The sequence below is a fragment of the Phragmites australis genome, chromosome 6, assembly GCF_958298935.1.
Source record: "Phragmites australis chromosome 6, lpPhrAust1.1, whole genome shotgun sequence".
Taxonomy (NCBI): domain Eukaryota; kingdom Viridiplantae; phylum Streptophyta; class Magnoliopsida; order Poales; family Poaceae; genus Phragmites; species Phragmites australis.
The window spans coordinates 8,010,205-8,134,805 of record NC_084926.1 but is presented as its reverse complement, the minus strand read 5'-3'; the positions used below and the strand labels follow the sequence as shown (position 1 = coordinate 8,134,805).

The 124,601-nt window shown below is 45.8% G+C and overlaps 11 protein-coding genes, 1 long non-coding RNA gene, 1 other non-coding gene and 2 pseudogenes across 17 annotated transcripts; 5 read left to right on the top strand and 10 right to left on the bottom strand.

Annotated features, from left to right (window-relative positions):
* Nucleotides 1-2,557: 2,557 nt before the first annotated feature.
* LOC133921487 (uncharacterized membrane protein At4g09580-like) lies at nt 2,558-5,146 on the bottom strand. Its single transcript, XM_062366376.1, has 4 exons — nt 4,848-5,146; nt 3,442-3,712; nt 3,061-3,231; nt 2,558-2,975 (listed from the first exon to the last, which is right to left on the bottom strand). Exons 1-4 carry the CDS (start codon nt 5,006-5,008, stop codon nt 2,814-2,816), a joined length of 765 nt encoding a protein of 254 aa, XP_062222360.1. The 5' UTR covers nt 5,009-5,146; the 3' UTR covers nt 2,558-2,813.
* An 11,084-nt stretch (nt 5,147-16,230) lies between these two features.
* On the bottom strand, nt 16,231-26,050 carry LOC133921486 (ABC transporter B family member 2-like). Its single transcript, XM_062366375.1, has 10 exons — nt 25,546-26,050; nt 25,365-25,419; nt 25,084-25,259; nt 20,482-20,682; nt 20,110-20,369; nt 18,742-19,668; nt 17,980-18,640; nt 17,621-17,868; nt 17,124-17,536; nt 16,231-17,043 (listed from the first exon to the last, which is right to left on the bottom strand). Exons 1-10 carry the CDS (start codon nt 25,816-25,818, stop codon nt 16,484-16,486), a joined length of 3,774 nt encoding a protein of 1,257 aa, XP_062222359.1. The 5' UTR covers nt 25,819-26,050; the 3' UTR covers nt 16,231-16,483.
* Nucleotides 26,051-41,629: 15,579 nt separating this feature from the next.
* LOC133921485 (F-box/LRR-repeat protein At3g59190-like) lies at nt 41,630-44,155 on the bottom strand. The gene is made up of 3 exons (XM_062366374.1): nt 42,939-44,155; nt 42,699-42,851; nt 41,630-42,618 (listed from the first exon to the last, which is right to left on the bottom strand). The coding sequence occupies exons 1-3, from the start codon at nt 43,926-43,928 to the stop codon at nt 42,328-42,330; spliced, it is 1,434 nt and encodes a 477-aa protein (XP_062222358.1). The 5' UTR covers nt 43,929-44,155; the 3' UTR covers nt 41,630-42,327.
* A 10,978-nt stretch (nt 44,156-55,133) lies between these two features.
* Nucleotides 55,134-58,881, bottom strand: LOC133921484 (histone acetyltransferase MCC1). Of its 4 annotated transcripts, none has more exons than XM_062366370.1 (5): nt 58,222-58,881; nt 57,982-58,126; nt 57,803-57,902; nt 57,491-57,719; nt 55,134-55,904 (listed from the first exon to the last, which is right to left on the bottom strand). In XM_062366370.1, exons 1-5 carry the CDS (start codon nt 58,431-58,433, stop codon nt 55,721-55,723), a joined length of 870 nt encoding a protein of 289 aa, XP_062222354.1. In that variant the 5' UTR covers nt 58,434-58,881; the 3' UTR covers nt 55,134-55,720. The 4 variants fall into 4 exon arrangements, with proteins under 4 accessions (XP_062222354.1, XP_062222355.1, XP_062222356.1 ...); XM_062366371.1 differs by having other exon boundaries at nt 55,134-55,871; XM_062366372.1 differs by having other exon boundaries at nt 58,327-58,881.
* A 6,399-nt stretch (nt 58,882-65,280) lies between these two features.
* Nucleotides 65,281-65,419, top strand: LOC133923329 (small nucleolar RNA Z247). The gene has a single exon (XR_009910587.1). It is a non-coding gene; the product is annotated as a small nucleolar RNA Z247 (small nucleolar RNA).
* Nucleotides 65,420-70,797: 5,378 nt separating this feature from the next.
* On the bottom strand, nt 70,798-74,911 carry LOC133921483 (uncharacterized). Of its 2 annotated transcripts, XM_062366368.1 has the most exons (12): nt 74,670-74,910; nt 73,656-73,781; nt 73,484-73,541; nt 72,530-72,610; nt 72,352-72,423; nt 72,034-72,278; nt 71,859-71,930; nt 71,663-71,773; nt 71,512-71,593; nt 71,380-71,426; nt 71,135-71,216; nt 70,798-70,958 (listed from the first exon to the last, which is right to left on the bottom strand). In XM_062366368.1, the coding sequence occupies exons 1-12, from the start codon at nt 74,837-74,839 to the stop codon at nt 70,869-70,871; spliced, it is 1,236 nt and encodes a 411-aa protein (XP_062222352.1). In that variant the 5' UTR covers nt 74,840-74,910; the 3' UTR covers nt 70,798-70,868. The 2 variants fall into 2 exon arrangements, with proteins under 2 accessions (XP_062222352.1, XP_062222353.1); XM_062366369.1 differs by lacking the exon at nt 71,859-71,930 and having other exon boundaries at nt 74,670-74,911.
* A 1,114-nt stretch (nt 74,912-76,025) lies between these two features.
* LOC133920412 (uncharacterized) lies at nt 76,026-77,744 on the top strand. The gene is made up of 3 exons (XR_009910098.1): nt 76,026-76,134; nt 76,496-76,810; nt 76,901-77,744. It is a non-coding gene; the product is annotated as an uncharacterized LOC133920412 (long non-coding RNA).
* Nucleotides 77,745-79,030: 1,286 nt separating this feature from the next.
* LOC133922915 (mitogen-activated protein kinase kinase 10-like) lies at nt 79,031-85,994 on the top strand (annotated as a pseudogene).
* Nucleotides 85,995-86,089: 95 nt separating this feature from the next.
* Nucleotides 86,090-87,679, bottom strand: LOC133921482 (peroxidase 5-like). Its single transcript, XM_062366367.1, has 2 exons — nt 87,221-87,679; nt 86,090-87,124 (listed from the first exon to the last, which is right to left on the bottom strand). Exons 1-2 carry the CDS (start codon nt 87,428-87,430, stop codon nt 86,339-86,341), a joined length of 996 nt encoding a protein of 331 aa, XP_062222351.1. The 5' UTR covers nt 87,431-87,679; the 3' UTR covers nt 86,090-86,338.
* A 2,277-nt stretch (nt 87,680-89,956) lies between these two features.
* LOC133920411 (myb-related protein Zm1-like) lies at nt 89,957-91,291 on the bottom strand. The gene is made up of 3 exons (XM_062365031.1): nt 91,123-91,291; nt 90,884-91,013; nt 89,957-90,785 (listed from the first exon to the last, which is right to left on the bottom strand). The coding sequence occupies exons 1-3, from the start codon at nt 91,259-91,261 to the stop codon at nt 90,050-90,052; spliced, it is 1,005 nt and encodes a 334-aa protein (XP_062221015.1). The 5' UTR covers nt 91,262-91,291; the 3' UTR covers nt 89,957-90,049.
* Nucleotides 91,292-100,112: 8,821 nt separating this feature from the next.
* On the bottom strand, nt 100,113-103,052 carry LOC133921480 (binding partner of ACD11 1-like; annotated as a pseudogene).
* Nucleotides 103,053-103,134: 82 nt separating this feature from the next.
* Nucleotides 103,135-103,711, top strand: LOC133921481 (uncharacterized). Its single transcript, XM_062366365.1, has one exon. The coding sequence runs from the start codon at nt 103,228-103,230 to the stop codon at nt 103,495-103,497; it is 270 nt and encodes an 89-aa protein (XP_062222349.1). The 5' UTR covers nt 103,135-103,227; the 3' UTR covers nt 103,498-103,711.
* A 101-nt stretch (nt 103,712-103,812) lies between these two features.
* On the bottom strand, nt 103,813-109,703 carry LOC133921478 (oligopeptide transporter 4-like). Its single transcript, XM_062366364.1, has 6 exons — nt 109,083-109,703; nt 108,845-108,942; nt 105,427-106,005; nt 105,061-105,313; nt 104,759-104,941; nt 103,813-104,671 (listed from the first exon to the last, which is right to left on the bottom strand). The coding sequence occupies exons 1-6, from the start codon at nt 109,617-109,619 to the stop codon at nt 104,051-104,053; spliced, it is 2,271 nt and encodes a 756-aa protein (XP_062222348.1). The 5' UTR covers nt 109,620-109,703; the 3' UTR covers nt 103,813-104,050.
* A 5,781-nt stretch (nt 109,704-115,484) lies between these two features.
* LOC133921477 (polyubiquitin-like) lies at nt 115,485-118,171 on the bottom strand. The gene is made up of 2 exons (XM_062366363.1): nt 118,009-118,171; nt 115,485-117,047 (listed from the first exon to the last, which is right to left on the bottom strand). The coding sequence occupies exon 2, from the start codon at nt 117,045-117,047 to the stop codon at nt 115,668-115,670; it is 1,380 nt and encodes a 459-aa protein (XP_062222347.1). The 5' UTR covers nt 118,009-118,171; the 3' UTR covers nt 115,485-115,667.
* Nucleotides 118,172-122,156: 3,985 nt separating this feature from the next.
* LOC133921476 (probable xyloglucan endotransglucosylase/hydrolase protein 30) lies at nt 122,157-124,586 on the top strand. The gene is made up of 4 exons (XM_062366362.1): nt 122,157-122,650; nt 122,785-122,885; nt 123,528-123,736; nt 123,823-124,586. The coding sequence occupies exons 1-4, from the start codon at nt 122,464-122,466 to the stop codon at nt 124,355-124,357; spliced, it is 1,032 nt and encodes a 343-aa protein (XP_062222346.1). The 5' UTR covers nt 122,157-122,463; the 3' UTR covers nt 124,358-124,586.
* The last annotated feature ends 15 nt before the right edge of the window (nt 124,587-124,601 follow it).

The window sequence follows — 124,601 nt, the reverse complement described above, 5'->3', positions numbered from 1 at the left end:
GGGGGCGTCGATTCTTCCGTTATCCTCTTGGTAGGGTGAGAGCTATATCACCATGATCATCCGTATCATTTTTAAAAAATATTATACATTGTGACCTTCATATTTCTACAGGGCTTCGACGATGACCCCGACAACTGCCAGTACACGAGATGAGTTGATACTCCTATTCTATAGCATATCAAAGATTACGTCCACTATCAGCGAGACCAAATCTTCGACTTGCAGAGGGAGGTTGAGAATATGCCAAGTCCTCCTGTAATACACCTAGAGGACTCTTCTGTATGCATCGATCCATGGTGCACCTGCCCATGCCACAATAGGGATGCTCCTCCCCCTCCTTCCCCGTCAGCACAATACGATGCTGGAGATTATTGGGACTTAGGGGCCTTCTCACAATTCACTCTAAGTCAGTACGATTAGAACCACTGTAAGGATGATGTTGTAATTTGTGTATCATCCTGTCGATCTCCGCCCTTTTATATTCCCTAAGGCATATTAGGAGAAACTCCAGTACACCACTAGGGGTACCATAGATGCCATTGTATGTTATGTTGACATGTTTATTATGATTGTTATGGAATACTCGTGGTACGACTCTATGGTCCGAATAAAATACAAAACAAAAATATGGTACTTGAAAGATATTATGACACTAGTAATAACATGGTGGCATGAAAAAAAGTAACATTACACTGATATTAACATAGTACCATAATACCGACAATAACATAACACCATGAAACTAACTATAACATAGTAGCATATAGGTTACAACTTCTCTTGGGGATGACCCCTTGGTCACATCCGCCCTCAGGACCCTGTGTCTTTGGGCTCTCACCTGGTCAGCTAAGTACGTAAGCGGGTCTGATGGCACGATCATCTGTGTAGGCTATGCATCGAGCGGTGGAATGGTGTAGTTGTCATGGGAGGGCAATGTCCCTGTAAGTGGCACGCCAGATAACTATGACGCACCGATCTCGTCACTCTGTCTGAAGATGTACGAGTACCTAGGGATCCGACTACCACCCCTGGTGAGCAACTCTATATAGCTACCATGCACCTCTATGTCTCTGAGATCGTTGATCTCTGCACATGGACAACAAAGAAAATATGTTAGTATCGATAAAGTGTGACATACATAACAATTGGTTATTCATGAAGCGAGTGTCGTACCTGTCGAGGGCGCGAGAACTCAAAGGACCAGGGTCCGCGGAGTAAGGCTGTGTGGACCCGTTGTTAGCCTAGAAGTGGTCACCGGCACCGATGAAGTCTGGCCTGGACGCTGTGACACCGTAGCGGGGGTCACCGGCTCCGGAAAAAGACTGCCTGGCCCATGGCACCATTGTAGTGCGGGTTAGTGGTCCTAGAGAAAGACTGCCTCGCTGAGGCACCGACGTAGTAGAGGTTAGAAGTTGGGGTGGAAGATGGCCTAGATGGCTCGACGACGAAGGTCAGACGTAGTAGTGGGTGCGGTGGCTCGGTGAACATGGCGGATGGGCACATCAGGAGAGGAGCCGACGCTCGTGCTCAGTAGTTGCCAATAATTTTTGTCAGTAGTATTAGTAGTTTGTTCAGTAGTTGCCAATAATTTTTGTCAGTAGTTGTCAGTAGTTACCGGTAATATTAATAGTTTATTCTGTTATATTAGTAGTTTTTTTAGTAATTCTCAGAAGCTGATCACGCCTTCAATTGTCAATAATTGCATACAGAGTGGAGGCGGAGGGGGCGGGAACACGAGGCGGGCGCATGAGGGATCTGGGCGTGGGGGTGAGGGCACGTGGCAGGCGCGGTAGGCGTGAGCGCAGGGGCACGGGGCACCTGACGTGGCGTAGAATAGAATAGTACTAGCTTGTGTGTACATATAATATCTATCTATCTATCTCTCTATATATAATCCAGGTTCGTCGTGGCGGAATGGGCCGGTACGGCGGTGCATCTGATGCGTTCCATAGGCCAAAGTCCAGCGGGGATAAGTCCAAATCTGGCCACGGCTCCGCGTCCGTGTCCGCGAACTCCGTGCTAGCTGACATGTACAAACGTGTAAACCGTGGACCGTGATGCATGTTCCGATCGGCGACCTGTGTGGCTGTGTTTGTGCAACTGATAGCATAACTAGGCCGGCCGCACCACTCGAGCACAGACTAGTGGCTCTCGCCTCTCAGCCACCAAACCAAACCTTTTCTATATGTGCTACCTCCATTGTTAGGATAGGAACATGGATGCCTAGTCAGCTTTGCAGCGCCAACCACCATGGGTCCGTGGCACATGTGGTCCAGCATGAACATCATCAACTCCATTGCAAGGGTGAAGAGGGACCAACAAAGAGTAAGGGCACAAAGATGCACTACCTACCAAAAGCACTATTAACAACACAGAGAATGCCCATCTCCAGACAACTATGATCACAGAGAAATAAAGCATGAAACTGACAGGCGATTTGCATCAGGACTCGTCGAAACAGACATACCATGGCCACAAGTACGTATCAGATAGACTAAAACTGGAGAAAGATTTCACAGGTACACGACAACAAAGAAGATTTTTCATGCTTCATGAATCACTGAATTAGTCGTATTGAATCTGATAGTGTGCAAGATACAGTCAGATTTCCCTTTCATCTAAACCATGCTAAACAGAACAACTGAAAGCAGTTTGTTGTAACACCCATTAATATGGTGACCGTGAGATATACCTTTCATCTCAGCACAAGTTTTTCCACTGGCCACATGTTCCATTGATTCAAAGTCATGGAGCCACCAAATGCTGAATCTTGGTATGTACAAGAGAGGAGAGTTGGGGTGGCGTGTAAGTGATCAGTTAGCGCTAGCTGCCATGTCTGATGCTTTGCCTTGCGTCTCATTCTTACTCAACAATGTTGGTGTCACCGCAACAACCCCGATCAAGAATATCAGCGCTATCGACTTCGGATCATATAGGTCATTCATTGATCTCAAGTCGCTCAAAGCAATTCCAGCCTATAATTCAGAAGACATTAGCACATGAAGAATACACTTGGGGGCACTCGTACAGTAAGTGTGGTATATAAAGCAGGAAATGTACCCTGACAGTGACATAGGCAGCTGGGATGAGACCAATGGCTGTCGCCAAGAAGAAGATATGATAGGGCACATCCACAATCGGTGATGCCAGATTGATGAAAGTATTGGGCAATGCGGGAGTGATTCTCAGGAAAAGCATGTAATTCAGCAACTTCTCTCTTCTTTTTGCAACCTGAAAAGAAGTAAAGAACATTGGTTTGAGAATTTTGCATTCTAAGTTCCACGGTGACTAATATCAACATGAAACAACTGCAGACTTCTATAAGGACTCAAATCAAAGAATTAACAATGCCATCGTCAGCACATTGAGCATAAGGCACTGTAACATGTTTGAACATTACCGTAAGAGAATGTGAGCTAACAACGCAGGTTCTCACGTCACCTGCTTTTGGAAGAACCTGAGCTTGTCCGGCCACAATGAGAAGACCAGCGGTTTCCCAACCAGCTTGGATAGGAAGTAGCAGGAAGAAGCACCGGCAGTGGCAGCAAAGACCACCAGGGCCAGGCCACCGAGCTGCCCAAAGAGGGCCCCGGCAAGCAGGGACATGAATATGGTCCCAGGGATCATGAACGTCTGCATGAAAATGTAAACGGCGCAATAGCCTACCAGCACCTGCACGGTGTAGTCGCTAGTGTAGTCCTCCAGATGGTCACTGCAAGGTAGGGATCCAACAGTTAGAATCTATGAAATTGAAACATCCATCGTAACAAATGCTGAGTTGTAGATAATAACTTGATAAGAGAAAAGTTCGACTGTACATTTACTTGAACTTGCAAAAAAAAAAAAAACAACGTTTTACTGTACATTTACTGGTGACCTTATAAATATTTGCAACTCAGCATTAGTTAACTTATAAATATTTGCAACTCAGCATTAGTTAACTTACAAATGACAATAGGGAAGGAGATCTCACGTGTCTAGACCAGATTACAACGTGCCTTGTTAGCTAACAATGGACTAGTGATTACTGAACAAAACTGCACATATCACAAAACACGCTCTGAGCAGTAACCGGGTCAGTTCCAAAACGTACGACAGCTACAGCTGGTCAGAAAGGAAATACCGAAAAGAAAGGATTACATACTCCACCAACTCCGAAAACTACGGGATTAATTACATCTTTCAATGAATCATGGGGACCGCATGCAGCAAGGTGCGTAACCAGGATTTGGATAACCGTGTTACCAAGTTCATGTTCTACTTATATTGTATTGCCAAAATATTTTAAAATGAATATATCAGACATGACAAAGCACCTAAAAACAATGATTCTTTTGAAGTAATAAAAAAGGAAACCGTTCAAAAGAACCACCCAAATCCTATTCAGACTTCCTTTCAGAGAAAGGGACTTGGTAATATTCAATCACCTGAAATCCCCAAATAAGCAGGCATCAATAGAAACAGCCGTACAACACAGAAACGAGCAAATTTTGTTACCAGAGAATCAGAACAAAAAAAAAAAAAAAAAATAGCAGCAAAAACTAGAAAACCAAAATCTAAGAATACTCCTACACCCCCAATCCTAAAAATGCAACCCAACAAAAAGAACAGCTTGCAATAAGATTATCATCAAACATCAAAGACAAATCGGATCTTTATTCGACAGAACAGATCATCGAGAACTTTGACAAAGGAGGCTTGATTTATCAGAACAAGAGAAGTCGGATTTATGCCCTTGTTAAGCTCTATACAAAAACTACACAAAGAAAGATTTTTTTTACGTAAACATAAAATATTGACTTGGAACGCCATAGTAAACCAAGTAGAAACGGCGAAGATTGGATTACGTGAGGACTTGGAGCTCCTGGAGGTTGCGGGGAAGCTTGAGGAAGCTGTAGTCGGAGTTGGGCATGGAGACGTAGACGCCGACCATACCCGCGGCGAAAGCGGCGGCCACGCCGGCGAGCAGCACCGCCTCCCAGACAGGGAACCTGTCCTCCCTCGCCATCTGGTCCCCCTCCCTTCTTTCTCCTGCAAGCTCAGGGGTTGTGCAGTTGGGCGAGGCCGTGCACCGTGCGGTGGGCGAAGAGAAGAGAGGAGAGACGGGAGGACAACGGACTGACGGAGACCGTGGTGGCCTCTTATTTGACTTCGGCTTCTCTTTTCCTCTTTCCTGTCTGGTTGCTTTTAGGAAACGGAGAGATTTTTGGAAATTGGAATATTCCCGCCTCCTGTTTTTCTATTTCTAGATAAATGTTTCCCTGTTTTTGACAGAGTTTGGTATATTTCCAACGGTAGGGATTTTCAAAATGTGAATTTTGGTGTGTGTATGCTTTATCTCAGTTTTTTTTCTCTTTCTAGGAGTTAAGTTTTGTAGGAGTCTCACTCTCTCTTTCTGATTTTGAAGTCCACAGTTGGTGTTTTTTCCTCCTTTTCTTGTTGCGTTTAAGGTCCTGTTAGCACAGCTTCTGGTTCAGCTTCTTCACAGAAGAAAATAGAAGTCGTGACAAACGGTAAGGACAATTTATAAGTAGCAGCCACGATAATTTGAGAAGCATAAGCTACTTTCAACCACTCACGTACCCCAATAAGCTGTATTTTGTATAAGCAGAAATTGTACCAAACTGTGACTGCCCCTAGAGCCGGGTTTTTAGAAATGCTGTCTCTTGAGCCAAAATACTTTGTTGTGTGTCCATATTCTTATTTTTTTCCTATTAAATTACTCATCTTGAGACGTTTGGAGCCATTGGAGCTATCATTTTCTAGCTTCTCCTGGCTAACTAAAAATTACGCTTCCCTAAGGCAGGCTCCAGAGCTCTAATTGTTTGCCTAGGGGCTCCTTAGGTCACTCACAATGTACAGTGATTATTTCTTCAAGCTGAGAGAGTGTATTAAATTGGTGTGTAGAAATAAGCACCTCAATGCATAGTATCGATGTGTTATGCCTTCGTGATCTCTCATAACCAATAGTTAAATGTGATAATATAATTCAAAGACATTAGCTCCCCTAATGCTTGTTTCTTCCTTAAGACACTAGCTCATCCTTTCTTCTTTAATTATCTTACCACATCATTTATTATCCTACGTAGATATCTAATTAATATCTAAGATATTAGCATTGGAAGTGTCTTTAGTTTACTGGGTCAGGAGATTGGTAAAAGGACACCTAAGTTCAGGTTTAGCAGGCGCGTGTTGTCCAAGGAAGTTATAGATTTCTGTGTGTCGAGTGTGTCTGTGCTGGGGCCGAGCACTGGCCGAAATCGCTGCATATGCTCATGCTGGTTGTGACTTGCGACTTTGAGGTGTTTTGAGATCTTTTACGTGGATCTGTTTTGTGTTGGGTGAGTCACGGCGAGAATGCCGAGATCTCCCGCATATATAGTCACTAATCTACGCAAGAAGTTGCTTCTGTGCCCCGAGGCCAACCGTAGTTGCAAGCAACAACGAAACATGATTTCTTGATGGGTGATTTGCGGTGGTTGTACGACATGTAACAAGTCCCACGTTTTTGCAGACCTAAAACGACTTTTGTTATTCCAAACCAAGCATCTAAGCTGCTGTTTTTTGTGTGCAACTCGGGGCTTCACGTCTGAAAATACTTGCTTGGAAGGAGCTGCTTCTCTTTCACCATTGGAGCAGGTTTGGTTTATGCAGTAGCCTTGACTCGTGTGCAAAGTGGGCTTACACAGCCGTAATGGTGTATCGGCCTATTGTCCCAAGCTTGGAATGCAGATAAACGCAATGTGGTACAAATCTCCATTCCGATCTCGACCCTTCTCTGCATCTGCATGATTACAGTTGACCCAAGTTATTAACAACTGCAGATGTACAACTTAATAGGATATTAACAGCTGGAGAAACCTACGCTGAGTACATATCACAAGTAGAAACTCCATTTCGTCAGTCAAAGGCTTTCAACACCCTTTTTTAAAAAAAAAAACCCAAAGCTTTCACCACCGTTGGAAAGAGGGAACTGTACCGAACTTGATTTCACATTTCTCTTTTCAGCCATGGACCTGCTTTTTTGTAGTCCCTATATGAGATATCAAATTTTCAGTACAGCAGCAAGCAAAAAGAACAACCCCTTTTCAGCCAAGAAGTAGACGAAGACACAATCTCCCCCTAACGAGGAGTAGGCATGCACTCCACAGAGCGATACCCGAAGACAGGTGACAAGGGAGCAGGTCGTTCTCGTGCATCTGCTTTAGCTTCGACACATTACATTTGGATTTCGGGAAATCTAGCTTGTTGCCTATGCCAAGGGAGCAGGTCGTTCTCGTGCATCTGCTTTAGCTTCGACACATTACACTTGGATTTCAGGAAATCTAGCTTGTTGCCTATGCGTGGTGCCATTGGAATTCAGCAGAGGTTGCGGCGGGAGTACATACGGTGACGGAGGGCAAAGGCTTTGCAGCAGGAGTACAAACGGTGACACACAACAAAGGCTTGGAGGCTAAGGGAGATGATGAAAGGATTTAGGGAGAGCCATCAATGCTCCATTTATAGGACCATTGCGGTATCTCAATCGCCATAGAGACTGGTCCGTTTAAAATTCGAAAGGTCGCGTATGGGGAACTAAAATTCGTTTGGGTCTGACGGTAATCAATGTTTATCTCTCGCACATCCTCTCTTTTTTTTTCTCTCCCACCTCCTCCCCCTCTCTATCTCTCTCTCTCTCTCTTAACTTTAACCTCCATTGGGATGTGGTTTCTTGAGCCAAACACAAAAGTGGTCCGTGTCAACGACCACTCCCTATATGAACTTATGTCCTCCTAGGGCCCAAGTGGTGCGATCAGGCACGACCATGACCACATGGCAATCCACTCAGTCTCCCACATCCACAAAGGAGTTTGGAGGCTACTATCGGTGTAAAGAGTAAGGAGGCGTCCTGTCAGGGGATCCACACCGGTAAATATCAGCTGACAGTTGATATTATAAAGACCATGGTCCCACCACGCGATTAGGTGGGGCTCGCGAGACCAGTCCCTTGATCGTAGAAGGAAACCCCGTGACCAGCCACCCGCAAGTACTCACATAACCCATCTAATCTCATTTAATAACATCTACTCAAGTATTCTCCTTCCCCAAGTATGCCCTCTCAGCGAGCAAAGTCGTGGCCGACACAGAGGTGCAGTGTCCCTTCCCGTAGCATTAAATGCTATACGATAACCTTGCAAGCAGGCGTGACATCATTGGGCGGATGGGACAGGACTTGTAGGACGACCAGGCAAGTGGGATGGTCTCACAGGCGAGCGTGCGGCGTGTGGTGACGAGACAAGGAGTATCAATCGACCAGAGTAGGATGAACCTGCCTACCCTCCGTCATCGTAGGTTAGGAGTAGTTGACTCCGTCAGTATTAGTCCGGTCTCAGGATTTAACACGATCTGTTTATATGTACCTCTCTTCTCCTACTATATAGATGGAGGAGGACTGATCTTGTAAGACACAAAACTCATTCAATTACAAGTTTATCCAAGCAATAAAAAAATACATAAGATGTAAAGTTATTATCTCACGGAAGGTCTGAACCTAGATAATTCTTTATGTTTTTTATTTTTCTTTGATACACACATCTATTAAAAACATTGATCACGCGCTCATCGTTCGATACACTCTAAAAATATTATCAAGAAATTAACCTCGACACATATAAAAGAATAGCAAAGAAAAGGCACAGCACTATACAGAATTGCAGGGTCTATTGGGAGATCTCACGAGTTTTGCTGCCTCTGCAACTGTTGCCATGGACGAGGATAAAACAAAATCTTCATGTCAAGAAAGAAACGACTAGAACAAATTACCATGTTTCGTGGTGAAGTACATAATCTTCTAGAGTTTTTTTTTTAACAAGAGTGTGAAATGCGTCACATGTCAATATTCTAATAGCCATGTAGTCCAATAAATAGGGATGCTCCGTAACTCTGTCTAATAATATAGGGTGCTTTTTTTTTTCAGTACAAGTCAAATGCTATATGAACCCATCACAACACGCCCACACACACCCACATGGTGTGCACAATCACATGATATATCTTAACACACATCTCAATCAGATTAGAGATCTAGTCTTAGATAGTGTAGGCACATGTTAGCCTAGTGAATGCACCTAGATGCTCAGTTCTCATATAGAGAGTATTTTATTTTAACGCGGTCTTCAAAAATAGATGTTAACCATTGTTTTCTCACATAATATAGGGTTAAATCACCTTAAAATATGATCTAGTTGTATAATTTTTATACTAAATATACTTATAATTTAACTAAGAGTTGCTTAAATATACAATATTTGACTTCTCTAAAAATATGCACACCATATATAATTGGTACCATTTTCAAGTGTTGGTGTAAGGTAGGTTATACCAATTTCACAACAATTGGTCTTCAACGCCAGGAAGCCACGGCACTGATGGACACTAGCTTTATTTCTTGCTAGATTCAGTATTTTAATCATTTATGTAATTTGGCAGCTCACGAGTTGGCCAAAATTGGGTCGTTATGGAAGATTAGTAGTCCTAGTTACCGGGATAGTGAAATGCTAGAGTTCATTGCTGGAATTGTAGAAGGTGAAATACCTATAATGTTATTTAATAAAATTATAATATTCTCTAAAAAACAATTGGTATCTAAGCATAGGTTGCAGACATCTATTCCCACCTGATCAACGAAGAGTTGTTTGGACATTATCTTTGGGGCCATTGGAATATCAGAAGCAATGAGGTTTTGTATGTTTAAAGAATGGGTTTGCGACATCTCATTTGTGAATCTTTATAAGTCAGGTCACGATTCCTCCAGAGAAAGAGATCACATACTTGCATAAGTCTGATGAATACTTCTTTCACTTCAGAGGGTAAATAATTGAGATAGAAATGAATTGACTCGTTAGCTCTAGGTATGTCGTATACCTACTAAGCTACCGTTATACATAGCTTGAGGGAGGAGGAAATGCTTTAACACTTCAACATATCCAAAGTTGAGATGGGAAACCCTTCCTGTTCAAAATGAGGTAGTATTAATTAATTGTAGATGAACACGTCTATGCACTTATTAAGGCATAAAGAACTTTGCAACCGTACACGGTCTTAAGAGCATGGGGTCTACTATATGCAACAAAGGAAAGGGCAGAAAAACTCTAAATTGAACAGCCAAGTCTCAGAATGTGTTCCTAATTCACATTTGATATTTCCCAATTCGGTGGTCATGTCAATTCACATTTGACACGCTCACTCAAAAGAAAAATGAAATATGTTCACATTTGACACGGTAAATTTTACTTTGTTTTATGAATGCAGATCATAGATCATATTGATAGAGGATATGATTCACGTGTAATCGTTGATTGATTTGCTTAAGGTGTTGTGTTACAATATATATAGCCTGTGCCAGGATATTGTCTCATGATTTATAGAAACAAATGATCAGAGAGATATCCGGCCAGGCGTATATGCGAGAAGGACGCAGCTATGCAAGGCAAGTTGACTCAGCCATACAAGGAAGCTAGCACTGGCAAGTAGTGAATCAGGGGCTTGCATGCAGAGCCATGCAAGGCAAGTCCTGTACCGGCAAGGAGGAGAATCCGGAGATTGCTTGCTAACACCCCCCCGCAGTCAGAGCGTCGGCCCGACAGACGTTCAGGCTGGATCGAAACTCCATGAAGACCGACGTCGGCAATCCTTTTGTGAAGATATCGGCAAACTGGGATGTGGTCGGTACATGAAGGACCCGTGCGTTCCCAACAGCAACCCGCTCGCGGATGAAATGAAGATCGATCTCGACGTGCTTAGTGCGTTGGTGCTGAACGGGGTTCGTTGAGAGGAATACGGCGCTGACGTTGTCACAGTAGACAAGTGTCGCTCGAGGCAGGGGACTGTGGAGCTCCTTGAGAAGTTGCCGCAACCAGGTGGCCTCAGCCACGCCATTGGCCACGGCCCGATATTCGGCCTCCGCACTGGATCTGGAGACTGTTGGCTGGCGCTTGGAAGACCAGGAGATGAGATTGGCGCCCAAGAAAACAGCGTAGCCCGATGTGGACTTCCGCGTGTCCGGGCAGCCGGTCCAGTCGGCGTCGGAGTAGACTACAAGCTCTGACGGCGCAGAACGTTGTAGGAGTAGACCATGGTCAACAGTGCCACGGAGATAGCGCAGGATGCGCTTAACGGCAGAGAGGTGATGCTCTCGAGGGTCATGCATATAAAGGCACGCCTGCTGAACGGCATAGGAGATGTCAGGCCGGGTGAAAGTTAAGTACTGGAGTGCCCCAGCTAAACTGCGATAGTGAGTGGGATCACTAACTGGAGAGCCAACGGAACCAGACATCTTCGACTGAGTGTCCGCAGGGGTGCTGCAAGGTTTGCAGTCTGTCATGCCTGCGCGCTCCAGAATGTCCAGTGCATACTGCTTCTGAGAGAGGAAGAGTCCAGTAGGGCAGCGTTGAACCGAAATTTCCAGAAAATGATTGAGCTCGCCGAGGTCTTTCATTGAGAATTCCCGTTGAAGAGCAAAGATAGTCTGCCGCAGTAAGTCTGGAGAGGAGGCAGTCAAGACAATGTCATCCACATAAAGCAACAGGTAGACTGTCTCGGATCCGCGATGCCAGATAAAAAGAGAGGTGTCGGACTTGGCCTCCACAAAGCCAAGACTGAGCAAGTAGGTAGCGAACCTGCTGTACCATGCACGTGGTGCCTGTTTGAGACCATATAGTGACTTGCTGAGGCGGCAGACCCAATCAGGATGGGAGGTATCAACAAAACTACTCGGCTGGGAGCAGTAAACGGTCTCGGACAAAGTGCCGTGCAGGAAAGCATTCTTGACATCAAGCTGATGAACGGGCCATGCTCGGGAGAGGGCAAGTGAGAGCACGGTCCGGACTGTTGCAGGCTTCACCACAGGACTGAATGTCTCGTCATAATCAATGCCAGGCCGTTGAGTGAAACCACGGAGAACCCACCGGGCCTTGTAACGGTCAAGGGTGCCGTCAGCATGAAGTTTGTGACGATAAATCCATTTCCCCGTCACAAGGTTGACTCCAGGAGGACGAGGGACAAGATCCCAAGTGCGATTGGCATGAAGAGCCTCAAACTCGTCAGTCATAGCAGCGCGCCAATGCGCATTGGCGAGTGCACTGCGGTATGTCTTCGGAATTGGTGACAGAGCATCCGCGTGAAGGTTGAGTGGATCGGAGGGTACGCGAAAACCGTCCTTCCCATGGGTGACCATGCGATGTGCATTGGTAACCGGGGGAACAGTGGCCACCGTGCGTGGACCAGTACGGGTGGCAACAATCTGTGGCACAGAGGCAGCCGTACGAGTGTCCTCGGTGCCTGCCGAAGAAGTGACGGCCGGAGCCGTGCACGGTGCGTCGGTCGGCGGGCTTGGCGCTGCAGGGGACGCCGGGGGTGGAGCAGCTATCGTGGCCGCGTGTGGCGCAGTAGGCGGCGTGGCCGCACGTGGTGTGCAGGCTGTCATTGGCGCCGGGGGCGGAGTAGCTGCAGGGGTCGCATGTGGCATGCAGGCCGGGGTGTTCGTGGCCGCACATGGCGTGCAAGCCGGGGCGTCCAGCGCCGCCCGGTGCGTAGCGTAGGACGGTGTGGCTGCACGTGGCATTCGTGCCGTGGCATCCAGCGCCGCCCGGGGCGCAGCAGAGGCCGATGTTGCCGCACGTGGCGTGCAGGCCGGAGTATCCAGCGCCGCTTGGGGCGCAGCAGAGGCCGGCGTGGCCGCTCGGGACATGCAGGCTGCCGGGGCATCCAGTGCCGCCCGAGGCTTTGTAGAGGCCGGCATTGCCGCACGTGGCGTGCAAGCTGGAGCATCTGGCGCCGTTTGGGGCGCAGCAGAGGCCACCGGGGCCGCTCGTGGCGCAGGAGCTTGTCGGAGACCTGTAGGAGGTGAGTGAGGTGTGCCAAGAGGCGCCGGCCTGTACTCAAAGTGTGTTAGGAACTCAAAATTATTAGAATGCGTTGTCTGGGGCTCGGAGAAGGGAAACACCGACTCATCAAAAGTGACATGTCGAGATATAATGACCCGATTAGAAGAGAGGTCAAGACACCGGTAACCCTTGTGCTCGGAGGAATAGCCCAAGAAGACGGAGAGGGTGGAGCGAGGAGCGAGTTTGTGGGGTGCGGTGGCCGACATATTGGGGTAGCATGCACAACCAAAAATGCGTATGTGGGTGTACGAGGGATGTGTCCCGTGAAGCGCAAAGTAAGGAGTACCCAGATCGAGGGTTTTAGTGGGCAGCCGGTTGAGCAGATAGGTGGCGGTGTGAAGGCCCTCAACCCAGTATGAGGGAGGGAGGGAAGCTTGGAACAGGAGAGAACGTACAATGTTGTTGATTGAGCGAAGGATGTGCTCAGTCTTGCCATTTTGCTGAGAGGTGTAGGGGCAGGACATGCGCATGGTGACACCATGGGTGAGGAAGAAAGTGCGAGCGGAGGAGTTGTCGAACTCGCGTCCGTTATCACATTGGACACTTTTGATCATGCATTTGAACTGAGTTGCCACATAAGAGAAAAAGTTAGCTATAGTGGAAAAGGTGTTAGATTTGAGACGCAAAGGAAACGTCCAAACAAAATGCGAGCAATCATCAAGAATGACCAAATAGTATTTGTAACCGGACACACTCGGGATGGGAGAGGTCCACAGATCACAATGAATAAGATCAAAATTTTGATGGCCCGAGAAGAGGAAGTAGCAAATGGTAAACGAATGTGGCGACCGAGTTGACATGCATGACAAATAGTATTACAACTATTTTTATTATAGGAGATGGCGCATGCGCTGGCGAGTCGAGAGAGCACCTCCTGGCCGGGATGTCCGAGGCGGCGATGCCAAAGGGTGGGGGTGACATCGAAGAGGAAGGCACTCGGTGACTGGCACGATGCCGGGAGGTGCAAGGAGTAAAGGGGCCCGAGACTATTGCACCTGACGATCACGTTCCTGGAACGAAGATCCTTCACAGAGAGGCCAAAAGGGTCAAACTCGACGGAACAATTATTGTCAGTGGTAAACTGGCGAACAGAAATGAGTGATTTGATAATGGTAGGAGCGACCAAAACATCATTAAGATAAAAGGGACCGGGCAAGATTGTATGACCAGTAGAGGTGACAGGTAGAGTAGATCCATTACCAACAATGATGGACGAAGGATAAGTGGAACATGGAGGGCGGAACAAGGAGATGTTACCGGTGTCGGGCGTCATGTGTGAGGAAGCACCAGAGTCCATCACCCACTCAGTGGTGGCGGGAGGGGGATTGAGGGACACCGTGCTGAAGGCGTTGGCGAGCGACTGCTGGTCCCAGGAGCCCCCAGACCATGGTGTCCATGGCGACGGCGGTGTTAGTAGTACTGGGGGCTGGGCGCCTGGCACTGGTGATGGGAGCCCAGGCTGTGGAAGAGGCAGCGGGTAGCCAGGAAGGTCGGGGGCAGCGAGCAGAGCTTGCTGCTGTTGCTGCATGCCAGCTGGCGCGGGCGGTCGGGCGCGAGGCTGGGAGCCTCCAGAAGCTGATGGAGGACCGGGTCACATTTGTATGGTGCCGGTCCAGGGGTTGTAGAACGAAGGCCACGTAGTGGAAGACCCAGTGTTGGTGTTGGGGGTCTTGCCATTACCGTTTCCACGGCGACGACGGCGGCCGGAGCCCGACTGCCCGGCTGTGCGTGTGGGGGCGCGGGCCGAGGGCCCCCATTTAGGAGTAGAGGAGCCGCCTGCTCCTGGGGTAGCGTAGGGCGCCATGGCGACCAGGGCGATGGAGGCCGTGGAGGAGGTGGACGTCATCCTCAACTCCTCGAGGAGTAGGTCGGCGCGCACCTCACCAAATGTTGGGAACGGGCGCTGCCGCTTGAAGTGAGGAGACATGTACGTAAATTTGCCGTTGAGCCCGCGCAAGACATTTAGGACCAGGGTGCGGTCAGAAATGTACTCGCCGAGGTCGGCAAGGGAATCAGCCATGCTTTTCATCTTGCGGCAGTAATCGGAGACGGTGAGGTCACCCTGCATAAAATTACGAAACTCGGCGTCAAGGTGAAGGGCGCGAGTTTCACGATTGTCGAGGAACTGCTGCTCGATGCCGATCCAGGCAATGCGCGCAGTGTTGCCACGGATGCGCACGACCTCCATGAGCTCGGGGGAGACAGTGCCGTAAATCCATGACAACACGACGCAGTCCATCCGGTGCCAAGCGGGGACGTCGGGGAAGGCAGCGTCGGATGTCACGTGGTCGGCGAGCGAGTACCGGCCGAGGGTGAGGAGGACCAGATCGCGCCATTTATTGTAGTGAGGCGACAAGAGGTCAAGAACGATAGGGACCAGGGCCTTGATGTTCTGGACGCCAGTTGCCTGGGCATGGAGGTTGGCAACGGCGGCGGCCTCGTGGTAATGGGCGATGTCGTCGTCGTTGGTTGATGCAGTGGTGCGCTCCTGCCCGAAGGAGGCACGTTCGCGCGCCGCGGCGGCCGTGCGCTCCAGGGCAGCGGCGGCGTCGCGCTCATGTTCGAGAGCGGCAGCGGCAGCGCGTACCCGTGCCTGGGCATCGGACGCGGCCCTGGCAGCAGCTTCGGCGGCGTTGGCGAGGGTCGTGCGTTCGCGATCCTGTTCGACGGCAGCCTCCCGGTCGCGATCTCGAACGGCCGCGACGTCCCGTTCTATGGCAGCAACTGCTTCGGCCTCACGCTGCTGGATGGCCGCGTGCTCGCGCGCGAGGGCGGCCGCGCGTTCGGCATCAACAGCAGCAGCAGAGGCGGGTGGGGTGGCCATGAACGGCAGCGCACGGATCGTGCCGGCGGTGTAGAGATGAGGTACGGCGTCTAGAATGGAGTTAGCGGAAGCAGGAAGTCACAGGATGTGAGATCTCGTGATACCATGATAGAGGATATGATTCACGTGTAATCGTTGATTGATTTGCTTAAGGTGTTGTGTTACAATATATATAGCCTGTGCCAGGATATTGTCTCATGATTTATAGAAACAAATGATCAGAGAGATATCCGGCCAGGCGTATATGCGAGAAGGACGCAGCTATGCAAGGCAAGTTGACTCAGCCATGCAAGGAAGCTAGCACTGGCCAGTAGTGAATCAGGGGCTTGCATGCAGAGCCATGCAAGGCAGGTCCTGTACCGGCAAGGAGGAGAATCCGGAGATTGCTTGCTAACACATATTGCCCACATATACAGAGATTCAAGTAGTCCTTTCAAGAGAAAGAAATCAAGGGCTTAAAAATTAGCATCTAAGAACGCAAAATAAAGTTGCAATAGTATGTACAGCTCTTATCATGGGGCTCGAGATACACATGTATCCTTACTCCAGAAATTCAGTTATAATCTAGTATAAAGTATACCAAATCAATACTTTCATCCTGTGATTCTGAACAATCATTTTCAGAAGAAAAAAAAACAGCAGGGCAAATCTTTTATACTTCATCCCATGCATTACAAAAGCACAAAAAAGACACATCCACAGCAAGATACAGAAGCTCACGATTTATTCAGAGGTCTCATGAGTTCTGCTGCATCTGCTGCTGCTGCTGCTGCAAGTTGATGAGCTTGTGGTAGGCGCCGTTCTTGTTCTCGATGAGTTGCTGGTGCGCCCCCTGCTCGATGATCTTGCCGTCCTGCAGCACCGAGATGACGTCGGCGTTCTTGATCGTCGACAGCCGGTGCGCGACCATGACGGTGGTCCGGTTCTTCATCACCCTGTCCAGCGCCTGCTGCACGACGCGCTCCGACTCCACGTCCAGCGCGCTCGTGGCTTCGTCCAGGAGTAGGATGGCCGGGTCCTTCACGATGGCGCGCGCGATTGCGATGCGCTGCTTCTGCCCGCCGGACAGCTGCACGCCGCGCTCGCCGACCTTGGTCTGGTAACCCTCGGGCAGCGAGCTGATGAACGAGTGCGCGTTCGCCAGCTTTGCCGCCTCAATAACCTCGGCTTCCGTCGCGCCGTCCTTGCCGTACAGAATGTTGTCGTATATCGTCGTCGCGAACAGTGCCGGCTCTTGCTGGACGAGGCCGATGTGCTTCCTCAGTGACTTCAGCTTAAGCTTCTTAATGTCCTTCCCTGCCAAATTGCATCAATGTACATTATATCATTATGCATGTTTGGACAAAATCTAAATTTTATCTTTGAGCAAGAGCTACCGTCGATCAAGACTTTTCCGGCGATAGGGTCGTAGAACCGGAGGATGAGCGACAGCACGGTGCTCTTGCCGGAGCCGCTCATCCCGACGAGCGCCATGCTCTTGCCGGCCTTCATCAGGAGGTTAAGGCCCTTGAAGACGGTCACCTCGGACCTCGATGGGTACCGGAACTCGACGCCCCGCAGCTCGATGAAGCCCTCGACTCTCTTGATGTCGTCGCCAGTTTCGATCCGGACGTCGGTCTTCCTGTACAGGATCTCGAACACCGAGGACACCATCTGGTTCCCTTTGATGATGTCCGGCGCCATCGCCAGTGTCTCGCCCATGGCCAGCGCTGTCACTATGAGCACCATGAAGGACTTCATCACGGACTTGAAGCTGGCTAGCTCCTTGCTCATCAACTCCGAACCATACCTGGAATTTTTAACATTTTTACTTTTCTAGTACAAACTTGACTGGATTCAGTGTGCTCCCGTATATGAAGTAGCAGTTAATTACCATAACGCCAGTGCATAAGAAGAGAAGAGGAAGAACTGGGAGACTCCGTAGAAGAGGCCGGCGCCCTGGCCTCGCCGGAAGGACCTCTTCGAGGGCTCCTTCAGCTCGTCCGCGTAGAGCTTTATCACCTTTTCCTCCGAGCAGAAGGCGGCCACCGTCCGGATGTTGCTCACTGCCTCCGCGGCGAGCATGTTGGCCTTCAGATATGACTTGCCGAGGTTGCCGCCGTAGCCTTTCATGAACATTTTCTGTTTCATCACAACCACACAATATCGTGAATTCGACGAGTAAACAATGATCGAGTTGTCAAATTATTACTGATAAGACGGTGAGGAAGAGACGGTGTGTTCAGTGTTCACCTCACTGATGTGGCCGCTGACCATGAGGGGATAGGTGGCGAGCACGACCAGCGTGATCCGCCAGTTGAGTATGAAGGCAATGATGAGCGACGTCACGATCATGCCGACGTTCTGCAGCAGGATGGTGGAGCGGTCGACGACGATGGTGCGCACGAGCGTGGCGTCCGCCTCGAGCCGCGACGACAGCATGGCGCTCGTGTTGCTGGTGTCATCGAACCACCCGATCTCGTTCCGCAGGATCGCCGCGAACATCCTCTCCCGGACCCGCAGCGTGAGCCGCTCGCCCATGATGCCGAAACTGAGGTGCTCGATCACGTGGAACACCACGGTCAGCACGGCGCCGCAGCAGAAGAGCACGGCGATCTTGCGCACCTCGCGCTTGGTGGTCTCCCACCCCATGTAGTAGGACACCAGCGCCTGCGTGACGCCGAGCGCGAAGAGCGGCATCTGGGAGCCTGCCACGAAGGCGCTGATGGTGCCTGACACGCCGAAGAACCAGTCCGGCCGAACCATGGAGTAGAGCTTCTTCATGGAGACGGGCTTCCCCTTGTGCCCATCGTCGTGCGCCTCGCCGGCGCCGTACCAGCTGATCGAGTCCTTGTCAGAGCGGAAGCTGGCACCCATGCTCGTCCTCCCGGACAACTCCCTGGAATACTTGAAACTGCAAACAAACGAGTTAAGATCATCAGCACATGGTGATAGTGGCCAATTGGCATGGAACATTGATGCCATGGCCATGTTCACTTACTAGCCTAGAGATACCTTAGTGGCCTGGTGATGCTTGTGCTGTCCGAGAAAGACGGCTTGTGCTGATGCTGGGCGGCTTCCTGCAGCTGGATCAGCGAGGCGTACGCACTGCACGGGTTCGCCATGAGCTGCTCGTGCGTACCGGTCTCAACGATCCTGCCGCCGTCCACGACGGCGATAGTGTCTGCGTTCCTGACGGTCGATAGGCGGTGCGCTATCACCACGGTGGTTCGGCCGACCATGACGCGGTCCAGAGCCTCCTGCACGCTCTTCTCGGACTCGGCGTCCAGCGCGCTCGTTGCCTCATCGAGGAGCAGTATTGACGGGTTCTTCAGTATCGCCCTCGAGATTGCGATGCGCTGCTTCTGGCCGCCGGAGAGCTGTATCCCGCGCTCGCCAACCTGCGTCTCGTACCGGTCAGGGAGGTGGTTGATGAAGGTGATGGCCTCGGACAGCTTCGCCGCGTGGTTGATCTCCTCCATGGTCGCGTCGCCCTTGCCGTAGAGTATGTTCTCCCGGATGCTTGTCGCGAAGAGGGCCGGCTCCTGGTTGACCAGCCCAATCTGCCGGCGCAGCCACTTGACGTCGAGCTCCTTAATGTCGTGCCCGTCAAGCAGGATCGCGCCGTACAGCGGCTCGTAGAAGCGCTCGATGAGCGAGACCACGGTGCTCTTGCCGGACCCGCTCCCGCCGACAAGAGCGACCATCTTGCCGGCCGGGAAGTCCAGGCTGAACCTGTCGAGGATAACGACGTCGGGCCGGGACGGGTAGCTGAAGTGCACGTTGCGGAACTGGATGTGCCCGTCGACAATCGGCAGGGTGCGGCCGGTCTTGGAGCTCGCCTTGTTCACGGTGCTCCTCTCGATCATCTGGAAGATGGGGTACGCCGCCGTCCTCGCCCGGAGGAACGTCGATATGTTCGGCGCCGCCTGGCCCAGCGACCTGCCACACGCAGGACATCCTAGTTAGTTATTACTTGCCGACGTTACTGGGGTGGTCGGTGTTCCAAATACCGATCACCCCCTGGCTTACTATTTCTCTTTGATTCCAGATCAAATCTCGACCAAAAATTCTGAAACAAATTAAAGAGATGGGGAAATAGGTGGAGAAACAGAACGCAAAATTTGAAGCTCAATCGATACCTTCGGAGAGAGAACGAAAAAAAAGAGAAATGTGGATTCGGAACTGATATTTTACCTTCGATGGCAATCAAACCGTGACGAAAAATTCTGAAATAAATCATAGATATGGGGAATGAAATGGCAAAACAAAACAGAAAATTTGAAGTTCAACTGAAACATACGGAAAGAGAACTGAAAAAGAAAATTCAAGAATCGTTCGACATAGGCTGATGGGCATAAGGTTTTCGAAGGATGCACTCACAGGCCGGCGATGACGACGTTGAGCATGGTGGTGAAGGACTCGCCGCCGTTGGAGATCTGCCTGTGGACGACGATGCTGGTGAACCAGATGAGCAGCGCCCAGGAGAGGAAGAGCACCGAGTGCATGGAGCCGAGGCCGAGGCCCTTGGCGAGGCCGCCCCTCTTGCCGTACTTGTACGTCCTCAACAGCGCCTCCCGGTACGTCCTCACCGCCTTCTCCTCGCCGACGAACGCCTGCACCGTCCGCACGTTGCTGATCACCTGCTCGCGCGCGCAAAAACCTATGGCAGCGTCAGTACGCGTGTCCTCCATCAATCACAAGCGTGCTACATACACATACTTATGTATCAAGAACAGAGCTAATCCGATCGACCTCCTCGGCGATCTCCCCGGCCTTGACGTAGGACTTGCGGACGCGGGCCATGAGGCCGATGCTGACGTAGGCGTAGATGCCGCCGGCGATGGCGATGAGCGGGACGATGGCGAGGGTGACCAGGCTGATCTGCCACACGCGCGAGAAGCCGATGGCGAAGCCGGCCAGGAACCGGCTGATGTAGTGCATGAAGTTGCCCACCTGCAGAAAGCGACGGAAACAACATCCGCGAGGCCATCAGCACATGCACATGAACACGAACACAGGCACGCTATCCGTGAGCTCGCCGGCGCTTCGCCCCGCCGTGCATCTTCCGGCGGCGCGCTGCAATTGATTTTCCTTTGACAGTTTGACTAGCCAAGATTAATGGGCTATTGGAAGCTATATGGGCCAGATTTGAGTTCATTATGGGTCGAGCTGCAAACTGTACGAGTACTTCTGTTGGAAAAGGGCGGGCCCTTAAGCCCCTTGAGTTCATTATTAATTAATTTATTTTTCTTTAATTTAATTATGTGGGAGTAAAACTCTAGTTTATTTTTTTGGTTTTGATCGATCCAATAACAAAAAATACAAAACTTACATCCTTTGTGCGGCCCAATCGAGAGTGCGAGCTATGGATTTTCTGCAGTAAACGATGGTTCTAACTACAAAGCGTTGAACCACTTGCTCCAACGAAACTTCTATTGCGTACCTGTAAATTCTTTGCCGAAAATTAATTGAAACACACGTAAAATTTCTTGTCGAAACAACTCAAATAAATTGTCGATTTGAAAACTTATAAGTTTGCACTGCTTGATACGATAGACTTGTAGTACTAAATCTCTCTCACACAGCTGTTGCAACGTTCCATGTGAACCACTGCAGCGTTATGGCAGCAATAGTAGGATCTCATTGTCTCAGCAAGCAAAGGTTGGCACGAACAAAGAAGAGCCTTCAGGAATACGAGCAACCAACAAATCGAGATATCGAAACAACGGTCGCTGTCACCACTTATGCTCAGACTTCATCGTACGTACTCGAGCAAAAGGGAAGGAATCGGCACAGATCTGGATAGGTGACCCTTGCAGTGCCGCAAGCCCGCAAGTAAAGTGAAGCAGTCACTGATCACTTGGCAATAATTATAGACTGGGAATCAACAACCACCTTGAGCGGCACATAAGTTTTCGGATCTAATTCCTCTAACTTCAGAGGAGTAAAGCCAGAGAGAAAAAAAAAGATTGTGGGGAGAGATACAATGTCCTAACGCCGGTCATTGTAGCATAGCAAAGTACTGTTACATCTATTTTGTTGTGCTAATGGTACTGTAGTAGTAGATCTGATACATTCCTTCGCGATCCATCTCACGGTAAAGTGAAATCATTGCACTCCACCGTGAAGTTAGACATCTCCATCCAAGTTTTCAAGACTTTAGGTTTATCTTAAATCCACAAGCAGACTAATCCCCTAGCCTAAAGACGTGTATTTAAAGCTCAAGATTTTTCATCCCTAGAAAGAAGAAAAAGGCAGTCATGGGCAATGGGATATGCAAGAAAATATATTTTTTTTTGGAAAAATTATCTATATACCACTAATTTAGCTATATTTCGGAAATTTATCATCCGAATCCATATATTATTTATACAGATGAATCCACGTGCTAGTGAGGAAGGAGTGTCGTTTTGTTAAAACACAGTTAAATTAGTAGTAACTTGATAAATCCCCCTATTTTTTAAGGATAACAAAGTAGAGTAACTTATATCATGTACGAAGATACAAGTAGAACAAGAGAGAATCGCAAAATGCTGACACCAACATTGTCACCTAACTAGTGGTGTAATCAATTGTACAATTCACCTAATGGTTCACAGTCATATTAATTGAGGATCATAAATTGGAGGTCATGGGAACCGGTTGAGTAGCAGCACCGTCGGTCCATCACTGTGCTAGCTCAGTGAGATATCCAGGAAGCCGTACGATGAAGATCTGACGGTAGCAGTTCGGGCGCCCCAAGAGCGAAGACCTTCGCTCAAAACAGGCTCACTGGACGACCTGTGGGGCAGGTTCCACGTGGAAAAATTTATGGAGTGACTGATTTGCTAGGAGGCTACGGTACGACCACTCTAGCCTCACGTAAAGAGACATGCAGTTGACACGTTCTAGAAACCCGCCATAGCCAGTCAACCGATTAAGAAACGCCATAGAAATTTTTGTTAATTCTTTTTATGTTATCAAAAATTTCAAAATCCCTTCTGCATCATCGGTTTTATCTTTCTATCATTCCTTACCACTCGGTACTGTATACTGTTCACAGACCCTCGGTCCGTTACTGTCTTCTATTTCTTTAAAAATTCTAATTTTTTTTTCGTGTTCCATAATATATGTGTAACCCATTTTAATTAGATTTATCTAAAAATATTATATAGTATTTAAACTAAAATTATCTAAAAAGCATTTTTTATAAATTCTAACAATTATTGAGGCCTAAAATAAAATCAAAAAATCTGGAGGAAATCATAATATTCTTTTTATAGATGGACTAATTTTCAAAATTATTTCTAGCGCTAGATTATATGGTAAAAAATAATTTTCTTTGTAATGCTTATTTATATATAATGATAAAAATACATATAAATAGAACATTACAACGAAACTCACTTTTTCACCATATAATTTATGGCTGAAAATAAATTTAGAAATTATTCCATCACACAAGAAGAAGATTAATGATTTTTTTTTCATATTTTTCATATTTTATTTTAGGCACTAACAATTGTTAGAGTTATAAAAGTAAATTTCTTTTTTAGAATTTTAGTTTAAATTCTACGTATGTTTTTTTTGGATGGATCTAATTAAAATAGGTTTCATATGGATTCTGTAACATGTACAATTTTTTTTTGAATTTTTAGAAAAATAGAAGACCGTTAATTTTTGAAGAAAATGAGGACCATTGTGGTCATAAACAGTACCTATGAACAGTGATTTTAAGATGTTAGTTCCATCCGAAGGCTCACGGAGTGGCAGAAAGTAAAGAAAAATAAAATCGATGGCAGAGAAGGAACTTCAAAATTTTCAATGGCATAGAGGAAAAAGGCAAAAAATTTGATGGCAAATAAAGAATTTGCTCTTAAGAAAACTGAGGAAACATTTTGCTTACAGAGAAATAAAATTTTGAGAATGCATGTGAAGCCATTAACAGTAATGGATACTCCATTTTGCAAAAAAAAGTATTTGTCCTACTTCAAGACACTACAAGTCTAAAGTGTGAAATCATTTTTTAACCTATTGTTTGTTAAAATCACTCGGCGATTTCTCTTCGACTAGAAAATCAATAAGCGCTACGAGAGAGCATGCTCAATCTGGTGGACCAAGAATCTTGTGATGGCGATAGGTAACCCATGTTATGGAGGACTGTTGCAAAACGTACGTGGTCTTCATTGATCGTGGTGCACGAGCCGTACAACTATGTTCCTTAAAAAGCCATGCATGGTATGGGTGAATGGGTCTATGGGAATAGTGTACATCCATGCTGGGTACGCAGCGGTACTTGAGTTTGATTAGCAACATTAAGTATTTGATTGATAAAATTTAAAGAATAGAGGGGGCTATGGTCCTCCCTGACCACAATGAAGCTCCGCCAGTGTGGGTACGTACGATCTAGCTAAACAGACGGTGCATAAGACAGCATTGATTGTGTTTTATGTCGATCTTGAGATGTGGTCATGGTTTATATATGAATTCTTATTTGTTCCTCTTTGGATCGAGAAAGAAACACACTTCCTTTAGCCATGGAAGAGTGTCATTGGTTTGAGGTAAATACAGATATACTTTTCACATTTTGGTCGTCGAGTTCTTTATAAATATGAACACATTGATCATTGAGTAATTTATATATATGAACACCCAAAAATGATATGGATAAATTTGTGAAAAAAGTTCTTTTGCAGTAATATTTTAAGGCAACTAGATATTAAAAACACACTACTATGATACTAGATCTCGGCAAACAAAATTGTAACCTAGAGGCTATATCTTGTGAATTGTGAGCAAATTCACGTACAAAATGTACACTCTAATTTACTGGACAAGTGGACATACATTCGAAACTAATTGGTTGAATTTAGACTGGCAGAGAGAGAAAAATATTCCCGCAGAAATGAATTCAAACAGAGAAGCAGCAGTTACTCCTAATTAATCGGAGGAGTACTTTGCGCACTGTGAATCTGTGATGTACGCGTTCAATGCCCCTCTCCAACCCTAGTAACTGCACACGCCGGCCCAGCAACTGGCACACCAGCCGCGTGCTGCCGCGCCGTTAATTTCTCTAGTCGTTTCCCCCCTTCCACCTCGCCTGCGCCGGCCAGCAGGGCGCGGGGCGCGCCACAGCGAGAAAGGCAACGCGCGCAGGTTACGTTTCACGAGTTGCACGTAGGGCGGATCTAAGTGGTGTACAGTATATCGGATATTTTTTTGTTTTTTAGTGATCCATCATACATATAAACTCATATGATATCATTTAACCTAACAAGTGTGACACTAAATCTTTAGCCTAAGAAGTGAAACACCAAACTATTTTATTCTAAGTCCGCCACTGGTTTGCACGAGATGGTGGTCACGTGCACGTACCTTCTCGGAGATGGCGTCCTGTACGATGAGGATGTCGCTGGTGATGGCGTTGATGACCTCGCCGGTGGACGCCTCCGTGTCGAAGATGGCGATGTCCTGGTCCAGCATCGCGCGCAGGTACGCCAGCCGCATCTTCGCCGCCTGCCGCTCGCCCGTGTGCATCCAGCACGCCACCTCTGCACGCGCAAGCACCGCAACGACACGCACACATGTTATCTGCTGCACGTGCGCACGCTGCGCGCTTGATCACACATCGCATCGCATAGTGTTGTTGCACGCACCGGTCCACGACGAGAAGAGTATGACGATGCCGAGGTACACGAAGTCCAGCGAGTACTGCACGCAAAACAAAACAAATTAGCCCATGTCGCTGCAGCTAATGCACACCAAGCTGCAGGTGAGGTGACATCTCCAAAATGGCCGGAGATGCGCGCGTTGATCTCCAAAATGGCCGGAGATTACCTTGGCGACGCGGCCGGAGACGGTGGTGGGGAAGAGGTAGGCGAGGCCGATGATATTGATGAGCTTGCCGAAGAAGATGAAGAAGACGGGCACGGAGGCGCCGTGCGCGCACGCGCCCAGCGAGCCCACCGCCATGAGCACGCAGTCCCACCGGTCCGCGAACGAGAACAGCTTCAGGAACGGCACCTTCGCCACCTCCTCCGCCTTCTTCTTCTTGCCGCCCTCCCCTCCGCCGCCGCTCTCCTGGCCAGCGCCATGCACCGACGAGCTCATGTTACTCGTCGTCACGACCGCGCCGCCCTGCTCGACGGACGGAGATCGCGGCGTGAGGCCGCTGGAGAGCTCCGTGTTCGTGTCAGCTGGAAGTGACGCTGGTGCCTGTGCTTGTGTGGGGTTTTTAAAGGTGGTTTGGTGTGTGCTAGCCTGCTACTGTAGGCAGCTGCCGTGTTCACCACTTCACCCGTTGGAGTAGGAGCGGTGAACTTCGCCACCATTTTAGCCGCGCGCTCATAGGTGTCTCATGGTAAAGCAGAGCAAACCCCTTAGACTATTTGTAACCATATTCTTTTTATTTATTTCTTTTCTGGTTCTTCTCTCTATTTTTTTTTTTCACCTTATCTTTAATAATTTTTTTTAAGTATTTGTGAAGGAAATTGAGAGAATATCAAAGTGAAGGAAATAGAGGTAAGAATTCCTCAGTGATAGAAACCGCGAATGAAAACCATTACAACGTTACAGGTAACGAAAATCATTGTATGAAAAAAAAGAAATCGTAAAAGAATTCAGTTAGAGATACCTAATGATAATCAAAGAGGTGATAGGTTTGACTCGAGTAGGGTCAGGGCATCAGCTGGCCTGCTGCCTAGCCAATAGTAGTAATGGGGGCAGGGCAACAAGTAGGTGCAGGAGTGAAGGGGATTTGCATGAATTCTGAATTAATGCTGTTGGAGTGGGTGCATAAGGGTATGTTTAGTAAAGCTATATATTTTTAGTTTTAGGAAATTGTGTAGTCGGGACTGTTAATATATTGAGAATGTTTATGTGTGTTATTTTATTTTTATTTTAATTAAAAATAGATTCTTAAATTACTTTATCTTAATCTACAAATTCAAAATTTGATGTGGAGCTGAGAGCTGTAGCCTACCCAACAAAGTCTAAGTATAGCTACTTTGACAGCTTTATACTCTTTTATTTCAAATAAAATAAAATAATAAAAATAACTAACCATTTTGAGAGCCCACTATCTCAACCGATGCTGACGAAAAAAAAATATTGTAGGCTCCACTTTACTTGGAAACGCATTTGGTAATTGAGTGGATAATATTTGTAGTAGCATTTGTTTATTCTCCATTGTGGCCAGGAATAGTATACACTTGATAGTTGATATAGTTCTATTCTGTCATCCTCCAACAAGTTATGACTAGGAACACATGTACAGTCATGCAATAAAAGGATGTGCAGTGCAGAGTAATACTGTAGTCGTGGAAGTGCTCGTATTTCCCCGTAGCCAATTGGAGTACTTTTGTAGTTGTCCAATCTAACTTCAACTTCACTTTGCGAGTTTATTTGCCAAAGACAAGGATTATACGGAGAACTTTAACTTGGAGTACTTATGAAGGCAGACACAGTAATTTGTTACACTAACAACAGAGGAATTCACCAAAACATGTACTCATGCAATAATCCTACTGCTATTATTATGTTTGCAAGGAAGGCAACGCCGAAATGGCCTTTCACTTTGATATGACAGTGCTGGAGCAACTATACTTAGTCCGTGGAGTACCAAATGTACAGCGAGCGCGTAATGGCGAAGGAAAAAATTAAAGAGGAATTGAATGTGGAAGGAAAATGCAGTTGGGGACGGGATGGGTGACACGGGTCAGTAGGTCACTGCTCAGTGCTCACACGAGACAGAATACGCGCCGAGCGCTGGGAGACGATGGCAAAATGCCGATTCGGGGTGCGCTGCTTCGGTTGGCGATCGGTTGTTGCGGGAAGTCGTGGATCGATTTGCAGCATTTGCTATTTCTGCCCGAAGGCACGCTTTACGCTTGCATGCCGTGCAGGGCCGGAAGCACGTCTCCGCGTACAGAGAAACATCTACCCGCGCCGGGTGTGATCTGAAGTGTGAAACCATTATCACGTAATCGCTTTCATGCACGGTCACTGCACTATTTAACTGAAGTATCAGAACGATCGAATAGGTTCGTCTTTATCTTCCTCTGGCCCTTTGCTGAAGAAAGACGGGATACGGACCCCGGGCTGAGTATCAAATGACAGGATCTTACCGTAACTAATTGGAGTCTCACACTCCACGTCAATTCTCATATAAGACGCGTTAAAAGAATAAAATTCTAGAAATTCTTATTCCCAACCGCCAGCAGGGTCGCAGCACGCGTGGGACGGCTCCTCCTGAGGAAACTCACGAGACCGCGGCTCCCCATGCGTCGCTTCCCCGGGTTCATCACATCTGGTCCAAGGTAACAAGCTGGCCCCAAGGCCAAGACTGATCTTCCGGCCCAGTCAACACCAGGTGGCCTCTTGGGCACCAACGCTCAAGCTCAGAGCAGCATGACGACGCCAGCACTGGATTTCCAGGACCCAACAGGCCTTCAAGCCCCAGACTTTACACTAGCCGACGACGCCTCGGCGGTCTACAACTCCATGGCCATCTGCGACACCACGATGGCTCCTGAAACTCAAGCTCTACCGCCGGCCTCCAGGGCTCCATCGGTTTTCCTCAGCAGCTGCACCACCGCCCGCCGTCCTTCGCTCGCCCCCGGCCCACCTCCAACTCCACCCCAGGGGCGTCGTCGCTCCGCTTCAGCCACGCCGGCTGTACGTTCCAGTATACGCCTGGCTGCCAAGGCGAACCCACTCTGTGTCTCGCTGCGCGCACAGGCAAGGATCTCTGAGTCTTTCGGCCTCATTTCGGAAGAAAAGGATCTCAACAAGGGGGTCGTCGCGGCCTATGAGGAATGGGTCAAAAGGCCCCTTACAGACTCGGAAGTGTCTGCTCCGGGTGAACTGTGCAGGCGACAGACGGCGGCGGAGATCATGCTCGCTGGAGATGTGGTTGCTCCGATTGTCGCTGATGTCCAGGCGGCATCCGGTTAAAGCCTCTACGAAAGTGTATCTCGCTCGCTCCTCCAGATGTTTAGTGCACTGATGTATCCCTGCTCGTTTAGGCTGCCAAGGCACTGACGTGTATCTTTGGTTCAAGTCTTAGGTGCTAGCATGCTGTTAGACTGCCCAGCTAGTTGTGATGGCAGATATGGTACCAGAATGTTGAGCCTATGTTGTAGCTCTATGTGTTTAGCCTCAGGGTAGTCCATGTATTGTCCCAATGTTGCACTCCCCTGGCTGTGGTCAGGTAATCTTGGCCTCAGATGCTCCTGGGTTTATCATGATAGGTAACATCATTTGTTGGAATGTGCAAGGGCTGAAGGTTTACCTGGAGCAATGAGCAATCTCCCCCAACCTTGGTATGCCTTGACAGGATGTTCTGCAACCCGGAATGGGATCTCCTACATTTAGACGTAATGCTCCAACTGCTCTCTTCATCGGCACCGAATCATCGCTTGTTACTCCTAACCTTCAGGGCTAATATCCAGCCACCTTGACACTTCCGTTTTGAGAACTTCTGAGTTCATGTAGAAGGCTTTACTGAGGTGGTCCCATAGGTTTGGTTCACAGAACATGACCTCACGGACCCTTATTACATTCTTGACATGGAGTTCACAAGGGTGGCTAAGGCTTTGCAACAATGGCATTCCAAACATTTTAGCGACTTTGAGGTCCAGTTTGCCATGGTTCAAGAGGTCATTCGCATCCTCAACTTGGCTCAAGAAACACGACCTCTCATGGAGGCTGAGCGGGACCTACGTGCTTGGTTAAAGGTATAGGTCCTAGGAATGGTGGCAGTGGAGCGCATACGGCGCCATCACCGTGCCCAGCTTTTGTCCCTCATGGCCGCTAACACCAATTCAAAATTTTTTCAATTCCGTACAAATGGAAGGTGCCGAAAGAACCATATACATGTTGTCACTTTTGGGATTTTCCTGTTGGAAATTGTCTTTGGGCCTTTTCCCTGCCTCTTCTCTCTCTCTCTGCTGGTCCACACTCCAATTCGGCCCATGGCCCGCCGGCGTCATATATCTCCAGAGAGGGCTCTGCCCTAGGTGAGAAGGACCCGGTCCTCTCCCTGGAGAGTGCGGCGGCGGCAGCTTCAGTTGGGATTTTCCGATTCTCCTGCTGTTTCTTCCATCTGAGGCGTGCGAGATGAGGAGAAGGGAGTGGATTGAGGCCGATTTTTGTGGGAGATTAGTGCTCATCCGTTTATGGGAGCGAGGTGAGTCTCTCGTATATATTTTGGGGGCTGATTTCCTCTCAAATGTGTGGGAGAAAAGAGATAGAAAAGAGGAAAAGGAAGTGACTTGCATCTCTCTGTTCTTGGGTCGGCTGTTGCTTGCTGGACCGAGTGCTGCGCGCTCGGTGGTGACGGCCGACGGTGTTCCTCCTGTTGGAATCCGGAGCTGCATCGCTTAGGCTCGCCAGCTCGTGCCGATTGCAGAGTTGTTGGCTTTGTATCTCCGATCTCCTTCACGTCGCCGGCAACGGCGGGTGCTAGGTTTTCTGGGACAGCGGCGTTCGAGCCGTGCCTAGCCTCTCTTAATTTCGATTTTGGTCGAATTTCACTGTGAGTATCCTCTTCTCCTTCTTCTAGTCAGTACTATGCTCTGTGATGATTGTGAATGATCTGAGATTGGGCTATTAGCTGAGTACTATAGTGTTTAGGCTTGAGTTGCACTGGACATGTGAGCTGTTTCGGCTCTGAATGTTATCCTGTTCTGAATTTCATATATGTTCAGATAGCGTTCTTACTGTTCAGTGGCTGTGGTTTCCTTGCTTCAATTCTAAACTCGTGATCTCATATGTTCAGAGAAGGCTTAAGTCACTGAATTTTGGTCATTGTATATACATGTTAATTTCTGAATACATGTGAGAACAACATTGACTTAGACATTCAGTTTTCAGACCCTCTGTTACTCATTTTTCACTGTCCAGTGCTAGAATTGTTGATCTGTCCAAGCTTCAAATACTACTTGAGATCTTAGTAATAGCCCAATCATTGATGAGATCATTAGAACAATTAGGGGGCAAGACTTATAAGTCTTGGGGCCAATTGTTTGACTTAAATCTGAGAGCAATCAAGTTTTTCTTTTCATATGTGCTGTCATCCTTTGGAGTACTTGCTCATATGCTATATTCTGAAATCAGGCTGTTTAAGATACACATGATAGGTATTTGTACTGTCCTTTTTCAAATATACTTTTGTTCTACCATGTGTATAGGTGGCTCTCTTTTCAGTTATTGTATTTATATGATTGGAATTATATACATGCTCATTTTATGGCATTTATGTCAACAATACATTCCATACAAACAGGCGATGGCTTAGCTACATCCCACGATGAAAAGGCTGCAGAGATCTTTCGACACTTCTCCTCCATTCTCAGTTCGCTCGCATAGGGCAACTTGACTCTGAACTAGGAAGTGTTGGGCTTACCAAGCACTGATCTTTCCTCCCTGGACTCGCCTTTCTCCGAGGACGAAATATGGGCGGCCACTAAGGCTTCCCCTCCGGACAAAGCTCCCAGCCCAAATGGTTATACCGACTGTTTGTATTGCAATTGGTGGAACATCATCAAAGAAGACATCATGGGCAGTCCATCATTTTTATAATATGCATAGCCATCATTTTGATCGGATAAATGAAGCTTTTATCTCTCTACTTCCAAAGAAAGACGGCGTCTCTCGGGAGGGGGATTATCGCCCCATCAACCTCATCAGCAACTTTGCAAAGCTCATTTCAAAGGTGCTATCTCTCCGCCTAGCTCCACATTTGGACAAGCTTGTCTCCTTGGCTCATAGCGCTTTCATCCAAAAGAGGTGCATCCAGGAAAATTTGCTCTATGTCCAAAATTTAGCATGATAGCTACATCGAAAACACAAGCCTTCGCTGCTGCTCAAGCTAGACATTTCAAAGGCATTTGATATGGTCTCTTGGCCTTTCCTATTGGAGCTCCTTTAGTCACGGGCTTTTAGACCTTGTTGGCGAGAGTGGATGTCAATTTTGTTCAGTACAACATCATCGTGTGTTCTCCTTAATGGGTCACCAAGACAACAATTTAGTCATCACCGGGGCCTGCGGCAAGGAGACCCACTCTTGCCTTTCCTTTTTACCTTCTCCATCGATCCCCTTCAACGCCTGTTCGAGTTTCAAATGCAGCCAGTCTATTGTCACCTATTAATCATTGGACCACTAGAATGAGGATTTCTCTCTATGCTGACGACACAATCATTTTCCTGGCTCCAGTCAAGGAAGAATTGGAGCTCATGGGACATATTATTGATGTATTTGGACAATTCACCGGCCTGAGAATGAACTTATCCAAAAGTTCAATTGCATCCATCCATTGTGAAGAGATCAACTTGAAGGAAACCGTGGCCATGCTACAGGTCTCGTTGGTGCCTTTTACATTTAAGTATCTTGGGATGCCGCTATCCTTACAAAAGTTACGTTAGGTAGAACTTCAACCTCTACTAGACCGTGCAGTTGGTCGGGTTGTAGGTTGGAAGGGGCGCTTCTTCAACCCAACAGGTAGGGTGACACTTGCTAAATTTGTCCTCACCGCCCTCCCAATCTACGTCATGACCATACATCATCTGCCAGTTTATGTTCGGAAGTGCCTTGAGAAGATCATCTGAAACTGGGTCTGTGTGGGTACGGAGGAGGTCAATGGTGCAAAATGTAAAGTCGCATGGGACCAGGTCTGCCACCCAAGAGAACTAGAGGGACTTGGTATTCTCAACCTAGATAAATTCGGTAGGGCACTCAGGTTGCGATGGTTGTGGTTCGCCTGGACAACTCCAAAAAAGCCTTGAGTCAGTTTTGAACTTCCATGTGATGATACCGATCGCGCACTCTTCCATGCTTTCACTATTGTCTCAGTAGGGAACAACTGCACAATTGATTTCTGGAATAGCAGCTGGCTTGACGGCTCTGCACCGCGAAACATTGCACCAACTCTCTTTGTGGAAACACGCCCTCGACATCGCTCAGTACGGGTAGCACTGACAAACAAGCGTTGGATTGACTATATCAGAAATCGCATCACACCCGACTCTCTGCCTGATTACATCCAGCTATGGCACGCCTTTAGGGGGATTGTGTTGAATTCGTCCCCTGACACCATCACTTGGCGGCTGACAACGTCTGGTCTTTACTACACCAGATCAGCATACCTCAGCCAATTTGAAGGAAGCGTTAAAGTGGACTACTCCATGATGGTCTGAGAACTGTGGGCACCACTGAGAATAAAATTCTTTGCTTGGCTCTTGATCAACCGTAGGATCTATACAGCGGATTGCCTTCACTGACGTGGATGGCCCAAGTCGTATTTTTGCCCTCTATGCATCCGAAATTTAGAAACCATGGATCACCTTTTCATAGAGTGCCCCGTTGCATCACAACTTTGGTGTCTTGTAGCTTCTTGGTCCAACCAGCCGGCCATCTCGCCGCAGGGTGGCCTTGTAGGCCTTCTCTCAATGGTGGAGGCACTGCATTTCCTCATCGTCACCAGTCCTTTGGCAAAGACTCCAGAGCCTAATGCTCTTTACCTTTTGGCATCTTTGGAAAGAACGGAACAAACATGTTTTTGAGAACACTTGCCTCTCCATCTACGCCTTAAGCACTCTTATCAGGGAGGAGTACAATCTTTGGGTGGTCGTGGGCACCAAACTGTCTTAGCGGCTAAGTCGCGCTTTGTATAGCTTGTACATATATGTTTAGTTAGCTTTTCTTTTTTTTTTCTTCATTTTGGTTTTGTTCCCAGATCTGTTTAGTTAGTTTATAGTTCCTACTAATGAATGAAAGGCAGCTCTTCGGCTTTTTTGTCAAAAGAAATTCTTATAAAAGCAAAACATCCGAACCTCATTTTAGTAAACTCTAATCATCATTGACAACACTAACCATTTGATCTAACATGTTTGTCTAAATTACTCACATTTGTTATTATAAAAAATTAACCCAAAATACCTCCAATGCATGCTTCTAAATTACCCACATTTGGCATTAAAAAAATTAACCCAAAATACCCTCAATATCTGCTTCTAAATTACCTACCTTTGTCATTATGAAAAAATTAACCAAAAGAACCCAAATATCTTCTTCTAAATTACTCACATCTACTGTAGTGCATTAATTTTCACCTAAACATTAATTTAACCATTTAGGTCTCTCTCAATTATGTCGTGGAGTCTGAAGACGAACTAAAAAAAAGAAGGAAATACTATACCATGGATGGCCACACACATATTAACGAATATCGTGAATGTGAGGGGAAAAAGCAAGAAAAATACTTTGTGCAAGACTCTGATTCAGTAAAGGACTATAATAAAGAAACACTGCCAATAATTGCACACCAAATTCATGAAGTTCTATTATCCGTGTATCTTCTAAACATATTTATAGCTCGTGCAAGCGCACACATGGACGAACTAGTTTGGCAAATGGGGGTTGTTTCATGGGTGAACCCATGAGATGCAAACCACAAACATTGTACTTACGTCATAACAGCCAGGATAAGATCATTTTTACAGATGACTAAGTTTCATCCAATAAAATGATGTTATCACAGGCATGGGCATGTTTGCGTTTAGCTAAATGCAACATCCAGCTACAATAGACTCCAGACTGTGAGAATGCTTCCCTTCATATGTTCGGACGTTGACGATTTGTTCAGACGCTGTCATCATGGCTGACCACGGATCCAACGACGTTGGCTATCCTTTATCCAAATGATGGACCCAAACTCTCTTTGAACAAAAATCAAATACATCTCACGTCCGAACTCAACTCAATGAAGAAAAAAAAAAACAAACGCTACGTGAATGGCTCTCATCCACGTAATGATGCTCCTCCATCATAGTCATCTCCCTCGACTGACCTAGACTCACCACTCTCTCTCTCTCTCTCTCTCTCTCTCTCTCTCTCTCTCTCTCTCTCTCTCTCTCTCCTACGTGGAGTTTGATCCCATGGAGAGAAGCTCGATCCCGTGAGGATGAGCATGGTTCCCAGCAATAGGACCTCTATTTTAGCTGCAAGGCGCTCGATCTCGCTAGTGGAGCATCCATTTAGGAATATGTCAAAGAGCTCAATCCATATGAAGAGAAGCTCAATTCGGCTTAAAGAGCTCGATCCTGGTGGTAGGACATCAATTCGAGTGGCGAGAAGGTCAATCCTAGGGTAGGGCTTGGATTTGCACTACGAGGAGCCCAGTACTAGTAGGAAGATGTCTTTGTGGGTGGCAGAGCTTTGATTTGGGTGGTGACTGGCTCATTCCTCACAGGATGGCTTCGTGAGATGCTTATTCTGATGAGGCTCCATTGGCCCTAATGGGATCCTCGATTGCAACCTCCAAAAAGCTCGATACTATAGTCATCATGCACAACGTCTACGCCCCGGGTAGGCACGTTGTCAATAGTTTTTTGACATGATGCAATTGGTGTTTTGATTTGTTGCAACGGTGAAAAATGTGGCTGATGACAATCTCTTCTTTTTTTTGTCCTCTCCTTTTCTTCTGTTGCAATTTGAGCACCCTCATGCAGATATGACTTTTGTAAATGTTTCACCTTCTTTTTTGATATGTTGCAATTATGGTTTCTCAATGTTGTCACCTATATTTTTCTACGTTGCATTATCCTATATTTGTTTCTTGAGATTTATGAATACTACATTTCAATATGTTGCACTAGTATTACCTTTATGTTGCATTGGGTACTTTAGCATGTTGCAGCACTACTTTTCATTTATTGTATAATCATTTTGGCTCTGACACTTATTGCACTAAGCCTTTCAATTTGTTGCAGTGGTTATTTGTCTCTGTTATGGTTAAAACTTGTTGCAAATAGGGAGGAAACATTCTGTATTTTAGACCACATAAAATATGTAATTTTGGTGGTGTTGCAACTATACTTTTGGCTTGTTACACAGGAGTAATTTTCTAGTTGCAACATGAGTACTTAGATGTTGCCAAATTGGTAACTGTTTTAGTAAATTCTAGATGTTACAAACTGAATTTTATACTGTTGCACATGTGTAGCTAAATTATTTCATGAGTTAATATCAAATGCTACGATAGAGAGCGTTGGATTTCCATGTTGCAAATCAATTTTTCTTGTTATGCTCTTTGAATGTGTTGGTGAGTTTGATTTATCTCTTATTTTTTGTTGTGGCATGGTGGAAGAAGCAAAACTCGATATTTTTTGTGCAACAATTGGTGGTATTGGAGGGCATGGGAGTAGATGAATGATTTAGCGGTTGGAACTCTGTATTTTTGTACTAGTAGTGACACATATTTCTTGTGATTTTGCTGTCGATATGGGAGGAGTCAAGTTTCTCGAAGATTTTCATCACCGCAACTCGAGGGTGAGTGCCCAGTGGAGGAGGAAGGTGACTTGAGCGGGCTGTTGTGGGCAACATACCTAGATGTTGTGGTGGGAGTTTTTCAGGTTCAATCGTATGGCAGCGGGATGATCAATCTACCTCAATTCAATAGTGATTAAGTGTTCGAGGCTAGCACCTGGATCGGACGTCCAGGAACTAGCAGCGCTGTTCAGACTATGAGGCGGTTAAGTTTCTTCTCCATGAAGGAGAATTGAACCACTTGGTAAGCCATCCACTGGTAAAAGGCAATTAATTTTCTGTAAGTGATGTATTATAGTGTAATAATTAGGAGTTCATCAGTCACCAGTCACCATTGGTAAAAGGCCTTTCTCCGATACTAAAACAAGCGAACCACCTGGTAGGCCATCCACAAGCGAACGACATTGTTTCTTACTACAGTAAGGATCGGGACGGATCTGAATTCTTCGAAAAAATGAAAACACCAACCAATACGAGAAATGAGAATGAAATCTCTCGAATAACCAGTTGTGTCATTCAAGAAAAATCAACCAAGCAATAGTTTGTGCGGACAAGCCAAATATAGGATATGAAAGCTGTATCAGGGACACCCAACTTTGAAATGGTGACATCAATGATTGTCTATAGGTGAATTTCACGGGCGTAGGAGTCATTGACAATGAGAAATGGTTAAATCATGACCTTGAGATAGTATTCTCTCCATGGAGGAAATCTACTGGAAGCAGAAATGTGGGCAGACCATGGTGAAAGAAGATGACAACAATACAAGGTTTGTTCACCTCTTGGCCAATGGAAGGAGGAGGAAGAACATGATCTTGTCTATGGAGACTAATTAAGGTCAAATCATGTCTCAAAACCAAATCAAAGATCACATTTATGACTTCTACAAAACCCTTTTTAGGTCTGATTGCATAAAAGGTTTAAATTTATCTAACTCCTTTTGGGACAAACATGATAAGCTACCTCCTGATGCCTCGAACATCATGATCCACCTCTTTTCTAACCAGGAGGTGGAAAAGGCCTTTAGGGATATGAAAGAAGACTCTGCTTCTGGGCGTAATAGTTTCACTGCCACCTTCTTCAAGGTTTTCTGGGATTGGATCAAGGATGACATCTTTGATATGTTCAAAGACTTTCATGCTAGGAGGTTGGATCTGAAGAGACTCAACTATGGGATCATAACCCTGATCCTAATGTCAAGGAGGCCAACACCATTAAACAATACAGACCCATTTGCCTCCTCAACATTGATTACAAGGGCTTTACCAAGGTCCTCAACAATAGACTTACCCTAGTAGTCAAGGAGGTTATTGGTGCAAGTAAAACAACCTTTATCAAAAGTAGGAACATATTGGAGGGAGTGGTGGTTCTCCATGAAGTAATCCATGAATTAAAGAAATTGAGACAACGAGGGCTGTTGTTCAAGATAGACTTTGAAAAAGCTTATGACAAGTTAAAATGAAGTTAATTGGAAGATTTCATGAGGGGGAAATGGTTCCCCTATCTGTGGATTCAATGGGTTATGCAATCTATTGTGGGGGGTAGAGTCTGCATTAATATTAATAGTCAAAGAGGGTCATATTTTAGAACCTACTAGGGCGTAAGACAAGGTGACGTCATGTCCCCCTTACTTTTCAACATTGCAGCAGATGCTTTGAATGCTCTGATGGCCAAAGCTACAACAAAAGGTTTACTCAAGGGGGTTGTAGATCACCTGATCCCAGGGAGGTCACTCATGTTTAATGTGCTGATGATACAATCTTGATGGTTGATGGGTCTGACGTCTCTATTCTCACTCTCAAGATCATTCTGGTTGCCTGGGTTTAAGATTAATTTACATAAAAGTGAGGTCTTTGCTTTTGGGATGGACCAGCATCACCAGGAAAATGTGGCCAACATGCTTAACTGCAAATTGGGGCAGCTTCCTCTGAAATACTTGGGTATCCATATCTCTGATCATCATCTAGGGACTGCTACCTCCTCTGACCTCCTTTCAAAGATGATTAAAACGTTAGACCCATAGAAAGATAAAAACCTAACCTACGAGGGCAAACTAACTCTGACAAACTCTTGCTTGACTAGTTTGCCCATATATACCATGTATTTTTACCTCCTGCCTAAAGGGATCCACAAGAAGATGGACACCATTACATCCAAGTTCTTTTGGAGGGGGGCTGACAATGTGAACAAATACCATATAGCCCGGTGGGAAGCTATATGCAGGCCTAAGGACTGTGAGGGTCTAGGCATTTTGAATACTACTATCATGAATGAGTGTTTGCTGCTGAAATGGGTTTGGAAATTTTGCTCTAGATCTGAGGACATCTGGTTCAAACTTGTTAAAGCCAAATACATAGCGGAGGGTAATTTCTTCACCTCCAGATAGAGAGGCTCATCCTAGTTTTGGCAAGGCTTACACAAGGTCAAACATTTCCTCCACTTTGGGGCTAAGTAATAAAGTTAATAATGGTACCAAGGTTTGCTTCTTGAAAGATGTGTGACTGTTTGAAACTCCTCTGAAAACCCAATTCTCTAACCTCTTTGACCTGTGTGCTGACCCAGAGCTCCTTATATCTGACTGTTGGATCAATAATAAGTGAGATTTGCAGTTTAGATGGATCCTGACTGCTAATTATTTGCTGCAATGAGAGGAACTGATGCACAAGCTGCAGTGCATCCAGCTGATTGATAAGGAGGATGAGGTGATCTGGTCACTAGATAAATCGAGATTTTTCACCAAGTCCATGTATAGCTTCCTTACCTTTGAAGGTGTTTCCAGTAAGGAGGCTGAGAAAATTCAGGCTTGTAAAATTCTCCTTAGGATTAGGGTATTCTTTTGGCAGATGCTGCACAACAAGCTCCATGTGACCTCCCCCCTAAAGGAAGAAGGGTTGGAAAGGGAGCTCAAATGTTGTCTGTGCAATAAGCCTGAGACCGTCAATCACATCTTTTTTAGATGTGCGTTGGCTCAATTTTCCTGGAGCGCTTTGAGAGATATCTTATTGGAATAGATTCCCCACTTCGGTAGCTAACTTATGGGCAAGCTGACTTTCGAAGTTTTTTAAAATCTCTCAAAATCTAGGGCTTTTCTTCTTTGCAGGTATTGCTTGGGCCTTGTGAAGGACAATGAACAATATGGCCATCGAGAAGAAGTTTCCTAATAAACCTTCGGAAGCCCTGACTCTCGCTATGTCGTTTGTGCAGAAATAGAACCTCTTCCTCAAACAAGATGACAAACTGAAGGTGGACTATGCTTCCTTCCTAGTCCGCGAATGGCTGCAAAATCTTGCACCAGCAGATGACCTCGCTTCCGACATGTATGTCCTGTAACTAGTAGTTGTCTAGTCTGTGTAATAAGTTATCCTGGGTTGTCGCCCATATCTTCGGGTGCTTGAACTCATATTTGTACTGATAGCCCCAGCTGCCCCCCCCCCCTCCCCTCTTTCATTGTTTATACGTCTGTTTGATGTTTTGTACTCTGTTATTAGCTTTCAATATAAGCCCACTTAATCTCTGTTAAAAAAAAAATCACAAGCTAGAGGAACAGGTCAGTAATGCGAGAGCACACCAATCAATCTTATATGTGATCTTGCTGATTATTGATATTCAATTGAGGTAATGAATATCAGGATAAACGATAAACACGAAGGAAAAACACAAAGACGCAAAAACGAAGGAAACGCAAGAACGAGGGGTGGCAGGTAAATATTGACAGTATCACATGGTCAGCTCTAGTATAAGTCAAAATACTGAAGGTTAGCCAAGTTGCTCAGCAGAGTTGTCTTCTTATGGAAGAATTTCACGGTGATCTCATAACTCATAGCAAGCCAATAATACTGCGGCTGTTAGAAGGCTAATTTCTTCCAGAGGAGCAAAAGAACACAAGGCTGATTTCACGACCTGAGCACAAGACAACCGTACGATTTATTAACTCATAACAGGACAATGATACCGTCTTGCTTCAGCGTCACACTTTCCGTTTCTTACGAAAGGACGATAGCTTATCAAGACAATGTATGCAACCTCACTATGAATTATCTTTTCCTGATATATGGGAATGGCAGGCTGATTTCAAAACTCATACTACAAGACAACTATGTTGTTTATTATTTTCCCAGAGAGAAATATAGGACTGAGGGGTCACGACAGAACTTAGAAGTACAGGTAAGAAAACAATGCGTTGAGGGGAAGAAATGCAGCAGCATGAGTCTGTGCCCATTTACCAGCCTCTGAGCATGGCGGCTACAGGCTACTGCGAACTCTGGAGCAGTCTTACTGCCTGAACTCTGGTTCCTAACATCCATCACAAGTTTAGTTTGCCGAAAGCAATTGTGTTGCTGACTGGTTGTGACCTTGGCCCATTTATCATAACTTCTACTCCCGATGGGTTAAAAAAAACCCTACGATAGGAGAGCATTATTTATGGGTTAATTTAACTTGTCTTTCTAGGAAATCCCAGGCCTCAAAGAAGAGTTTAACAAGGTCAAGAACGGAAGTTGTTTCAAGAAGATGGTAACAAGCTACTACACTTGATCAGGTATCCAAATCATCAAGAAAGAACAAATGAGAACACGGAAGGGAAGACATCCTCCAAAGTTTCATTATATTGGGTGTGATCCTCAAACCCAGATGGGCTAGGTGACTTCTTTGCTCCCCATTCACTTGACCCGTGAGAGCGCCAATCATTCGGAAAGAGCACACCTTGAACCTATGTTCAGAGATGCAGATATATCTGCAAGTGCCTAATGATTTAAAAGTGTATTATAGAGAAGAAGAGATCTGAGACAAGCTATTAAGCCACATTCGGGAATAATGTATCACTGGATATAAAACAATGGCTGTTTCCACCATTTTCTTTTGTACAATAGCTAGTTCATTGGATAGCCATTTCATGATTCATAGGACGCATCAGGAAATTTTGTAAGATGAAGGTTCTCTAATCGCTATCACTGAACGATTTGGAGTAATTTTCTAATCAGCCTGCTGCATCTAGAAGACTAGGCTAAAGCAGGACTAAAGATGACAAACTGAAACAAAAAATGAAGCTTGATACTCACGAGTCGAGGCTGTTAATAGCTTTTTTACTTCTCTAGCAAGATTGGGCGTTTCCTTTGTCCAATTAATGGCAGTAACATCATAATGAAACGCATGGAATTAGCAAGAACTAGCCTCTGTCACTCCGGGTCCCATATTCTAGCGAGGACAGGTACGGGGTAAGCCAGAGTATTAGTTTGCAAAGATACATGTGATCCTCGCATGGACTGTCATGAAAAAAGCACAGCATTTTCTACTGTCATTCAGAAAACAGAATGGAACAAAATATAGATAGTCACCTAAGAAGATTATCAACACCAGTGAATTTCTAGATGAATTGGTTTTTAATTAGGGGTAAAAACCCTACCTGGATAGGACTATGGAAATCACAAGGAACACGCTGAAATCGGTGCAAAATTCACATCTTTAGATCGGATACAATTGCGGAAACCAGCTAATGCCATCAAAGTCTTATCAAGGAGCAAATTCTCCTATAAAGTCTACACGTTGTCAACATTTGTACCATGATAATCTCTTAGGCCTAGTCAACTTAAGAGTATAAAAAATAAACTGGCTTTAGGTTCCTCTTCAACATAGAGCATGATGATTGTTGGACGTGGCTTACAACTGCCTACAAGTTAGGGTTGCGCAAATAGCATTTAAAGCGTATCTAACAAGCCTGTTTGTTGGGTTACATGGACCTAAAAATTATAATCCTTATATAGGCTAAACTGATCTGAAGAATGTGCATAATTTCTTTAGCTTTCAAGGGTGCCCTATTTTCATGAGGATAACAGGTAACAAATATTACAATTGGCATCCAACAAAGACAGACCTACCATATTAGTGAACTATACTTCATTAAAGAGTTGGAATTGCCATGTTCAATGGGTCATGACCTGTATTACCCGGACACCCGTGCCCAAATTTATTTGCCAAATCGGACACCCGAATCCGAGTCGGATTCCAACATCCGTGTCGGATTCCGAGTTGTATTTCGCGTGTCCAAATTTTCTTTGCCGAATCGGACACCCGAGTCCGAGTCGGATTCCGACACCCGTATCCGTGTCCAGGTAACACTGGTCATGACAATGGCTCTAATAACTATCTAGGTGATTCAACTATAGTTAGAAGCTCTATAACAAGTTAAAAGAAACCAGAACAAGATGGGATGAACCTCATGGATTGTAGGCAAGTGATTTCTTCGTCCCAGGACTGCAACATGGAGCTTTGCTAATGAACTACACATGACCATCACATTACCCAGTAGTGCAAAACCGGATGCTGGCATTCCGAGAGGTTTTCCTGAGCTGCAACACCCTGCGCCTGAACTTGGCCTGCTCAAGACCATCCATGGAAGGCACAATTGTCATCATCTCCAACGTCGGCGCATTCTTGAGCAGGAGCTTCACCAGTTCAAATCCACTTTTGCTTTCATCTATGTACTCCATCCTAACTCCCTTAAGATGCTTCATCATCACCCTCTTACCACCCAGCACACCATGACACTCTCCATCGTCACTACACCGTCTCCGTTTGCACTGTGATGGCTGCAACAACAAACAGCATCAGTTTAGCGTTACAATTCAACAGAGTTTGCAGAGCAGTGAACAAAAAGAGCATATCTCACCACGACAGACACAGAGAGCTCTTCCACATTTGGACAATCTGAGAGCAACGGTGCAATGGATAAAGCACCTTCTTCCCTCCTCTCTATTATGCATGCCAACCGCCTCACCTTGTCTAACCGCACCTTCGACCACTCCTCAGGACGTGCAAATTGCTTCAAATTATTCATAGTCCAATAATTAAATTCATCAAACACTAAATTACTCCACCAGATATAGAGTGTTTGAGATATACGGTATACCTCAATGCACCAGGGTGAAAGCAAGATGCTCCGTGCATTGCCAACCAAAGTAAGAAGCTCTCTGAGAGAAGCCTCCCGGTGCTTGGCCTGTGGATCCTCAATGGCAAGAAGGACTTCGTCCAAAGAAATGTCGCCATCAATAATGTGTCTGGTCGCCATTGCACCGGAGTAGTGGAGAGTGCGCAACTCCGGCATCTCAGAGACGGCAACAGATGACTTCTGCGTCCAAGAACAGTCCGTGATCGCGAGCAAGCCAAGCCGCGACGGACCGGTAAGGCGGAGTGCACCGATGCCACATTGTTCAAGGATTAGGTAGCGGAGCTCCGTGCAGTGCGAGAAGAGATCTTCGAAGAAGTCATCGTCCCCAGTGAGCGAAATAGAGGCGAGGTGGAGGCGGGATAGGCGGGTGAGTGGGGAAAGGGAAGGAAGCGGAAGTGCGTAGTGGTCGAAGCGAAGGGTGAGGGACGTGAGGCTGGTGCAGGCAAAGAGGGACAACGGGAGGACGGCGAGGCGGGAGCGCGGGAGGTGGAGCTCTAACCGCTCGACGCCTCGCGCCGCCGCGGCTGCGAGCCACGAGGCGAGGTGGTCGGCCGCGGAGGCGGCGAACGCCTGGTCGAAGAGGCCCTCGAGCGCGAGGCGGAGGCGGCGGAGCGGGTGGTGCGGCGAGCGCCCGAGCGCGGCGGCGGCGGCGGCCGCGAAAGCCGCCCTGCGTCGCGGCGCGGCCGGGAACGCCGCCGCGAAGTCGAGGTCCAGAGCGGGCGCGGCGGCCACCGCGCCGCGCCACCGGCGCGAGATGGCGGAGGCGGCCACCGCGGACCTGAAGGGCAACTTCGACACGATCAGCCCGAGCACCGCGTCCGGGAACCCCTCGAACGGGTCACCGCCACCAGCCCCGCCGCCGCCGCCGTAGTCGTAGTCCTCGCGGGCGGAGTAGGCGCCCGCGTAGGTGAGCCCCGCGGCGTGGTTTGGGATGAGGTGCTTGGTACGCATGGCTCCGCCCCTCCCCACCCCGCGCGGCGGTTATCGGCTCCTCGATCGGAACAACCCTTCCGGAATTGGAAGAATGGAAGGTAAAGTAAAAAGTACAGCGCTTGCAGGAGAACCAAAGCGATCAATGCTGTGGGCCCGCGGTGGACGGCCTAGCCTACGGGTTATGGCTCGCTCGCCCAATGCCTTTCCGCGGCGCGAGGGCGATGCTGTCCGTTCGCGTGGGAGGCGGCGCCAGGCACTGCGGGTTTAGCCGCCCGCGATACTGTGGGCGGGGCCTGCCTCTGCCTGTGGACGGACGGGTGGTGGACGGGTGGTGCCGCCGCGCCTCCGCGTGACGAATCGCTGGATTTTGGGCTGCGTTTTCGCGGTTTGGTGGGGTTTGGTGGTGACCCGGCGAGCGCGGGCCGCGGCCGAGCGTGCGTCGTGTGTAGACGTGCCGCGTGCGGAGCCGCCGGTGCGGGGTTACCTAAGTGGGTTTGATCCTTTCGGCACAGATGAAACGGTTTCCGCTGCCGGCGTTGGTTTCGTAGACGTGGTTTTGGTTTGGTTTGGCGTAGCCAATCGGATCGCTTATATGCAACTTTGCGTGGTTAAAGAATTAGATTCGGATTACTGACAATGTAGTACTGTACTCCTGACAATGTAGCCCTTTGCTTATTCCAACTCAAAAAGAAAAAAAAGAAGAAAAAAAACGTGCTTGATCTGAAGAGTAACATTCTTTGTCTTTTAGGTTTTGTTTGTCTGACCCGATTTACAATCACACACATGTTTTGCACGACCCTTTTCGCTTACTTCGTACAACTCATACTAGTCTTTGGTTCAATAGCTAGTATACATATATTTTTAATAGAAATAGACATCATAGTCGTACATAGATTAAAATACGATATTAATGTACAACACAGAGTTCATTATAATAAACGCATGTAGACATAATTAAATAAAACCTCATATCACAACGAAAATAACGCAAAAGAGATACATGCTCTATAGGCAACTTGAGTGCAGACGAGACTAAACTCTTTTATTCTTCATCTTCAACCTCGACGAAATCGGCATCTGGATCATCTGAATCCACATATAACAAGAGTGAGTATATAAGGTACTTAACAAGTTCTACCTAAGAAGAGACATTAGATGCATAAAGGTAAATCGGTGATAAGACTGTAGAGTTTTTAGGTTTTGTAGAAAGCTAGTTTTTTATGCAATGTTTAATTTGCAAAGACTATTTTGAAATATTTTTTGGTAACACATAAGTTGAGTTTATGAGGTTGTTGGCCCTGGGAGAGATTCTTCCATCCCGCCAATTCTCACACTTCTTTTGCCAGTGGACATATAGTTTGGGATACTCCAGGCACATAGTCAACACTTTTTGAAAACACTGGTACACTGCCCACTCATATGCCAAGGAGATACTTACGCCAGAAAGCTAATCATTACGATCGAACCATAGCATGTCCTTAACCAAGGACACGGATATATGGATAGGTTTAACACTCCAACCTTAGCAGCCAGTGGAACTGTCATAACGAGATGCAACGTTTTCACAACGTAGTCACAATATTCATCCACGGGGCACTAAGATACCATGGGCTTTAGAATATCCACAGGAAAGACCACTTAGCAATCCCAAGGCTCTGACATAGCCTTAATAATATCACCAGTTGGACCTCGGGTTACGTACTACCCAAGTTTTTTTCTAGTCCCCGTTGCCACTACCAGCTTCCGAGTGGGTACTGAACTAAGTTAAAAGGGTTGGGTCAAGTCCTGCCCATTCAGGTCATGCGGTTGTATGATTGAATGCTAGGTAGGATGTCACAGTGAACCGATACTTATACGACCGAGACAAGTGTCTCACAGCAAGAACACCGTAAAGGCGAAACTTGCTCCAAGGTAGTTCACACCTTTGTGGGGTACCTTACTCACCCTGCCAACAATACACTAGAGTTTTCCAAGAACATAAATCTCTCTCACACACACAAAGCACACAACGCTTCACTTTTTTTTTTGAAAAGGCGTGATTAACATATGTAATTATCCTGGTTCTTTCATTTGAGCAAAGCAATCCTAAGCATGCTAGTAAATAAGTATTCATCCAAACAATTATTATAGTTGATGTTGGGAATCTTTTAGGTTTCAACGGAATAAAGGTGACAATATCAAGGCATGGTATGAACAATCTAGTTCATAACTACATTAGCATAATCTTTAAAATTATAGTTATTAACTTAAGCATGTATATCCCTATAATTTAAAACAATGGCTCTACGGGTTGTGTTTGAAAACATATGATCAACATGATCAACAGTGTAGGACTTGCCTTCGTTGAAGTTCTCGTCTGCTCCTTCTTCAAACTCCGGATCCTCTGGGCCTTCCTCGAACGCGTCTTCCTCTAACAAACGCAACATACGGTAAAAGCGCACACACCAACAATCAATCAAATGATTATATTAAAAACTAACTAAATTACAAAAATATGGAATTAACATAGTTGGGTAGATCTTGAATTTAGATGGTGTCGGTGGAAGAATTGTTGAAAACGGAGTTAGGACGGAGGAGAAACGAGCTTCAGAAATTTTGGCGGGAGAGAACATCAAGAAAAAGAAAAAGGAATACTCTTAGAATATTCCTCAGCTCAGCTTGTCTTACGGCTCGGCTCAGGGTGGCGTGGGTGGGCCCACCTGTTAGTGAGAGGGACAGAGAATAAGAGAGAGGGAGAGGGGGTCGGCTTGGATGGGTCGAGCAGAGAGAGGCAGAGGCAGAGGGAGAGGGAGGGAGGAGGTGATGGCGGCGGCGAACGGTGGGCGTGCCAGCGACGTAGGGCGGCGGCGGTCGGATACGACCTGGGCGGGGGCGGATCTGGCCAGCGAGGGTGATGGCCAACGATGGCGAAGAAGTGGTGACCGATGATGGCAAGGAAGGCGGGCTAAGGTACAGTTCTTTGGTGGAAAGGGATAGAGAGGGGAAGGGTGGTGAAGCTCACCAACGACGGGTTCTGGTGTGACGGTGGTGGCGGTGCTCGGAGAAGGAGTGAGGGAGGGAGTGGAGGTGAGGGAGAGAGAGGTGGTGTTGCAGTGTGAAGAGGAGGAAGAGGCATTGTTGCTCTTTATAGGGGCGACAACAAGGGCACGATGGCGAAGTAGGGTGCGAGGAGAGGCTCGGGGCTCAATGGAGTGATGCGGGGAGCGAGGTCAGGGGCGTGGCGTGAGGTTGGTTGCGACACGCGGCGATGGGATGGGCGGCGTGGTGCAGAGCAGAGGGCGGCGACGGGACGAGCATGCGGCGCTGCATGGAGCAGGGAGATGCGTTGGGTCACGTGGTGAGAGAGGGATTTTTTTATTTTCTAGGAGAACACGGGTGTGACAAACCTACCCCACTTAGGAATATCTCGTCCTCAAGATTTGAGGTTCTTCTTCGAAGAGACAGGGGAACTCCTTTCTAAGATCATCTTCCCAGGTAGCTTCAGCCTCAGTGTGGTTGCTCCTCTGCACCTCACAAAATCTAACTACTGACCTTCTGTGTGAGGAACCGTCCAAATAATATTCTAATTAATCACCAGGAGGATCATTATCCATAATCACAAACTCGATGATTAACTAGAATATCATCTCGGTAGTTCCGGCACGTGTTTTATGCCCAAAGATCGAAACACATGCCTTCCAACATGTACATCACAACATAACTTAATAAAGAGCGAGTAGTAAACATTTATATTACAAGTATTAAGCATGCAATTGATTTCAACAATTTACAACAAAAACGAGCAATGAGGAGACAAAACCCCTCAACTCCTAACCACAAAAGAACTACGTAGCAAAAAGTTCTTATGAACAACAAAAGAGAACAACGCCACATACCCTTAGGCACCATCTCAACACGCCAACTTCAGAGTAGGATGCACTACTCTTGCCCGCCACCCTGATTGGCAGGCACGAAGTAGCCAAAGACAGCCTCATCCTCGGCAGCAGCAACAGGATCTGCAACAACTTAAGGGTAGCACCCTGAGTACGAAGGTACTCGCAAGACTTACACAATATGGATATATAATATTCTGACTCCAAGGATTATGCATTGAGCTGTTAGCAAGGACAAGCCATGAGGTTAATTAAAACATATGTGGTAAGCAATCTAGACATATATGTGTGAGTACATATACTTAACCAAACATGACATTCTACCCTGAATAACCAACTGAACATAAATGAAATTATAACATAAATGTAACATAAGTACTTGAACAATTAAGTAAACTGAACCAACTCATCCACCACCATAATAGTCGAACCATCAATCACATATCCGAAGCATCACCCACAAACGAGAACTCTACGACCAGGTGCAAATGAAATAATAGCATACTCATGATCGAGAGCGCGGCAATTCGAACTGTTTATACACCCTACAGGGGAATACTTCTGGACCCACACGACACGAGGACCATACGGCTTGTGCCACCCACTAAAATGCACACAAGGGGTACTCGTCCTTTCCCAACCAGCCCCAACTGTGTGGATCGTGCATCGCTCGGCGCGGCAGTACTAGAACTACTCTCGGAGCAAACTAGTACCACTTACTGAAAGGACAATGATATCGCCTAGAGGGGGGGTGAATAAGCGTTTTTACAAAAATTCGTCCCCTTTTACCATTGACCTAAACTTGCAGCGGAATATAAATTAACGGATTTTTGACAAGTGAAAAACCTAAATATGCTAGGCTCAACTAATGCACAATCACCCTAAATAAGTGTGGAAATTACAATCCTAAGGTGACAAAAATTATTCAATTCTAGCAAGAGATATGCAATAAAACTTAAATTGAAAAAGGTTGAAAACATTGTTCACATGCCTGAAATCACTGTTCATCCAGAGTATCCGGTGTAGTCCGGATACTCCGGGTTGTACAGGTCCGGAATCTCCAGTAAAGTCCTGATTCTCCGGGTTCTGTACAGAACTGAACCCGAAACTGAATATAAAGGATGGGTAGAGAGTTCTAGCTCAAACCAAGTGATGTCGTGTGTTCTCGAAGATGATTCCAAGTAGATTCACGGAGAACCTACACTTAAATACACACAAACAAGTAGATCGAGCAATATGCACAAAGATCGAGTAAGAACTCAAAAGTAAAGAAACAAGAGAGAAGACACGAGATTTGTTTCCCGAAGTTCGGATTCACCACCGTGAAACCTACGTCTCCGTTGAGAAAGCTCCAACGAGCCGGGTCTCTTTCAACCGCTTTCCTTGATCCACTCTTGATTTATTCCTTTGCGGAGGTGAAATTGAATCATTCACAAACTTATGTGGCAACCCACAACCTTGGGTGCTCGTTGGCGACGCCTAGCCGCCTAGGAGGCTTCACCTCCGAGAGTAACAAACATGACGACGAACTTCTTGCCGAGAACTTAAGTGCTCAAGATTAGATTTTGGCTCACTTGCACTCAATCTTCCAATCTCTCAACCCAACTCACTTTTCTTCTCAAATCACACACTAGAATGGAGTGGGAGAGGTTCTTTTGGCTCTAAAAATGTATTCTTTCATGCCCTTGCAGCAGCCCCAAAGGATGGGGTTGAGGGGCTATAAATAGCCTACTACAAAAAAACTAGCCGTTACTCAACTTTTCTGGTCTTATCCGGAGTCTCCGGAGTGCACCAGAGTATTCGGGTCAACTAAAATAGCTCAAACTGAGACTCTCTGGCGGAGACTCACCCGGAGTCTCCGGCCAGCCCGGAGTATCCGGACTACACCGGAGTATCCGGGTTCAGCACAGCTGACCTCTGAAAAACGGCGATAACTTTTGATCCCAGAGTTTGATTTCGACGATTTTGGACTCTATGGAAAGCTTATTCAGAGGGCTACACATCCCAACTGAATTCATGACCTAAAACATATAGGATCAAATTAGGAACACTCCAAAATCTAATTCAGACACTTCCACACTTTCCACACTGGGATTTCTAAAAAGAAACTCTCACATGGGTTTGGTTAGAAACTTTTGAGCACCGAGACACGACAATTAGCTCACGTTGTATTCCTCTTAATAGTGCAGCATACCTATACTCAAATTCAAAGATAAAACTCATTTGAACCACTTTGAGCATTTGAAAACTTTCAAGTACCGCTTTTTTCTTTCAAACATTGAGGGCTGCCAACTTCCATATGTTCTTCACCCCATCTCTTCTTGATTCTTTATATGATTGATGTGGATCATCCATAGCTTCCCATGGCCTCGCACGGTCCATCGGCACAAAGCCTTCACTCGCTCTTCACCACCGCCTTGATCCTTCGATGCCAAGCCATTTGCTTGCCCTTCACCACGGATGGTCCATCGCAGCCGAGTCTTGTTTGCCCTTCACCGTCTTGGCATAGAGAACCACTTTGTATTCGACATCTTCAAGGAATTCATTTTATCAAATATAGAGTCCACTCTTGTTCTTCACTCTTGGCATATATGATTTCAATTCAACTTATGCCTTCTTATATATCATAACCCCAACTAACTCTAAAGCACAAAGCACATGGGTTAGTCTATAAAACTCTATTAACAAGTCATACCTTTAGTTACTTGATCTCCACAAGCAACTTAGCCTTCAAGCTTATTGCTAATCTTATTGAGCTTCTTCTTCTTCTTATGAGCATCACTAAAATCTCAATGACTTTTGACGCGATTATTTGAACTCATGGCATCTCTCAAAGAATCCATGCTTCATCATTTATGCATCTCATATGGAATAACCTAATATTAATTCTCAATATGATTGTTAGTCCATATGCATTGTCATCACTTACCCGAGCATTACCTAGAGCTCATTCATATTGATGCATTTTTAATCTCCCAATTCACCTAGAGCTCATATATATCTCTCATCCATGCATCACCTATGGAACAACCTACTAACAAACTCAACACCATTGTTAGTCCATAGGTATTGTCATTAATTACTAAAACCACACACAAGGGCTAGATGCACTTTCACTTACAAGCCTGCTCGCTCACACCGTCGATGTTCAGGCCCACAAAGCCACAACTGTGAAGGTATTCAGCTCGCCTTACCATTAGATCAGCATGTGGTGAGTAAGGTAAGTGCTAAAGCCAACTACCCCGACGATCGGCCTTAAACGATGCAAGCGGTTTACGGTGCCCGGGTTCCCCTTCCGGACTGCCCCCAGGATTTTCCTTCGAGGCAGACATCACCTCTAACACCGGCCACATCTTGTCTCATACTCACTACTGATCCAACCAAAATCCACATAACCATATACGTGAACAAGCAGTAAGCCCTAAGCTTGCGAACAACGGTCGAACTATTGCTCGTCTTCTACCGAGGACCTATGCATTGCTAAGTATTTCGATCGACTCTTAGACATTTACCACGTTACCAAGGCTACAAGGATATATGTGAATAGTTCAAGGTAGGAATTATGCAATCAACATAGGTTCTACCCATAAAAAACCAACATCGACTTTCTATACATGCAAACATATACATAAGCATAGTTTATCAATATTTAGATTTCATTCAATTCGACAAAGGTGCAATATGATAGATGCTTGCCTTGCTGCTTAGGTAGCTACCTATAGTTACCCATGTAACACTCGCCGAAATCTGGAAGATTGAAGTTGTCTTCGACCACGGTCGCCTCCCGCTCTGGCTCCTTGTTAGCTAAACAAGAATGCGTGCAATGATGAGCATGAATGAATGCAACAAGACATGCCACAATGCTTAACAACATGCTAGAAGTATAAGATATGCGAATCAATGCAATACTAAATGATCTAAACAAAAACCTAAAAATAACAGCCATCCGGAGTATCCAAATTGAGTATCCAGGCTCGGACCTTCCGAAAGAGGCGCTCGGTTATTGCTTTTTGTTTGACTGGCCCGGAGTATCTGGGTGAATCCAGAATATCTGGGTTCCGGAGTATCCGAGCTATCCTCTGGTGAAGGCTCTCGGTTAGCCACTATTCTAACTTAACCCGGAACCTCCGAGTTGGTCCGGACTATTCGGGATGTGTCGAACACTCCGAGTGAGGTTCTGAACGAAGCTCTCGGCTACACGACCACATAACTACACGGAGTCTCCGGGTTTGACCGGATTATCCGAGTGATACAAACTTGGGTTCTTCACGATTTTTCCCTCGGGTGATTTGACCCACTTTACAAATCTGGGCTACCTAAATGTGCATATGCCCTATCCAAAAGGTTCTAAACCAATCTCGCACATAAACCTTAACCAATTTTGAACACAATTCAACGGACTATTTCTGCTGAACCCGGAGTCTCTGGGTGAGTCCGGAATATCCGGGCCAATCCAGAAAAAATACTCTTGAGTGGATTTTGGTTGATTCGAGTTGCGACCTTTTCCAAGCCTAAAGGGAACATGTTAGAGATAGTCTAAGAGTCCTGAAACTTATTCATCAACTATCAACACGACTCTAGAGCTCATTTTCACCAAAACTCTATTTTTGCTCCAAAAAGCTCAAGAACGCCAAGAACTTCAAGAACTATTCTATTCTTTCACGAAAACGAAAATGGATTGGATAGATGAGTAGCTCATGAGCTAGAGAATGCAATGGTACCATATGCGTACCTTGAATCCTCCACTTGAGCTCGGATTTTGGGAGAAAAGAGAGAGTGAGCTTGAGTGGGAGAGTGAGAGGAGGAGCTGTTGCAGCTGAGCTGCTGAGTGAGGGCGTGGGGAGTGAGGGAGGAGAGAGAGGGAGTAGGTGGGGCTGCCCCATTTGGTGGGTGGGATGGTGGGGCCACTAGTGGGGCCCACATGTTAGGGAAAATGAGTATTTCTAATGCAATTTATATTCTTTTCTCCCCTAATTTTTTTTCTCTTATCTAAATGATTTTTAACGAAGTGCATTAATGTTCTGAATTATCATTATGCAAAATTAAACATAATGCTTAAGAAGCATGATTTTGCTTAAATGTGTGATTAAGAATTTGGGACGTGACATTCTGGTTTGTCATTCTGTTGTATCTAATATTTTTATTAGCCTCTCTTGGTACCATAGGTCCGGTTGAAGGTCCATCACTTCTAACGATACTTGTTCTTTAGGAATCCTTAGGCACTTTTTTAACTGCGATACATGGAAGACATTGTAAATGTCTGCCATTTCTTCTGGGGGTTCGAGACGATTTGCTACCGCACCTATTCTATTTAGTATCTTGTAAGGTCCAATGTACTGGAGTGCTAGTTTACCTCGAATCCAAAATCTTCGTGTGCCTCTTATCGGTGATACCTTCAGATATACATGATCTCCCACCTCCAACTCAAGATTCCTTCTCTTAGTGTCAGCATAGATCTTTTGTCTGCTTTGAGATACCTTTAGATTTTCTCTTACTCTAGCTACATGCTCTTCAGCTTCCTTTATCAGAGCTGGTCCGTAGATAGAGTGTTCTCCGACTTCAGACCACATAAGAGGGGTTCTGCATTTTCTCTCGTATAACGTCTCGAAGGGTGACTTCTTCAGACTAGTCTGATAGCTGTTGTTATAGGAGAATTCCACATAAGATAAACTTTTCTCCCAATCTTTCCCATATGTGACCACACAAGCTTTTAGCATATTTTCTAGGATTTGGTTCACTATTTCTGTCTGACCATTGGTCTGCAAGTGATAGGCTGAGCTATAGTTCAGCTTTGTTCCCAGGGTGGCATGTAGGCTTTTTCAAAATCTTGCGGTGAATTGAGGACTATGGTCTGATACAATTCTTTTTGGGACACCATGAAATTTGAGGATATTGTTAACATACAACTATGCTAGCTTGTCTCCTTCATAAATTATTCTTACTAGTATAAAATGAGCTATCTAGGTCAGACTGTCTACTATGACCCATATGGAATCATGTCCTCTTTGAGTACAGGTAGTCCAACAATAAAGTCCATTCCGATCTCATCCCACTTTCAAACTGGGATTGGGAGTGGCTGCAGTAATCCTGCTGGTCTCTGATGTTCTACCTTAACTCTTTGGCATATGTCACAACATGCGACGAATTTAACAATCCTACTGGTCTCTGATGTTGCATCTTGTTATGACAGTTTCACTAGTTGCTAAGTTTGGAGTGTGTGCATATCTTGTAGGTAAAATCTACAATATCTACAGAGTCTTAAACCTATCCGGATAGCCGTATCCTCGGTCAATGACATGATATGATTTAATCAAAATGATTCGCTTTCTGACGTGAGTACCTCCTTGGCGCATGAGTGAACAGTGTGCTCATATTTTTAAAAAGTGTTGGCTGCATACATGAAGAGAGAGGGAGCTGCCCCGGGTTACGGGAAGAGAAGGGGATTTTTTTTTATTTTCTAGGAGAACACAAATGTCACATGTTTGCAGGCTGCCCAACGCTTGTGACAGTCGTGCAGATGGTGTAGTCAATTTGGCGCCAGAGGGTTAAAGGTGCGGTTGCTTATAGTCGAAGCAATTTCCTGACATGCATTGAAATTCTTTTTAATTTTTGCAGGTTTTCAGACCTCCACTTCTAAAAGACCCTCCAGATCAATGTATATCTTGCTCTGTTCGTGCCAATCAATCAAATTTAACTTCATCGATGTGGTAGCGGTAGCAGGTAGTAAAACAAAGCAAGCGTTCCTTCTGGAACAATGAAAGATACTGCTGATGCGTCTGATATGCAGTACAACCCAAAAAGATTGCTCAGTTCAATCAACACAACATTTCAATATGGCACATTACTACTAGGGATGACAATAAAATACGATAGATATGATTAGTGTTTATTTATACTCGTACCTATCAGTTTTTGTTATGCTCACGGGTATACACTTGAACGTCCGTGGACGAAGGGTGAAGTACCCGACAACTAAGGATATTTACCCGTGGGGTAGCGTGAGGCGATAGCACAGGGCAGGACGACGCGACATGATGGGAGCAAGATGAGACAAGCGCACGATGGGGCAGGGACGGGGTGGTGCAGAGCAATGGGGCAGGCACACGATGTAGGGCGACAAGGGCAGGGGAGTAGATCTGCTGGTAGAGGGCAGTGGCGACAAGGTGGGTGGGTGGAGTTGGATTGTTAGAGTGGTTAGAATATTATGTTTAGGAAAAATAGGCCATACATATCATATATATATTGATAGATAAACGAATTTCACGGGTATAAATATGTTTTACCCATACTTGTAACTTGAATAACCATCGAGTAACGATTTATGTTCACAAACATACCCGCAGATAATAAATAAGGAACAAATTTAACCCTATTAGATATTTATCCATAGATAAATAGATAAAATTGTTATCCCTAATTACTGCCATCCGATGTTCCAAGAACCAGGTGACTAGTGATTTTTCCTTTCCCTCTCTTTACATTGAATGTGGCTATAACTATTGAGAAATTATATACCCATATCAGAAGTGTACAACAGAGAACATAGGAATAACGTGATGATAAAATCTCCAGACGTGAAGCTACCAACCAAAGCTCGAGCTTGGTTTTTGAAAAACCTCACCATGTGTTCCCCGTGGTCACGACATGTTTACTCAGCAATAACGTGCGGACTGTAGTTGGCTTTCAAGACCTTTTAAAAATATTAGGAATTGTGCCTAACTCAGTTAGTTGAAGATATGAATGTGCACCTAGATCACCTAGATTCAAATCCTCTTTAACACAAATTTAGATACTTATTTCTTCTTATTTATAATGTCATATAGTTCCTCCTAACTTGGTCAAGTTTTTTTAAGCGTACAACAACATTGCAAGCGATATTTTTCAAGAAACCCAGGTTTCCACAAAAGAACAAGAAAAAACATGGTCGCGGCACCTAAATTAGACATGACATCTGGTATCATCACCACTGATGATCCGCTTATCGTTCTGTGGTGTCAAGAGGGTGGTCGTTTCCTTACATCTGTCCCATCTCGGATTACAATGGTCTTCTTTGGTCCAGAACTTGGCAACCAGCATCTTTAGGAAAGCCCTGAAGTCAACAACAAATGAAGTTACAATCTCCCTGCACAAGATTGTCATACGTTATTAATAGCATTATCTTTGACAGCATGATAATCTTCCTTAGGACCAAGAGAAGATTTGACAATACTAAGAACTTACAAACATAAAATCATATCATTCAAAACTAGGTTTAAAGTTCAACCGCTCTTTCGATCACAAGTTTCAGAACCAGAATCATTATACTTCTATGATGATAGGTTGCATTTGATTGGCGCTAATAAAGCAAGATATCAATAAAAAAAAGGAGAGGACTGGAATCCAATGAAATCAATGCTCTTCTTTTATGCAGTGAATCTGAATCTGTAAAGTAGGAACCCATGCCTTGCAGACATTATCCTAACAAACCCTATTTTTGAAAAAAAAAATCTCAAAAACTCAATGCCTAAAGGACATTATATTAAATAGCTATGGTTTAAGTTGCAATCAACAACAACTAAGAGTATTACTGCCCACCAAACTGAAGGCCTACTTCATCATTCTCAGAAGTATGCTTTATAAACACCTGCCATTCAATCATCTTGTTTTGTGTCATTAGTTATCCCCAGTTGAGTATTGAGATTTTGAAGTACCTTATGTTCACACAATGACACCAAAGTCGATGCCCCTTTGAGCTACTGCCTACTGGTACCAAATATTGTTGGACAGTTCACGTCAGTCGCTAAACACATTTATTGCTCATAAAACATAAGTTGCTGGGATTTGGGAAGGAATTGAAAGCATTTTGACATTTGGGCTAGCAACATAGTAAATTAGTTAAGTTGTAACCTTGCATGTCATGTAATATTTGATTAAAACTAAGCTCATGCTTCCTTCATTCATTTAAAATTCTTTATGGAAGTAATGGAAGGTTACCAAGAGTTCATGTCCTTAAAACTTCAATAACTAAGGATACAGCCAAGAAAGCATTCATGAATCACGAGAATACAATAAGAATAAATGCTACATAAAGAGGCAAAAGCCAACAATGCAAGCACAAGCTGTCAAGATTCAAGAAGATGGTTTTCCTTAGTTGCTCTGGTAAAGGGCTTGAAAAATCTCAGTGTCCAAATAATCAAGAGTTAAATCCTTCTAAATTTAGCATTAGTAAGCCAGTAGCCCCTTTTTTAGAGAGAGAGAGAGAGAGAGAGAGAGAGAGAGAGAGAGAGAGAGAGAGAGAGAGAGGAAGAAGTGCACAGTAAAGCTAAACATGCGACTAGGAACATAAAGAAATAGAGAAATACATATATGAAACATGGGCAAGATAAGAAATAAGAGAACCTGATACATTTGATTTCACAAAGACAATTCCTTAGAAGAGGTGCAACATCTACAAAATCTCCTATCTGGACAGGTTCCGGTTTGTAGGTGTCCATGGCCAGGGTCAGGTTCGACACTAACAGTTTTAAAGCTAACTACAAAATCAAGCACGCTGCAGAGTTCACACAACTGATCACAAGAACTATGAAGGACTTATGGGGCGCTCGAGTTTGCATATTACCCTAGCAAGAAATCAAGCATTGCAGACAGAAACAGAGTGAAACATAGCTATGGATAATTACTGAACATGAAAGTGCATGGTTCTCAGACAAAGCAAAAGATAATACTTACAGCGGCGAGCAAGGTGAACAACCCGCATTGACATAGTAAACAAATAAGTATGAATCGTAATGTTGCCCTCTTATGTAGTAAAACAATGGAAGTCTTCTGACTAGCTTAAATAGCATCTTCTTGTAAAAGCTGATAGCAGGCTGGTTATATGAAATGACATGTAAATAAACACCCCTGCAATTTGATATACTTGCTGCATATTTAATCACCTCTCGAACCAGTGAAGATGCTGCAAGTAAGAATTCTTGTAAGGATCAACTATATCACAAGTGAAAAAATGTAAAACTAAGACGTGGAGACAAGGTAACAAACCTATGCCGAGGTTTCTGTAGCTATCCACAACACCCAGTGTCAGTATGTACACAAGTGTTAGATCTTTGCGTGAACTGTTATATCTAAACAAGTCTTCAATCTGCAGATTAAAATCATTAGCTCCAGTGAGGTCACCAGTTAGATGACACCATTTTCAGGACCTCCTGTATAGTATATACCTCGCTATCTTTTGCCACGATCATCCTCGTGGTTACAAAACCTATTATCTCGTCCCTGTGGTCATCCGATCTGCTGGTGTCCACAGCGCCCCAGGAAACAGTACCATGCCCGTTGACAACGTTCATGAAGAACTCTCTCTCGTACCTGAACAAAACAAAACAAGAATTAGAGGATCAAATGGTCAAAGAATGGTAGATTCGCCAACAGGTCGCAAAATTGGTAAGAGTAAGCACACTTGCATATGTACAACGCCATAACGGTATAAGCAAGAACACGGAGCATAAGAAGCAATAGTTTCCAAGAACTTCGAGGTCAACGAAATGATAATAGCAAGAACAAGGAACCTTATGGGAAAGAGAGCTAGATGAATCTTCTCAAGAGCTTCGAGGTCGGAGGGCTGGATAGGGCGATACTCTATGGTGGGGTAGATTTCGGATCTCGGGTCCAACATGAGCAGCTCAGCGGCGACGAGGACGACCGACCAGGTTCTTCGCCGGGAGGCCCGGGACGCGTGGCGCGCGGGCGGAAAGATTCCCCTTTCCTAGGCGTGTTGCCGCTTCCGCGCGCGTCAGGCGCGCCACGGCGGATCGCAGCCGGCTCGGTGGCGCCGCCGCCGCGATGGAATATGGAGAGAAGAATGCGCCGGCGCCGAAGGCCGACCGGTGATTGTCGAGTGGGATAGATAGAAGGCGGAAAGAGGATAAGCGAAGTCCGGATCGCGAGAACGGAAGGGAGGGGATGAGGTGGAGCACGAGTAGCGGCGACTTGGGCGTGGTAGGGAAGAACCGAGGAAGGGGACCGCCGGACCGGAGAAAGGAGGCGGGCGCTAATCGGCTGATTTGGGCGTTGTTGAAGCTAAACTGTCACCGGATTCGTTATCAAAATCGCTACTCTTTCTTCCCCCCCCCCCCCCCCCCGGTCCATTCTCCCAAACATTGATTCGTGATTCATCGGTCCATTTTACTCTCGAGATTTCAGTACCTGATTTTAAAATTTGGAATTCAAATTGCAGATTCTTTTTTTTTTTTGAAAAGGGGTTATGATTATATTAAATTAAACTAGAAGGAACCGCATAACCCTTTTACAAAAAGACCCATCAACACAGAATTCAAAAAAGAGTATAATGAGACCTTTAGCGTCATCTTCTTCCCACCCACCGCCGTGTTACCGTAGAGCGATATGAAACGACAAAGGCAAAGATCGTCCCTCGCTCAAGCTTGTAGAAACCGCAATAATCAGCACCACCAAAACTCCTTCATGGCGCATTTTTCACTGTGAAAAGAATATCGATAGCTCCATTGCCAAAATTAACAAAGGAAAACAACATCCAGCACCATCATCCCCAACATCGTCGAAGATGGAGGCCCGAAAGCCAAATCTACCATCACCAGATCGGAACCCGACAACCCAAGACGCACACATCCCACCCCCCCCTCCCCTTCGCATATCTGAACCTACTCATAGACACACACCTCTCAAGGGGGCCACCAGAGATGAAGAGGATGACGTCACCAGAGACCATCTTGAGGAGCAAAAGCCAGCATGGCACCGTCAGCAAAGACACCACCGAACCCTAAACCTAGCAAATATATAACCCCAGAAACTACAAACTATACTACCAGATACTCCGGTCGTCAATCTACCAAATCCCCTCCTCCTCTAACGCCAGAGAGGCCGTCGGAGGAGAGGGGACGATGAGATCGACGCCGAAGCGAGAGATCATCTCGTAGCCTTTCTCTATCGTAGGCGGGAAAAGTTATAGGAGGAGTTCAAATTGCAGATTCTAGTGATAGACAAACAAATATTTAGAGTTGCAATCCAATTCTAGCCGATTCAAATTAATAACGAGCGGGGAATTCAGTTTGGGTTAGCTACATAAAACGATTTCATGGGATGGAAATAGGAACTAGGGATGCATCATGGCCACTGTGGACAGCAGAGTATTGCCGCTAAGTCGAACCATCTTTTGGACCAATTTAGTCCACTCAAACAAGCTTGAGGACATAATATATATATATATATATATATATATATATATATATATATATATATATATATATATATGATTTTTGAAAAGGCACAAAAGCCACTTGAACATGCGAAATAGGGCAACAATGCAGTTCAATTTTTGTATTGTTCAAAATCACATGGTTTCTTTTATATTGTTGAACTACAAAAATAAAACCATATCTTAGTTGCTGATTAAAAACAAGGATTAATCCACAAGGCAGACTTAAGTGTTGTTGAACCCAGACGAAATGCATGTAAAAAGCAAACCTTATCTCATGGCTTCTTAGGACTGTTCAATCAATTGGATAGAAGTGTGTTTATCTTGTGACACTTGTATCTTTTCATTTATTAGTTATATGCTCTTACGTTGCAACGGGAACTGAAACTTTTCACGAGATATAAAATATCATAACGAGCATTAATTCAGCTCATGCCTAGATATAGAAAACAACAAGAAATTGCATAGCCAATGGGGTAAAAGGGCAGCCAAAGTGGCCAGATCAAACATGCGGTGATATCGGAGTAATGTCTAAGTCTATATTTGAGCATTCCTTGCACAAACAGATTCCAAATAAAGGAACGAATGCACACATATATACACACATATGCACACACACGCACACACACATGAATGGTGTATGCTTCAACCAAAAAAGCACTTCTATTTTCATAACTCATGTACTCTCATTATCTCTCCCACACAAGTGAAGATTCAAAATGTGGGCTCACGTATTCTCATTATTCCAAATAAAGTAACAAACGCACACACATATGCACACACACCACACACACAAAAGATTCACACAAGTACCCAATAGAGTACATGTGTAATCTCATTCATCATCACATTCACTATTTGTTGTATACATCGTACACTTTGAAAAAAAATGAAATTGTATAACAAAACAGGAAGCAATAACCATAGTTAAGAAAATAAACTTGCTCTGAACCACTGTCAGATTGTATATGACGAAAGGCCCATGGCTTTGGACTAACCGATGTTTCCAATGATGTCTTTATCCTGCATGGAAAAATATCTATTGTCTAAAGAAAAAAGAGTTAGTGTACCTTGTAACTGAAGCTGGTAAATCTGCTAGGCATTACATAGAGTGCTAGTGAGTAGCAAGGTGAGTGACGTTGGGCTTCTGGGGGCACTTGTACTATTAACTCTAAGTCACTGATCACACATCTCACATGTGCCCCAGCACATGCCACAAAGTAAATCCATTGGCAGGAAGCATAGACTTTATGATCAGAGCTCACCGCACCATCGTGATGGATTCATTTAAACGTGATGCTTGGCCCTTGAATTGAGATGCCTTCTGTAGGGATGTAAAAGTTTAGGATAAAAGTGGCAGTCAGTAAGAGAGTATAGTATTACAAAGCCCAAAACACACACAGAGCTAAGCCATAATGAGTTACAAAATAAAAATTGGAACAACATACTATAAATAATGATTGTTCAACTGTTTAATACCAAAACATTCCAATCAAGGATCAGTTGGACTGTCGGTCGATTTGTTATCCACAATGCACATGGCAGTACACATAATTATCAAGGAATGATCTGGTGTTTACATTGTACTACCATGTGATTTATCATCAAGTCCTAGCCCGGTCATCACATTAGAAGAAACCACAGAAGCGCTTGTGGGCGTAGCAAGGCAAGTTCATGGATCCTTTGTATTCCCTCTCTACTTTACCTTAGCATAATTAGCGCAGGAGCATCGCCAAAGACAGGCCCGGAGCCATCCTACATGTCTCCTTTACCTTCAGCATAGTCAGCACAGGAGCATCACCAAAAATAGGCCCAGAGCCACCCTAGAGGTCTCCTCATGTCACACCCGGTTTTAACCGACAAAACCAGATACGACTTATGTGTGCCCAGGATGTTCAACACACATAAGGACGTCATAGGTGAAGTAACAAAAGCAATACTTTTATAGAATAAATGTTAAATTCTTATAACAATTGACATATATTATCTTCTAAAGAGATATCTGCAACGGAACAGAAGCACTAGTGCCCAACAACACCAAAGGCAACCGACCGGGAGACACACGCTTAGAACGTCATAACCTCGTCTTAATAGTCTTCAACATATCCACTCACTGAGCAGCACCATATATTTTCGTATGGCATAGGAAAAATAACAAGTGTGAGCACATGACGCGCTTAGCAAGTGTGGAAAAGATAATAATATGTAGGCTTACAACAAGAATAGGCTAACACATGGTATATTTACGTAAATGCAAGTAAAGAAAAGATATTTGGACTCAAAAAGTATTAAACAATTATTAAGTGAATGTAACACATACAGTACAACACCTAGCATACAAGGCTCTCCACCTTACATACCATAACCGTCTAATACTCCCTGTACTATAACAAAAACCATAACCACAATCCATAACAACAATCTATAACCACAATTCACTAATCATGTGAGGATCCAAGTCTCTCATGACCGTGAGCACGGCTGATATATTAGATTTTTACACTCTACAGAGGTTGTCCAGCTTTCCTCACGAGTCAGTGAATTCTATGTTATCGTGTTTGCAAAACACTTAACACACGCCAGTAGTGTGCCGTCAAGAAATCACTAAATGATATTTTTCACTAACCAGAGCCTAATCCAGTATGCATCTGCCCACTAGGTTTCACCGCCAAGGTTTACGCAAGTCTAAATCCTACCCAGAAATCCCCTTTTGTGCTGACACAACACACTGGATAGAATCTAACTAGTATGTCATGCCTTACCCATATCAACCTCGTAGTTGATACGTTACTTCTTGGGTTATCGCTCCACAAATCGATCCTTACTTAGGTTACTTGACTAAACACTAAACCAACAATATAACCATGACAACCACCAAAACTACTTTGCTCAATGCCTAAGGTTTCATGTTGCTAGACCATTAATACATTAACAACCATTGTTGTATAAGTTCATTAATTAAGTATATGACACTTTCCAACATCCCAAAAGTATAACTAAGCAATCTATCCACCAAAAATTACCTAACCATAAACCATCTAGGTTCCCAGGGATAATAAGGGAAAATCTAGGGAAAACCCTAACATAGGTGACTACCCATCATATTGACAGACACAGCATGCAATTTTGTAAAATAAAACAGTTTAAATCATAGGTTTAAGATGATGAAGGACACTTGCCTTCTCTTTGCTCCTGCTTAGTGTACTCTTGCTCCTGGTCTTGATGTTCCTCAAATTGATCCGGGACGTTGTCGACTAATCGTACAATTACTGGCAAAGCACACAAATAAAATACATTCAAAATAGAGCACAAAATAAAATAACAACAATACAAAACCTATCTATAAAGATAAAGCTCAGAGAAACGAATCTAACAGCGCAAAAATTACTTAAAACGGAGCTACGATGAAAAAGATACACTAAAAACAAGATTATGGTTTATTTTATAAAAGAAAAGGACTAATTTGTTATTAATAGAAAGTTTTAGGGACCTTTTTGTAAAAATAGAGGGATCTATATTTAATTTTGGAAAAGTTTAGGGACCTAAGTGTAAAAAGACATGGCTTATTTTGTAATTACAGAAATGTTCAGGGGCTAAATTGCAAAATTACCAATTCCCTGGAATTTCTTAGAATTATTTTTATACTGGAAAAAGGATTGAATTATTGACAGGGTATTAACTGGGTTGACTCTACTGATGTGGCACACACATGGCAGCCACGTGGGATCCACGTGGATGCTAACTGGGCACCATGCTGACTAGGATTAAAGGGTTACACGTGGCAAGATCTGATTGGTGGCCAAAAGGGTAAGTTAGATCTAATATGAACTTTGGGTTCTAGATCCGACGGCTTGGGATGAAACCGACGGGTTTTGGCCGGTGGCTTGAGGCTGGACGGCGGAGGGGGCTCGGGATGCGGCGGAGGATCGCTGGAACTTTACCGGAACTAGGCTACGGTGTGCAGGGAAAGCATCAATGGCGGTGGTGGCGGGTGGACTTTCTCAGCGATTCGGCGAAATCGGCACAGGGGCACGAGTTGGCGGTGGATCGAGATAAAGGAGGCGATGGGGACCTCGGTCACTATTTATGAGCGAAGGAGAAAGCGTGGGCAATCGGGAAAAAGGAGCGGTGACACGGCGGACTCGAGCTCGGCCGGGAGTTCAGGTCGAAGACGACGAAGGGCGCGTGCCCACGTGATAGCGGTGCAAGGCGATGGCGGAGAGAGGCGGGGTGCCATTAGCTGTGGGCAGACGCGGCTCAGCCACGACAGGCAAGCGCAGAAACGGGCCCGAGCGGCAGGCCTAGGCAGGGAGAGGAAGAGAGAGGAGAGCAGCCTAGTGGCTGGGCTGGGCCGAACTGGAACATGCCGAGAAAGGGGAATCGGGTCGGTGGGCTGAGGTTTGGGTTTAGGCTAATTTGTCTCTCTTTTTTTCTTGGGAATTTTCCACAAAAGAAGATAGCAAATAAAATCAAAATAAAACTTCAAATAAAGACTAAACCTTCTAGTAAATTCTAAAAAGCTTTTTAGAAAACATTTAGAAGCCAACAAAAATATTTTTACTTTATGAAAACATTTTGATATTTTGGAAATCATTTTAACTCATTTAAATTCTAATAAACTCCAAAATAGCTCAAATAAAATCCAAGGAAAATCCACTCATTAGGCCACACATGAGGGTTGTTTCCTGCATATATAAACAAGTAAACAGTGGCCTAGAAGGGTTGAGATGCTTCATCTATTTTCATGGCATCAGGGCCTGCTTCCTCCACTTCATCTACATTGAGCCAACTGATGTCGCTTCCATCTGCACTGACAACAACAACAACCATGACCGACTCCTCCTTTGGTTTATTGGTAGCAGAAAAGTTGACCCATGACAACTACATCCTCTGGAGAGCCTAGGTCTTGCCGGCAATCAGGGGTGTGCAACTCGTCGGTTTCCTGGATGGCTCAGTTCCTGCACCTTCGGCCACTGTAGAAGTTGCGGAGGACGACAACACCATTGACACGGTGGTGAATCCTATCTATGCGACATGGATCACACACAATCAGCAGGTGTTGAGATATCTTCTTGCATCTCTATCAAGAGAGGTGCTAGCTCAAGTTGCGACACTAACAAGTGCCACTGAAGTCTAGAAGAGGATTCAAGAGATGTTCGCTTCCCAGTCATGTTCAAGAATCATCCATCTCCGCTCCAAGCTGATAAGCACGTGTAAAGGAGATATGCCCGCAACGGCTTACTTCTCTAAGATGAAGGGGCTTGTAGATGAGATGGCTGTTGCAGGTAAGCAGCTTGATAAAGATGATCTTGTGTCTTATATTCTTATTGGGCTAGATGTTGAATATAATCCGCTTATTGCGGCGGTGAGTGCAAGGACTGACCCTATCAGTTTAAGTGATCTTTATGCTCAACTCTTATCCGTTGAGGCACGTTTGGAGGCACTAAATTCTCAGTTTTAGATGACAACCAATAGTGCATGACAAGGAGGATGAGCTCGTGGCAATGGAGGATGTGGCTATGGTGATGGAAACCGAAGTGGTGGATGTGGTGGCCGTGGCTATAACAACAACAATAGCTCATCAAGTTCAAAGCCAGTATGCCAGCTTTGCTCAAAAGTTGGACATATTGTTCATCGTTGCTGGAAAAGGTTTGACACAACCTTCGCTGGTGAAGAGAAGGCTACGAATACAGTTGTTATTTCATATGGTATTGATAAAAAAAATTGGTATACGAACGCTAGTTCTACTAATCACATTACTAGGGAACTAGACAAGTTGACCACACGTGAGAAGTACAATGGACATGACCAGATCCATACAGCTAACGGTGCATGTATGGCTATTAATCATGTTGGTTACTCTACTGTTTATACCCCAGTTCGTAATCTCCATCTTAATAATATTCTCTATGTTCTGAATGCCAAAAAGAATCTTGTCTTTGTTCATTGTCTCACCTCTGACAATAACACTTACCTTGAATTTCATCTTGATTTATTTTTGGTCAAGGATCAAGCAACAAAGAGAACTCCTCTACGAGGTAGATGTAGAGGTGGCATTTACCCTCTTCCAACCTTGAAGAAGTCTCCCGCCTCAAGACAAGCTCTTAGTGTTGTCATGCTATCGTCAGAACGATGGCACAGTCGATTAGGTCATCCTTCATCTGTCATAGTTAAAAATATCATTATCATTAATATTTACCTTGCTCTCAAGAGTCTAGCGTAGAGTGAGTATGTGATGCTTGTCAACAAGTCAAGAGTCACCAACTTCCTTATCCAAAGTCATCAAGTGTGTCTAAAGTCCCTTTAGAGTTTGTGTTCTCTGATGTATGGGGACTTGCACCTAGTTCAGTTGGTAGAAATAAGTATTATATGTAAGTGTTATAGATGATTATAGCAAGTTTACTTGGGTCTTTCTACTGAAAAATAAGTCTAATATATTTAGTAAGTTTTATGACTTTCAGCAACATGTTGAGAAGCTCTTCAGTAGAAAAATTATAGCTATGCAAACTGATTGAGGAGGTGAATACAAAAAACTGCACTATTTCTTTAGAAAGGTAGGAATCTCCCATATCTCCCATCTAGTTTCTTGACCTAATGCTCATCAACAGAATGGGTCAACTAAACGCAAGCATTGTCACATCGTTGAGATTGGTTTAGCTTTGCTTGCTCATGCATCTATGCTGTTAAAATTTAGGATGAAGCCTTCACGTCTGCTGCTTGTCTTATTAATAGGATCTCATCCAAGGTTGTCAATGTTATAAATTTTGAGTCACCTATGGAGCATCTCTTTGGATATAAACCCAACTATTCCCCACTTCATGTGTTTGGGTGTACTTGTTGGCCAAACTTGCACCCTTACAACACAAGGAAACTCCAATTTCGATCTACAAAATATGCTTTCATTGGTTACAGTAGTCTTTATAAAGACTATAAGTCCCTGTTTGTTTTTTTATTATGATTATGGATTCTAGCCTCAAAAGAAAAAGCAAAAATAAACAGTCATAATATAAAAGCTGATTCTCACAATCCATAAGCTAATTTGTACTACAAAATCCTACAATCCACAGATTCTACAGACTAAATTGGATTCTTGTAATCTAAAACTAATACAAACATGCCCTAAGTGTCTTGATATATCTACATGCTAGGTTTATATTTCATGAGACGTGGTCTTTTATGAGACAATATTCCATTTTGCTTACCTTCATCCCAATGCTAGTGCACAACTTCAGTTCAACCTTCTTCTCCTTCATCCATTTTGTTAAATCCTGATAGATCTGGGGGTCATACAATAGGTACTAACATGACTAATGCAGGCATTGAGAATGTTTCAGAACAAGTACCTAGGCAATTAAATTGGCGAATACAATACTGAAGAGCAGGCAAGTGGAATAGAAGGGATGTGCCATTTTATGTGTGCACCAGGTTCGGATCCGGCAGCCACAACAGATCAACGTACCAGAATCGAGGTGGATATGCCTTGGGATCAACTTCCAGGTGCATCGCCAGGCGGTGTTGTGTGTCTAACGCCTCGGGTCTAGGGCTGGTTAAGATAGGCACATGTTTGAGCTTTGTGCATCTGCCATCTTAGAGTCTAGGACCGGTTGAGAGAGGTGTGTGTCCGACACAGTCACTTGGGGTGTCAGACCTGACAGGGCGTCTGATCTCTCATCTCCTTTGCCTTTGTTGTCTCGGGACCTGGCGTGGTTTCCTTCCTCTGTGCCTGTACTGCCAACATGTCAACCTCCCATGATTGGTGCAGAAAGGAGGATCGTCAGAATCCACATCAAGGTCTGAATCTATAAGTTTTCTGGATACTGGTGGTAATGACTATATGTTAAATTTAGATACTAGAGATGTCACAGTTACACGACAAGTCGCTCGTTCATAGAAAAATATTGCTAAACCGAAAATATTTACTGTTGGAACAATGCGATATGAATTCTTTAGTGTTGCAGGAGAACCTCAAAGCTTGCAACAAGCACTAGGAGACAGTAGGTGAAGCAAGCAATGGAAGAAGAATACTCTGCGCTAATGAAGGACAAGACTTGGCATTTGGTTCCAGCAAAAGGAGCCAGTAACATTATAGACTATAAATGGGTCTACAAGGTAAAAAGAAAATCCGATGGCATAATAAACAGATACAAGGCACGTCTGGTTGCAAAGGGATTTAAACAAAATATGGTATTGATTATGAAGATACTTTTAACCCTGTTGTGAAAGATGCAACTATACGTATTGTATTGCTTATTTTTTTCTAGGAATTTGTGTCTTTGACAACTAGATGTTAAAAACGTGTTCCTACATGGAGCTCTAGAGGAAGAAGTCTATATGAGGCAACCACCTGAGTATGAAAATCCTTCTTGTCATGAATATGTATGCAAACTTAATAAAGCTTTATATAAACTAAAGCAGGCTCCTAAGCATAGTATTCTAGGTTGAATACAAAACTACACCAACTTGGTTTTGTTGCTTCCAAGGCAGACACTTCGTTGTTCTTATATAATAAAGGTGGAGTAATTATACTTCTACTTATCTATGTGGATGATATAATTATGGCAAGTTCTTCAGAAAGTGCAATTGAAATTCTTCTTTAGGATTTGAAGCTTGAGTTTGCTCTAAAAGATTTAGGTGAATTATATTATTTTCTTGGAATTGAAGTAAAGAAAATCAATGGTTGTTTTATCCTTTCTCAATAAAAGTATGCATTTGAATTGCTGAGTCGAGCTGGAATGAGAAACTGCAAACATGTAACTACTCCTTTTCAGTCTCAGAAAAGCTTTTAATTACTAAGGGTGAACTTTTAAACAGTGAAGACTCAACAATGTACATGAGTATTGCTTGTGTTTTACAATATTTAACATTAACTTGTCCAGACATTGTCTTGGTTGTTAATAAGGTATGCCAATTTTTTCATGGTCCCACAACTTTATATCTGACAGCTGTCAAAAGAATCTTATAGTATATTTCTTATACCATAGCTTTGGGCATAAAGATTAGTAAGTCTTCCTCTATATTGGTAAGTGTCTTTTCTAAAGCAGACTGGGCTAGGATGCCCATAGGAGATCTACATGAGGATTTGCAATGTTTTTATGTTCAAATTTTGTGTCTTGGTGTGCTCGTAAACATACTACAGTGTCAAGATCTAGCACTGAATGCTACAACTAAAATTATTTAGGTTCAGTCTATTCTTAAAGAGTTTGGTGTGTCTGAGTCAAGAATGGTATGTCTTTGATGTGACAAATTAGGAGCGACATATTTGTCAGTCAATCCTATTTTTCATACACGAACTAAACATATTGAGGTTGACTATCATTTTATAAGAGCGAGTGACAAACAAACGTCTTGATATACGGTTTATATCTTCTAAAGATCAAGTTGCTTATGAATTTACTAAACTTCTTATTGTTCGGAAGTAGAGGAATTTAGGCGCAATCTCAACTTACTAAAGTTACGATTGAGGGAGAGCCTTAGAGATTGAGGAAGTTTGAATTGTAAACTGAACCGAGTCTATATGCTGAGTTTGTGTCGGTTTAGATGGAGATAGAGTTATGTCTGGTATTCAAACTATATAGCGCATGTTGTAGATAGTTTCTATCTCCTATTTAAGTTGGATATCTACTGAAACTCGGTTCTATCTGTAAGCCACGCACGGGGTTGTTCCCAGCATTTATAAACGCGTAAACAACGGCCTGGAAGGTTGAGACGCTTTCATCTATTTTCACACCTTCTGCTCCCTGTGCGGGGAGCGGCGCCACGTGGGTGACATGACATGCACGCGCGCACGATTGACCGGTGCAGGAACGACGTTGCGGTCGGAGGAGCAGCAGAGGAGGATCGAGGAGCTGCTGAGCCTGCGGAAGGTGCTCCGCAGCACGAGGCAGTGCCCGTCGTGCAGGATGGCCATCGCCAAGACGGAGGGCTGCAACAAGATGGTGTATCGGTGCGCGACAACTGCGGCAAGTGCTTCTGTTACCGCTGCAACTGGGCCATCAGCGGCTACAACCACTTCGTGTGAGTACATGCCAAGTTCACTCTCGCTCAAATTACAGTCGTTTCACGCATGCGATCGAGACACTCACTGCAACACGATTTTACATGTCGTTTTGGCGTTCGCAGCAACGGGGCTGTTCGAGCGCGTGGGCAAGGGGAGGCTCCCGGGGCAGCAGGCAGGGGCGGACCTACGTTAAAGCTTAGAGGTGTATAAGACTTCGGACAATTTTTTGTTTACTAATGATCTATTATATACATCATATTCATATGACATTTTTAATTTAATAAGTGAGATACTTAAATCTTTAGTCTAATAAATAGGAAACCTAATTATTTTTGTTCTAGCTCTGCCCGCCACATACAGCAGGCACGAATGAACAACCATGATTTGGACGAGGACGTGGAGATCCCGGAGACCGGGCGGATGCGGGCGCTCAGGTACCCCTGCCCGACCTGCGGCGCCAAGCGTACCAAGGTTAGCAGCAACGCCTCTACCATTACTAGTCGTTTGCCACAGCTTTGGACTTTGGAGCATGTTGATCAGCTGGCTGCTTTGATTTGATCGAACAGGTGGGCGGGAATAACCACCTGGTGTGCGGGGCGTGCCGGACCCAGTCCTGCGCGCTGTGCTGGAAGAGGATCTGGAAGGCGTCCGAGCACTACGGGCACTCAGGTGGTTGCCAGTGCCAGCAGCGCAGCTGAATGTGGCGGCACCCGTACTTCAGTAGAGAGTGTTGCAAATAGCTGGTGTTTTGCCCATCAGCGATTTACCAGCATCGATATGCAAGGAAAGACGCACAAGGAACAAGGTCCATTCAAGACATTTATCAGCTCTTAGCTCAACCAATTTCTTGTATATTTAGTTTAAAAACAAGTTGCTCATTACTAGTTCCATAAGACGGACCCAGTCATAAACCTATGGTTCAGTACAGCCTCGGCGATCGGTCGCTTGCGGTAATCGGGATTAAGCATTGCCTGTGGAAAAATTAATCAGAGTTAGTATCTTGGCTGAAGATAGATATATACTCGGGCCAAAAGTAGACTACTGAATCAGAAAATTTCCTAGATGACCACTGCAATAGCGTGCATGATTTGCGGCAGTAGATGTTTAACGAACAGATAAGTTTTGACTTAGCATGATAGAGGCAAACCTGCAGCAACTCCCAGCCAGCACCATCCCCTAAATCTAGAAAATTTACTGCTTCTGACAACCGATCATCTGCCAGAAAATACCTACAGGAATTGCGAAGATAGATAAGCATGTGTTGAATCTGAATATCAATATATCATGACTGGTGAGTAGGTCGAGAAATCAGCAACAATGAGTTTTATTCACTGAACATGGATTTGCTATGACTGAGCAATGAAAAGTCTGTTTTGTTTTAGCAACTCGTACTCTCTTGCAGCATAAATGTCGAGCCGGAAGGTGTTCTCCAAAAGTCTCTGCATAATCAATCGATACTATGTTAAGTGCCTGAATGGAAAACAGAAAACAATATTCCTTTTACATAAATATATCCTCAATCACCTGCAACGAAATACCATCTGTAATGCCTGCTTCGCAAAATGGAATAAATGCCATGTATGCAACAAGCAGCCCAGCTCCATAACTGTTTTATCAAGTACATGCAAATGTCAGCGTTCATTTTTGTCGAAGAAAAAAAAAAAAGAATACTTGCATGTCATCAGCTATTCCAAAGGCTCGCTTCTCCAAAGGAGTTGATGCTCCAGCAGCAGATGCTCGATGCCACAGTCCGTTCGACAATGCTCCAGCTCCAACAAATGAATACCTATCATTGTCGAAAGTATATGTTTTCTAATATGTTGTTTCACCCATATAAAACAAAGGTAAGAGAGGGATGAGTAAATATATACTCAATGTCAACAGAAAATGCCAAATCTCGCAGCCTTGGAATTAAATACCGTGCCTCTTTCTCCACTACAGTGCTATAGAACAGAAAGTTACACTGATCAGTAGTTACTAGTTAGTACCTAGTTGAACATAACCAACACACCGCAGAATGAAAGCTAAAGAAAATCTGCAGCATACTTGAGAACAACAGAAGAAGGTCCAAGGCTTTGGTGCAGTCTATCATGATTGTGCATGTGGACGAGGCCACTCATAGCACCATTAAGCAGCTTGAGAACAAAGTATCTCCTTTGTTCCAATTTGTATGCTCGATCGAAAGGGTTCCAAAATGGTAGGCCTCCAGATTGCTCCTTCAATTGCCTTTCACTGGTTACTTTCGCATAGTCTGCAGCACTATATCTTCCGTCATCCCGGAAGGCAAGCCACTGTAGAAAATCTATATCAGACTTACATGCATTATGTGGGGAGTCTGAGAACCAACAAACTTGTGTTGTAAACCTGCTCTCCAGTTGCTGTCTCAAAGGCGCCTAAAAGAAATTGAATGTTCTCACAGATGTCGCTAGCATCACTCTGTAAGTAGAAGTCAAGAGGAGGGGTTTTTTTTTTTTGTAAATTTCATGTATAACATAATCAATCGGGTTTGCAATTTCTGTTTGCAGTTTATGATTTACCTAACCTGAAGCAATGCATGTGTCCTTAGCTCATTCAGTGCCATCAAATCAGCTTCAGAAGAACCAGCACGCGCTCCAGGGTATACCTTTGTTTCAAATCCTATGTCTTAGCACATATAAGACAGTCAATATATTCATATATCTGTGGCAGAGAAAGGTACCATCATATAATGCAACCAAATTGAAAGGTTGGAATTATGTCCTACTACAAATCATCTTTTCAAGGCACTGTTGAATTAAAGGTCACACCATTTCAACTATTAACATGTGTCATATGTGCTGCATTTTAGTATTAACAAGTAGTACAATTTATGAAAGAATAATGTATAAAACCAATTATCTGTTGATTACAACAGAATGGCATGTGACTAAACTTAACAAAGTAACCGTAGTTGTCATGGCGTCGGGATATCGTCAACATAACGCCGATATATTGGTGTGGCAGAGAACAGCGTCTCGCCACGGGGACGCCACGGCTTTGTGCGTTGTGGCGGGCGCAATAGAGGGAGAGGGGTACCTGTATAATTGAGGCCAACTCCGTCTAGTGTCCGCCTCTCTCATCTGGATCTCCATCCACAACCCGTGCTCGGTGAAGATCCGACGGGAGTAGGCGGCACGGGGAGGGCGGAGGGAGCAGGTGGATGCGAAGGGAGAAGGCGACGCGGGGAGGGCGGAGGTGCTAGGGTAAGTAGAAGGGTGGTTGGGTTGGCTTAAATGGGCCGAATTAGTGGGTTGGGCTAGCTGGCAACCTATTTTATTTGTGTATTCTCCTTTTCTTTCTTTCTTTTCTTTCCTTTTTTATATATACTCTGAGATATAATGTGTATTAGGAAAATGTATTAAAATGTGTGTATTCGCCACGCCGCAAGCCTTAGGTGCTGTAAAATTGTGAAGGTGGTGGGTCGCCGCGTCTTGCCACGCCGCCGTAACAACTATGAAAGTAACAAATCTAAGCATACCTTAAATACAGCTTGTATGCCCTTCAATGGACCTTGAACAACTCTTCCCTCATAAAGTCTGGAAATAGACCATGATAAATGAATAATGAGTATGCCTTTACTATATTATAAAATCAGTATATAAGTTCCTTGCCAAGAAAAAAAAACAGCATATCAATTAGAAGGAAATAACCTAATCTTCACTTCTCCTTCTCCAACATCTTGGACCCTCAATCGCTCAACCTCTTCTGGTGAATATCCGAGACCAAGCTCTTCAATACCAGCGATATTTGAAGGTTCTCCAAATTGAGAAGAGTAACTGTTTCACATGACAGAAAGTCAGAAAAGTTGATTATTCAACAAAAATTGGGGTGTGCTTCACAGCTTCAGTACTCCACCTAAAAAGAAAAGGTTTGTGAATTCTAAAGCAAAAAGTCGTATTTTTCTGGAGAGAAAAAAGGAGTAAGGAAGCAAGGCCCTTCATTTATGACTGTAGCATAATTACAATCTGCAAAAATATATGCAGAAGCAAGGCCATAAAATATCTGGTGACTTTTTGATAGCTCTCTGAATAAAAGGAAATGGAATACTGTATGCAATGGGAATATTAGATGCAGCATATTACATCATGGTGTACTAACTTATGTGGAGTTTTTTCTTCGAGAATGTAAGCTATGTAGAAATTATTAATAGACATATGAAATTATGAATAGACATCTTGAATTACCCGTAACATTACATCTAGCTCTGACAGGCGCTTTTCAGTTCTAAAATGCCATCACAAGCTACAACTAGGAGTATATGATAGTGCCAGTCAATAATCATCTTCCTAGCATTTCTCTGAATCCGTCATCCTTTTGTTTTCCTAATTCCTAAAATATTCAGCCAATGGAAATTGTCGATTCATTTAAAAAAAAACAAGGAAAATTTAAAGGCATACAGAGTCGTGAATGATGTCAGTAATCATCACCCCAAGCTCCCAACTTGAAACCACACGCTGCCCATTTCCAAGGGATTTCAACTGGAAATAACCTAATCAACCTATGGAAAAGCTAGAACACCACGAATGTTCAGACCAATTCCACACAAACAAGAGAAACCAAGTTTCACTTTCGAATTATGTAAGCACTTTCCCCAAGTGTACATCTGCAGTCCTAAAATTAATCAAAATGGCAACAAAACTAAAAAGAATAGAAAAAAAACTGACCTTGTGATGTTCATGAAGCCATAGCCACCCAAGAACTTGCCCACCTCGAAGTAAGCAGGGTTGGTCATGAGCCGCGCAGAAACCGGCTGTAGCGACCGTCGGCGGGGTCGCCGGCGCCATCCACCGGGCTCCGGTGAGGCGAGGAAGCGCGCGGGGAGAGCCTTCAGCATCGTAACTGACGGGGTTCCCTCAGCGCCGCAAAACTGACAGTGTTGTGTTTGGGGATAGGCAGCAGACGCTTCCCTCAGCCACAGAAAAGACTTTGCGTTTTTTTTTCCCAACAAACATTTACCCCATTTCTAGAGCGATTTTTCTGTTTCAAAAATCTTTACTAATATAAAGTACCAGTTTTATCGTACGTCCTCCCATCCAATCCCACCATCCATCTAATCTAATAAAAAACCAAAAAAAACAGCAAACAAATCACGCAAAACTAAAAATCAACTAAAGCCTAACCGCCCTCCTTCCCTCAACCACCCGCCCCGGCCGCCCTCCTGCCTAGATCACCCCCACCCCGCCGCCTCTCGATTCCCAAACCCTTCGCCACCACCTGCCGCACCCGTTGCCGATGGAGAACTTGGCAAGCAGCGGCCTCCGTGCCGCCTGCCCCGGTACCGACGGCCTCCTCGTGGAGGCCGCCTACGGGGTCAAGCTCACACGACGGCCGTCGCCATAGCTGCCGCCGCCTTCACTCTGCCCGCCGCGACACCACCTCTTCCCCCCGTCGGGCCGCTATCTCCCTCTTCGCTTGGTCGCCACCTTCGCCGTGCGGGGGCACACACGATCTCCGCCCCTGCCACCCTTCATGGCCGTCGCCTCCAGTAAGTCATCTTCCCCAGCTCGGGTCGCCCTCCATTTAAGCTTTTCCCCGATCCACGGCACGTTATCTCAGCTTTGAGCTTTCCCACATTAACCAGGAGGAACGGCACTCGGTGGCCCGCACCCGAACCCTAACGATGACGGCCCCAGGTTCCGATCACTGGCGGGGAAAGGGAAGCCCGTCCCTCTAGCCGACATCACCAGCACCAGGCGGCCCAACCCCACCAGATCCATCAGCGTCGCCAACGTTGTCAAGGTAAATTTTGTCGCTTTAGCTCGAACAAACCAACAGCCCGATCTAGGTCAATCATGCCATTTCCGTCCGATTGCTTTTTTTTCTCTGTGAAAACTGTCTCGTTGCCCAATCCTCGCTTGCTTGGCCGCAGGAGAACGCCAAGTTGCATCATCTGCTCGGCGAGAAGACGTGCGTTGCCTGCCTCTCCATTCCATCATTGTTCCTGTGAAAGGGGTGACAAGGATTGCTGTTTCTTTCTGAATCTGAAGAAATGTAGCGTTGCTTTGATTTCTTTTTTGCAGAAAGATCATCAAGGTCAGTAGAGTTGAGATGCACAAGCTCTGCCTCGCGCTGAAAGCATCACACCAGCAGAACCTGCAGCTCACACAGACCAATTCTCAGATGCTCGCGGTTCGTCTATGTCTCCATCCAGTCCCTGTCTCACCATAGCTGCACTAATTTTAATCCTTTGCTCTTGTGGCTGTTCCTTGATTGATGATTCAGTATTTCAGTTGGATTGTATGCTTACTGTGTGAGTTATACCTGTGCACCACAATATAAAAAGAGATGCTATATTTTTGGGGGGTGGGGGGTGGGGGTGGGGTTTCAGATTCAGTTTTCCCAAATCATATATTGAATTGAACTCAGTTATGTTGGATGTGAAACATTGAGTAATTTTGTACATAGGAAAGAAACCAAAGCATCACGCGCAGTTGATTTATTTTGTGCTACAGCATAGAAGCTGTCTAAACCATCTTTCTGTTTTGTGCAGGAACTAAATCTGGGGAAAGATAGAGTAAGCTGTCCTGTTTCTTTTGTGTTTGAGTTTCTTCGATTGTCAGTACTCAGTATGGATTGTTAATTTGGGAACTATTTGCGGATATAATGTGCATCTCAAGGTATTGCAATATGAGCTGTCATGTACAGTCGCAGTGCTTAAGTAAAGGATTCAGAACTCGAGGCAAGCAAGAGCATGGCTTAACTCAGCTTCTTTTTATTATAGATGCCATGATTTTTTTACTCATATTACGTTTTGCAGCGTAAGAATAAGACTGTTAATCAACGGCGGAAGAAAGTAAATTCACAGGTAGATAGCAAATTTGTAAGTAAAATGGTCACCATGGTAATATACAACTATTATAATTATGAGATTGTTTGATTTCTATAATAAAATTAGGAGGTCATGAAAGCCATAACTTCCAAAGTTGCAGCAGTTGAGGCTCATCGAATTGATGGTTCAGTCACCAGTGCCGTTGAACACCATTTTGTTGAATCTCAATGTAAAGCTAACACTTCTTTCTCTTCTTTTGTTGTGGATTTTTGTACTGTACTCAGCAGTCATTTTGTACCGCTTTATTCAACACGAGTTGTCTGTTGTGTAAGTTTATTCATGGTGGTTTCGGTCAGTATTGTGGCATTCTCATTTTGCTAGCTTTGTAATGTACTATTGTCTTATGAGTGTTACATTCCAAATAGTAATAGTAATCAGCAATGGTCTGCCATCGGCACATTTGATTCATCGGTGTTCCGCAATCAATTCATGTGCAATTGTTATTTCATTCAGGACTCTTCTTTCTTATCATCATATTTTAAAATTATGTTTGTTAGAGAGCTCGAATCATCAGGACTCAGCTTTAGGAGATGCAGATTTTGCATTGCAATACAACCCAGCACAAACATGGTGACTGTGCACTGTTGCGAAAATTCATCATGGTTTGTTGAGTTCCAATACAAAGCAACTTAAATTGACCAGCAAGGCTGCGATGGAAGATTTCACAAACAATATCCTCTTATAGTCTACACAATAGGAACATGTAGCTCTCCTTTCTATATTTGGGTTGGAACAAGTCTATGTTGCTTTGTATGATTGTCACCTGCAAAGAATTGGAATAAGCCTAAGTTGTTTTGTATGATTTGTCACTTGCAAAGAGGATAAGTCGTTCGTAAATATTCTTCTGCATGTGATGAATATTTTTTCCCCTTAATTTGTGGGTTACCCCTCTTTAGACATGATGGGAACATTGAGCAACTCCTTCGCCGGGTGTTGAGCAGAGATGGATTAAAGAATGCAGGCACTGATTCTGAAGTCTGATCAGCTTGAGATTCCTTCGTTGTTTATGAGAGAATGGAGATGCATTTTATTTGTAATTATTTTTATGGTGAAATAATTGAGAATATCGTTATGATATATGTTATTTTTCGATTGATATGCTATGATAATAGAAGGACATGTATTCAAAATATTTGGTTACCGTTGCAACGCACGGGTATTGTACTAGCAGATTTTTATCCACTTGTTTTGTATTAGGGCGTGTAATTATGTGATGTGGGATACACTATTACAGGCTCTGTTACTTAATGGCAATATGCCAATATGTCATACATAACCTCATCTTTTTTTTCCCTTCGAAGCTTTTTTTACACACTTTTTAAATTTTAGATATCTGAAATTTAAAAAATAGGATCAGGCAACAGACTTTGGCTACCAGTGGCGGGGTTAAGGTTAGAAGTTTTAGGATTTGGGTTTTTACATGGCTACCGAGGAGGTCGGAGGAAGCATTCGGCCCAGCGGAGAAGACGAGTATGAGACGATGGGTCCTGTCGTCGGCCGTGGGTGGCAGATGATGACCGGTATGCGGGGCTGGGGCTAGGGGCAAATAGAGACTAGATGTTAGTGAGTGAGGAGCAGAGGTTGCAGATCTGATGGTAGGATCACCGCCGGAGATGACTGGAGGAGGGTGGAGACGAGGGAATGAGCCGGTGCTGAGCATGAGTAGCGGTTTACAGTCACTATCTAAAAAAAAATCAGATATCTGAAAAAAAAACCGTCTTTTAAAACTTCTTTGAGGCTTCTTTGAAGAGTACAGTCGCCATCTGAAAAAAAAACAGATATCTGGAAAAAAAACGTCTTTAAAACTTCTTTGAAGAGTACAGATTTGATTGGAACATAAAAGTGAAGTAGTACAAGTTGATTGATTTGGTTCTAGTTTTCATTTCAGATTTGCCACTCATTGTGTTAAGTAGGATATATTTTGTTTCAGTAAAGTAATGGCAGAACTCTATTTCTGAGCTGCTGCTGAGCTGACACCCCGCTCTCTCCGTAATCTCAGAAGTTTCCGTTACGCCTGGGAGCCTCAGAGGAGAGAGATTTCCATGCATTATGGGGGAGTGGTAGGTAGTCAACACCGCTAGCCTAATTTATCACTCCCCTCCTCGCAAACAGCAGCTACTGCCCCCCTCCCCCCACAAATCCATTGCGGCTCTCGAGCGCTCGATCGACAGAAAGACACAAGAACTGACCTTCGCAATGGCGATGGCGCTGTCATTGGCGAAGCTACGGGAGCGCAGGCAGCTCAGGCTATCTGTGCTGCCGCCAGTGTTGCCACCATTGTTCACGTACCAAGAGCACCCATTCGGCGGCCTGCCGTCCACGCCGCCCGGCTCACCCGGTCCGGTCATCGACAGCCTCGCCGAGCTCTAGAGGGTGGCCGTCATCGGCCACGGCGCAGGCGGCACGGTCTACAAGGCGCCGGCGGTGACCACCGAGCCCCTGATAGTCGCCGGCGAACTCAGGAACGCGAGAGTGAACACAGAACGCACGCACACGAGAAGTGGGAGGAGATTTCACTACTAATGGCCGCAGCTTTTCCGGTCTGTTTCATTGCATATATTAGGAATGGAAACATGCATACATGGGCTTGAAGCCCCACCTTCCCCGCCACGTCGCACAAGCTGCACGGTGTGCCATTTTGATCGGTCACCCGTGCGACATGCCCGGCGAGCGCGTCGTGGACTAGGCACGTCTCTAACCACCCGCGATTCTACGCTATCCAAACTAAGCACCTAAATGCAGATACATTGACAGGATTAGTTCAACAAATTTTGAAGGCGGGGCTTCAAGCCCATGTATGCATGTTTCCATTCCTAATATATGCAATGAAACAGACCGGAAAAGCTGTGGCCATTAGCAGCAAAATCTCCTCCCACTTCTCGTGTGCGTGCGTTCTGTGTTCGCTCTCGCGTTCCTGAGTTCGCCGATGACGATCAGGGGCTCGGTGGTCACCGCCGGCTCTAACAGCTGGTATCAGAGCCGATAGGTGGCGTCCAGGCGCGAGGAGTTGTCATCGTGAGGGGATCTCGCCTTTGGATGCAATACAATCCAATCGCAAGGCCGCCCTCACCAAAAAGGCAACGCGTCGACGAGGAGAAGAAGATGGCCGGTGACAACGACGGCGCGTCAGGGTCTGGCGAGCGTCGCATCGTCAAGGAAAGCTCGCTGGTGTGGCCAATGCTCTCTCGCACGAATTATGCGTAATGGGCTATGCTGATGAAGATCAACTACGAAGCTCTGGAGGTTTGGGAGGCGATCGAGCCCGGGACGGGGGTGCATCGATCGGTGGATTGGCAGGCCATGGGCGCGCTGATGCGCTCTGTCCCCAGTGAGATGTGGGCGACGTTGGGTGCTAAGCAGACCGTCAAGGAGGCGTGGGAAGTGGTGAAGACCATGAGGCTCGGAGCCGATCGTGTCAAGGAGGTCAATGATCAGAGGCTCCTCAAGGAATTCGAGAACATTGGATTCAAGGAAGGTGAGAGCGTCGACGACTTTGGCATGCGGATCACCAATCTCATTGCCAATCTGAAGGCGCTCGGTGAGACGATCGACGACGCAAGTGTCGTCAAGAAGTTCCTCCGCGTCGTGCCACCCCGATTCAATCAAGTGGCAGTCTTGATCGAGATGTTCTGCAACACTAAGGAACTGTCAATTGAGGATCTCGTGGGGAGGCTTCGCGCGGTGGAGGATCGGTTCGAGGACAAGGTGGATCAGGTCGTGGACAAGGCCGGACGGCTACTGCTCACCGAGGAGGATTGGCTTGCGAAACACAAGCACCGTTTCCAATCCAGTCCGAGCAAGGAGGGCAACAATGGCGACGGCGGTCAAGGAAAGGGCAAGACACCTCATCGATTCGAGGGTAGTGGCTCAGGCGCGGTCAAACTCACATCAGAGGGCACGCCACGGCGAAAAGGCCGATGCCGCAACTATGGCATCTATGGCCATTGGGCGTAAGATTGTAAGCGCCCAAAGAAGCGGAAGGAGGAGGAGAAGCGCGAAGAGGCGAATGTGGCTGTGGCAGGAGCTGATCAGCCGGCGCTGCTACTAGCGTCGACGAGTGGCATCGTCTGCGCACCGAACAAGATCGTCCACTTGGCGGAGAACAACGTTGTCCCGATCGAGTGCGACAACGACACCTGGGTTCTGGACACCGGTGCCAGTAACCATATGACGGGCACTCGGTCTGCCTTGACGCAGCTAGACGACAAAGTGAGCGGCACCGTTCGCTTTGGCGACGGATCATGTGTTGAGATCTGTGGACTCGGCTCAGTGATCATGGAAGGTCGTCATCAGGAGCACAAGGTACTCATTGATGTCTATTACATTCCCAAGTTGAAGAGCAACATTATTAGCCTTGGGCAGCTCGAGGAAGGGGGATGTAAGGTGGTATTGGAGAATGGCCGACTGAAGGTGTTCGATCGTGAACGCACGCTAGTGATCAGTGCACCACGCACTGGGAATCGGTTATACACGATCAAGCTTGGAGTGGTGCCACCTGTGTGTTTGCTGACTAAGTTAAATGATGTGGTTTGGAGATGGCATGCTAGGTATGGGCATCTGAACTTTAGAGCTCTTCGTGATCTTGGCAGAAAGAAAATGGTTGATGGGATTCCAGTAGTAGATCGGGTGGAACAAGTCTGTGATGGCTGCACTTTGGGCAAACAACATCGGACCCCATTCCCACAAGTGTCCTCTTTCAGAGCTGAGAAAGGATTAGAGTTGATCCATGCCGATCTGTGTGGTCAGATTAGACCACCTACTCCAGGTGGCAAATCATATTTTTTGTTGGTTGTTGATGATTTCAGCAGATATATGTGGGTTGAGGTGCTGAAAACGAAGGATGAAGCATTGGCTTATCTGAAGAAGATCAAAACCAGAGCTGAAGTTGAGCAAGGGATCAAAGTAAAAGCACTGAGAACAGATAGAGGGGGGGAATTCAATTCCAATCTGTTCACAGTGTTCTGCAATGAGACAGGGATCAAGCACTATACAACTACCCCATATTCACCTCAGCAAAATGGAGTAGTTGAGCGTCAAAATCAGACAGTGGTGGAGATGGCAAGATGCATGATGAAGAGCAAGTCAGTGCCAGCAAGGTTTTGGGGAGAAGCAGTAGCAACTGCTGTATATGTCTTGAATCGGGCACCAACAAAGAGCTTGACAGATAAGACCCCATTTGAAGCTTGGCATGGCAAAAAACCTCGAGTTGATCACTTGAGAACCTTTGGATGCATTGCTCATGTGAAGGACTTAGGGCCTGGGGTGAACAAGTTGTCTGACAGATCAAAGAAAATGATGATGCTGGGTTATGAAGCAGGAACCAAAGGATATCATTTGTTAGATCCCTTAACAAATCATCTGCATGTCAGTCGTGATGTAGTGTTTGAGGAGGATCAAATGTGGGACTGGAGCAGATCAAGCAGTGAGCCTGAAGAACCTAAAACCTTCTCTGTCGAGTTTCAGTCTACTGTTCCAATTTCGACAACAGCCGGTTCTGAAGGAAATGCAGAGATTGTGCAACCTGAGCCTCAATCACCTGTTGATCAAATGCAACCCTGGTCTCCACTAAGTAGTTCTCAGTCTTCTGCAGTGGCTGGATCACCTTCAACACCACCAGCACCACAGCAACCCGAAATCCAGTGGGCCACGCCACCATCAGATGCAGATGCAGATGCAGACTCTGAAGGTGTGGGCCTCAGGTTCAGATTTCTGTCAGATTTATTTGACAACACAGAGGAAGTTCATGACTTCGAGTATAGTGGTTTGTGTTTGCTGGCAGCCGATGAGCCAACAAGTGTTGAAGAGGCACTTGAAGAAAAGTGCTGGAGGGATGCCATGCAAGCTGAGCTACAGTCTATTCATGAGAATAAGACATGGGTGATGTCTGATCTGCCAAAGGGACAGAAGGCCATTGGGCTCAAGTGGGTTTTCAAGGTGAAGAGGGATCCATCAGGCAACATAATCAAACACAAAAGCAAGACTGGTGGCAAAAGGATATGCTCAAACACAGGGGTGAACTTTGATGAAGTCTTTGCACTTGTGGCAAGATTGGAGTCAGTGAGGCTGTTGCTAGCACTTGCTGCACATGGAAAGTGGGAGGTACACCATATGGATGTCAAGTCGGCATTTTTGAATGGAGACCTTCTTGAAGAAGTATATGTTCACCAGCCACCTGGTTTCTGTGATTCTAAACATGAAGGTAAAGTATTTAAACTAAGCAAAGCATTGTATGGCCTGAAATAGGCGCCAAGGGCCTGGAATGCAAGGCTGGATCATGAGCTAAAAGGCCTAGGTTTCAGAAGAAGTAATGTTGAGCATGCTGTATACAGGAGATGTGAGGGCAATTCTTTTCTGTTGATTGGAGTATATGTTGATGATCTCATCATCCGTGGGCCTGATAGCAACAAGATTGAAAAGTTCAAGCAACAGATGAAGAAATTGTTCAGCATGAGTGACCTTGGGCTGCTAAGTTACTACTTGGGGGATGGAAGTGAAGCAAAAGCCTGGAGAAATTACACTCTGCCAGAGTGCCTATGCCTCCAAGATAGTTGAACTCTGTGGCATGAAAGGGTGCAATGCAGTTGATACTCCAATGGAGCAACATGTAAAGTTGCTGGCTGGCACAGCAGGGAGTGTTGTAACTAGGTACAGAAGCATCATTGGAAGCTTAAGGTACTTAGTTAACACCAGGCCAGACCTAGCTTTTTCTGTGGGTGTTGCAAGTCGATTCATGGAAGCACCAACCAAGGAACATTGGGCAGTGGTCAAGAGGATTGTCAGATACATTTCTGGAACAATCAACTATGGTTGCAGGTATGTGAAGGGAAGGAATTCTGAGCTAGAACTGTTGGGATATTCTGACAGTGACCTGGCTGGAGACCTTGTCAAACGAAAGAGCACCACAAGGATTGTTTTCTTTCTTGGACCAAACTTGGTGACTTGGACATCACAGAAACAAAGGGTCGTTGCACTGTCCTCATGTGAAGCTGAATATATAGCTGCAGCAGCTGGTGCCTGTCAAGGTGTGTGGCTGAGTAGACTTGTGGCTGAATTGACTGGAAGCAAAGTTCAGAAGTTCAAGCTGCTGATTGATAACAAGTCTGCAATTGAGCTCAGCAAAAATCCAGTGTACCATGAGAGAAGTAAACACATTGATACACGGTTCCATTACATTCGTGAGTGTATCAGTGATGGAGTGGTTGAGGTCGACCACATTGGCACAGATGGACAACTAGCAGATGTTCTGACCAAGGCACTCGGCAGGATCAGGTTCGTCGAGATGAGGCAGAAGCTAGGTGTGATCGATGTTCGACAGGATTTAAGGGGGTGATTTGTTGAACTAATCCTGTCAATGTATCTGCATTTAGGTGCTTAGTTTGGATAGCGTAGAATCGCGGGTGGATTAGAGACATGCCTAGTCCACGACGCGCTCGCCGGGCATGTCCCACGAGTGATCGATCAAAATGGCACACCGTGCAGCTTGTGCGACGTGGCGGGGAAGGCGGGGCTTCAAGCCCATATATGCATGTTTCCATTCCTAATATATGCAATGAAACAGACCGGAAAAGCTGCAGCCATTAGCAGCGAAATCTCCTCCCACTTCTCGTGTGCGTGCGTTCTGTGTTTGCTCTCGCGTTCCTGAGTTCGCCGGCGACGATCAGGGGCTCGGTGGTCACCGCCGGCTCCAACATACAAAGCGCGGCACCGTCGCACGGGCGCGGTGCTCGCGGTCAAGGCGCTGCGCGACGACGTAGACGCCACGCTCCGCGAGGCCGACGTGCACCTCCGCGGCGCCCGACCACCCGCACATCGTCCGCCTCCACGGCGTCTTCCCCGGACACCCCGCATGCGGCGACCAGCTCCTGTGCCTCGTCCTCGAGTACGTCCCCGACGGCTCCCTCGGCGACGTGCTCCGGCGGTATGGCCGCCTCTCCGAGCACGCCATCGCAGGCATCGCCCTGTGCGTGCTCTGCGGGTCTGCGGCCTGCGCCACCTGCATCGCCTCGGCATCGTGCACGGCGACGTCAAACCGTCCAACCTCCTCGTGGACCGCGGCGGCGAGGTCAGATCGCCGACTTCGGCGCCAGCCGCCTCGTATCCAATGGCTGCGCGCACCGCGGCCCCCCCGGGACGTGCGCATACATGAGCCCGGAGAGGCTGGACCCCGAAGGGTTCAGCGCGGCCGCGCCATCAGCCGCTGCCGACTTCTCCAGCGACGTGTGGGCCCTTGGAGTGTTCTCTTGGAATGCCACGTGGGCAGGTTCCCGCTGGTGGCCGCCAGTGAGAGACCGGACGGGCGGCGCTCGTGGTGGGCGTGTGCTGTTAGGAATAAACCTGACTTGGATGTTGTCCAGTCAGGTGTGTGTGTCGCGCGGCAGTGCGTTGCCAGTTCATGTCGTGCAGGTAGTTAGGATCACGACTGATGAGTCGATGATCGTGTTTGTGCGGGAGTCCGGTCGAACTTCGCGGGATAGCTGCGAGGATCAAGTCGCAGTTGGTTAGGATGGTGGGGTGTGTGGCGCTGGTCCGCGCGCAGGAGAGGCCAGCGCGTGCGGAAGGAGCGAGCGGCTCACGCGACGTTGAGGCCCTGGTCTTGCGGATCATGGCGTATAGGCTGGGCATGGAGGTGAGCGCTCTGTGGTGTGTTCCCCGGGCTCATAAATACCTCTGTACTCCACCGTTTTGCCGAGCCAAGTTCAAAGAATAAACTAGCCGAGATACAGGCCGTAGCGGCGGCCGCGGCGTTCGTCGCCGGAAACCACTGTTCATCTTCTTCCTTGCATTCCAGTGAGCTGTGAGAGTGTGTGCTTTCCTGGGAGGCTCCATCATGTGCTTCGGCGGCGCGCCGGAGGTCCCCGTGGTGGCATCGTCGGAGTTCAGGGACTTCGTGCGGCTGTGCCTGGAGAAGGACTGGACGAGGAGGGCCACCGTGGAGGAGCTTCTTGGACACCCCTTCGTCGCCGGGAGGCCACCCTGGTGCTCCACCAACGAGTGGCTCACCAACTTTGATTACGAACTGACAAGCGAACGGAGATGATTTACCTAATCGGAGATCAACGATCCAGACTAAGACGAAAATAAATTCCTGAATTTTCTTGACCGCTTGATCAATGAAGACGCACACCCGACTGGAACATGAAAAAGATCAGAGGTGGCAGAATCACGAGGTCAAGGGATTCGGAACATGTTTAAGAGGTGGCCCGTGAAGGCTCAGTGGTTTTGCACATAAATCTGGGCGGGTGCTAGCTGCTCGAGAAAATAACAGCCTAGTTTTGGGTACTCAGGCCAAGGAATTTATCGCTGTGGGAAACATCTCTTTTTGTTAAACAAAAAAGAAATAATATTGCAAGCAGTAAAAGAATAAACAAAAATAAGCCCGAGCTTGTACGGGCCTTCACAACATTGAGAACCATACCCGAGACTAAATGTATAATTGTGCTAAGAGCCGACTGACAAACCCAAAACCCTGGTTGAAATTGTGTTTTGATTCGGTAACCATGCCAACTAGTAGTGATTCACCACGGAGCACTTCTCCCTGATCTCCCCCTCGTCGCCAGTGAGCACCTCGATGGCGCCCATCTTGACCATCGCCGCGGCGAACTTGGCCTCCCACGCTTTCCCGACTGCGGCGTGGAACGCGACGATCCCCGCGGTCCAGGGGCTGTCGAGCAGCGTCTGGTCTGAGGTGAACGGCACCTTGTGCGCCAGCACGTTCTTGAAGTACTGGTTGTCGAGGCTGGTCGGCGTCTTCAGGTCGAGCGGCACCGTCGTGCGGTCTTCCATGTCGTCCGTCGACGGCGGGCACCGCCGCTTCAGGTCCGCGGCGTACTCCGGGTCGAAGGACGGGTCCGTTCGCTCCGGCTCACCGCTGAAGTTGTACAACCGCTCCGTGAGCGAGGAGCAGTGTGACCGGCCGATGGTGTGTGCGCCCGACAGCGTCACCATGTCGTCGGCCGAGAGCCCCTTGCGCCTGAAGTTCTCAACGAGCTCCCCTACGGTGAAGGTCGGGAACGGCACGTTGTCATCGAGCACCTCGTCCACGTCGGACACGCGGCCGTCGCGGCGGCCGGAGGGGACGAGGTAGTCGATGCCGCCGGCTAGGTACGCCCCGTCGCGCGCCGCGAAGGCCACGATGTCGGCGCAGGACACCGTGCGCGGACAGTGCGCCTCCACGATGGCCTTGGCCTCCTCGATGACCTCGAACCCGCGCAGGCTCGGGTTGTTCGCCTGCGAGTCCTTCTCCGCTTCGTGCCCCGGCGTCGAGTCGATCAGGATCGACGCGTCACATCCCTGAACAGAGCAAGCGTAAATCATTAGCATCACTGGACACGAGAACATTTCTATTAGCTGCGTGCGTGCATTATGCATGCTTATCTAGTTGCTTACCCTGACGAAGCAGTCGTGGAAGTGCATCCTGATTAGTCCGGCGGCGAGGCCGGGGTCCCTGGCGACGGCGCGGCGGACGGCGTTGCGCACAATATCCTCGGCCTGCGGGCACGTGTGCTTGTAGTACCCGACCTCCAGGGGCGGCGACGCGCGCGCCACCGAGGAGGCCACTAGCACTGCCCATGCAAACACCAACCACGGCTTCATCATGCTCACGCGAGCGGCTACCAACTGCTGATCACTGGTCTGATCTCGACAGCTAGCTCGATCTCGATGCTAGCTCTTCCAACACTGCGGCTCTTAACTTGGCAAATCTCGAGCCTGTTAGCTGGGAGTGCAGAAATCGGAGAGATAGGGAGAGGTGATGGCCAGTGGACCTCTATTTATACATGTGCATATGTAAACATAGCTTTGAATTGGTTATAGCAGTTGGGAATGGCGCCTGTACTATATGATCAATCGATCATATCGTACCGAGTCAAGAAGACCCGATCCAAGGAGTACGTAGCCAGGCAGCCTCCATCAACCCAGCCGTCAAGGTTTAATTTTCCAACAAGCAAGCGTGTGTTCACAATACGCATGCATGGACCTCGTCATTTCGTCAAGACCATGGTCCACAGCAACATATTTTCCATTTTTCCGCGGATCTCGAGGGGCGATGAACGGTGCCTGATCGATTGACTAACGATCATGGACACACAATAATCAGTTCGGTGCATGCATGTTTGCGTAGAAAACGTCGGCTGCGATGCGAAAGGGATGAGTCCGTGCAACGCTAGCTAGCCTTGCGCATGCAGGATCGACGAACTGGTCAGAGACGGGGGCCTCGACAACATACACATATGGTCATTGCATGCATGTCATTGCTCAAACTTTTGGATCGGAACAACCATTTGCATGCGTAACAGAGCTCGTTATATATATGCAAAATACTTGTCAAGGTTCTTAAACAAAGCGTGAGCTCGTGATCGAGCTTTTGACATGGTCGATTGGGTGCCGCGACAAATTAAAGCCGTGTGAGTTTAGAGGACGGAGGGCGTGAGATTTTCTTCCGTTTTCGTTTACCTCAATGCAGAAGAGTACGTGCACGATGCGCTAACTGGTAGATTTTAGTGCGTGCACCAAAGCCGCCTATGATGGGGTCGAAGACGACGTCATCGCGGACTTTGTTAACCCCAGGCTCCATGCCAGATGCAGTAATGACATACAAAGGTCACATGAACTGATGATGAACTTTGATAATCCACCCATGTAGCAGAAAAATTAAAATCAATTGGCAGTGACCGCGTAAACGTGTACCTCTCTCTTTCACAAATTATGACATCCACTTGCCTACTTGAGAGAGATGGTAAGCTAACGCTCTTTGAGAAGATGGTTAGCTAACGCTCCTCCCAAGTGCAATGGAGGCTACAGGCCTTGTTGATCGCCGGTAGACCCCGTCCAGATAAGTATGTTTAACCGTTGCCCCTTCCTCCGTATTTATTCTCCCTTCCTCCCGTTCCATCTTCGTTCGTTCGGAATACGGTTCTATTCAATCGTTAAGCTACAGCCGGGCAGCTGGGCAATCCATCAAAATTCAGAAATTTGTAAGGCCTGCGGCCCAACACGTTTCTCAAACAAGCCTATCATCGTGTTAGGTAACCTACTTCGGTACTTCCCTATCATGTATTGGCCCATCAAAGCCTGTCCAATCAAGCCTAGCAATTAAATGAGCAACTCAAGAAGCCCTGTCAGGCTGTGGCCCCCACAAGAAGAAAAATTCCCTAAAAAAACAAGAAGAAAAAGCTAGGCAGCGGTTGCAACATGTGTCCCGGTTTGTCTTGATGAAATACACAAGTGGCAAATCTAAAATTTAATCCCTAATAGGTAATAGTATAACCCCTCAACTAATTATCTAAGCCAATACTCATCTGGTTCTTAGTCTATAGTTCATTGATTCAGTTAGGAGCATACAAGCCTTATTTCAAGTAACGTTCTGTGGTCGGTGCAGAGCGTATATCAAGTTGGTGTCTTGTGCAGGCATGCTACAGTTAAAGGATCGTCACTGAACAAACCGACATGGAGCTTAATACACCTCTTAATTTTCAAATCCTTGAAAGTTCAGGCATACGATATGAACCCAAATGCTTCCAATCTTTTTATTAGGCAACCTACTTCGGTACTTCCCTATCATCGTGTTGCATGTGATTTCTTCGTCCGGGCCTACATGTAATATTGTAAAAGAAAAGGATATGCAATCAAATATAAAGAATGAAAGAAAAGAAAGAGAAAGAAACAATGGCAAATAAAAAGTGAGAAGAAAAGGTTGCATCGCATTATCAAAAGCAAAAGCTTTCGGAAGCATATTCAGGCGCCGGTAATGATTCTCAAGACGCTTTTATGTGGCGTAGGACTCGGATGATCAAACGCTTACATCACGACGACGACATGCAATTTGCACTGCACAGACCAAACAACACAGTTACACATAGGCATGTAGCACTTCTCATTGGCTCCTGTTCTACAACGAGTGCTGTTGCATAAAAGAGAAACGACTCAACTTTGCGTGAGACATCTCCAGGCTGTTTGTTGCCCTCTCCTCTTGTAGTTGTGTTCAGTGATAGATTCACCTATGTTTATAGGAACATCAGTTGAATTTTTATTTTACAGTGACTCATCATATCAACTTTGCGTGACACCCATCATTTTTTTAAGGTCTGCCACTGGCCGTGTATCATTCCCATCCGTCCGATCAGATTGTTCTTAATCCCAGCCTTTGATTCTAAATCGGACGGAACGGATCCGTCATGCTACTTATAACAGAACGGCAGATGATCCGATATCTGGAGTTCAGCAATTGGTGGGCCCGGTTTCGAAGTAGGTGGAGACTGGGTCCCCCTCCGTGTTGCCGAGTGGGCCCGCAAATCCCATCTGGTCCAGTAGGTCAGACTGGGCCTGCGTTTCCCCTGTTGGGCCCCGCAGGCCCAGCTCCTTCTCCAAATTCTCCAACCACCAATCGTTAGCCTCCTCTGCTTCGCTGACGCTGGCGGCGTTGGCGGTACGTGGCACTGTCGCATCGCCATGGCTCGCGCCCGAGACGTCCGGCACGTCGGCGCTGTCGCCATCGATTATGCTCCAGATCTCCGGCTCGATATCTATCACCGGAAGATCGAGCATCTCCTCCTCCATGCCGCCGATGCACGTCGTCAGGGAGGACGAGGAGCACGGCGACGGCGGCATTGGCTGCGGCGCCGGGAACGCCCCGGTGGGCGCATCCACCAGCATGTCCGATATGTCGATGTGTTCTGGTTCGAAGGCAGATATGTCGACCATATCGGGCTTCTTGCTCGTGCCGCACTGCTGGCCAGCGTCGCTGCCCCCGGAGCTGTTGTTGGTCGTCGTCGACGAGGACGCCGAGGACGACGTGAGGGGCGTGCCGGCGTCTCCGCTCGCCTCGGCGTCGTTCTTAGTGGCGCCCGCCTTTTTCTGCTCCCTCTGCGCCACCTTCTTCTTCAGGTGCGTGTTCCACACGTTCTTGATCTCGTTGTCCGTTCTTCCCGGCAGGCACGCCGCGATCTTGGACCACCTGAACAACAAAATATTGACCCAAACATCAGTCTCTTTACCTAAGAACCCCTGGAAACCTACAAGGATCCAGTCGAAATCTCCGGTGCAGCGACTTACTTGTTCCCGAGCAAGCCGTGCAGCTTTATGATGGTCTCCTCCTCATCGGCGGTGAAGTTGCCGCGCTTCAGGTCCGGCCGCAGGTAGTTGATCCACCGCAGCCTGCAGCTCTTCCCGCACCGCAGCAAACCTATACAAAAAACAAGGAATCGGTCAGCAAATTCCGCAAACTAACTGTGCATCTCTCCTGTGCTCTCTGCAACTTGCCGTGCACATTGCGATGCTTGGCTAGTAGCTACCTGCTTGCTTGGGGAGTGCGCGCCAGTTGGCGTGGCCATGCTTCTGGATGTAGGCGATGAGGCGCATGTCCTCTTGCGGCGTCCAGGAGCCCCTGTTCAGCCCCACCTTGGCGCAGCACGGTGCTCGGCCTCGCCCCATACCTCTTCTTCGGATCTCTCCCTGTCTGCCGGCCTCCGCGTTCTTGCTCCACCGAAGTTGACACTACGCCCGAGTTGTGGCTTGATCGAACGATGCAGAGCACTGAGCTCGGATCGGGAGGGGCACGGGTATATATGTGCACGCGCAGAGGCTGGCAGCGCTCTCTGGGCCTGTCGCGATGATGACCGGTGACAAACCCAGCAGTTGCACGATTTTTTTTATAATAGTATTTTAATGGTATATTGTTAAAATAAAATTCAGAAATAGAAAATTACAAAATAGATGCTACTCGGTACTCCGAAGTGACGACCAGTATCATGTCAGCAATCGGAATATCAACATCTCATATGACACACACGTGATCATAAGAAAGGATATGTCGACACTTAGAGTGTTGAGAAGACCTGTTGGGATTCTGTGTTCCGATATGTTCCGCTCTACATGTAAATAGGAGTGGCGATAGGTTCCACTCTACAGACTAATATTGGTGTCGACATATCTTATATGACCACTTGTCAGCACTCGTAATGCCAGTAAGATTTCGCGCACAGCCAACCGCTTGTGTGGCGCCAATCTAGTCATTTGTCGACACTCGGAGTGCCGACTAACATCTATTTTTTTAATTTCTCATTAAAAATACTAGTATTTAAAAAATCCAGTTGCGCGACCCTACCTCTACCTCTGAGACTATTGCGCCTACCAAACCCTTGTCCCGGGAAAGCAACGCCCTGTGACCGGAAGCTTTGGCGGAGCGAAGCCGTTCGTGGCTCAGGTTGGCTCGGCAAGGGCCTACGGGTTGTTGTTAATCAGGCCGTGCCCTCATGATGGAGTTAGTACGCCTGGTGATCTTACACGCGTACCTGCTTAGGATAATCTTAGGCTCCTGATGCTTGTAAAAGATATTGATGTGACAACTTTTCCGGAGTAGTTGAAAACTTTAAAATACTTGCCTTTTTCGTATTGGATTGCACTGTATGAATAATATTGTATATTCAACTATAGCCTCTACTATTTGTACTTGGAATTCTATCTGTTAATTTTCAAATCCAGTACCTTTTTCATTAGTGCAAGTGAACCCGTATTTTGTGTACCAATCTGATTCTGACTTAGTGAGCTTATAAGAAAAAGAAACGTCAGTTCGTGGGATGGTGAAGCCTGAAGGCTGCAACAAGTAGAAGCAGCCGTCGTCATGCTTATTGTCACTGTTGTCATGGTTGTAAGATCAGGTCCAGTAAACTCAGAAGGGAGCTGAGTTGATACTTTTTCTGGGCACATATTGGCTGAAATGTTACCGGATGATCTCGTGGGGCCTGCGGCGATCTAACTGTGGTTTTCTTCTTGTTGTATGTACGAGTAGGATCTCTGATGTGCGATACCATCTTTTGGTAGTGTGATTGAATTTTCTGGCCTACCAACAGACATTTCAATTGCTTCAGTTACGCGAGTTGATCAACCATTTAAACCTGAGTCTGCTTTTGGTAGAAGCTCTAAAAAGGCAACGTTGAAGACAACAGCTGATCTCAACAGTACCTATGAAGCAGAGACGTGTAAGCCCTTAGCTTGAAAATAATTTTACTTAAGTACTATTGTTCTTCTTTTAGCGGAATATTTCAATTATATTATGATTCTGAATTGTTCATTTGTGAACATAGCCCTACCTCCGACAGTGATTTCAGCATATGGTATAGTTCACCTGAATGGAACAAAAACAAAGATTCCTCCCAGATAGCAGAAAGTTGGATGCTCAAGCAATGTTAGTATACTTCACATTAATTGTTTTTGCATGTACTAATTGCTTCTGAAACTTCAATGCCTGGTTAGATGATTCCTGCAGTACTGGAGTCCTGTAATCTCATTTGTTTTTCAGGACATTGACAATTTGTTTTCTAAAACAAATGCAAGGATGTGATTTTCTAACAGTGAGCATGAGTTGTGACACTCACTCTGTACATCAGTGAGATTGCGAGTATCTGTATTCTATACGTGCGGCCGCTTCCCTGCCCTATCTGGCGGCGGATCCTTTCTAGATCCAGCTCCTCTTACGTCCTCGGCGGTCTCAGCTCGTAGGGGAGTTCTGTCAAACAATAGTATTCAGTTTTTAGTTTTTTAAGTAAAATTTGTGTAAGTAATTCTCTGAAATAAATTAGAAACCAGAGAGCTAAAAAAGCAGTTTCTCTTAATTCACTTCCCGAGTAGAATCAATTCCTACGTATATTTTATTTTAAAGAATCACTTTCAGCCACAAAATCATTTTCTCCCAAAAAATCATTTCACATAAAAAAATTTGAATCAGCTCTACTAAACAAACACTTTCTCTCTTCCACTTCCCTTGGGCACTGTCAACACCATCGTCTTCCAACCCCACCCCCTCCCCTCCGTGCTGATCTTATTGATGGTCTACTGATTCGCTCAATCTCTCTTGTAGAGATGCTGACGTCTGGCGGTGGTACGATTTGTCTGTGTGCTTTCCCAATGGCAGGGGTCAAGTCCCATTATGTAGTCACCGGCTCACCGCACCGGGGAAGCGTTTGGAATGGGAGACGGCTTCCACACCGCAATCGGGTCGGATTCGGTGACTAGTACTCGAACGGGCCTCGGCGCAAACAATGGATTAGATATTGGCCCGCTTCGCCTTCCTGGGCCTTTGTTTTTCCGGGCCATCTCTGCACACCTCCAATTTTTGTTAGCAGCGAAGAGTAATATGACGATTATTTATATTTCTTTAATAAAGAATTGTCAAAATAGATGTCTATTTTGAAAAATCATACATCTAAACTCTTATCACCCTTTAGAAGGGCGACAAGATTTTAAAATAAAAAATGTCACGTTCCATTGCTCTCAAAATTCAAACGTTATCTTTGTGGTGTATAGGAGATCATGATATAGCTCATAAAAAATTCAGACAAAAATATGATATGTACAATGACAAACAAACAATACAATTTTGATTGTACAGAGTATGTCACAATTTATATAATATAACTTGTCTTTTTTATTTCTTATTGTACATGTATTTTTTAAGTTGATATTTTTTAGAAATGCATATGTTGATCGCGGGCCTTGCGTGAGGGTAAGTTTGATTTTTTATTTGTTGCTCGGATGGACGATCAGAGACTGTGGACACGTAGATCTTGTTGAGACGATTCTGTTTTGCTATCTATGCCCGATTTAGACACTCGATGAAGCTGTAGCGAGCCTAATAAATCTATATCGTTGGATAACAAGAGAGAGAGAGAGAGAGAGAGAGAGAGAGAGAGAGAGAGAGAGAGAGAGAGAGAGAGAGAGAGAGAGATATGGATGATATCAGGTGGGATTGGTCACCACCTTGATCTCCACCCTTTCTGCCCGACAACCCCGACGGCTCTCTCGCCTGTGCCAAACCCTAGCAGCCCGTCTCCCACCAACAGTTGCCACCACCCCATCCAAGCTCACCGCAGCCTAACCGCACATTGCCATGCCATGTTGGCCGCCACGGTTGTCACCGATGGTGGAGGCCTGATTGGCGAGGGGAGGGCCCAAGCAGGGGAGGTGTCGGACAAAGGCAAGAAAGAAAGAAAAGGAGAAACAAGAGAAAAAGAGAGAGAAGAAGGAAGAGGAAGAAGAAAGGAGGAAGAGGAAAGAGAAGGAAGAAGGAGAAGAAGAGAGAAGAAGGATGTTTTTTCACAAGTTTGCCAGATTTTATCGTCGATTTGTGTTTCTACTCCCAAGATGGTGCTGCCTCAAGACATAGCTAGTGGTCGTCTTCATTGTCGTTGAAGGAAAGTGAATGTAGCGAAGGGCTATGCTTTTAACTTGTTATTTGGTTATATTTATCTTTTAATTGTCGCACTTACTAGCAATTTATTAGATTAAATGTGAGCATGTGAATTACTTTCTTACAGTTGTTTATATTCCTCGAATGCGAAGTATGATGTGTATATCTATGTTGAAGTTATGTCCTTCGATTATACATGATACCTTAATATCTACTTTATGAAGTTTACGTGAATTCTTGAATTAAGGAGTGAGGTAAGCGAGATTTGTCGCTTGGAAGTTGTTTATTTACTATAATGTGCAATGTTGAAAGTTATGTTGTTACCTATGCATGAAACATGTCCTATATTTACATCTCATGCATTGAAAGTTATGTCGCTGTCTTATAACCACGATCGTATCGATACAACACCGTATGAGTTACTCGAGGAGGAGTATGGTGCACACCCTTATGTTACTCGAGGAGGGGTAAGGGTGAGCAATGGCATGTCATATGCATACATTTGCATGCACGTAGATGTATTTACTTTAATTGCATCGATATCGTTCTTATATTGCGAGGAAGTCTTTAATACTGTTTTGGATGGTACAACTATGGTGAGTCAGCTAGTGGATAATAGCATGTGGTTGTTGTGGTATTATCAAGCTTAGTTATGTTTTTTTTCCATATATCGTTAACCTCTTTAGTTTATTATCTTTGTTAAGATGAATGTTTAATCATCTATAGCTAAATAGGTTATTGAAGTAATTCGCTTACTGAGATTTTTGAATATATCATGGATGTATTTTTGAATCTCACCCTTGCTATCTTTCCAGGTGTACTTTGAGGCGATGATGAGCTTGTGAGATGGGTAGCTGCACGTTGTTTGCACTTTCACATGTATCATTTTATTAAACTTGTTATGTTGTTAGTTGTTAACTCTTAGCCTTGATATGTATGTTTTGGTATGTGGTGGTTTGGATGTATGTTCGAGACATGTTACTCGTTTGTTAGGATGTTTATACTGTTAGTGTGATATATATAATCTTTCTTTGTGGTGATTTGGTCAATTACATCTCTAGTTTTAGAGGATGTGCTATCAAAATTTTCTGTAAGGTTCGATGGTCTTGTAGATTGGTTTCAGTTGCACTCCGGGCTTGTGGTGGTCCTCAGGGTTATAGCATCCTCTATACCATATATTTTTTTTAGATTTTTTATGATTATTTTGATAGTGTTTTGAATTTTGAGAGCATTGAAATGTTGTATTTTTATTTCATTTAACATGTCGACCATCGAAAGGGTGACATGAGTCTAGATGTGCTATTTTTCAAAATAGACGCCTATTTTGAATTTTTTATTTAATAAATGTAAAATTAAAAAAGATCATAATATGCCTACCGAGAGAAGTTGACATCTTTATGCACCTACAGTGTTCATTTCGGCGTAAGCACTATTGCAATAATCATGTTACTGTACACTAATCAAACAAGAATTAAAAAACAATATTGTTGGTGCGTGTCGTCTTGGGTCTAGATGAGTGTTACTCTGGCCTAAAACAGGGGTGAAAATGGATCGAATCAGTCGGATCATGTTTTTTCCATATCCTACTCAACTTTATTTTATCGAATTCAGAGCATGCATGAAGATGTATTCTTGTATGATAGTTTTATCCTTGAGCTTCTTCTTCTTTTCTTTTGTTCAAGTTGATATCATCTCATTTACATTTGAACATATTTTAAATTATTTTCCCGTATGTTGTGAGTTTATCCGGAAATTAATGTTGAATTTCTGCACTACATTGAATCACTCTAGCCAGGGAAATCGTGGCACCATATCGCATCTGGTGAATGGAACTTACTGTCCAATTTTACAGCTAGGGAAATCAGAAAGCAGCAAGTAAAAAACATGAGCACCTGCACTTTTCATCGTTAGCCTTAGATATCTTCCTATCTACTGTCATGACAATAGAAAGGGAGGGGGTTGTATTCCATGCATGTTTTAATCATCATGTGCTAAACATGTTAAGTTTCATTCAGCTTTTGGTGATATTAGAAATTTATTTGTATTGGTCTTTTTGTGTTTCTATATGTAGTCATTCACCAAATGTAATATAGTTTTGTTTTGCCTGTACCAAATTTTTTGTTTATGTTTCTGCCGTGTTAAAGTTCGTAATTGTTCACTTATTTACTATTCCACAGATTAATATGGCTTTATTCACCTCAGGTTTCGAAGGGCCGTGCTTCATTTCCCAGATATGGTTCTATACAAGTAAGCTGCAACATGTAAATGAATAACAATGCATTATTCTGTGTTTATTTTCTCAATTTTCCACTTAAAACTTTTGCAGTGGCCTTCAATTTCACCAGGTTGAGAAGTTTGTTTCAAAGTTACTTATAATGGGCAGCTTGTGGGAAGGCAAATGCCATGAACTTTGTGGATGTTTTGTATTTATTTGCAGCGAGGAACTTCCTGGCATAGTATGTGTTGTTTGTGGGCCCATTAACCTTTCCAGATTCAAGAAGGAAGTATAGTATCAAGGCCTGGGAAATGTGGTATTATGCTTCCCGTGCTCCCATCTAGGTGGCAGTAACAATTGCTATCATTGTTTGCTCTATGTTTTGGTTTTATATAATTAAGTTTATGCATGTTATAGAAGTATTAGTGTGATTCCAGGTATCATTCCGAAGAAAGCCAGATAATTTATAGATATGCATCATGGAAATTCTACACTGCACTACTAGCACAATAAATTATGAAAAGTCATCCTAGATTTTTGGATGAAAGAGTGATTGATCTTTGATCCGAAACTCGAAAGGACTTTTTTTTTGACGGAAACTCTGGAAGGACCTTTAATAAACTACTAGCACAATAGAATAAATTTGCGTTCACGGCTTCTAGAATATTCTTTACTCCTCTTTCTCCAGATCTTTTCAACAGTGTCAGATTCTTCCTCCACCAATCTCTCCGCTTCCTCTACTAAGAAATACATAATGAGGTACTAAGGGCATCTCAAACATTCTCTTTACGAATAAGAATTCCTTTACAGTTCCTATCGTGAAATAATTCTTAATATCATTTTCTCTAAGACGAAATTATCTCTTCTTTTCTTTTACAAATTACTTTAAAAAACTATTAGAGATAGGAATAAAAATATAAAAGAAAATCAAGAAAAAAAACAAAATAAAGAGAATATGATTAGGATAATCTAATCTCTCTCCCTTACTACCATCATAAAAAATATTTATGCCCACCACTTCTACAGTATTTTTTATAAAGATATCTCAAACGGTTGAAAATGAGAAAAAAATTAAAAAACAATAAAAAAGAAGAATCAGAAAGAGACGAAATAAAGAAAATATAATTAAAGATGACCTAATCTCTCTCCCTTCCTATCATCGTAGGCAGAGAAGCCTCGCTGAAGAAGGGGTCGAGAAGCACGCTGGGCGAGGGAATCGACGAGGACCGCGCCGCATGTGGGCAGAACCGGAAAGAAGCCGAGGTCGAGCACGACTTCTGCGATGAGGACGAACGGGGGCAGCGGCGACGGTGTGCCAATGAGCCCGAGGCTCGAGCTGATAGACGGCGAGATCCACAACATCTTCCGCGTTCTCCAGTGAGTCCGTGGATCTCTCTCCCTCTCTCGCTGCTGTTACCTGTTTTGTACTACTTGGTTGCTTCCCTTGGACAAGACGCGAACGCGTCAGGGGAGAAGCTAGCCTGCGTTTTGGAGTTGCTCTGAACTGGTGCCATTTGTCTTATCATGGTCCCACTAACACGGCTCACGGCTTATGAACGCCACCCTAACCTTAGTCCCGGGATAATAGATTTTGAATGGCACTTGAGCGGTTGAGCCCACATGGCTACCCTGGCCGCATGCAGCGCTTGGAGATGTGTGCTCCTTTGCTAGAGTTTTTTTTCCCCATTGGATTAGGAGTGTCGAACCATTTAATATTGGCTGGCCCACAAGAATAGGGATGGCAAGTAAAAGGAAATATGTGCATCGGTACAGGTCACCCTCTCTCAGCTTTGTTTAAATTTTTTTAACATTAGAGATAACTAGTTCTAAATTTTTTTTAAGCTAGAGCTAAACCAAAGAAACCTAAATTCCATTCCAGCCAACCACACACATACAAAGCGCGGTCGGCGAGGGACGATTACCATCCTCTGCCGAACCTCATACCGCTGATTACCATCCTCTGCTACATCCTCTTCCTCAGCTCTCACGACCCCTCCCCTTCTGGTACGTTTCCTTACGTATACTCCCCTATGCACAGATACTACAGCGGCCGAACGATTTTCCTCGTGATAATACGTATTTGTTGATTCTTTACAATTTGGTTTTGTTTTTCAAGATATGTCGAGCTTTGGTGGTGGCGGAGGGAAGGCTGGGAACCGGAGGCTGAGGATGCTATAGGCTTCTTCGAGCAATTATCAGATGTATGTGTGTGTGTGGAACATTTCGCCATTTTCAATTAGACATTGCGATGTATTTTGGGCTTAAATATGGAGCCGCATGCTGTACTTATGCAGAGGTAAGAAATCTGAGATTTATGCCACTCCTTGCCTTTGGTATAATAGCAGAATTCCTGGTCATTTGAACTCTCTCGACAAAACGAGGATAATATGCTTCACAGGTGACAGAGCATGGAGAGTGGAATACCTGCTTCTATTGCAGGTGTGATTCTTGTAACAGTTGATGAGACCCTAAGACCTTCCACAGTGTGAGTAAAGCTAGAAATTTCAGGTAACTGCCACGTCAAGCAGGTGGTAGATTCACTTTTATGCTGCAGCGAGTGGGCTGCGCCCTGCAGCTATGCACGACAAAGCAGAGTGGGCATCGAGTTCCATTTTTCTTGTTTGTTTATTTGGCTGGCATCGGCGCAACAAGGTACGCCGCTCCCAAAATTGTTGGCGTCGACATCGTAGGCTGCAACGTGGGGTGCGATGCCCTGGTGTTCTCTATTCTCTTCAGGCTCTACTCCAAGCACACACCGTGGAGGGCCTAGGTGGTAAAGCAGATGCATTCATGCTGACATGCTGTCATGCATGGCCTAATTTACTGTATGAGTTCTGGGCTTCTGGCAATGGCCGAACAAATCTAACCTTGTTCACACTTCAAGCAGTACATGATGTTCCAAATTTATAACGTTTCCAGCTGAGCCAGGATTTGAATACAAAATGCCTTTGCAGCAAGAGCCCGGAAAACGCAAATACAAGGACATCACGCTTTATGTTTCAACAAAAAGAAAGGACAGTATGCTCCCAGAACAAGTTTGAAACTACAGCTACTGGTATACTTCCATGCAAAGATACGAAGACAACCTACGTTACAACTTCATGTAAACAATATCTAAAGAACAATAAACAATGGTTACTACACTGCTATAACCTCTATTATGCCTGAAAACAACATTTGAAGGGTGTCTGAAGGATGGCAAATTCAACAGTAAGAGCTGAATCAAACTATAACTGGCACCGCAATCTGTATTTACATTCACGTATCACACAAATCCCTGGGCAGACTCAGGTTTCTTGGGAGTATCGCTAGAATTCCCATCAATAGCGGCCACGGTGACAGGAATAGTCACAGGGCTTCCAGGGACATGGGCCTTTGCAAGTTCACCATCCGGATGCTGCTCAGTTTGCTCGGCCATCAGAAGGTTGTCTGGAATATTGGCCTTGGATGATTCCATCTCATGGTGCTTAGGCTCCTTCTCAGCCATTTCAGAATTTCTTGCATATGGGCCATTGCGATTTCGCCCTCCTGATTTTTCTGCTCCTGTTTAACCATGTCAGTGTTATCCGGCATGTCAGTTATTTGGCGTTCACCATCTTGATGCTCGCTCCCCTGCTGAGCCATTTCAGGACTTTCAAGAACGAAGTTCTTTGCAGAATCACTTTCCTGATGCTTGCACTCTTGCTCAGCTGCTTCAGAGCTTTCATACAAATGAGTCTTTGCGAGTTCACCATCCTGATGCTGCCCCTCCTGCTCAGTCATCATTCTTTCCTTTGCCTTCATGCTGACATCAGTTGTGGTGGTTTTAACCTTGTTGTATGCACCAGTTACCCATGCCGCCCCTGTAAGGACATATCTGTTACTCATGATGGCAGAACCAGCAGTAGAGACAGTCTGTTCTGCAGCAGCTAACGCTGACTTAGTCTTCTCTGCAATCTGGTATTTCTCATCCATTTCCTTCATTTTCTCATTTACCACTAAGGTACTGGTGCCGAACTTATGGCTAAGACCTATACTCTTATCAAGGGAAGAGACTTTGGCAGTTGCAGTCGATGTGAGCTGATGCTTTTCATCAAAAGCCTTTGCTTTTTCAAGGGCATCCATGCCAAGAACAAATCCTTTGGCCAGCATAGAACCGACGACATCCTCAGCCTTCAGAAGGGCAGATTCCATGCCACCAGCCTTTTTGGACTGATAATGCGAAAGCAGTGTTAGGAATTTTGAGATTGCTGAAAGTAATTTGCCAATGGGAGATGTAAAAATGGCATGGTTCCACCTCCAAATCAGCTAAAACAGCCACTGGCAGTTGGTAACCAGTGGCTGGGGTGATGATGACAGCCATATCCACTACAGTTGCACCCTGCATCAAAAGCACAAATTTGCACGTAGTTTATCAATGTGCAAGTATCACCATTAATACAGGGAAAATGTATTTCGCTAGGTAAAAGATACAAAAGGAAAATCAAAGGCTAGATAAAAAAATTCATGCTCAGCAACCAATAACAAGAATATACAAAATGCACATCACAGTTTCATGGCAGAAATCATAAATGCAGGCTGGATTTTTCATATAGAGTTCAAGACCCAAATTTAAAATACAGAAGCATTAGGAGCAATTCATTACTTCCCTTCAATATAATTAGCGGGAATATTTATTACAGAACTGCCTAGGCACTTGTTCCAGGGGCAAAGTGTATTATGATTAGCATCATCGTCAATAATTCGCAGCAAAAACTGTGTTAACTAATGGAAGAACATATACCGTAAGAAGCATAGCCCTCTCTGCTCCTTGGTTATCTTTGAACGTGATGTAGGCAAATTGAGAACGCTCATCACCACTGCAAATCATTTCTAGGTACAATAAATGCATGTTTTAGATAAATGATATCATGGAGATCATATGGCAGCACGGCACTAACCTTTGCATTTCGACATGTACTATATCACCAGAAAACGAAAAGAACTCCCTAATATCTTGCTCTGATGCTTTAAGTGAGACATTGTGAACCTTTACCGTGCCCCCAGCCATGCTTGCCCTCAAAATTGGAACTAAAAGAATTAATCAGTAGTTTAATCATATATTAAATGTTACCATCGTTCTATTTTTCTTTTAACGATTGCAATAGCCAGTAAGCGGGAACAATGCAGAATATAATTTATTCATTGTCCATAGAAAGATATTTTATAAGAATAGTAATAGACCAAAAGTGTTTCTTTCCAGATATTACAACCATCCACCTACAATCTACAATAAATTAATCGTCAATTAAGTGGCAGCAAGCTTGCACAGTACCACTTGAAGCCATAGTACATGATGCGAATTTAAAATAAGTAACGCATTTGGTAGGAAATCTGAAATGTCTGAATCTACAAATGGATAGGCTTGAAAATTCTAGGCCATCGAATTTCGGGCAACTGGTGCTTCTGTTTCCTTTCCTCGCGTGCAAGAACAGGCTAACAAGATTCAGACAGATGCCACAACAAACCCCAACTGTATCATCAGGTTACAGGTACCAATCAGCATCCAGGCTAAACCTAACCAAGATCCCCAAAATACTCCGCTAAACAAACCGTAACATGCTTGCTCCTAAAAATCAAGAAACAGATCAAGAGAAGAAACGCGCCGTACAATACCACAGGAACCTCAATTCTGGGTGCTCACCTCGACGGATGCGATCCGCACAGCCCTACACTCCGATTGGGAACGGGGACGAAAAGGGGCGGCAGAAAATGGAACCGTCGCGCGCATTTTGCCGCCTATTTCGCAGGAGCAACCGAGCAAGGGATGGTGGGGCTGAAACCTGGAAGGAGGAGAGGTGACGTGAGGGGCCAGAACCCCATGGGCCGTTGCCTCATCTTGGCCCTCAAGCCCATTCCGTGCCCATGAAGGCCCATCCCGCTGCCCACTGGCCCCTCTCTAATCTCTTCTGCCTTCCGCCTCCGACCGCGACGGCGCAAGCCCAAACCCTCTCGTTCCATTCCGTGGTGCGGCGGAGGATGGCGAAGAGCGGCGGGGGCCTGATCTGGGCAACGGCGGAGGACCTGGCGCGGAACCGGCCGGCGGTGCTGTCTCTGTACCGGCAGATCCTGCGGGCGCTGAACTCGCCGGAGCTGCCGCTGGGGCACGCAGCGCGGCTGGCGAAGAAGGCGGAGTGCCGCGCTATCTTCATCTTCGGCGCTGAGGAGAAGTCGCTCCACAACATTCGGGACCTCCTTGACGCCGCGCGCCACACGCTCGGCCTCCTCAACCGCGGCCGCCTCCCGTAGAGGGGAACGAAGAGTCTCACGAGCTGCGAGCCTAGCTTCCCAATCTCCATGGGTATCTCGCCTTTCAGCTTCCTTTCACATGTTCTATTGCAAGGTTTGGTTCGCCTGTGTTCGATGAGTGGCCTAGATTGTTGGCGTTTGTTCTTGTGAACTACTACTACGTGTCTCCATATATATTGCAATTTACAAACCAAAAGAAAGGAAAACTTCAGTATGAATGCGCTTTCACTGATTGAAAATATTGCCTTTTTGTTCTTTGACATGAGTTGTATGGTTTTGGAGGGCATGCTTCAGGAATAAGCAAAGTTGTAGAAATCAGGAACTAGCATGCTTTTACGTTGCATAAATGACCAATGCATTACACCATTTAATAATGTTCAGATTTTTCCTTCTGCGAGATCAACTATAAGTATATGATACTATGACCTTTACACATAGGAGAAGCTTTACTGCATTTCATACACCACAAATCTATGGCGCCAACATAACTGGATTACTGGAATGGATCTTTACTAATCTTGCAGCTTGTACCTTTAGACATGAAACTGCTAGCTTAGAACACAGGGCATCCGCGCTCTGGGCCCAAGTCTATCCCTTTAGTGGTAGGGCATGAGGCGAGTTTGCAGTGCTCTCCAGCCGTGCCCCACCAGTCGATGCTCTTGTTCTCCATGGTCAGCGTGAAGTACAGGAGCACCCCCATGAATGCAACTCCAGCATCGAGCGCAGCAGAGAGAACGTAGTTGTACCTCGTCCACCACTTCTTCCGGTACCGAAACACAAAGAAATTGAATATGGTGCCAATGAATAGCCATGAGTTGTAGTTCACGGCAGTTGCTGGGGGCATCATGGCCGTAGCACCAAGGAGCACTGGCAGATTGATCAATGGTATCCATCTCTGGCCAGGGAACGCCCTGTGGAAAGTGTACACGATAACGGGGCCCGCTGCACCGATGAGGAAGAACCAGTTGAGGGCACCATAGTTGCCATCTGGCCCGAAGATGCGCCTCGGGCCAACAAGGCCCCAGATGACCGATGCATCAAAGAAGACACGATCGCTGGGGCATGTCCATGGGCTGTTTGGTGGAAGGTTATCCGAACAGATGTTTTTGATGGAGCCGAGCAACCACCATGCCACCCCGATGTTGACCGTGCCAGCCACAATTGTACCGACAAACTACATAAATATAGGATCTGAATGTTAGTAACTTTGCTTTCTAGCTAATTTTCTTACAAGATGAACGGATTGGGGATTTTTATTTACCTGAACAAGGAACATGGATCTAGGAGGGATCTTCATATAATGGCCGAGCTTGAAGTCTGAGAGGAAGGAAACAGCCTGAGACATGCTCATATAGCCGTACACCTTGAAGCAGACATTGGCAATAGGATATCCAGGCCTTATCAGCCCCATGGCATACTCAGTGATAACATTCAGACCAGGCGTCTGTCCATCACATTATTGGGTGTTTTTTTTGTCAGCTTTTACTTACAGTAATAACCAGAATGCATAAAATATCTGCTCTTGAAAAAAATATATAACAAACATGCTGACACATTACTTGCCTGGTTGGTTGTCGCGCTGATGATGCTAATGGGAAGGGTGAAGATGAAGGCCATGCCACAGGCAAAGAGGAGACCCCACACTGGGAGCTGGACTTCGTGCTTCAAGACGGTGCAGAGGAGGAGGGACACTGCCATTGACAGTGCCATTAGTGAGTAGAACCACCACCCTGGTATGTCATCATACTTCTTCATAAGCTTCGTGTGGATGTCAGGCTCCTCCTGCCGTGATGCTCGGAAGCGGTGATAGATTTCCCTGAACAATAATATGTCCCATTTGAGACACAAATCAAGCACATTTCAGTTCACAAACTACATTTAATCATAGTCTGTGTTTTTCTGTTCTTGTACTCATATGAGAAGCCGTACTTTCCGTAAAAGAGGCCGACATGTGTGATGGTGGCAGCGATGGTGGCGAAGTTGAGCCCATAAGTGAGTACAAAGAATATGCTGAGGTTGACTTTGCCTAACTGCTTGTACGCGTCCATGTCAAGCACAAAGTTGTTGTTCACGATGGATTTGACGTCATAGTCTGTGCCATTTGACATGAACAGGTGCGAGGAGAAGATGGGGAATGTCTTGGCATTGTACAGGTTGAACCCCCAGTATGCTGTGGGCACGATCAGGTAGACGAAAAACACGTACCCAAAGAAGATGTTGACGGTGGCAAAGAAGGGCGAGATGAGGGGGCTGAAGAGGAAGGAGGAGACAGTCGACCAATCGAGCGTGAAGGCACCTAGACCCAGGCCCTTCATGCCGGAGCCCAGCTGCTGTGCCGTCACAGACTTGGAGAACACCCAACACACCCATGAGATGTACGATAGCGCCGGAAAGAGGTAGCCCGGCACAGCGTACCACGCAAAGCTGCATATGAGCGCCACCACGAAGAACTTGGAGCGGGAAATCTGGCGCGAGCCCCTGTGGAATTCTTCCTTCTCGTGCAGTACCCTGGTTCAACATTGAAGACATGATCAGAGCTGTTGTTAGCGGCTCTTCTACAACTGAGACATGATGTCTTGAAAATATGCAGCCTGTACTGCAACTGTAGACTGGTCTAGAATTAGATTGGTGTACTAAGAATCAATTATTTTTCATCGTGATTCAACCCACGGTACAGTGAGAAGTTCCAATCATTCAGAATTAATCGAAATTTCAACTGATTCAAAATGTTGATTATGTAAACAAAATAGCGATTCATCTCTTTCAGACTATTGATGTGACGCAATATACTGTCCTGAATGGTCATACTAACTCCATGAAAGTTTGGCCAGACCAAATATGTATACAGCTAGCTATACAAGCAATGGGAAAAAAATTAGTACAAAGTTATCCTAATCATAATATTTAAATTTCTATCTCCCTTTATCTTTGTATCTGATCAGGACGCGCATGAATCCAAATCCCATTCACAACAATTCAACATAGCCTAGATGGTTACCGTGCTGATTAAACAAACAATCGCTCTGTGAGATGGCAGAGCAGCACTGAGATCTGGTCAGAATTTGTTTAGTTGCCGCAATGTTTTTTGGTCTTCGTCAGTAGACGCAGTGAGACTGGTCTCTCCCGGAGCAAGGAAGCAAAATATCCGAGTTCAAGGGCATGGGCGGGACAACAAAGTGCAAAGCATGAAAGCATGTGCATGAATCGTTCCTTTTCAGGGCAACTTGGACCTGGACCACGCACGAGTAGTCGACTACTCAATCCGCCCAATTTCACACAGTTTTTTCAAAGATGCAGAGTCTCCCCTCTCCGTCAGAAACTGTGCAGTGCAGTCAGCCCTTGCAGGCTCGCTGCCATGCGCGCGTGTGAACGGGCGTTCCGCTGTTCACATCACGCCAGCTGCGATACTGGCCTAGTGCCAAGGACCAAGGTCGTATTAGTGGGGAAGTCAGGCAAATTTCTCTATAACTGACAGAAAACGCCCGTAGCGAGCTGTATCGCTGTCCCCGTCCATTACGTTATCGTGGACTTGGACTCGATGGAATCTAATGACGAAGGCCTATCGGTGACTGAAGGTTATTTTGGTTTCCTCGGTTTCGTTGCTGTCATAACAGGGATTTGATCACCGGCCTTAGCATCTAGATCATGGGAGAAAGTTGCCGTCATTGTGCATGAACGCAGACTCGCAGAGGAACGTAATGGCAACGTAAGAGCGCGAATCACTGTAACTAGTTGCGAATGCAGCCAGTGTGCGTAGCCTACACAGGCTGTCGACTTCACGGGAAAACGACTGCCCATTTGGAAAGGGAAAAGTTTCATTTTGGAATCTCGCATTCTGATGACTGGGATACTAGCTGTTCAGTTTAGGTGGTATAACTATACAGGTGGAGCTCTAACCAGTGCAATGTAGCACTGCAAATTCAGTGACAGACTGACAAGATTCAGATTATCAGATCTCTCTCTCTCTCTCTCTCTCTCTCTCTCTCTCTCTCTCTCTCTCTCTCTCTCTCTCTCTATATATATATATATATATATATATATATATATATATATATATATATATTTGGTGTGAAGGTTAGTTGAGTTACAGGTGGAGCTAGACAAGAAAAGTAGTACAGTATTGATTAGCAATTTAGCATAACGAGATCGACTTGTGCTAGTTCATACCGAAACCATACTGTGCTTCTTTCTACTCATGAGCAAATTAACAGGAGTATTTTCTTTTTTCCCCAGGTAAAATTACAGTGGAGATGCCTATCTGGTGAGCAACTTCCATATCTGACCTGTCATCGCTCCATAAGCATGAAACCAAGTTGATCGACTCCTTGTGCGTTCGTCAAAAGCTTTTGGGAGGAGTCGACGAGAGCGAAATCTTCCCCACCCATACTAGCTTTCTTCTTTTAAGAAATCATGTGGTCACCATATCAGTCGGCCTGGATAACGCCTACTACCAGATTTGATAAGGAGAAAGCAATCGTGTGTACCCAACGCATGTCTGAAAACAAACTTGTCATTTTTTACGGCTAACAAAACTTGTCCTCGGTGCGTGGAAAGACAGCATTATAAGCCAAAAATCTCTCCATGCACCGAACAGAGTAGTAATTAGGGACTCCATCAGGCGTCACCGTTCACCAATAGCCTATCCATAATCCATCACTTCATCCAGTGGCAGCACTCCCATGCATATTCATGACGGGGTACGTCTCTGTTGTTGCAACGGTAATCAGTGCTGCAAGGACAAGCACAAAGAGAAAGAGACCACTGCTTAAGCTAGGCACTCATGGGTCATGATGTGCTCTTCAGATTCTCCCTCCTTATAGTGCTCTTCAGATTCTCCCTCCTTGCAGATTTATTTATTCAACTCGCTTTTATCTTGTTAATGTCATCAGCTAATTAGATTTATATTCTCCATCCTGGACCAACTTTGGTGACAACACCTATGTAACGTTTGTTTCCAGGATACGGCTAGATGTTGTTCATATGAAAGATCGCTAAGACCATTAAACAACACCTAAAATGTTGCTTCTTTCACAGGTTGTCAGTTTACTATGCGTCCGTCCAAAGTTTTCTACATCAACTTTACGTCTCTTGTACTGACACACTAGCAAAAAAATAGTCAGAAAATCATTTTAAAGTCACGTATGAACTGCCATACTGGTAGCTGTAGCTGTAGGAGAAACCAAACCAACCAGAGCTGAATGTGAATCTAAAGAACCCAGGCAACGCGTTGGTCGCCGGCCTCCGAAAATCCAACCGCAAACGGATCAAAAATCCAACCAAACAGACTGATGCGGTAAATAAAAACTGAGAAAAGTTTGGAGTAAAGTGACATGGTAAAACGGCTCACCGGAAGAGGGAGACTTGGACGAGCGTGCCCGGCCACCACATGTGCGCCGGTTCCACCACGTACTTGCGCATCAGCCCTGCCCACCCGTACCCGAGCACCTAACTCCACAAGCCATCGAAGCAAGGCGAGAAAATGCAGTTCATTAGGTGATGGTAAGGACAATTATGGCAGAAAAGCTGAGAGGTTTGTAATGGTTAGGAACACGCTAGCAAGTAGTAGGCTAGTAGCAGCTAGCAACCTGCGTGGTGATGACGAGGAGCCAGGCGGTGAGGAAGGAGATGTGGCGGCCGTAGAAGGCGCGGATGATGTCGATGATGGCGACGGCGTAGGCGTTCCCGCCGCCGAACGCGAACCCGGCGTTGGCGAAGATGGAGATGAGCACGTGCTCCTTCATGTTGAAGGGGCCCGGGTTGAGGCTCCACTCGCCGCCGCCCAGCAGCGCGGGCGTCGTGAACTTCCTCCGCGGCAGGACCCGCGCCATGAAGTGTCCCACGGGCAGCGACGCCACCTGCACCGTGATCTGCGTCACGATGAGCGGCTCCGTGCGGTAGGAGAAGAACTGGTTCAGGAAGCTCATCAGCGCGCACGACACCAGCCCGATGCTCCACATCCGGAACGTCCACACCGGCAGCGACGGGTCGTCCGTGGTGGGCACCGTCAGCCGCACCTCCTCGATCGGCGACGTCTCCTCCTCCTCGTCGAGGCCCTCCTCCTTGCCGGCGCCGACGGCCGCGGCCGCGGCCAGGCCGCGCTCGTCCGTCCCTATCTCACCCATTGCGCGTGGGCTGGTTTACTAATGGCGAGCTGCAAGCTGTGCGTGCTTTGAGCAAAGCGAGGCGCACTCTGTGCTTCGGCCTGTGGGGCGCGCGCGCGTGTATATATTGATGCCGTCTAAGGCTTCGAGCACGGTGAGGTACTGTCATTATCTGGGGAGGGGTGTGGGTTTGTTATCTGGCTATCATTTATAACAACGCGAAAAAAGAGAATCTATCTGAGGCTGTTTGGTTTTTTTAATTGTGATTCTAACAATTTAAATTATAATTCTTATATCTAAAATTTAAATTGGTAAAATATATATTATACGATCTAAAATAAACATCATCAGATTATTATAATCTCATTTCTCTCTCCACGCAGCATCATTGTCGCTACCGACTGTCGCGGCTCTGATAATCTCTTTCAATACCAACGATCTCATCTGCTCCTCTCCCACTCTCCTACTGATTTCACTCACCAGATTGTCGTACCATCATATCATGATGCGGCTTGGTCTCTTCACTCTTTCACTCCTCATCTTCTCCTTGCTCCTCTTCCTGTGGTGGACGGCGGATCTAGAGGCGGTCACATTGCCGAGAGGCTCTTCACTGTGCACCTCCGCAACGTCATGACCCCACCACCGTCCTTGGGCAGTGTTGCTACCTCGGCTACACCGGTCATGCCTAATTCTACCACCACCGAGCCCATCGTCGCTCACCTCTGCTCCCCACCGATACCGCCCCAAAATCTAGCACCCCGCCGCTGACACTCCTCTGACTCCAGCCGGATCTGCCACCTCCCCACCTTGGTGAGCCCAACTACAACTCGGGTCAGTGGGAGCTCAGATCGGTATCAAGAGGGAGAGAGCAGGGAGAAAGAGAAGGGAGAAAAAAAAGTGAAACATTATGTTTGTGATGGCAATGGTGGATAAATATATGTCACAATCCACAATCCAGAAGTAGTCTTTCTCTGTATTATGGATTATAGTATAATCTGCCTCTAGATCGTAGAATCTAGATTGTAGAATCGACCTGTTTGTTTTCGATTCTGGTTTTAAAATCAGAATCCTAGAATCATAATAAAAAAACAAGCATGTCCTTAATTGAATTGATCAATGGAATCTGATACTGTATGAACCTTTTGTTGCTGATGAATATCCGGATCCCAAGCTTGTCATCGTGGTAACCGTAATAGTGCCAACCTTTCGCCTTACTCGATACGAATTTTCTACTAGCCCTTGCATTTATCCAGACCATTTATTTGAGTTAAAATTCATGCTTTAGATGAAAAAAGTTATGAAGTAGTTGAGGAAAATAAATAAATAGATAAATATCATGTGTAATAGATAGATGACTGAGATAAGACGGGGAATGCACAGTCTGCAGTAGGTGTGCATTGGCGTGATCATGACGTGACATCGCAAAGGTAGAGGTCAGGCCGCGCGTGCGCAGCGCGTTGGCCGTCGGGTTTCTAGGTGCTGGCGCACGGCAAGGCTAGGCTACTGGATGAAAGCAACCTGGTTGCAACTTGTAGGATCGAGAATGACGACTAGATGAGGGTGAATAGACGCTTCACCAATTTTTTTTGAAATGGATGGTATTTTTCTATTTTCTCACCCAACATACTCAAAACAGTAAGCGAAAGCAAAAATTGAAGAGAAACAAGTCACGATCAAAATCATAAGAGAATTATGGTTCTTATGGATGTAAGTGAATCCTAAATTTCATTGAAACTCATTTCAGAGTCATAGCCATAAAAATATAGCAATTTGAAGGAAGAAACCTTAGAACCAAAGAAAAATCACTCGGTGAAGAACCTCTCTAAATTGATGATCTAAAGACAAGTGAATTCAAGACTAACTCCGTATGCGAATTTTACGTCTCTAGCAACAAGAAGGAAAACTTCACAAGGTGAAAGAATTTCAACTCAATAACCAAAACAAAAATCGCAACAAAAACTAAAAAACTTACAAGCAAAGCAATAGAGCCAATAGAGAGAAACTAAAAGTATATAAACACAAGCATAGAAGGAAACCTAAACTTCATTACTTGCAAATGTCAACCTTATTTTCAATGGATTACAAATAATTTTGCTAAAAAAAACTCTCACCTAATACATAGGCTAAGCTATCATCTCTCTCCTCTAGAAACTTAGCACTCATATTCAAATGCCTAGCTCCCCTCACTCCTATAGTCCTACCCCTTTATTTATAGACATAAGGGGTTGTTTAGCTCTTAAGCTTTCTTGTTCTTAAAGTACTCCTATCTTCCAATACACTCTTATCCATCACCGGGATATTTTGGTTCATCCTTTATTCCAACCATCGAACGACTGTGACGCCTTCACAACTTAGCTTCGCTTCGACACAAGCTTCGCAATAATACCACATGCACTCCATCCGTCCATGATTTTGAGGCCAAACTATAAAAGCACTTTGCACGCTGTTCAAAGCGTGACTCACCGCTACTTACTTACACCATAAATAAGCGCTCCGATGTCAATATGTGTACTCCGTCTTGTGATCTTGATCGTCAGTAAGTCTCTCCCGCTTCCGATCCCTTAGGTCGTCTTGTCACTTGCACCGACATCTTCTTAGCTTGACTTTTGTCAACACACCTACTTCATCCACCTTTTCATGCTTAGCTTGCATGTGAACAGCTAAGACTACCCTTGACTCCGTCCAGCCTCATTGATTGTACAACACCAAGCATCTTGCTTAGCCTTGATCATCCCTCCATCGATTGTAAAGTTGCATATAACACCTGCACATCGTAAAACAAACAAACAAACAAACATGCATCACTAACACCATTATAGATTAGTCAAAAATCAAAATTCTCTGTTAGAGAAATCATCCCAGACATATCGTGAATGACGAATGTTCTGGCGTTGCCAACTCTTCATCATCGGACCATCCGGCGTATACATTCTCACCAGACCTATAATTTTCTAACCTCTCTGGAAAAATTAGTCCGATATGTACAATGTCTCATCGCCGAGTACATCTCCATTAGAAGCCATTTTGCAACCTCTCTAGAATAAATGCTTCGATGAAATCTCTGGTGTACACACCGGACCATGCAGCATGTAAAAAAAATTCTCTAAAAAATTTCTTCTCTAAAAAATAGTTTGGCGTGCACTACAGATCATCGCCAGACCATCCGATATACACTTCAATTTTCGCTTCTTCATTGAAATGCTCTGACGTGTACAGTGACCTATCACTGAACCATCCGGCATATACAAATTTTTCAGCGTCGAATCATCCGACATGTGCAATATTTCTGACTCAAGATAAAAATATCAATTCCATTTTCTCTACAACTTAGGCTAGTCATAATCATAATTACAATACATAAATATGCTTATGCAATCTCAACTCATCAAACCAAATTGATAACTTTATCAATCACTTATCACATATAAACTAAGGCATATTTCAACTTGGTTTCTCACAAATTATCTTAGCAGAGCCAGCATGGTGTTGCAGCATGGACCTAGACCAATCGAGGACGACGTAGTTACCAAGATGATTGGTTGGGAATAGCTAATGATGCTAAGATATACTCACATGTGGTGCTTGATTAGTGGCTCTGACCATGTGATTTCTTCAGTTATGATTGTGAACACTGTTAATGCATGGCATTTAAACAAACAAGCTGTACATGGTTGTCCAATTGGTTGCCGTAAGCAATCAATACTCAAAACATTAATTTTAAATTGCGTTTTGGCTCTGAGTGGTGCTCAGTTACCATGAAGTTTCTCGCGTATCAAGATCCAACCAAATCGCTATGTCAAAGTTAGCGACCGTCGAAAGGAATCAAGCAAAGACAGAAAGATTTGGGGAATTAGAGGAAGGATCGAAGGTTCTATTCATCAGTAACGGATTCCGAGTTGGGAAAGTGGATTTAGAGTGAGAGGAAGGGTAAAGTTCATCTGATTACATCACACCAATCCCAGCCAGTGCTCTCCAGATAAATGGCGCAGCCTCCCTACTCAGACACGACTCTCTCTCCTCGCTCATTCGGGCCCGCAAGCCAGCAGCCATTACAGAGCCATTCCGGCCCACAGACGTGCATGTTAGGACGAGGATCATGTTTGCTTCTTGGCTTGTTTGATGATGGATCCTTCTCCGCTGTCACAGCTCTATTGTCGCTTTTTGTCATATCAGGAATAGCCGTGCTGACAGTCAACCTCAAAGAGGATATGCAGATCATTTCGATCTATGGATCTTAATTATTCCTGCGAGTAGCAGCACCATGTCTCGGCCGGACGCGACTTGTTCGTATCTGGAGGGACAAGATGCTTCGAAGCATGCAATGGTTTGGTTTGGATACCCCTGCTAGTGACAGTTTCGGGAGCCAGAACGTACTGCAGCAATGACGAAAGAGTACGTAGATTGCCACTCTCACCCACTTAACACCTGATTGCCGACTTGACAGCAGATGGAGAACAATAGTACAGTGATGACGGAAGAGTACTGAGTACATGGTCTTCCACTCTCACCAAGTCAGGTATCCAGAACCTCGTGTGATCACGGCGTGCTGGTGCTGGCATTCGAGAAGAAGAAACAGATGTGGAATGCTCTGCATTCGCGTGCCAGTGATCGTTCCTACCACATGCGCGGTACATGCATCATGCACAAGATAACGGTCCAAAGAATTGAGAAGAAAAATCGGCTGGGAGATTCAACGAACGCCTATATCTGCTCTTTTTAGCATGCTCCCAGACTGTCGAGCCACAATTTTAGGAGGGAGCTAAATTGCGACGCAATGTGAACCCATAGACTAGTGGACTAGTGGGCACCGCGAGCGCGCTTTCACACTCGATCATTGACTAGAGTTGCATGCGTTCCGTTTTGGAATTCAGCATTTGCAGCTGCAGGCCGGAACTAGGACGACGCAGGGCACCGTTTGGAAAAACGGCTGAAATTCTCGTTGGTTAAGACTAGAGACTGCGATGGCGCGGCTGGATTCAGATAGGGGTTGACTGGCTAGTAGCTACGAGCATACGGCACTGGTTGGCGCCAGCGGAAGCAACATGAAACAACATTCAAGCTGCCATCCTATCTGCCTCTTTTTCTTTTGGAGGTAATTCAAGTTGTGCATTGGGACCAGCATTAAACTACTGTAAAAGAAGTGCGATTTGATAAGCTCGATCCTACGCACGCCTTGCAGTCCAAATGTGGTTGGGCCTCACATGGTTTGATGGATGAATATAGGGAAGGCACGGATGTAGCAATGGGCAGGACCAGCCGCACGCCAGTAGCGCCTGCGCGCGCGTAGCAAGTCCAGAACCAGAAGCATGCTTGCAATGAAGTTCCGAACTTGTCACTCAAAACGGCAACGCACAGGTACAAACACGATGTAAATTAGTTTGCTTGTAAATTCGTTACTAATTTGTTGGTACATTCATATGAAACCAAGCGCAGCACAAATCGGAGTGAACGAAAGAATAGTTCATTAAAATTCACAAAGCCCTCAAAATACTACTGCCACCAAAGTGATCAGTAATAATAGAAGTTGGACTATGATGCTTCACTTTCAGGCTCCACCCCGTGAGCGCAATAGCAGATCAAACAAACGCAAGCACAACCTGAAAAGCAGCAAAGCTAAAGAATGCCGGTTGCTTTCTTCAAGCATGCAAGCAAATCGACACATGAACCAGCAAAGTTCAAGAGCAGTAGGCTTAACAAAGCCGCAAAGAAGGGACATGTTAATCCAGATGTATGCTGAACACCATCCCACTAAACAAGTCACATCCATCCAAAAGCAGGGACATCGCCTTAAGCCGGACAGCCAGAAGATCAGGCATTCAGGTGAAATATTACACACAAAAACCAACCAAAAGCATTCACCACAAACGAGCAGAACCAGACAGGAAATAGAACAAGTTACCAACAGATATAAGCAAAGCTAGTACTGTGCACGACACACCGATAAGTAACAGACCAGTTTAAACGACTGAACACAATAGTAGTACTAGGCCCCCAGGGAGCCGTATCATTACACCACAGAAAATGCAGCCACGGTACAGATTTCGTAGCAAGACTTGCTGCTCCATCCTTTCAGTTAACACCACCACCGCGGAGGCGCAGGACGAGATGAAGTGTAGATTCCTTCTGGATGTTGTAATCTGCCAAGGTACGCCCATCCTCCAGCTGCTTCCCAGCAAAGATGAGCCTCTGCTGATCGGGAGGAATTCCCTCCTTGTCCTGGATCTTGGCCTTCACATTATCAATGGTGTCAGAGCTCTCCACCTCAAGTGTGATTGTCTTGCCAGTTAGCGTCTTCACAAAGATCTGCATCCCTCCTCGGAGGCGCAAAACCAGATGCAGGGTAGACTCCTTCTGGATATTATAGTCAGCCAAGGTACGGCCATCCTCAAGCTGCTTTCCAGCAAAGATGAGCCTCTGCTGGTCTGGGGGAATGCCCTCCTTGTCCTGGATCTTGGCCTTGACATTATCTATGGTGTCAGAGCTCTCAACTTCAAGTGTGATGGTCTTTCCAGTTAGAGTCTTGACAAAAATCTGCATCCCTCCCCTTAGGCGGAGGACCAAGTGAAGAGTAGACTCTTTCTGGATATTGTAATCAGCTAATGTGCGCCCGTCCTCCAGCTGCTTTCCAGCAAAGATGAGTCGCTGCTGGTCAGGTGGAATGCCCTCCTTGTCTTGGATCTTGGCCTTGACATTGTCGATGGTGTCGGAGCTCTCCACTTCAAGTGTGATGGTCTTCCCAGTAAGTGTCTTCACAAAGATTTGCATCCCTCCTCGGAGGCGTAAAACCAGATGCAGGGTAGACTCCTTCTGGATATTGTAGTCGGCCAAGGTACGGCCATCCTCAAGCTGCTTTCCAGCGAAGATGAGCCTCTGCTGGTCCGGGGGAATGCCCTCCTTGTCTTGAATCTTGGCCTTGACATTGTCAATGGTGTCGGAGCTCTCAACCTCAAGCGTGATTGTCTTGCCTGTAAGGGTCTTAACAAAGATCTGCATACCACCCCTCAGACGCAGGACAAGGTGGAGAGTAGATTCCTTCTGAATGTTGTAATCAGCCAGTGTACGGCCATCCTCAAGCTGCTTGCCAGCAAAGATGAGCCTCTGCTGGTCCGGGGGAATGCCCTCCTTGTCCTGAATCTTGGCCTTGACATTGTCGATGGTGTCAGAGCTCTCAACCTCAAGCGTGATTGTCTTGCCTGTAAGGGTCTTCACAAAGATCTGCATGCCACCCCTCAGACGCAGGACAAGGTGGAGGGTAGACTCCTTCTGGATGTTGTAATCGGCTAATGTACGGCCATCCTCTAGCTGCTTGCCAGCAAAGATGAGCCTCTGCTGGTCCGGAGGGATGCCTTCCTTATCCTGAATCTTAGCCTTAACATTGTCAATTGTATCAGAGCTCTCGACCTCAAGAGTGATGGTCTTGCCAGTCAGGGTCTTAACGAAGATCTGCATCTGTTTTTCAGAAAAAATAAAATCAAGTCAAAAAGCTTGAAAACATACAAAAGAAATAGAAATGTTTGTAGCTAACTGACATATAACTGCACCAATGCATATAAAAAAGGAGACATAGATGTACCACCAACTAATACTCAATTTTGTTCCAACATTGTTGTTTTAACAAATTAACACGATCATACTAAGGATGACAACAAGACAGTCATATGTACAACAATTATTAACAAGACCAGTGCAGAAGCACGAAAATAAGAGCAAATCATATTAGCGGTTACACACATAAAAAAGCCTAGATTCTCTCCTATATAGAATTAATGCATTTGTGTTTTTTCTATACAAGCCCTCATCAGAACTACCAGTCAAAGCAATGGACTGTAATCCATGAACATAATCTTCATTTGATGTAATGTTTTGATTTCACAAAAAAAAAGTCACTGAAATATATGGTATAATGTTTTGATATTCAGATGTGTTGCACCATGATCGAACAAGTCTATAGCTGCATGCTTTTCAGTATATAAACCCCCTAAAGATCAACGGAACTAAATAAATAGATCACCGATCGATGAAACGAACAGCAGTGAATCATCGATCTGCCCCCAATACGTTCAAGTAAGAACAGAACTGTATATTGCGGGCTTGTTCATACAACTGATCAGCTAAAATCACAGGCAAAAGCATGTCAACACCAACAGACTACGGGAGTTGGCCAGAACGTACCAGACAACAATCCTCGACCACGTAACCGCATCAGATGGCACGATTAAATCGCGAGTGCACATGCAAATCCTAGATTACTCCAAGCACGCACAGGGCGCAACGAACGAACAAATCCCAAATCGAAACCAACCCGATCACTCGAAACCCTGGGTTTCAGATCGGCGCCAACCGCAGAAACACGATCCAATCCAATCGAAGCAACATATGATACAATCGGAGCAGGGGGCCGAATCGGTACCTTGCGGGGGCGGAGGAGATCGCTGCCGAGCGACGAGCCGAAGGCGTCCCTGGAAGTTGCGAAACGGGAGACGACGCGGAGATTAGGGGGGAGGAGGACTTGTGGCGATCGGGAACCTGATCTGACCCTCGCGGGCTGGGGATGGAGGGTATTTATGACGGGAGGGAGAGGTCTCTCCGTGGCGTGCCTTGGCGGCTAAGGATAACCCAGCCCGCCCGCCGGGTTGGACCACGACACCTCCGCGTCGGTGGTCGCTCGTGGCTGGCTTCTGGAACACTGGAGCTCGCGAGGGGGATCCGGTCTCTTCCGGAATTTTCTTTATTTTTATATTTATAAATATACATATCTATACTGTCGCATATTGGATGACGACATCTAAAAAAATAAAAAAACTTGCATTCCATTGCTCTCAAAATTCAAAATAATATCAAAATTATCATGAAATTTTTTGAAAACAAAGTATATCTTAGAGGATTCTATAATTTATCTAATAAAATCAGAGAAAACCATAATTTTAGATTGCGTGCAATGAAATTTGTCTTTTTTTTTCTCATTGTACAAGTTATTGTTTGATTTGATTTTTTAGAGATAGACTATAGAATCCTCTACAACGTACTTTTTTCCAAAAAAATTCATGATAATTTCGATATTGTTTTGAATTTTGAGAGCAATGGAACCCAGTGTTTTTTGATTTTTTTAAAAGTGTCGCTCGTTGAATGGTCGATACTTTTATTTTTTTTAAGGGTGTCATTCGTTGAAAGGGTGATATCTTGGTGTCACCCATCCAATGGGCGATAATAGATTAGATGTGTAATATTTTAAAATGATTGTATATTTTTGCAAATATTATAATATAAAAATATAAACTTAAAGAAAATTCGTCTCTTCCGGCACGGATGGGCCTTTGTTTTGGCGTCTAAAAGCAGGTCCACATGATGTGATCCGTAGCCCGGCGTAATCTCCCGCAGGGCTGCAGTAGACTAGCCCATGGCGCGTTGAGCGTGTGCGGCCCAGGCACCGAGGGGGAGCGGTCACTGCGGCTGACCAAAAGCTGGCCCAGATCGGCCGCGGTATTCCGAGGCTGTGGCCCAGTTTCGAGCTGCCCAGAGCCGCGCAGACAGCAGGCACACGTCCTGGCAGTTGGCACTGTTGGCGCGCAGGGCTCCACCAATCACCGCTGTCCGATGTTGGCAGACCGTCCCGACGAGCTGTTGGCCGTTGGATACTAGCAGCTGTGCGTTTCTGACTGTCACATTTTCAGTGGTTCCATTCCATACTTTACATTCCCTCGTGTAAAATTCGAATTTTTTTTTCTGTTGATTTCCTAGGCGAATACTAGTGCTAATCTGTTTTCTGAGCTTGGATTCGGAAGCATCAAACGTCACGACGCACATGTCATCAGTCATTCAGCTACCGTAGTAGGAGTGTGACTTTGCCAATGCGCCTGCATTTCCGTATGTGTCGCCTAGCGGACGTCGTTGATGATGGACGAGGATTGCGAGGGCCAGTTACGTGTAATCCACGTAACGGCGTTATGACAAGCTGTCCGGCCAGCTGCTGCTTTCCTTTCACTGCTGCGCGTGGCACAGCTGTAGGCAAGTGGAAACCAGCCCCCAGACCCTCGAGCTCTAGCAGTTGTGCACAGTGCACTTGTGCCCCATTCATCCTGTCTCGCAGACCGGCTCTACCTAAAGCATGCACCAGCACGGTCAGGATTAAGCAAGTGCCAAAACACGCAAGATAATTGTAGTACTAGTCTAAGATGCAGTAGAAGCTTCTGAATTCTAACACTAAAGAGAATGGTACATTTAGTTTCACCAACTGGCACTCCTAACACTTGTATAGCTAGCTTTTTTGGGGGGTGGGGTGCGAGGGATCTCACTGAGCAGGGGATGCATCCATGAAAGAGGTAGGTAATTGTCACTTGTCAGTAAGGACCAAGGGAGCTTAACCACATGTCATCTTTCAGAGACCTTGACCAGAACCGGAAGATTAACCTGCTCTGGGAAAGCACTGTGCGGCATGTCTGGTGGATGGGCACGGTGGGGTTGCCTCCACATGATATTGCGATCTGTCTTTGTTTGGTGTGCCCAACCACAATCCATGTTATCTATTTATCCTTGCTCTGCAAACTGCAATGGCCAGAGCATATGGGAGGCAGCTGAACAGTGTTGTTACACTCATGAGCTAATGGCGTTGGACTGACAGGAACTGTTAGTGGTATTCAGGCGTACACCCCTATGGCGCTGGAATGCGTGCCTGGTAGCTAGCTCGACACGATTAGCTAGTTCGTGGAGTCATCAAGACTGCAGCGAAACAAAGCGAAATAGGGGAAGAGAAAAAATGATCCTCTACGAAACCTAGCTACTCCTAGCTATCAACTTAAGGTGAGGTCTATGCCAACAAATTCCAGCGTTGATGTGGGAGTTGGGATCTCAAATGTGCCATGCCGTGTTTCCAGAAGGCCAGTCTCGGCTCGGGCATGGTCCAAAACTTAGGCAAAAACGAAGCAGGTAGCTGACAGAACTGTGCCTGGACGAACGCAGCTTTTTTTAGCTAGCTATGCACACCCGTGAAACCAAATCGCACGCGCGTGGCTCTGCAATAGTTTCATGAGTTCATGTGCTGCCGGACGCACGCAACAGGCGCGCGCATCACAGGACGCGATGTGATTTCACAGGGCAAACAGCGCGCCGCCGCCGCACCTGCAAGCTTACCGGCGGAAGGGCTGGAAGCCTGCCACGCCGCGCGCCAACCATCTTCGATGGATTTCCTTTATGGGTCATATTCAGTGATTTTGTTTTTTTCATGTTTTAATGATTTCTCTTTACACTTTTCTTTTTAAGATCATTCTCTTTACTCATAATTTTTTTCAATTCTCTTTGCAAATCCTTTGGAAGCAAAACTATTAGAAATAAAGAAAAATAAAAAGAATGAGAAAATTAGAAGAAATCAAGAAGGAAACTAAAATGGTTGGAGATCAGCATGTGTGCGTTGGAGATCAGCACCTTACCTTGTTTGGAGCCTTGGGAATTTGACGCGACCCGCAGGGATCAGCATGTGTGCGTTGTTTTGGGGGGGACGGCGCACATGAAAAAGGGGAGCCTGCTCTGTCGTGTTGGGTTGTTGCCTTACGGCCATTTCTTTATGCATAACGTCTTGACTCTTTCGGTCTTGGCGGCGCTGTTGTGTGGGTACTATACTCTAATCTTGTGGACAGGACGCTTGAGAGTACTCTAAATACTACTTGTAGTACTCCTATTATTTTGTTGAAGTATTGACCCGTGTATGGTCTTTTGTTAGTTGGCACCTGCGCTACAGTAACTTACTAGCCCGTTGATGATTATGTGCATCTCTTAGTTAAGTTACGCACGTGTATTAGGCTGATTACGGCGGTGACTATCGTGAAACAGAAGAGCTAGCCCTCTGTGTTGCCTTGGATGCTACGGAGCGCTCGCACGGGACGCAAACGGACAAACGGTCAAACGAAGAGGAGGACGTTGCGTTTGTTGTACAGCTGGTGCCTTGTTGGACATGTACGCGCGATGCTGGAGGTGGCAGGTGAAAGGCACAGTGCCGCACGACGCCTGTTCGATGGCGCTATAGGCTATAGCCACTAAATTGGACCAGTGCAGGACGGAGTAAATATGCGGTCAAATCAAACCTGGATGTTACAGTAAGCTGCTCAACAACTGCTCTGCTCGTCTCACGTCACCCCTCCGAGTAATTAAACCCCCACCAGGCGCTATTGATGGCGCGTAAAACCACTCCCTTGAGTCCCTCTACCACCCGGCCACCGCAAGGTCCAAACGCATGCGCCGGCACCACCTCACCATCCGAAAGCCTCGTAATCTTTAATCCAAATCCGGCCATTTGCTACGAAAATGCGTTTAGATGCATTGCGTATTTGCGTTACCTCCTTTTGATGACTAGAAACAGGACAAGGCAACGGGAAACTGCCGCGTTGAACTCGCCGCCGGCGCTCTCTTGCCCTCTCTAACCACGTCTAGGACCATGCCTTCCCTATGACCCATCACCAGCAAAGCTGAGCTGTTGCTCACTCGCTCGTTACCCACCACGTTCGCACTCCTTTTCCCTGTCAACCTGATGCAAACAGTACTCGCTTATGTCTTCACCTCAGCTGCCTCAGCATGTGCGGCGCGGCCTACCGAAGAAGTGGCTCCGCACATCGCAGTCGCATACTCCCATATCTATCCCCCCTCCCTCCTCCGGTTCCGGCCAGTATAGCGAGACCGCGTATATAACAAGCCAAGATTATTAGGCGGCCCTCAAACCAAGAAACGCGTGGGGGGTTTAGCTCCTGATCGAAAGCCGGTGAGCAAGCGACGGAGGGAGGGAGGGCGAGGGAGAAGGGGAGGAGCCGAGGGGGTGGTGAGTCTAGAGGCTCGTAGGCAGCCAGCCGCGTCGCCGTAGAAGCTTGCTATACGGCCAGCCATGGCGGCGAAAGCCAGGTTCTTGCTCGCCGCCGCGACGTGGGTGTGCCTATCGGCAATGGCCGCCTCCGCCTTTGACGTGCCGAGCGTCGCCTTCGAGGAACGGTTCTCGCCGCTGTTCGGCGACGACAACCTCGTCCGCTCTCGGGATGGCAGGAGCGTCCGCCTGCTGCTTGACCGGCGCTCCGGTAATCCAACTTCTTGCAAAGTTTTATCATTCTTTTCGCTCCCTTTTCACATCATGAGTGTGCTCGCATGAGTGTTTTGTGCTCTGTTCTTGCTGTTCATACGGTCTTTGATAAATTGCTGCGGTTCTGCACAGGTTCTGGGTTCATTTCCTCGGACTACTACCTCCACGGCTTCTTCAGCGCGTCTATCAAGCTGCCCAAGGACTACACGGCCGGCGTCGTCGTCGCCTTCTACGTGAGTGTTCGATAATCATCGATGCTATTGCTAGTGCTACAACATTCTGGTCTGACCTTCGACCATTCCTATCGAAAGCAAGTTTATTTTACGAGTAGATTATCCCTGCTGTTCTTTCGAGCCGTTGGTTCTTGCTGGGGTCATCTGGCGTGTCAACACGGATTCAACAACTGCTGCGGCTGCGCTGCCTAAACCGGGGAGCCGTTGCAAGTTGTGGGTGTGCCCGTGTCCTGTGGCATAGAGAAGGAACAGTACAAGCCACATGGGCTGTTTAGACTTTGGAGCCCAGAAAGGCTGCGCCGCTGCGCCGCCTGGCCCCCGGGAATAAATGCTTCCTTCTCAGTCATTCGCGCCCTGATTGATTATTAGGCGCACCAAAACAATGTTAATATTGAATCATATACTAGCACTCCATGTTTGGTTAAGTTTTTATTCACTCGACACTACGCCAGTGAACAATGTATAGTTGGTAGATGGAATATTCAACAGCTCCTGTAGTAGTTCAAGCTTGCAACTTACAGAGACTCCAACCAACACATGATGCAATTGCATTTACCATGGCTTCCTTCGGACTGTCTTGTCCTGTGCTGGAGACTGGAGTATCAGCGTAATGTTTTTGAATTTATCTTTTTGCTGCTGCAGCTGTCTAATGGGGATGTGTACGAGAAGACGCACGACGAGCTGGACTTCGAGTTCCTGGGCAGCCGGTGGGGCGGGCAGTGGCGGGTGCAGACCAATGTCTACGGCAACGGCAGCACCGCCCACGGCCGCGAGGAGCGCTACCTCCTCCCCTTCGACCCCACCCTCGAGGCCCACCGCTACTCCGTCCTCTGGGCTCCCACTCATATCATGTACGCATCACCATCACCACAAGTCTTTTCGTATTGATCCGCGCGCGCAGAGGCAGAAACTGATCGGCGATTGGTTGTTTATGCAGCTTCTACGTCGACGACACGCCGATCCGGGAGGTGATCCGGCACCCGGACATGGGCAGCGACTTCCCGTCGAAGCCGATGGCGGTGTACGCCACCGTCTGGGACGGCTCCGCGTGGGCCACGGAAGGGGGAAAGTACAAGGTCAACTACAAGTACGCGCCGTTCGCGTCCGAGTTCTCCGACCTGACCATCGTCGGCTCCCGCGCCGACCCGGTGCTCCGCGTCCCGAGGCGCGGCGGCGCCGATAAGGACCTCCTGGGGCTCATGACGGCCGACTACGCGGTCATGACGCCGCAGAAGCGCGCCGCGATGCGCGCGTTCAGGGCGCGGCAGATGACGTACACCGTGTGTTACGACGCGGTGCGGTACGCGGCCGGGCCGTTCCCCGAGTGCGATAACTCGGACGAGGAGAGGGAGGCCTTCTGGGCCTGGGGCGAGTCCAAGACCGTGGTCATGAGGCCGCGCGCCCGCCGCCGGGGACGCCGCCCCGGCGCCGGTGCGGGAGCCGGGGGACGCGCCGACGTGGCAAGCAGCTGAGGTCCAGGGAAAGTAAGATCGGTAGCGAAAGCTATTGGCACAATGGTTACAGATGATTAATTAATCCGGTATTGTAATTTGATTGATATCTTTTCCCCATGCATATACAGGGTGTAAAGCTAGGTGTAGGGAGCAGTAGGGATTAATGCGCTATGATTCTTTGATTCCTTAGGTGGCAGCTAAAAATATGATCGAATTATTAACATTATGAACTTGGATTTTCTCCTCAGATTTTGAGCAGAAT

What these genes read in the sequence shown, in the direction of transcription:
- LOC133921487 (XM_062366376.1), bottom strand. Translation starts at nt 5,008, where the DNA reads ATGGCGAGGGAGGACAGGTTCCCTGTCTGGGAGGCGGTGCTGCTCGCC. An exon ending in CAGGAGCTCCAAGTCCTCAC is followed by an intron (nt 3,713 to 4,847) that starts GTAATCCAATCT and finishes CCTACCTTGCAG; the next exon opens with TGACCATCTGGAGGACTACA. An exon ending in TCAGGTTCTTCCAAAAGCAG is followed by an intron (nt 3,232 to 3,441) that starts GTGACGTGAGAA and finishes ACTTCTTTTCAG; the next exon opens with GTTGCAAAAAGAAGAGAGAA.
- LOC133921486 (XM_062366375.1), bottom strand. Translation starts at nt 25,818, where the DNA reads ATGAGCTCGTCGGTGCATGGCGCTGGCCAGGAGAGCGGCGGCGGAGGG. An exon ending in CCGGGGAGATCGCCGAGGAG is followed by an intron (nt 20,370 to 20,481) that starts GTCGATCGGATT and finishes GCGCGCGAGCAG; the next exon opens with GTGATCAGCAACGTGCGGAC. An exon ending in TCTTATGCACTGGCGTTATG is followed by an intron (nt 17,537 to 17,620) that starts GTAATTAACTGC and finishes TAAAAATTCCAG; the next exon opens with GTATGGTTCGGAGTTGATGA.
- LOC133921485 (XM_062366374.1), bottom strand. Translation starts at nt 43,928, where the DNA reads ATGCGTACCAAGCACCTCATCCCAAACCACGCCGCGGGGCTCACCTAC. An exon ending in TTTCACCCTGGTGCATTGAG is followed by an intron (nt 42,852 to 42,938) that starts GTATACCGTATA and finishes AATAATTTGAAG; the next exon opens with CAATTTGCACGTCCTGAGGA. An exon ending in AGCTCTCTGTGTCTGTCGTG is followed by an intron (nt 42,619 to 42,698) that starts GTGAGATATGCT and finishes TTGTTGTTGCAG; the next exon opens with CCATCACAGTGCAAACGGAG.
- LOC133921484 (XM_062366370.1), bottom strand. Translation starts at nt 58,433, where the DNA reads ATGTTGGACCCGAGATCCGAAATCTACCCCACCATAGAGTATCGCCCT. An exon ending in CGTTATGGCGTTGTACATAT is followed by an intron (nt 58,127 to 58,221) that starts GCAAGTGTGCTT and finishes TGTTTTGTTCAG; the next exon opens with GTACGAGAGAGAGTTCTTCA. An exon ending in CTACAGAAACCTCGGCATAG is followed by an intron (nt 57,720 to 57,802) that starts GTTTGTTACCTT and finishes TCTTACTTGCAG; the next exon opens with CATCTTCACTGGTTCGAGAG.
- LOC133921483 (XM_062366368.1), bottom strand. Translation starts at nt 74,839, where the DNA reads ATGCTGAAGGCTCTCCCCGCGCGCTTCCTCGCCTCACCGGAGCCCGGT. An exon ending in GCATACAAGCTGTATTTAAG is followed by an intron (nt 72,611 to 73,483) that starts GTATGCTTAGAT and finishes TTTGAAACAAAG; the next exon opens with GTATACCCTGGAGCGCGTGC. An exon ending in GACATTTATGCTGCAAGAGA is followed by an intron (nt 71,217 to 71,379) that starts GTACGAGTTGCT and finishes CAATTCCTGTAG; the next exon opens with GTATTTTCTGGCAGATGATC.
- LOC133921482 (XM_062366367.1), bottom strand. Translation starts at nt 87,430, where the DNA reads ATGATGAAGCCGTGGTTGGTGTTTGCATGGGCAGTGCTAGTGGCCTCC. An exon ending in TCCACGACTGCTTCGTCAGG is followed by an intron (nt 87,125 to 87,220) that starts GTAAGCAACTAG and finishes TGCTCTGTTCAG; the next exon opens with GGATGTGACGCGTCGATCCT.
- LOC133920411 (XM_062365031.1), bottom strand. Translation starts at nt 91,261, where the DNA reads ATGGGGCGAGGCCGAGCACCGTGCTGCGCCAAGGTGGGGCTGAACAGG. An exon ending in CGCACTCCCCAAGCAAGCAG is followed by an intron (nt 91,014 to 91,122) that starts GTAGCTACTAGC and finishes TTTTTTGTATAG; the next exon opens with GTTTGCTGCGGTGCGGGAAG. An exon ending in CACGGCTTGCTCGGGAACAA is followed by an intron (nt 90,786 to 90,883) that starts GTAAGTCGCTGC and finishes TTTGTTGTTCAG; the next exon opens with GTGGTCCAAGATCGCGGCGT.
- LOC133921481 (XM_062366365.1), top strand. Translation starts at nt 103,228, where the DNA reads ATGGCGAAGAGCGGCGGGGGCCTGATCTGGGCAACGGCGGAGGACCTG.
- LOC133921478 (XM_062366364.1), bottom strand. Translation starts at nt 109,619, where the DNA reads ATGGGTGAGATAGGGACGGACGAGCGCGGCCTGGCCGCGGCCGCGGCC. An exon ending in TCCTCGTCATCACCACGCAG is followed by an intron (nt 108,943 to 109,082) that starts GTTGCTAGCTGC and finishes TTGTGGAGTTAG; the next exon opens with GTGCTCGGGTACGGGTGGGC. An exon ending in GTCGGCCTCTTTTACGGAAA is followed by an intron (nt 105,314 to 105,426) that starts GTACGGCTTCTC and finishes ATTATTGTTCAG; the next exon opens with GGAAATCTATCACCGCTTCC.
- LOC133921477 (XM_062366363.1), bottom strand. Translation starts at nt 117,047, where the DNA reads ATGCAGATCTTCGTTAAGACCCTGACTGGCAAGACCATCACTCTTGAG.
- LOC133921476 (XM_062366362.1), top strand. Translation starts at nt 122,464, where the DNA reads ATGGCGGCGAAAGCCAGGTTCTTGCTCGCCGCCGCGACGTGGGTGTGC. An exon ending in GCGTCGTCGTCGCCTTCTAC is followed by an intron (nt 122,886 to 123,527) that starts GTGAGTGTTCGA and finishes TTGCTGCTGCAG; the next exon opens with CTGTCTAATGGGGATGTGTA. An exon ending in TGGGCTCCCACTCATATCAT is followed by an intron (nt 123,737 to 123,822) that starts GTACGCATCACC and finishes TTGTTTATGCAG; the next exon opens with CTTCTACGTCGACGACACGC.